The sequence below is a fragment of the Notothenia rossii genome (genome assembly GCF_949606895.1).
Source record: "Notothenia rossii genome assembly, chromosome: 7".
Lineage (NCBI taxonomy): Eukaryota > Metazoa > Chordata > Actinopteri > Perciformes > Nototheniidae > Notothenia > Notothenia rossii.
The window spans coordinates 39,619,247-39,763,425 of NC_136905.1; positions in this window are offsets into that span (position 1 = coordinate 39,619,247).

Consider the following 144,179-nt stretch of genomic DNA (forward strand, 5'->3'; position numbering starts at 1 on the left):
CACCGCTGGTTTCACAGTATTTTCTTGATGCACTACTTCTTCCGATACAATGGTTGCGTGGAGATCTCTGGAAGACACCAGAGTTAACACAGCCCAATCTGTTGAGGTCAACGTCGCTTTAACACTGTGGGGTCCATACATTTCTCCATTCTTCAGATTGTAGAAATGCAGTTCATTCGCCATACATCCCCAAACATGTTCATTTTCCAGAAGCCATTTTTCTTCAAGATCTTCGACCGGAGGTGTTTGAACCCGGCACAGATACTGCATCCGTTTCTTGATTGGCGCTCCGGATGGATGGGGGTAAGTTGTCACAGGCGTCTCGCTGATTAAACCCATATCGAGGCGTCTCTTGGCCATTTTTTCTTTTTGGAAAGATGACTTGATGATTGGAAATGACTGGCTTGTTATCTGCACGGGGTTCTTTTTTTTTTATCTCACTCCACCCTGTTGGAGATTTGGAGGATGTTGAAAACCAACCTCGTCTCCGCGTGTCGTTTGATAAGCTGGGTGAATTCGTGAAAAGGAAGGGATTAAGAAACACCAGAATACAAGTTAAACAATAATCTTGCTTTAATGATAAAGAGTAACGATACAAATACAAAGAAATCACGAAGCACTCTGCAGAGTACTCCGGGCTCAGGTTCTACCACGTGTGAGACAGGTCTCAGGAACGGCCGGTGAAAAAAAAGAGCGCGAACCAAAGGAAAACACAGGCTTTCATACTAAAACACAGGAGGAGGTGTGTGCGGGCTTTCCCCCCGAGGTCATCTTATTGGCAGAGACCAACACATGGCCTGTCGCACCCAATCAGTGCGACACAGCAGAAGAAACCCGGAAACAAAAAGTCTCATTCAGTTTGACGAAGACCAGACACCTTTTGGTGTCTGGTACGAACTTGCTCTCAACAACAAGTTTCCCTATCTTATTTCACATCTTGTAGCCAGCACACACACATCCCCTTTATGGCCCTTTGTCCATGTGTCCATCTTCCCCCCTTCAGGTTACCACACACAAGTTAAAAGTATGTTTTAAGATATAGTTGTTATAGTTGGCTAAATATTCGTAATACATGTTAATTACTTTCATATCAATAACAACGAGGAACACATTACCTATGCTCTTAAGCAGTATTAGAGATGCTTTTCAAATAGTCAAACTTCACACAGGCCTACCTATGGCCCTTCCATTTGTTTGAGCTATTGTTCACATCTTTACTTCAAATAAAAGGTTTCACATTGTATATTTCCAGCTTCCTTTACACATACTGTTATTATTAATACAAAGTAACCAACCACACATATCTATTGAAAATAAGTCGATTCCCTTGATAATTGACATGCTGAAACTCTTCGGAATGTGTCCCCTCCCCCAACTCTCTCGTCCCTGTCATAAAAAACTGCTTCCATTTCATATAGAGTAATAAAAGATGTTTAAGCTAATTTCTCCACAATGTTTGTAGCCATTTAGTACCCACACATGAAAGAATAAGAACAGAGGTATAGTTGACCAGTAATCCTGTAGCACATATACTTACTGCAATGAAAACACACACACATCTGCTACAAGATTGTGTAACGCACACCCTTCTTTTACGAGGGAAACATTCCAGAGTTTCGGCACTATCTCCAAATAAGGGTGTCCCATGCTCCCATCTCTTCTCTAAACACAAGGACTTCACCTCAATAGATTGGGGGAGGGAAAAGATACTTTGTCCCTTCAAATTTAACACACATGAATATATATAAGGTGACATTAAAATGAATATACCAGATTTAACTTTCCTGCCATAACACGTTACTTTAATCCTTCAAATAATTCAAATAATCCTTCAATTCCCCCTTTTTGGTCTCGCATTAACGAGACCAACACACATAAGACATTTGAAACAAACTACTGTCATTCTTTGATACTGTGTCTGTCCCCCTTCATTAAACCCTTGAGAACAGAAAACAACCTCCAATGACAATGAAGAAACTATCAGAGTGAGAGCCTGAGTGCCAGAAAGCAGCATCCTTGCGTGTTGTTGAATCATCAGGGCCCCCCCCCCCCTCAGCGGAATACGCCAACAAGGGCAGCTGATAGGGAGGGGGAGATGCGGCCTTTCCTTCAAAGGTGGAACTGATGAATCTGATCAGAGAGAAGTAGACTCCTCTGCTGCCTCGAGAAGTCCCCCAGCCCGCTGACGCCTCCTTCCAAGTCGTCTGCTGTAGGGATGTCCGCGAGGTCCTTCTCCTCCAGTCCGCTGATGCCTGCTTCCAAGTCGTCTGCTGTAGGGATGTCCGCGTTGACGATAGCCAGGTCCATCCTGATGTCCTCCAAGGTCCTAGCCGGAGTGTTCCTCGCCGCACACTGGCTCCAGTAGTACCAGATGTCCCCCTTTGCTCCTCGGCGGACGGCATGAGATGTCCTCTGGGTCACTCTGTAGAGGCCGGAGAACCTGGGGTTGAGTCACGTAGGCCTGACGACCTTCAGCCAGACGAACTCCGCTGTGTCGGCCTCCTGCTCCTCGGGTCCCCCTTTTGGCGTCAGCAACCTGTGTGGAGAAATCTGATACCCACCCCTCAAGTCTACGCTCAGGGCTTCTGGGCCCTCAGGTGTTTGACCCACCGCTGGTAGGCCACTTCAGAATTCTAATACTTGGCCTGTGTCAACAAAATAAACCCCAACATCTTCAGGTGAACTAAATAACATATCTCAATAGCTCTGAATTCCTGACAAGCATCTGTGTTATTATAAATGAAATCTTTGAGATCCCATTTAAAATCTAAATATAATATGAACTGCTAACGTCTCTGGTAATGGAACACACTAATGTTATGGATTAAAAACAACTAAAATCATGATACTGACAAAGTGAATAATTTCCAGGCGAGACTGCTTCTACCTGTCACTGCTTGGATATTATCAAGCTGAAAAATGAATACAGAAATCCAACATACTGTCATCTAATGTCTTTCTATTATGACTTTAAATTAAATGTACATCCCCATAATGATCTAAACAGTCTATGGCTTTTACTTCTTTACCAGGCTAGTTACAAGATGTTGTCTAAATTAAATTCTATCTCATTACATTACTATGTTTTAACTTAGCTGTAATATGTTCTTTCTACATTTCAAACCTCAGTTACTTTAATACCTGTTGAAATATTACAAAATTGTTTCATTATCACAGTTCACCTTCTCATTCTCATTCTGGAATGACATCTCTCTCAGTAGCCCCTTGGCCACTGATTCTGCATCTGTGTTACCTGTTATAACTCAATCAATATTAGAAACATGTCAACATTCATCAAACAGTATCTTATCCCCAGATATGGAGCAGGTTAAATCTAAAACTGTCAATCAATGGTCAGATTGAACATCTGAGTTGGGGCGGCAGGTTTCTTCCAGTCCCTAAATGAAAATATCCCACACTCCCCCTTTTTACACATGTAAACATGTGTAATAAAATCCTGTATGGGAAGAAAACCTTCAGGTAACCAGTGGTTATAAGAAAATACCAAACATCATTCACAAAAGTATATCCATCATCTTTCACAGTAAACACTCCAGGGAAAATAAGTGTTCATTTCCAGCTGGCAGTCCTAAAAGAAACAGAATCTTTAGATTTTAGTTTGAGTTTTACATTTGCAAACCGCCAACTCCTGTGGGAATTAGAAACGGGTCACATGTGCTTTTTTCCAAATGTGTGGAATTGTAGGAAACCTGTGTTTCCCATGGAGCTCCAAAATAATGTATTAGTCCAAAGACATGCTCGGTTAGTTATTGTTTTAGAATCATGCAGTTACACTGATCACATGCAGAAATTCATTCACACTCACACTGTCAGGTTGTAAAGTCAAGTTTGGTCAGCCCCAGAGTCAGTCATTGATAGTGCTGTTCTCAAGTCACACTGTCAGTCAGGGTCAAAGGTCATTTGGTCTCAGTTTCATTGGCCATGTGTCGTGCTCTGCAGAGACTTTGATATTTCAGCAAAGGCCAGTATCCTTTGTCTACAAAAATCAGTCATATATGGAGCGCCATCATTTATCAATTCACGATTACCACCTTAAGTCAGATATCTCTAACTTGTCATCGGGACGGCTGCTTCCCACATTTCCTGCAACTTGGTACAAAACTCACTTCATAATAGTACTACTACTACTGCAATTTATTTACAACTAAGTAGTATTAAAATGTCTAAGAAATCTAATTCAGAAACTTGTGTACATAACTATTATCTTAAGTCAAAACATTACTAGGATCTGTGTAGCTCTGCATTTCATAGCTCATTATACTCATTTATCTTCAATTCCGGTCTACTTAAAAACAATGTTAAACTCTTTAGCAGTGTGTGGAAACTTGGGTGTCCGAACATGCAACCATCACCCTTTACTTTACCAAGGATTAAAAACAGTTTCCATCCTAAAGCCCTCCTATGGTAATAACTATGCCACAATGGTGAAATCAATATTGTAACAAATGAGATCACTACTTTATTCACACATGAATAAAAATCTCTTGAAGAATAATTTATTAATATGATGGAAAGATTGAAGAATATGGTTCTACACTGTTTTACTCCAAAACACCCCCTGCTTAAAGTGTAGTGCATATTTCCCTCATGTCTCCCCCTTTAACCCTCAGTGTGTTTTTAGGATGATTTTCTCATTTTACATTAATAGTTTCCTCTTTACTGCTATTTTGAATTTACCAATCGATTAATTCATGGTTAATACCTCTTTTTATCTTTACTTATTTATCAAGTCAATTCAAGTTCTTTAAATGTGGTGTCTTCTATGCGCGTTTTGTGAATAAGTGTGTTTATGTGTAAACTCACTCATTCCCGTTTTCCTTTTCTCCTCCCCTGGTTGTCTCAAGCCGTGACCCCGACCTCCTCACTTCAAATCGACTATGCCAACTCCTCTGATTCTGTCTTCTCTTCAGTAAATCAGCTCTTGAATCCATCCGCTGTAACTGTTTTAGGCAGCCTTTGGCCCAGTCACATCTGCAGCCCACATCATGCCACTGTTCTTTGCACTGCTTTGCATTTCATCTCCCCTTTACAGTCTCTCTGCTGCTTCATGGAGGGCGGATTCTGCTCTCATGTCCCCCACTCTGCTCCTGTGCCAAATCTCGTGGCTCAGCTTCATGCCCTGTCTGAGGGACTGATGAGAGTATTTCTGTATGTCAGCAAGCGGTTTGGTTCTGGATGCCTCAGGTGGAGACGGTTCAGCTCCGGTTCTCTGTCTGTTTGATGGAGAAGGAGGAGCCTCCTTTTGGGTTGGGTCTTTTGTCTGCTTGGAGGGACGGGGTCGTAGCCTTTCTAACTCAGAGGGGGAGTCCAGGTCCCGGGACGCATTATCCATAAGAAATCTAGCACACTGAGATTGAATCAATCCAACCCTTTCCACTCTGTCTCTTTCTAATCATACTATCTGTCTTAGTTGCTAAATGCCATCTAAACAACACCATTAATGTCTACTAATGATATTACAAAAACTCCCTCTATAAATTGTTTCATCCATTGTTACATATCTACCCAACCTGACTCTTTCAGGAAACCATTTTCTTCCATAAATTGAAATACCTGTTTCAAGCATTACATATTTCACACACTACGAAAGAACATCTCCATACTTTCTCCAATATTTTAAATCCCACTGTTACTTAGAACAATAGTAAACCTGCAGAGCACACTGATCAGATCACAGTAATATAATTTGACTCAAGTGTAGGCCCATGTCTACTTTCCATTTTACTTATTACTTTTGGTGAATATTTATTTATACTGTCTAAATTCCTTGTCTATGATGTGCAAAAAGTATAGTATAAAAATGTGTTTTTCTCAATGTATTTACACTCCACGGATTCTTGAGTTTACTCATCTCCTAGTGTTGTCGTTCCTAAAAATGTTAGCAAACACAAAAGTCCCACTACAACATTTATAGATAAATTGATCTAGCAAAATGAACTCTTTTCTAATTCAAAATGTGACAAAAGAACAATGATTTGTCTTTCACAAGATGGTGGTCTAACAGAATGACTCTTGACCTCATGGGGTCAAATAGATTTAGCCATGAGGCGGCTGACTTTAAAATGAACTGGGACAAAGAAACCACATGCATGTGGGTACATTATAGTCTAGAAATATAACACAAAACAACACTACTTAAAAATAATAACAATTCAAATGACTTCTGGTGAAAAGCATGAAGAACAAAACAACTTAATCTACTCTCAATGTTCATGTACACCATCACTGTGTATTTAATCAGTAGTTACCGGTTGTATCCTTAATCAAACTATTTCACCATCTTCACTTATTTTAGGTTACTCATTCAACAATATGACATTCTCCCGAATAGTAGTTAACTTTATATAACTTTTACTCTCTATATTTTAGCAACAACCTTACTTTTCTCTCTCTCTCTGTCTACTTTCCAAAACATCTCATTTCTCCTGACCACAAGTTTCTCATAAATCACCCCTTTGTGTAACCGTGTGAGATGGCTGGAGCAAAACCTCGTGCAGGACCTCTGTCATGCTTAAACATTAACAGATTCCCTCTGACAAACTTACAAAAACCTTCTCTTTACTTTCTACTCTTTTGTTCCTGTATTTAATATAATTTTCCCCTTGGAATATAATTAAGTACAATCCTTAGTTAATGACAAATACCATGAAATTCACAACGCAATGCAACGGTATCAATCAGTTCTCAAAGACTATATTTAAATAGCAGCAAATCATTGTTTCTTATTTATTTCAATATATCTACCACTTCAAATCACACCTTGATCTGTTAATTTTCTATGTATTTCACTCCAACTTCAGATCACTAGAGAAAAAAGCAAGCAGACACACTCCGGGCTGCTGCTGCTGCTCTCGAGAGGAAAAAGGGTGGGGGGAACTCTCACAGACAAATACTGACACCCCCTTCTCTCTCCCCTGCTGTAGTTCTCAGCCTCTCCTTTGGAAAAGGGGGGCTTCTTTCAACAATTAACACTTCTGCTATCCTTTTATTCAATTTTTTTGCTTGAACCCACTGTCCTCGTAAGCTCTTAACTCACGCTCCTCTCGTTAAAATTCTCCTTTCATTATGACTTCGTATCTATTCATCTGACTTAGGCTGTTTCTGTTACCAGTAAATATTCACAGACTTCATATCTATTGATCTGACTTACTGTCCTTGTTACCAGTAAATATTCACAACACACCAAAGGATATAGTGAGGCCCGGTCACTTCAGAATGACTTTCTGAAGTTTGCGTTACTCTCCTTTGGATCACTTATAAAAAATAACTCATCTCCAGCCCCGTCGAGCTGTGGATTCGTTATTTTGAGTCAGTCTTATATGGAGACTTAATACAACCAACTGACTACTCTAGACAGTCTAACTGTGGGGACTGAATACCTCCACTTTCAAGCCCGGGACTTCAATACCCTTCTGGCCTGTCGGAACTTGATATCCGATTTTAACTGTGGGGACTGAATACCTCCACTTTCAAGCCCGGGACTTTAATACCCTTCTGGCCTGTCGGAACTTGATATCCGATTTTAACTGTGGGGACTGAATACCTCCACTTTCAAGCCCGGGACTTCAATACCCTTCTGGCCTGTCGGAACTCAATATCCGATTTTAACAACTAAAACACGCATTTGCATTGTTACTATAAAAAAAAACACTGTAAACTTCGTCTGACAACCCTAAAATTTGGAATATGGTCAAATCACAGGTTTCGAATTAAATCGTGTCTGCTCACCTGGTAGCCTATTGTACAGAGCTCTGTTTGTAGTTGTCAGAAGAGGCCGAGATGTTTAGCCCTGGACTATTCCGTCCGCTTGCTGCTGGTGGTCTCTTCCCCGAAAACACCCCACTCAGAAACGTCGGGTTCACCATTTGTTGGAGATTTGGAGGATGTTGAAAACCAACCTCGTCTCCGCGTGTCGTTTGATAAGCTGGGTGAATTCGTGAAAAGGAAGGGATTAAGAAACACCAGAATACAAGTTAAACAATAATCTTGCTTTAATGATAAAGAGTAACGATACAAATACAAAGAAATCACGAAGCACTCTGCAGAGTACTCCGGGCTCAGGTTCTACCACGTGTGAGACAGGTCTCAGGAACGGCCGGTGAAAAACAAGAGCGCGAACCAAAGGAAAACACAGGCTTTCATACTAAAACACAGGAGGAGGTGTGTGCGGGCTTTCCCCCCGAGGTCATCTTATTGGCAGAGACCAACACATGGCCTGTGGCACCCAATCAGTGCGACACAGCAGAAGAAACCCGGAAACAAAAAGTCTCATTCAGTTTGACGAAGACCAGACACCTTTTGGTGTCTGGTACGAACTTGCTCTAAACAACAAGTTTCCTTATCTTATTTCACATCTTGTAGCCAGCACACACACATCCCCTTTATGGCCCTTTGTCCCTGTGTCCATCTTCCCCCCTTCAGGTTACCACACACAAGTTAAAAGAATGTTTTAAGATATAGTTGTTATAGTTGGCTAAATATACGTAATACATGTTAATTACTTTCATATCAATAACAACGAGGAACACATTACCTATGCTCTTAAGCAGTATTAGAGATGCTTTTCAAATAGTCAAACTTCACACAGGCCTACCTATGGCCCTTCCATTTGTTTGAGCTATTGTTCACATCTTTACTTCAAATAAAAGGTTTCACATTGTATATTTCCAGCTTCCTTTACACATACTGTTATTATTAATACAAAGTAACCAACCACACATATCTATTGAAAACAAGTCGATTCCCTTGATAATTGACATGCTGAAACTCTTCGGAATGTGTCCCCTCCCCCAACTCTCTCGTCACTGTCATAAAAAACTGCTTCCATTTCATATAGAGTAATAAAAGATGTTTAAGCTAATTTCTCCACAATGTTTGTAGCCATTTAGTACCCACACATGAAAGAATAAGAACAGAGGTATAGTTGACCAGTAATCCTGTAGCACATATACTTACTGCAATGAAAACACACACACATCTGCTACAAGATTGTGTAACGCACACCCTTCTTTTACGAGGGAAACATTCCAGAGTTTCGGCACTATCTCCAAATAAGGGTGTCCCATGCTCCCATCTCTTCTCTAAACACAAGGACTTCACCTCAATAGATTGGGGGAGGGAAAAGATACTGTGTCCCTTCAAATTTAACACACATGAATATATATAAGGTGACATTAAAATGAATATACCAGATTTAACTTTCCTGCCATAACACGTTACTTTAATCCTTCAAATAATTCAAATAATCCTTCAACCCCCTCGGTCTTCTGACATCACATAATTGGGGCAGGCCCTTCTGTCACTTTTATGCATACTAATGTGATGGAAGCGGCATTTTGTTTTAATAGACTTGGGGGCGGGCCCACCTGTCACTTTTTATGCATACTAATGTGATTGAAACCTTTTTTATTATACACCATAAGGCGCAACAGTGGGGGCTTTTCACACCTGTGAATAAACATCAACCCCCTCCTATCGACGGATCTCACACCTACTTGGGATATCACACCTACTTGAGATCTCACACCTCGATCGAAGGGGAGGCGGGACTTAGCTCATTTGCATAATGGGGGGAGGTGTGACCTGTCACTTTTTTATGCATACTAATGAGACGAAAGCGGGATGAATATTACTACTCATGCGTGTCCGTGCATGAAAATATACCACACACCCCATTACAATTGCATGTTCAATTCACTACCCTGGAAGTTAATACAGTTGTTAAAGTTGGAACAGCCTGTGGACAGCCGTTCTTCCTTGCATGTCAGTCACCTACACCTTCTTACAGAGGACAGGCACATCTAGCTGCAGCACGACCCGTATATTTCCGCACGCCGTGTTCTCAAGACATATTTTTTTTAACATTTTCAACATGGTGGATAAATCCTTATATGCTCCCGGCAACACACTGAACGTCAACTTTGCCTCTTTATTACACTCACCCCTACTTTAGTGGGAACAATGAGTCTGCGTCTTTGATGCACAGAAGATTAAACACAGATCATCCTCTGGCTGCAGCCTTGACCGGTACTTGCTTTTGATCAAGTCAAAAGTCAATGCGGAAAACCTGCACTCACACAGGTAGGTGGAGGTGAAGGGAATGAGCACTTTTACAGCCTTTTTGGCGAGGTGGGGGAACTCACTGTCCACAGACAGCCACAAGTGGGCAAGTGTCACTTTACTCGTCTTTTTCTCGTTCTTTTGTGTCTCGCGCTGCGCCTCCCCTGAAGCTCTCTGGCGCCCCCCAGGGGAGGCGCGCCTCACACTTTGAAAACCGCTGCTTTAGACAATAAGAAATATAAAGTTGACAGTTGAGTTGCTCAGTTTTTTTAGATTGTCAATACTATTACTGTATAACTAATATATCAGGTTAAGAGGCACCTTCAAATAAAGATTGGTATTTACAGATGTAGCGATTCATTTCAGACGGTTTGAAACGCGAGAGCCGTGATTGGTACGTGATCTGCCCTCGCTCAATGGAAAACCTCCAGCTTGACTTGAGACTGCCCCCGTGATAGATACATTTAATTATAATGAAGCCAGCTGCAATGGATCATTGATCCACCAGGGGGTGCAGTGGGGTTCACACTGGAGCTCATGTGAAATAAAGTCAGATAAAGTACGCTGGATGTACAGCGGAACTTTGTTAAGATCCATATGTCACGGATATCATACTCTGTGCTAAATAAGAGACATGTAATCATTTACAAAACATCACCATGTTGTTATTTAACAAAATAATGTTGTTTAGTCGAAAAAAACGAACAGGAGGAAATGCAGCCCGGCTCTCGATATTTAATCCTGATTTAATCATCATCTTCACCACGATCATTTATGTTTATGTTCGCCGAATTGACATGAAATCACTGACACATATGAATATACTGTATTAAACTTCATTAAAACGTTATTAACGTGCCTAAACTCAGTAATTCACTAAAAATATTTATATTTTAATGGAGCCTCGTCGGCAGATCAGGATCCCAAAGCGTGGCGGAGGGATCCTGATCTCTATGACGGGTGCTATTTTCCCCATAAGGAACAAGTCGCTGCAAATTATCCCGCTTATTACATGGCCACATTCTCAACAAATTAACGACATGACTCCCAGTATTAATTGAAATGCTTTTATGGATTTAGAAAATGTTTTTATTGATTTAAAAACGAGTTGTATGTATTGATTTAAATTGACATGCATCTGCTAAGAAAAATAGTCTGTTGTTACCTTTTTTTAAACAGTCTGAATGAAACGGCAGCTCTCAGCTGTGTATTTACACAACTAATGGCCCTTCAACCACAGCTCTCTCCCCCCTTCCCCCATTGATCTTTCTTCTCCAGAAGCTAAATTAACTGTAGGTTACTCTGAGTGACAAGCTTACAGTTAGACACAACACTGTCATTGCAAGTGACCCTCAGTTAGTTGACTTTTATGTTCAACTGCTAAATTCATACTGATAAAAAAGGGCTTCTACTGTACCTAATTACCTTAACACTAGAACCGCCAGAGGTTTTTGTATAGGCCTACCTAAACCTGTCAAATCCCGCTATTAGAATGTAATTGTTAACAACATAGGGTGCTACATAACACACTTTCAGGAAAAGTCACGGACTGGGACACTTTAATATTTTATTGAAAAAAAGTTACATTGCACACACACAACACACATCACACAAATTGACCCGATTGGCGGTTCTAGTGTTAAATAAACTCACTAATTAATTAAACCAGTTGAATATGCATTATTCTTATTCTTATCATTCTTTATGAGCGCTGAAGTAGTCTTAAAATCAGATCTGTTTTTTAAATGAAATCTGACGGCAGGCAGTTAGCTCTGATCACCATGATAAATGCGCCACACCTAATCTGGCCATTCAGCCACAGAGGTCCCTCTATACAAATCAAACTGTAGACGGTGTGAAATCACCTATTGTTTGAAATAATGGTCGGAATGTGACCTGTGAGCCTTCTGAATTACCATGGGACAGCACATTCTAAACTAAATGTTCAATCAATAAAGTAACATCTTATCTTATCTTATCTTAATATCTTCATATTGATAATAATAATAAATCATACAGTATGTGTCCGAAAGGGAGCAGGAGGAAGCAAACACAAAAATATACAAAAGATATACTGCATATTAAAGCAAACGATTGTAAAGGTAAAAGTATGAGCATAACAAATAAAGAAGTGTAATGTAAACATTTACATTATAATTATTTAATATATAAAGACTATATATTATTGAATTACAAGATTAGATATACTTTAGTTGATCTAAAATATTGAAGTGTTCAAATGCTCTTCAAAACACAACTGAAAGTCCATGAAACTTGTCTTTCTGTATTTGTGAATGAAGCGCCATCTCCTGGTTAAAACCTGAAATTGAAAATCTGGCAACGCCCTCTTGGAAAATAATGGGAGGGCTTAACACTCCTCTATACTGGTTTTATGCAGGTCGTAGGCAGGAAGCTGTAAACTGGAGTCTGAAATTCAGTGCTACATCTGTAAATACATGTTGTCTCTTGAATTGTTTGTCTAAAGTCAAGGATCTAGAACTGGTACTTAGTTTTAATGATACTGTCTGGTTATTATGCTGTTTGGAGGAGGCGAGAGTACTAACTAGCTACCATCACATGTACCTTAGCTTGACTTAAATGTATTAAACGTATAATTAAGTGATGGCAAAATATAAATAACTCATGTCATGCAAACATATTCATATTTGCTTGATTCCAGAGATGAATTTAGCACAATTGCACACAAACGTCAAGGGATTTTAAGATTCTGAAGTCTTTGTTCTAAATAGAAAATAGCATGGATAATTTACAAAGGCTTTAAAAACACAGCAGGAGCCCAAGACAATTATAAAACGTGTCATTATTTCAGTACAGTTCAATCGGTTTTATTTTCATAAACGGTTATCAACAGTTAGTGCCAAAGCAGTAGGCTACAATATATGAATTACTGCTGTAGACTACAACCACTACTTGTTTAGCTAGCATAAACTCAACAAAGCTAGCGTTAGCTGGCTAACTGACGTTATTTTGCAGCTAAACTGCACAATATAAAACGGTGGTCTTCAAAGCGGATTTAATCCTCAATCACAATCATAATATTCAAAGTAATACTGGTCAAGTAATGGGCAAAACTTACCGTTGATTGAAGCGCCATGTCAGCGGACTGGTAGCGACACAACCGTTAGCCCCGCAGTCAAGCCTCGTCGTTCTGATAGCTCCGCCCCTTCGCTCCAATCCCCCTCCCTCCCCCCACATCTACAGCTGATCTACAGGTGAAAATGACTTTTGCCACACATTTATCGCAAGAAGTGTAGCAAAAGTCAAGACCGCAGATTCTTCGATTTATACTGCCACAGAGCAGATTCGTCAAGTTGTAATAACTGATTTGAGAGGTTGTAATAACCAAGTTGCAGTTGTAATGGAAAATATATTTAAAAAATATGTATTTTTCTGCAAGTGAACATTTCATCACTAAGTTCATTTCTTTTCTACAAGCTACAAAACTTTTTTTTCTTCTGTGACTTCACATTTGGTTCACAGTTACGTGGAAATGTTATACAAGTGTAAATGTATGCACACAAGCTCAGATTTTTTTTCTGCAAGTGCTTACATCAGGTTTTACACGCTCTCGCATTTTGCAACATATCTACCTTCATAACAATCGACCTGTCGTATTAGTTGGAGGACTTGTTGGTTTTTGCACAAAATCAGATTGAACAAAAAGTCACACATTAGTAATTCGGGACAAAAATGTCCACTTCCAAAAACTGCTCTAAAATGACAACAGATTAATATTTTTAAAAACGTTTTCGGGTTAAATCTTTCAATCAACTGATCAAAAATACCAAATGTTAAATTATGTTCAGGATTTTAACCCTTGAGCTGCCAGTTTGAAAACATGAATTTGCGTTTTCTACGAAAAACATGCACAAAAAGGCAGTTATGTTCATATAATAAATGTTGGGGGGGTCGGCTTCTTTTTTTATCACAGTCTTGGATATGTCAAAGATTAGCAACAACATTGATTTTGGTTGATTATTAGTTTTTGCACAAAATCAGATTAAACAAAAAACTCACACATTAGTCATCTAAAAACTGTTCTAAAATGAAAACAGATTAATATTTTAAAAGACTTTTTGGGGCTAAATCTTTCAATCAACTTCAGTCCTGATGAAAAATACCAAATGTTAACTTATGTTCAGGATTTTAAGACTGCCAGTTTGAAAACATGAATTTGCGTTTTCTCTGAAAAACATGCACAAAAAGGCAGTTCAGTCAGACAACTCACGTGTTTCTTTAACATGTTTATTAGAAGCAGCATATAGTTGAGTTTGGCGATTAGGCTCGGGCATCATCACTCCCTAGATATACATAGCACAATGAGTGATGATCAAATAACTAACCCCCGAGCCTACAGGTGGAAGCTGGGGTGGTGGTGGGGCAGGCAAGCAGCAGCGACGTAAAGGTAGCTGTGGCAATAGCAGCAGCCAGCAACGCATGGAGAGAGAACTGGCAGGTTAAATAGACCGGCATATTAAGGAGACTCTGTTTGGTTGGTTGTCGAGTGGCAAGGGGCGTTATGTATGAATGCAGCATAAGTGCTCGAGTTGACTGCCTGAACTAGCTCGCAGGCTTCGCCCCATTTCAGTCAGACAACTCACGTGTTTCTTTAACATGTTTATTAGAAGCAGCATATAGTTGAGTTTGGCAATTAGGCTCAGGCATCATCACTCCCTACATATACATAGCACGATGAGTGATGATCAAATAACTATCCCCCAAAACTGCGTAGCCCTAGCCTGACTCTGGTGATGTAAATCTGATAAGTATAGGGCCTGGCGAACTGCCATGTGGCCATTCCCCCCAAGCACAGTGGCTTTAAGGGGAATATACTACCTATATATGCTACCTAATGAAACTGCTATGTGTGGGCCCGGGAACACCCCGAAAAGCCATCCCCCTTAAGCCCGGCGGCTTTAAGGGGAATATACTACCTAGTGACTGCTATGTGAAGGCCCGGGAACGCCCCGAAAGCCACCCCCCCCCCAGCACAGCGGCTTTCAGGGGAATATACTACCTAATGACTGCTATGTGAATGCCCGGGAACGCCCCGAAAGCCATCCCCCCCCCCAGCACAGCAGCTTTCAGAGGAATATACTACCTAATGACTGCTATGTGAAGGCCCGGGAACACCCCGAAAAGCCATCCCCCTTAAGCCCGGTGGCTTTAAGGGGAATATACTACCTATCGAGATTGCTGTATCTAGTATTGAGGCAGCGACAATGAGCTTACCCCCCCAAGCATACAGCTATGAGGGGAATGAAATAAATATAATCTAACCCAGCAACCACCTGGTGTGCAATAACAGAATCCTACAGATATACATCTTTGAACGTTTACTCATTCATCGAGTAATGCAAGAGTTCATGGTTGTTTGTGCTGAAAGGATCTCGTTCCTGTGAAGCATGATATAGCGCTGGTGGGCAGAAGATGACCGACGGCCCAGGATATTCAGGGTTGAGGTATGTGGAGAGCTGCAGTTGTGGCTGCACAGATTCTTAAACAGTGGGAATAACGATCTGGGGGCAGGTCGCAGCTTAGGCAGAGATCACGCAGCTTGGAGGAGAACCCTCGTCGTTGGGTTTGCAGCCATCGAATAAACATGGGTGCCGACCCATGTGTCGGAGGGCAATGGTATGGAGTCAGATTTGGGTCAATACTCTAGCGCGCAAAACAAGCTACTCACGAGCGGGAAATGTGCTTTTACACGCGTATGAAATGACCCTCGCACGCAGATTAAACCCCCGCGAGCAGAAACAGCCCTCCTGCTCGCTCGCGGGAGTGTCAGCCTCACTCGCTCACGGAGTCTGTCTGCGCGCGTGTGAAAAGTTTCTGACACTTTGGGGCGGAGCCACTGGACTTTGATTGACAGCTGCCAGGAAACCTGGAGTTGCCAGGTTTGATAAATGCCTGAACTACCAAGAGCCGAGGAGTGACAGCAGCAATATCAGTTGGACGAGATTGAATGGTAAAGATGTCCAAAAAAAAACCATTATATTCGTAAAGTGTACAGCTAATATATATATATATATATTAATTAATTTTATATAAAACAATATATTTTTGAGTGGGCTGTATCTGTCGAAAACTGCTTGCTACTGTCTGCTGTATGCACCTCTTACGAAATGAACTATAAATGAATAGTATTACTATAGTATACTGTAAGAGTTGTATAGTGTCCTATAGTAAGTTTGTAGTGTTCTGTAGTATTTTTCACCTGCTATCGTATTACTATAGTTTTTTCTGTAGTGCCATTTTATTAGCTATACTAGCCCTATATTTCAATAGTAATACTATATATCTAGATCTTTGTAGTATTCTTATATTATTTTAAATAGTATAACTATAGTATAACATATATGTTTCATAGTTGTTTTTTAAACACACTATAGAACACTCCTATAGTAATAGTATGATATTGTCATAATGAATGCATATTATTACTATAGTGTTTGTAAAAGCATTTCACTCCTAGAATTAATGTGTCATTTTTTTTTATATCAAATTAATTGATAGTTCAGGCATTTATCAAACCTGGCCACTCCGGGCTTTCTGGCAGCTGTCAATCAAGGTCCAGTGGCTCCGCCCCAAAGTCTGAGAAACATATATTGATTGGGTCATTGACCCAAATCTGACTCCATAATAAGCTGAATATGTTGCTATTTATGTAATTAATTAATTCTAGGAGTGTAATGCTTTTACAAACACTAGAGTAATAATATGCATTCATTATGACAATATCATACTATTACTATAGGAGTGTTCTATAGTGTGTTCAAAAAACAACTACAGAAACACTATATATTATACTATGGTAGTACTATTTAAAATAATATAGTCTTAATACGGAAACACAAAAAAAACACCTATAGTAGTACTTTTACAAACACTATAGTAATAATATGCATTCACTATGACAATATCATGATATTACTAGGAGTGGTCTATAGTGTGTTTAAAAAACAACGATGAAACACTATATATATTATACTATAGTTATACTATTTAAAATAATATAGGAATACTACAAAGATCGAGATACATAGTATTACTATTGAAATATTATAGGGCTACTATAGCTAATAAAATGGCACTACAGAAAAAACTATAGTAATACGATAGCAGGTGAAAAATACTACAAACTGACTATAGGACACTATACAACCCTTATAGCAGGGATCACAAACTACATTTGTCCAAGGGCCAAAATGTATCCAATAGACACGATCGCGGGCCGGTGGGGGCTAGTGGAGCACGCTCAGGTACTGCGGAACGCATAAAGCAGACTCTTCACGCTAACGACGAATCACTTCTGGGCAGGGTTGGGAGGGTTACTTTGTAAATCTAATCAGTTACTGAATACATGCTCTGAAAGTAATCAGAACACAGTTACAGTTACGTATTCAGATTACTTTTAAAATACTTTTGGAATACTTTCTTTTTCCATAACAGATGGGTATGTTTTGGTGAACAGGAGACACTTATTTTACTGTTTTAATGGCTTATCAAGAACTCAAACACAACATATTGGTGTCATTCTGGAAAGCTCCCTCTCATCTGCACCCCACATAAAAAACATCACCCGGACTGCATTCTTTGTAGCTACTGTCTTAAAACCTTTCCTTGGAATATGTTATGAATTGTAAGGTGTCCTTGGGTGCTTTGAAAGGCACAAATAGAATGAATTATCATTATTATTTATTATCTGAAACTATGTAATAACTTTAAAAACTTTTTCCAGTCACTTGCCCCATGTATTCAGCAGCAGCAGGCCATTCACTTTGATTTTATCCCGTTATAAATGTCATCATTTCGACAATAAATAAATGCTACATAAATGTTATCTTGCACATTTTATCTAACCATCTCCGTTTCTAACTTTCAATATATTTTTAAAGAGATCTCTCTCTCTCATCTGTGTGTGGGGGCGGGGTCTCACAGACACACTCCATCTCTCTCTCGCTCAGACATGCTGCAGCGCTGCAGTGTGCACACAGTTCTGCCAGTAATAATTACATTTTGTGAGGAATCTTTTCCACCAATAATTCCAATAAGTATTCCAAAATGTATTCACTTCAGGTTTACGAAAGTAACTGTAATCAGATTACTCGTTTTTCAAATGTAACGCCAGCTGAATACAGTTAGCCTACTTAATTTTTGTATTCTGATTACGTAACGCCGTTACATATATTCCGTTACAACCCAACCCTGCTTCTAGGCTACCGTCCCGCAGCTCCTGCCTCTCTGTTGGACTCTGTCGCAGCGGGGCTACTGCTGTGGTGCGGAGCGCATTAACCAGACTCTTCACAACGAAGGAGGATCACTTCTTCTTCAAGGCAGGGAAGGTTTCGCAGTACGCAGTCTACTGTCCCGCAGCTGCTGCCTCTCTGTTGGACTCCGGTACTGCACCTTACTCACGAAAAATTGTAAAAATGGGTGGGGGGCGAACACAGCAACCACTCCGCCAACGCCACAGTCTGAATGTCTGGCGGGTCGGATGTGGCCCGCGGGCCGCCAGTTGGTGGTCACTGCCTTATAGTATACTATAGTAATACTATAGTTCATTTATAGTTCATTTCGTAAGAGGTGCATACAGCAGACAGTAGCTAGCAGTTTTCAACAGATACAGCCCACTCAAAAATATATATTTTTTTATAAAATGTATTAATGTGTATACATATACATACACTAGCTGTACACTTTACGAATATAATGTTTTTTTATGGACATCTTTACCATTCAATCTCGTCCAACTGATATTGCTTCTGTCACTCCTCGGCTCTTGGTAGTTCAGGCATTTATCAAACCTGGCAACTCCAGGTTTCCTGTGCAGCTGTCAATCAAAGTCCAGTGGCTCCGCCCCAAAGCGTCAGAAACTTTTCATGCGCGCGCAGACAGACTCCGCGAGCGAGTGAGGCTGACACTCCCGCAATCGAGCAAGAGGGCTGTCTCAGCTCGCGGGGGTTTAATTTGCGCGTGAGGGTAATTTCATGCACGTGTAAAAGCACATTTTCCGCTCGTGAGTAGCTTGTTTTGAGCGCTAGAATATTGACCCAAATCTGACTCCATAAATGGTGTGAGAAGTTCAGCATGGAAGATAATGGATAAAGAAAACAGTGTTAGTTTTAGCAATGATTATTCGGGGTTCCGTGACTCCCCAAACAGAACTGTCAGACATTGAATGTTTCAAAACAGTGTGTATATTTGATCTCCAAAGTTAATTCAGTAAGGGTGAGATTATGCTGAGGATTAAAAGGTGAGAGGTATGTGTATATTTGCCACCTGAGAAACCCATAGAAAGCTGTAACAACTGCATCTGACGTTTATCGATGTATAGTGAAACCCCTTTGCCTGAACTTATACCTTAACCTTTGCACAGGTGCAAAGTTAAGAGGCAGTCTTTATCACTGCGTGGAGGACGTGCCTTCTTAAGGCCCTTGAGGAGCAAATGAATTAACTCTAGCGTGGCTTAATACTTAGTACTTGAAGATTGCAGGATTTGAAAGAAAATACAATTAATGCATGAACAACTATTATATATATTGCATAAGTACACAGAGGAGGTTGGGACAGAAGAAGATAAAGTACCAAGCTGAATTGTATGCTTTGAATCATGCTCTTGGTTGGAGGCAGAATATGGGAACTCCTTGAGGGGCTTGACGTGTAGATCCAGAGTCATTTGGTTGAACGAATGGCATGGCATGCTGGTGGGGCAAACCACTCATTGTGCCATCAAATCAACATGGGTGCCGACCCATGTGTCAGAGGGCAATGATGCAGGACGTTCAGCATGGAAGATAAAGGACAGAGAAAACAGTGTTAGTGTTAGCAATGATTTATCAAGTTCCTTGACCAGAAGTATCAAACTTTGATGTTTCGAAAACCTGGCAAGGTGACAAACGCCGGCTACTACAGCAACCAAAGTTACTGAGTGTAAAACCTTAAACGCTATTAACGTCATGCCACAGAAGGTCTCTGTGATATCTGCTTTCCCTAGCCATGCACATACCCCTATTGAGTTAATAGTCTGCCGGCTTCATCTACAGAAGCTTAGAAACAGGTAAGCTCTTCAGGAGTTAAGCTATTAATACTCTTGACGGAAGAATCATGAGGAGCTAACAGATCAATAAAATACTTGCAAGAATATTCCTCATTGCGCTTGGGCGCCTATCAGGTTGCTAAACTCTTTAATAGCGGCACATCTAATAATCCTGGTTCCTTCAGCGCAACTCGGTCTTCAGTGCAGGTTTAAACAGACATAGGTCCCTTTGGGAGCCAGCAAACCTGCTAGGGAACCTTGATTAAGGTAATTGACGAACATCTGTTAGGGTGAAAGCTTTGGAGAGCTGGCACATCACTGGAGTCGATTTTGCAGCGTGAAGCCTCCAGAGGGACACCAGCATGGGTGCCCGTTTCTGTACGAACTACACACGTGTGCAAATTACAATTAAGATAGGTACACACATCCAGTAATGAGCGAAGTCTAAGATGATGGACAAATAAGTATCAAGCTATTCTTCATTATTCAGAACCACATAACAGATATTAATTTATTTTTAATGTATTATTATTTAATTCATAGTAGTATAACTACTTCTGTATAATTGCCTCAAAATATGAATTACTGCAGACCAAATATTTCCATAATAAAACATTGCCTCATGCAGAATTGTATGATATACCTGCTAATATAAGATTCCTAAGTCAGGAATTGCTGCTTCAGGGTTCAGGAAGCTAGAACCAGTGGTTGGAGCTGAGACTTCATTTCCCAGAGTCCTCGGGGGTGTGACATCAGCGGGAAGCGGAGCGGGAGCAGCAGCATGGGTAAACACGGAAGTAGAAGCATGGATTGAGGAGGAGGGGCTCGGTTTGTTTACATTTGCAGGCAGCGGAAAACGGGTTTTGTTCCAGGGAATCTATCCTGGAATTAAAGGTTTCAAGCGCTGATTTAACTTCGAAAAGGGAAGACAGCAAGGCAGGTAGTTTAGGAATGCCGGAGTCAGCTTGCTCCTGCCTTTTTTGGTGTTGAATTGGCCGCTGGCCGAGAGACATTGAGCCTGTTAATTGACGCTCTGTGATGAGAGGGTTTGTTACCGGTGCTGGCGTACAACTCAGGCCTTTCTCTTGGCCGGAAGGAAAAAGGCTCCTCGTGGTTGAGGACGGAAGGGACACCCGGCCAGTCGTTCCGGGAGCTGCGGTTCGTTCCAGCTGCGTCTGCTCTGAGCTAGCCTATGTTAGCTATGTTTCGGATATGAGGCAGGCTTCTTCCCCCGTGGATGATGATTCGGTTCCAGAGTCGGAGATAGCAAGACCTATGTGCAAAGGACAGCACCAGCAGGTAATCTGAACATATCATGGAGGACTGTGTAGAGCAGCAGCGATGTGAATAAGCAGACGAGCAGCAGCAACATGGAACACAGCAGCAGGAACATGAACGCAGCAATAGCAAGAGAACACAGCAGCAATAGCAAGAGAACACAGCAGCAATAGCAAGAGAACACAGCAGGCAAGCAGCAGCGACGTAAAGGTAGCTGCGGCAATGCATGGAGATAGAACAGGCAGGTTAAATAGAGCGGCATATTAAGGAGACTCTGTTTGGTTGGTTGTAGAGTGGCAAGGGGCGTTATGTATGAATGCAGCATAAGTGCTCGAGTTGACTGCCTGAACTAGCTCGCAGGCTTCGCCCCATTTATTTTCCATATAATGCATGTTGAGGGGGGGCGGCTTTTTTTATTTTTTTATCACAGTCTTGGATATGTCAAAGATTAGCAACAACATTTATTTTGCACAGAATCAGATTAAACAAAAAACTCACACATTAGCCACTCGCGGACAAAAATGTCCCATCCACTCCCATTATAACCACATCTTTTGATCTCTCCGCCATACCGGTATAAAATCATGCATTTTGTAATGTCAGGGTTTTATATTGGAGGAAAATATTTCAATTTGACCTTTTTACTCTATATCACCAGATGTGACATTTTACCATTGAATTACATGCTTGTCATTTCTTGGTTTCTTTGCCTGTTGTATAATGGGGCCCTGACAGCCATTGGAATACATGTATGCAACTAATATGATGTAGGTGTGTTGGTATGGATGTGGAAGAGTGGTATCAGCTGAGAGATGTGTGTGTGTGTGTGTGTGTGTGTGTGTGTGTGTGTGTGTGTGTGTGTGTGTGTGTGTGTGTGTGTGTGTGTGTGTGTGTGTGTGTGTGTGGATGTACAGTGTGTGGATGTACAGTGTGTGTGCACAGAGACAACAATATACAGTAGATTTGGTTTACAGCAAGTCACAGTTTTCGTCTCATATCTTTCTTTCTTTCTCTCTTTTTCTCTCACTCCCTCATTCCCAAACTCATACACACTCTTACATATTAAACCTCCTTATACCTTGTATGTGTGTGAGAATGAGAAAGGACTAAGTGTGCTCTCATGGCGTTTTGTTTTTCATTTGTGCTGTTTCATGTGTCTTTGAGGTAAACATGAGGAAAATGATCTTGACCCAAAGTCCTTTGATAATGTCAAACAGACATACACAGCGATACATACACTCCTTGAAGTAAATAAAAACACCTGGCTGAAAAGCCAAAGCTTCAAATATGTGTAGTTTGGCTGGATGGTCATTTCATTCCTGTGATACGCAACAACCAGTAAGATGAAGAGGAGCTTCTCTGTAGCCCGTAACTTCAGCTGCAGGACTCATCCTCTGAAACAGAAACACCTTGAGAAGGAGAATCTGGTGTGGATCTGCCTGAACTGTGCTTGAAAGGAGTCAGCACAAGGATAAAACACTTTTTTGCCAAACATGAGAAGGAGAATCTGATGTGGATCTGCCTGAACTGTGCTTGAAAGGAGTCAGCACAAGGATAAAACACTTATTTGCCAAACAGTTCATTTATCGGATGGGGGCAGAGAAGAAGGAACTATTCTGCCCCGAATCCTATGTTGATACAGAGGAATCGATGAGGTCCTTTGCTGAGGAGGTTGATGAGCTGCTGAGGAACAACACGATGGTGATGAGGTTGAGATGTATGAAGGACTACAAAACCTTTTAGATGGAAAAAGCCTGATGTTCACTAAAGTGCTTACTGATCTCCTCCTCAATCACACCACAAAGGGGATGATAGCACCAGAGATTGCCCCAGGAGTAACAAGAATATTTGTTGCGCCGCCACGTGAAGCCATGCTTAGGGAAATAATCAGATGTTTGTGGTGGAGTCTGACCCTTCCCCTGAAAGTGGAGAGGACACGAGGCAGAGTCCTGCATCGGGTCGGGTACCCGCGGGTACCCGACGGGTGACCCGCAAAAAAGGTGATTTGCGGGTGGTATTTTTTCACACTTTTTTCCGGGTTCGGTTCTGGGTAAAACAAAGAGGACGCGGGTCGGGTCGCGGGTGTTGCATAATAAATATATTAAAATAATAATAATTTAGTTTAATGTTTAAATCCTCAGACCTCTCCCCCGTGGGACCGTGCATAATCATAACCTCTGCAGCGCATCAATCTGCTTCTGAGCGCTGTACATTCTGAATGGCTGAGGTGAAGCTCTCCAGCGGAGAATACAGCATTTTCCAACACTTCCTCAAGAGCGAAATCCAACGTCTTGGAGGCTTTTGGTGTCCTCCTAGATGGAGAAAATAACCAACATCCCACGCTTTTTGAGACAAATATGCAACTGCGTGTGTTAATAATTGCACGTTTTCACTGCTCATATATATATGCGGGTTCGGGTCGGGTTGCGGATCCTCTGCCGACGGGTCGGGTCGGGTTGCGCAACTAATTGGTAATATGTGCGGGTAGCGGGGCGGGTTCGGTATTGCACGTCGCGGGTGCGGGGCGGGAGCGGGTCTTGAAAATCTGACCCGTGCAGGACTCAATCCGGAGGATCGTGTCCATCATGGCAGTGGGTGGACATCAAACATTTTCAAATCTGGTTTCCCTCTCACGAGGAAACGTCGCGCTACATTCCTGCTGCCAGAGGTTTGGTTTCAGGGCCCACGCGTTATGCCATTACGAGTGGCATAAATAAGAATTCATGACGTGGAATCCTTCTTTGATTTATTCTTTACCCCTGAGATCATCCGCAGTATTGTCGACATGACACACCTGCATGGGGGACGTTCGGTGGGAAACTGGAGGGATGGTGATACCACAGATGTTCGAGAAAACATTGGATAGGATAGTGCAGAGGAATGTAGCGCAGCTACGGGATGGGATCCTCTGTGTCCTCTCCACTTTCAGGGGAAGGGTCGGACGAAGAAGGATCAGACTCCACTGCAAACTCCACATCAGATTCTCCTTCTCATGTTTGGCAAAAAAGTGTTTTATCTTTGTGCTGACTCCTTTCAAGAACAGTTCAGGCAGATCCACAGCAGATTCTCCTTCTCAGGGTTTGTGCATTGGAGGACAACGTTTCAACTGGGATTTTGTGACGGCAGACATTTATTTCCCCCCCCCCCCTCTGGGCGGATTTTTTATGTGCTCACGTACTCCTTGTGGACGTTAAAAATAAACGCTTGGTTGATGCCTTGACGTTTTCCTCCCTCGGGTGTCGGGCTTGCTTTCGGGAGCGGACATATTTCTCAGGCTGTTGACTGACTTTCCGGACCTGACGCTGCCCACCTTCTCCGCGCTCACCACCAAGCATGGGGTGGAGCACCACGTCACCACCGAAGGTCCCCCAGTCTACGCCAGGGCCCGGCGGTTGAACCCTTCTAAGCTTGCAGTAGCGAGGGCGGAGTTTTCAACCATGGAACGCCTGGGTATCGTCCTCCGTTCTGACAGTCCGTGGGCCTCTCCTCTACATGTCGTTCCCAAGCCGAACGGTGGTAGGCGCCCGTGTGGGGATTACCGCCGCCTCAACGACGCCACGATACCTGACCGCACATTCAAGACTTCTCTGCACATATGGCCGGTACGTCGGAGTGGACCTGGTGCGTGGTTATCACCAGGTGCCCATGCATCCCCTGGACGTCCCTAAGACAGCAGTGATAACGCCATTTTCGAGTTCCTGCGGATGCATTATGTGCTCAAGAACGCCGCCCAAACGTTCCAGCGCGCTGCGGGACCTGCCGTTCTTCTACCTGGACGACATACTCGTCGCCAGCGCTTCGGTGGAAGAGCACCTGTCACACCTCCGAGCCCTTTTCACGAGGCTCAGCCAAACACGGGTTGATCATCAATCCTGCAAAGTGCCAGTTCGGGGCTTATGATATTGAATTCCTCGGGCACCGCGTCACCAAAGGCGGTGCAGCACCCCTACCACCGTTTCATCGCCCGGGCCGCTCACATTATGCGGCCGCTGTATGAGGCTTTGAAGGGTACGACCCTCATCCAGGCGATCGACTGGAAGGCAGAAGCTGAGTGCTTTCACGGCGGTCAAGACCACGTTGGCTCAGGCGGCCCTGTTGGCGCACCCATCATCCACGGCTCCCATCTCCATTACCACAGATGCATCGGACTACGCCGTTGGTGCAGTGGGTGGAGGGCGCTTGGCAGCCACTCACCTTTTTCAGCCGCCAGCTGACGTCCAGAGAACGCGGGTACAGCGCTTTTGACCGAGAGCTCCTTGGACTTTATTTGGCCGTGCAGCACTTCCGTTTTTTGCTGGAAGGCCTTGAATTTATGGCGTTTGTTGACCACAAGCCGTTCACGTTCGCCATGTCTAAAGTGGCGGAGCCTTGGTCGGCACGTCAGCAGCGGCAGCTTTCCTACATCTCGGAGTTCACCACAGACATTAAGCACGTGGCTTGCAAGTCGAACCTGGTTGCAGATTGCCTCTCCAGAGTCGTCATCGGAGCCGTCCAGTTGGGCCTGGACTATACTCGGATGGCGGCGGACCGGGTCACAGACCCCGGCGTCCAGGCTCTGAAGGTGGAGGGCGCGGGGCTGCGCTTGGAGGACGTGGTGTTCGGCGACGTGGGCGTTACCCTCCTGTGTGACGTTTCCACGGGCCTGTCGCTACCAGTCGTTCCCGCCAGCTGGAGGCGCTCTGTGTTCGAGGCAGCGCATCGGCTCCCTGGTCAGCGACGGCTCAGCGGGCTTTCCTGCAGGACGCCGCTGAGGCCTTTGCTCCGATCCCCACTGCTCGGCACAGTACTCAGGTGTCCCGGGTTCCCTTGGAGCTCCCGTTCGCGGGGCATGTGTTTATCTGGCACGACGCGCACAGGGGACCCCTACAGCTCCCTTACGATGGGCCTTTCTGGGTTCTGGAGCACGGGGACAAACCCCTTCAGAGGTCGCCTCCCCGGCTTCCGTTCTTCGGAGTCGGGGTGGTCGGCTTGTCGTTCCTCCCCGCCACAAAGACTTTGTTTATGGGTGAATTCTGGGGGGGCTTGTGTGGTGACACGGGATAGGACATAATTCACCGTGTGTTTGGTGTGTGTTGAAACCCGGACCCGTTAGTGAAGGTACCGGGGTTTGTTGTCATTCTGGCTAGCATGACATGCAGTAGCAGCAAGCGTACTGATCTTGTGATTATTCAATGTATAATAAAGTTTGGAGTTCCATACTGAACACACCGCCTCCCTTTCATCGGCTCTACAAGAGTCTATTTTGTCCCAAGAAAAAGTTCAGTAACCTATTGTTCATTTTTGCGGTATTTCACACAAAGTAAAAGTACACTATTACTGTAATATTTACACTTACCCATGTCCAAATGGATCCTTGTTGTCCCTGTATTCTTCTTCTTCACAAGAGTCGAAGCCTTCTGGTTCTGATGCTCCATGTTCACGAGTGCTAGCGAAAATAATCTCTAGCGCGTCCGTAACTGTTATGTTTTTTTTAGCCATTTTCTCAGTCTCTCTCCTCCTATGTTTCCTCACATACGTTAACTGATAGGAGACACGTGGTTTATGTTTTTTTCTTGGTCGGTAGGTCCTTATTGACTTCTTGAGTGTCCATTTGTCATTTCAGACCAACATAGCTGCAGCTGCCCCGGCCGAGATTGACTTGACCGACATACGATACAACCAAATCCCATACAGTGTAACGCAAAGTCAAGCTGCTTTGAGCGGCCTTATTGGCTGCTGTGAGTCGTCAGGTAAAGTCTCACAATAGGTACCGCTGGAAAGCTACAGTTCCAACGATTCGGTGGTTATCTGCATGATATTTATTCTCCTTATAATCAAAAAGATCTGATTAAATACGTAGAATATGCGCAATTCAACATGGCACTGCGAGCGTCGACTCCAGAGGGAAGCCATCATGCTCTTACTTTGAAACCTTGAAATGAGGAAATGTCATCATCAGCAGGCCATCACGTGATTTGCGAAGATTAACCGAGTGACACGAGCAGATTTCGGTCGAGGCTGGCGGAAAGTCTGTCTCAAAACTCTGTGTGTGTAAAAAGACGATCCACAAGCAGAGATTTGAGATCCAGCGCATTTTTGGTCGACAAATACAAAATGGATTCACAAATGCCTGATCGAAAGTTGTCAATGTTAAAGAGATATTCACAAATTCCTTTTGTTTATTTGTTAATTAATTATGGTATTCACAGATCTTTTTTTATTTGTTAACATATTTGCGTATTTGCAGATCCATTTGACATTTGCACATTTATTTGTGAGTTTGCAAATCTTTTAAATGCATTTGTGGATGGTGTTTTACATTTACAAATCACATATTACACACAAATTATTTTTATGTTCACACAAATATTTATGAGACAAATCTAAGCCCATAGTCCCACCTCTGCTATTCCCAGCCTGATTCTAATTAAATACATTAAAAACATGCATACGTTAGGTTATTGTAAAATTTGTCATCACATCACCCGAATGTTTCCTCACATTTGACATCACCAATAATGTCCCATCCAATGACGGACCATCCAGTGCGACTTGATCCCGCCCCCCGGCTGCTCCCTGAGGCCAGAGGAAAAACTCACTGCTTATTAATTTGTTTTTTAATTGAATTTCTCCCACCGTTTCTCCGCTTAGTTAATCCCTGTACTGGCCTGTGGGCAGATGATTGGCGTCTAATTACCGGCTGCTGACATGTGTGCTTTCCCTGCGCTTCTCTCATTCTGCTCACCGCTTAGTTTTTTGTTGTTGATCTATTTCTACTCCGCTCTGTACCCCCTTCTCTCCTCCCATCTGTTTCTCTTTCCTATCTCCTCACTCCTATCTCCTCCACGTTCCTCGCACTCCAACTCTCACTGTTCTTCCTTCTCAATCTTCCCACATATCTGAAGATACATCAAACCCCAGAAGGAATTTAAAGAGTGGGAGAAGTGCGGAGAGAAAAAATCGCTCTCCATTTTCTTTTCAGGATAAAATTAATGGGTCCTTTTTTCCATTTTGTAATCATTTTCTGTGCCGGTCTATCGAGCATGGCATCATTCAGAGCAGGGGGCCAAGTTAAGCTTCTCCATTCTTTGAGGACACATGTTAATAAAACAAGCAGCAGATAACAGTAATTACCTCTCAGTGGCTTCTGCTCCTCACTGGGACACACTGTGAGAGAGAGGTCTGCCTCTTCTCGAGCCTGAACGTCCAAAAGATTAATTCAGTTTTTAATTAGAGCACACCCTGAGTGAAACACCAAATGTAGCCTTCTCTCCATCCTCCTCTGCTCCCTGTCATCGCCGTATTAGCATAAGTAATTAGAGACTCCTATTTGCCTGCTTGGCCTTGCAGTTTAAATTGAACGTGTTGATCTCCTTTCATCGGTAGTTTGAGGCTGCCTGTCTTGTACAATTAAGATAAGGTGCAGGCAGGGCGGTTGATGGTGGGGAGTTGGAAGCCTGCAACCCTGCTCTCAAAGCGTTATCTATGTTTTGTTGTAAACTCTCCAGAGCTCTGCGGAGATTTAAGAGGTGAGGAGTTTAGCTCATGCTGAAGCTTGCACTGCAGGTTCAGGAGACTCCAGGATAGTATTTTATTGATTTCACAACAGAAGTTTACAAAAATGTGATAGATTTGTACTGACATAAACAAAAAAAAGTCTCTGAATAAAAGCATATGACAACAGCTCATTGTGCAATGCTAGTTGTCCCAGCCCAACATAATATTCTGCATTTTGTAGTAATTTTTTTTTTTTAACTGTAATTTCAAGTGACAAGGGTTTCGTGAAAAGATGTGGAATATCTTCATGCTGAGGTTGCTATAACCCTCCTGTTATCCTCAAATGTATCCTTGGGAGTCATTTTGTCCTCAAGAAAATGTTCATATTCAAAATTGTTACCAACATGGATGTTTCAGGTGCTTTCTGTTTCTTTGTTGACTAACTAAATAAGCATTAAAATAAAACATTTTCCCCACCTTGCCCCCTACCCATGTATTTATTGCATTTCACACAGGTGTTGCCAGTGGAGTCATTTATGTTGGGACCTACCCGCACCTGCCACGATTTTGTCTTTCACAATTGTGGCAGCAGCTGTATATGCTCAAGTTGGAAGGCTCAGTCTTCTCTCGATATGGGGTTTCACCATTGCGTAGCCCAGCTCCTCCAGGAAATTCTCCTTTGATTCAGTTTTCTGCTATTTCAGTCCTCTTTTATTTCCCTCCATATTACAAAGGCATGTAGGCACTCACATGAATGGTGTTGAAAAAAAATAGGGTCCAACGGGCAGTAATGTGTCTGTATGTAGCTGTGACCTTATCCAGGTTATCAACTCCTCCCTTTGTCCCATTGTAATCCAAGACCATTTGTGGTTTTCTGTCTTCTCTGGTGCATGGTGCTCATCAGCAGGACATTTTTCCCTTTCTTGGGGCAATAAGAGATGACAGTGGCTCTGTCTGTGAAAGCAAAAACTGAAGATGGAAGCTCTAGCTTGTTTTTCTGACTGTCCCCAACATGGTTAACTTCTTTTTTAGAAGTTCCTCTCCCAGGGCATATGATGTAAAAAAATGGTCACACAAGATCTTATGACCATCCAGTCCCATCAGCCATGTCCAGTACCACCCTCATGCCCTATTTACAGGTGCTTCCCCAGCGGCTTTACCAGTGTACACCTGTAGGCCTATATGCCAGGCATAGCTGGACTGTGCATTGCATGCTGCCGATATTTGGATGCCATACTTTGCCGGTTTGCTTGGTATGTATTGTCTCAAGGGACAGCACCCACGAGACACAACCATACAATTCTCCACAGTCAGGTTGGGGCCTGGATTGTAAAGCAAGGGTAATTGCTGAACCCCCTTGTCCCATACATTCTGTATTTCTGCGAGTTTCTCACACTCCCTTCGGCAGTGTCTCGTTGCTCTGTCATCAAAGGGGGTATGCCCCCCCCCTCCCAACAAAAAAGGACATTTGGCTTTCTCAATTTTTTACCCCACACCATGCTACTGGAAAGAACAGGAGTATAACTAGGGATGGGTATCGTTTGAAATGTATCTCTTCCGGTTCTGCTTATCGGTTCCGGTTCTTATCGATTCCCCGTTTCGATTCCAAAATTGTAAAAGAAAGAGGTCAAACGTTTAGATAAAAAAAATATCTTTATTCTTTTAAGCTTTAACTGACCTGAGTTAGATGATCAACGAAATACAATATAAAGTGTACTAATAAAGATTATAACAAAATCTGTAAAGCAAATTCTTGTACCACTTATTGAAATGATTCATAATACTTTACTGTACTCAAATGTTGTATCAGTTTTACCTAATTTAGAATTTATTGGCGATTTGTTTGTAGTTTGTTTGTAGTTTGTAATCATTACATAGTAGGGTAATGGGTCTCCAATTATATCGTCCAGCCCTGGTGTTCTATTTCATCCTTACTGACCGCCAGAGGCGGTGCATTAGCACTGAATATCTTCTGTCTCGCGCCTGCGTTGGTCGAATATTTATATCAACAAAGGCACGTGTGACCTCGTATGACCCCGGAAGGCATAAGTTCCGGTGTTGTCAACGAGTTCAGCCCTTTTCATCTTCTCGCTGCGTCGGTAACTACTTTTTGGAGTAGAACCCAAAACGAAGCTTTTGGGAAGTTTGACTTAGCTCATCGCTACCGGTAGCCTTGCGATCGCCTTGATCGGAGCTGTGGGCTGAAAGACGCTCGCCCCCCAAAGGCTGCGACGGGCTGTCGCCTCCCTTAGGAGGGAACCGCGGTGTTCACCGCTCGGACCTCAGAAGCCGGATCGGCTAAAAACGGACGCTCCTGCACGTCATCCAGTGAGATCGCTATCATTTTATGCTAATTGTGCAAGTTAGCCGAGCGTCCTCGCTCAAGCTAAATTGCGGCTGTACCAGTGAAGAGAGCGTCTCCGCACCCCTCCCACTTTACATAATTGTGTTCTTATCTGTTTAAACCCCAGTTAACTGAGTGCTTTCGCTCAAAGGTTAGCTTACAGCGCCAGTGAAGAGAGTGTTTCCGCTCCCCTCTCCCCTCTCCTGACACACAGTCAGTTACTGTTCAATCCCTCAGCTAACTGAGTGCTCTCGCTCAGAAGTTAGCTTGCTACAGTGCTAGTGAAGAGAGTGTTCCCGCTCTCCTGGCACACAGTTGGATACTGTTCAATCCCCAGCTAACTGAGTGGTCTCGCTCAAAAGTTAGCTTGCTACAGCGCTAGCGAAGAGAGTGTTTCCGCTCCCGTCTCCTGGCATACAGTTGGTTACTGTTCAATCCCCAGCTAACTGAGTGCTCTCGCTCAAAAGTTAGCTTGCAACTGCGCTAGTGAAGAGAGTGTTTTCGCTCCCCTCTCCTGGCATACAGTTGGTTACTGTTCCATCTTCCAGTTAACTGAGTGCTCTCGCTCAAAGGTTAACTTGCTACAGCGCTAGTGAAGAGAGTGCTTCCGCTCCCCTCTCACTACATACAGTTGGTTTACTGACTTCACTTTGCTCACCCCAGTTAGCAGACTGCTCACGCTCACGCTATGTTTAACAGCTGTAACACCTGTATGGCTCCCCTTCAACCAGAGGATGGCCACGACCTTTGCCCCTCTTGTCTTGGCCTTGAGCATCTGAGAGAGGGCCTTTAGGAGGACCCGTGCATGAATTGCGCCATCTTACCTCGGGCGGTAAGAGCTGCGAGACTAGCCGAGGTTGAACTACTGACTAAAGGTGGCTTTCCCCCTGCACAGTTGGACCTAGCCCAACCTACCCATCCTAGGCGTTGGGCTACAGAGGCCGCGGGTGCCCCGCCCAAGAAGAGGACTAAGCCTGATAAGCTTTCCTCCAGGGTGGACCAACTCACTACTGAGCTAGCCCAGATGAAGTCACTCCTCTTGACTCTCCATTCTAGTGCCCATACAGAGCATACGGCTGCACCCGACCCACCCAGGGCTGAGCCGGTCCCAGAGGACGATGTGTTCACGATGGCTTCAGCCACTCAATTGAATGACTATGACAGGGTGGGCACATCCCAGACTACTGGGCCTGGCTCTGGTAGCTCAGCTCAGGGATCTTTGGTGGCGGCAGATGAGGGTTCCATGTGTACCGTCATTCGTATGGCACTGGCCCGCCAGCAGCTGGACGTACAGCAGCCAGCAGCGCCGCCTGCCAATGAGTTCTTCAGGCGCACTCTGACACCCGCCACCTTTACCGTTACATGCATGCTGGAGGGACACTAAGGCTCTTCACCGTCTTACGAGCGACGGCCGAGCCCTGGCAGCTATGCAGGGTGCGGCAAGTGCTGGCCTTGACCACATGCCGGCTGTTGAGCCTACCATCGCTTCCTTCATAGTTTCCCCTGACGAAGCTCTGAGGTCGGAGGCCAGGTGCCCACGACCCCAGTGTCAGGTCACTGATGACATGCTCACTAAGGCTTACGATGCTGCGGCACGCATGGGCCGTATAGGCAATTACCTCTCTCATCTCATGCTCGCCCTCTCAGCTTCCCTGCAGCAGGAGAGCTTGGGCGCCTGATGTCCACTCTCGTCCAGACTCGTCGCCAGGTTTGGCTGGCACAGTCACCCCTATCAGAGGCATGTAGGAGGACTCTCCGGGCTGTCCCAGTGGAGCCGGGGGAGTTGTTCGGTTCAGCTGCCGTACAGGTGCTCGAACGGACTGTCCAAGCTAGTCAGACCAGGCGACAGTTCTCAGCTCTTCGCAGAGACATGCCCCGGGGGGGTAGGCCTAGAGGTTCCGCGTCTGCCTCCCGAAACCGCTCCCAGCCACCGGCTCACCCCGGTGCCCGCCAGGGACCCCAGCGTCCCACGAGGGGGCCGGCCCGCTGCGGTCTTGTTAACTCGCCCCCAAGGCAGTCTCGGTACCCGGTGCCTAATCGTCACCCCCCCCAGAGCTAGGGGCCGGGGGGCAAGATACTGAGGGTCCGGGGCCGGCTATCGGTTATTTCTCCCAGCAACAGCTCAACTGCTGGGTAGCTCAAGCTTCAGACCCCTGGGTGGTTTCCACCTTAACCCAAGGGTACAAGCTTCAGTTCCGACGCCGTCCCTCAGCCTTCAGCCGGGTCAAAATGACCACCATGAACGACCCGGCAAAAGAAGTCGCCCTAAACCAGGAGCCGTCAGTCCTCCTTGCCAAGGGTGCAATTGAGCTTGTGGACCCCATCTCACAACCCGGGGGCTTCTACTCAACCTACTTCCTGATAAGGAAGAAGGGCGGTGGACTCCGCCCAATCCTCGATCGAAGGGAACTCAACACATTCCTAAAGGTCTTGCCATTCCATATGCTGAGCACAGCGGAGGTTCTTCGTACCGTTGCCAGGGGGCTAGGGAATGCTCCGGTCTTTGGACAAAATTAACATGGGATCACTCCGGTCAATGTACGTACTTCGTCTCACTGGAATATTAATGGCCAGATTGAATACAACATCGACCCAATTTCTCCGGTCAACGACAGGAGAGTTTTGAAAGTGACAAAACACTGTTCCACACATTTAAAAACACTTAATCAATGTTTACCCAGGATCCATGCACCTTCCCTGGCTTGTAAAATGTGGTGATGCGCCCTGGAGGTATCCTACTATTTAAAACATGTATACACTCATGTACACCATTCATAGGGTTCCCTAACACAATGCACACAGCCTGGAGCAGCGACTCGGCCGTTTTCACCCGCTTGTCCATTTGCCTATCAGTTTGTTAACGAAACGGACACATTTCCGTCCATTTGCCTATCAGTTTGTTAACGAAACGGACAGAGCCGGCGTTTTCCCGCTAAAAGTGATGTTTAATCGTGGCCTTTGCGTTCAAATTATGGATGTTATCATTCACATGGCCCCCTAACACAATGTACACAGCCTGGAGCAGCGACTCGGCCGTTTTCACCCACTTGTCCATTTGCCTATCAGTTTGTTAACGAAACGGACAGAGCCAGCGTTTTCCCCCTAAAATTGTTGTTTAATCGTGGCCTTTGTGTTTAAATGATGGGTGCTATCACTCACAGGGTCCCTTAACACAATGCACATAGTCTGGAGCTCACTGGGGTCCTGCATGATGCTTTAATCAGGCTTGTCCATCAGTTTGTTAACGAAACGGACAGAGCCGGCGTTTTCCCCCTAAAAGTGATGTTTAATCGTGGCCTTTGCGTTTAAATTATGGGTGCTATCACTCACATGGCCCCCTGACACAATGCACACAGCCTGGAGCAGCGGCTCGGCCGTTTTCACCCGCTTATCCATTTGCCTATCAGTTTGTTAACGAAACGGACGCATTTCCGTCCATTTGCCTATCAGTTTGTTAACGAAACGGACAGAGCCGGCGTTTTCCCCCTAAAAGTGATGTTTAATCGTGGCCTTTGCGTTTAAATGATGGGTGCTATCACTCACATGGTCCCTTAACACAATGCACATAGTCTGGAGCTTACTGGGGTCCTGCATGATGCTTTAATCAGGCTTGTCCATCCGTTTGTTAACGAAACGGACGGACCCACTGTTTTCCCCTTAAAAGTGATTTTTAATGGTGGCCTTTGCATTTAAATGATGGGTGCTATCACTCACATGGTCCCTTAACACAATGCACATAGTCTGGAGCTCACTGGGGTCCTGCATATGCTTTAATCAGGCGTTTCAACACCTTTTCCCACGAAAATCATTTTTAATCATTTTTTCGGGGCTATATAAATCAAATTCCGGGTAATGCGGAGCACAATTGTACCTTTAACTATTTTAATGTATTTGCATTATATATCTTTGGGCTATAAAAGTGACATATTTGGATAACTTTGTCAGTTTATGGAGCTTATCCCACAAATCCTGGAGGTTCCAGGCTGAATTTGGGCGCTCATAGGCGGCCTGCCATAGGCCCCCACCCGTGGAAAGAAAAAAAAATGAAAGAAAACGGTCAATTATATCTTAAAATAATCAAAGATGAAGTTTTGAAAAATTCTCGAAAAAATTTGCCAACGGAAAAGGGGCTCCGAGATGCTCAACCCTTCGGCGCTTCGGGCCGAAGCCCCGAACACTTTTCCACCCCCCCGTTGCAATTTACAACGGAGAGGGGAATCCAAACTTCCCGTTCTCCGTCCGAAAAAACCATTCATGTTTTTCAAGCTACTGTCAAACGAAATCGGAAACCCGGTTTTTGAGAGGACTCAGAAAAAAAACGGCTGTGTAACTTCATGGAGGAATTTATCCGCTGTATGTGCACTCTCGCTCGGATACATTTTGTTGCCCGGAGACCCCCCAGCATGGTTCTTCCCAAACTGGTCTCTGGAGGAATGCAGGCGTTGTCAAGGAATTATGAGACACAATTTTCGCATACATTTCAACACTTTTAGCCGTTTTATACGGTTCTCCAAAAAGTAAAGTGTTACTTTGTGACAGTGGAGGAATACAAGGCGAGTTTTCAGGAAACTGTAGCCGCATTATGAGCAGCATTTTCAGACACATTATTTGTGTACATACACCCCAACTGGATTCTGGCTTGCATACCACTTGTGGAGCAACCACACTCTGTCATGGTTGCAAACTTTGAGTTTCCCGGACACATTTGTTGCCTCGGAGACCCCCCAGCATGGTTCTTAACAAACTTTAAGTATTTTAAATGACCTCTGGAGGAATGCAAGGGGAGTTTGATGGGACTCTACCTGCCTTATGAGGCACTATTTTGGGATACATTTTGACACTTTTAGCCTTTTTTTATGGTTCTCCAAAAAGTTGAATTAGACTTTTTTTGAGTCTGGAGGAATGCAAGGGGAGTTGGGAGGGGACTCTACCCGCATTATGAGGCACTATTTTGGGATACATTTTTTCATTTTCACCCATTTTCTATAGTTCTCCGAAAAAATTTGACTTACACTTTTTCTGAGTCTGGAGGAATGCAAGGGGAGTTGGCAGGGGACTCTACCCGCATTATGAGGCACTATTTTGGGATACATTTTTTCATTTTCAACCCTTTTTTATGGCTGTCACAGATCGAATGGCAAACGTGACCCGCCATCGGAGGGCCTCTGCCGGCCCGGCCTCGTGCCGGTGCTCTGCGGTCGGTTCCTCCAAACTGCGGGTTCGACTCTGATGGCCGGGAGGGTCGGGGGGGTCTGCTGGAGGCTCCTGCTGGAGTCCTGCGTTTCACCGGGACCTGGCTCGAAAAACTCGAAACCCTGACTCCAGTGCGGTGTGGCGGCCGTGCACCTCCGGGTACCTGACTCCCCTGCCTCCTCCGTGTGCTGCGTGTGCTGCGTGGGCTGCGTGGGGGTAACCCTGAGTGTCCGTTACCCTGCGTGTCTCTTACCTCCCGGGCCGACCGATATGAAGCGTTTCCAAGACGAACCGTCTGACTCAGGGGTCCCACCACGGGTTCCGTAGCGGGGTGGAAGTTCCACCTCCCCACTTCGCTGCGGAGTGCAAGACAAACACCTGTTTCTCTAATCCTCCACTGTTGCATAGCGGCCTTAGTCGGCTGCGGCATTCAGCAATTGGCCTTGCTCCGGGCACAGGACCCTACTTCATCACAGGCTACCTGTTTGATCCTGCGTAACAACAACATGTATGCTTGTCTGCAAAGAGGGAAATGCCTGGTCCCGCCCAGGTGTTCCTCTTTTGTGACAGTGTATTGAAGCATCAATGTTGCCATCACCAGCCCCGCGGAGGTGGGACCATTTAAGCAAGTGCAGCGCATTCTCCCCGACAGTCTGCCAGCGAACATGGAGGCTCCTGCCGGGTTCACCAAGTGTTCTCCCCGACAGTCCGCCAGCAGACCTGGAGGCTCCTGCCGGGAGCATCAAGCGTTCTCCCCGACAGTCCGCCAGCAGACCTGGACGCTCCTGCCGGGTGCATCAAGCGTTCTCAGAACGTGAGGTGCTCCCCGACAGTCCGCCAGCAGACCTGGAGGCTCCTGCCGGGTGCTCCGTACCGTGCTCCCCGACAGTCCGCCGCCAGCATACCTGGAGGCTCCTGCCGGGTGTACCGTACCGTGCTCCCCGACAGTCCGCCATCAAACCTGGAGGCTCCTGCCGGGTGCACCTTGCGTTCTACCCGACAGTCCGCCAGCAGCTTACACCTGCTGGAGGCTCCTGCCGGGTGCTCCGCGCCATGCTCACCAGCCCCGCGTATGTCCACCGTGCGCCTCCGGGTAGCACACTAACTCTGAGCACCGTGACTCAAGTGCGATGTGATGGTCTCGCCCTGGCCGTCCACCATGCGCCTCCGGGTAGCACACTAACTCTGAGCACCATGACTCAAGTGCGGCGAATGCCGTAGCGCATATATGCTTGTTTGCAAAGAGGGACATGCCTGGTCCCACCCTGGTGTTCCTCTACGGCTAGTGTCCAGCCAGCTGCGGTATCAGCAAATTTGACCCGCCATCGGAGGGCCTCCTCCCCGGGTCCAGCTTCCGGTGCTTGGCGGTCGGTTCCTCCAAACTGCGGGTTCGACTGTGCTCCTGGAGCGGACAAAGATATGTGTATTTGCCTGAAGGATGGAAATAAACAAAGAATGATATTTTACAGGACATGACGGATATGTGTTTTTTCCAGGCTTTTTGGAAATAAACCAAATGTGATATTGCAGGGCGTTACGTAGCTCATTTACCCATGTGATGTTGTGCAGTACATTACTGAGCTCATTTAACGATATGGTGTACCAGGAGAAGTGGGATGCTGCCATGTCCCAACTGGTCTCCGGAGGAATATAAGGAGAGTTGACAGGGGACTCTGCCCAGTGCTTATGAACCGATGAAGGGTGTGTTAGAGGGGAAGGCTCTGGCTGTTTCTGCAGCCTCTGCTTCTACCTTCTCTCCCCACCCCGATACCAGCGCGTGCCTGCTGTAAAAGGCAGGTGCACGGGCTCTCACTGCCACTAACTCTGAGCCTGGCTCCCGAGCAGCACGTTCTCCCCGGCAGTCCGCCAGCAGATGAAAAACACCCACCTCTCCGCCTCTTCCGAGGGACGAGGGAACCGCGCGGGGGGGGGTCTGCTGGAGGCTCCTGCCGGGTGCTCCGTACTGCATTTCACCGGGACCTGGCTAGAAAAACTCGGAACCCTGACTCCAGTGCGGTGTGGCGGCCTCGCCCTGGCCGTCCACCGTGCGCTTCCGGGTACCTGACTCCCCTGCCTCCTCCGGGAGCAGGTGCGAGGGGTTCAATGCCTCCTCCCCCCGCTGCGGCGAAGGCCGGAGCGGGATGGAGCGCCCGGAGGTACTGTTATCCCCACGTTTTCATACCCAAAACTGTCTTGTGAGCTCGTGGCAGAACCATGAAACAAAAAACAATCAATGTATCGGACCCATCACCAGCCCCGCGTTGGTGCGGAGGTGGGACCATTTTAACCATGTGGTAACCGAAGTCCTCCCCTTTGTCCGTGTTCCCTGCGTTGAAGCATCGGACCCATGGTTGCAATCACCAGTTAGCTAACGCATATAAACGGAGAAACAGAAAACCATTTAAATATAATTCATTGTGTGTGTTTTCGGAAGAATGTTGTCCAAATGCCCGGTGTTCAGACTCTGCTATCTGGCTTTGAATAAGCACCTTAAGCACAAACATGCAGTGCGGAACCTGGAGGAAAGAGGCATCATTATTAAAATGGCCAGTGGCAGAATAAATGTTCGGACCAAAATCTGTCCCATCACAGGGTGTTCGTATGCTGGGAAGAGACTACACCGTCAAGTAACTCGTGACCACCCTGAGTTCTCCCGAGATGAGGCACATCAGGTCATGGCAAGGCTGAAGCATAGTGTGGCCCTGCAGTTGCTCCATGACCTCCGAGAGACTAATCCCATCATTGGAATGGCTACATCATTGGATATAGACAATGAGGAGGAATACCCGGTTTACCCTCCACCCTTCTCCCCACATACCGAGTGTGACGAAGAGGACTGCAGGCAGGTGAGGCTGGAAAATGTGGCATTGAGGGCTCATAAGGATGCGGTGAAGACCCTGCGCTCCAGGCTGAAACAGGGTCTAAAACCCAGGAAGCAGAGTGCCACTGCTGCTCTGCTTGAGGAAGACAAAGAATGTATACGATTTAAGGGCCTAGCAATCTCAAGTACCCCCGGCATGAACACAGTAGCCTCCGGCAGCAATACCCCTCTCAAGATCGTGGTGAAGACTTTGATGCGGTCCCCAGAAGCCTCCGGTAGTGAGACCCCGGTGAAGACTGTCATGCGGTCCATAGAAGCCTCCGGTAGTGAGACCCCTCTCAAGTCCGGTATGCGGTCCCCAGAAGCCTCCGGTAGTGAGACCCCGGTGAAGACTGTCATGCGGTCCGTAGAAGCCTCCGGTAGTGAGACCCCTCTCAAGTCTGTGATGCGGTCCCCAAAAGCGTCCGGAAGCAAGACCCCGGTGAAGACTGTCATGCGGTCCGTAGAAGCCTCCGGTAGTGAGACCCCTCTCAAGTCTGTGATGCGGTCCCCAGAAGCCTCCGGAAGCAAGACCCCGGTGAAGACTGTCATGCGATCCGTAGAAGCCTCCGGTAGTGAGACCCCTCTCAAGTTTGTGATGCGGTCCCCAGAAGCCTCCGGAAGCAAGACCCCAGTGAAGACTGTCATGCGGTCCGTAGAAGCCTCCGGTAGTGAGACCCCTCTCAAGTCTGTGATGCGGTCCCCAGAAGCCTCCGGTAGTGAGACCCCGGTGAAGACTGTCATGCGGTCCGCAGAAGCCTCCGGTAGTGAGACCCCTGTATGCCAGAAGACCCATGCGTCTGTCTCCAATAAGCTGAAAGCTAATCTGGCTAAGGACTGGCCCTCTCCCCCAAATCACTGGTCCACTGGGAAGGGACGGGGGAATACCATGCGTGAAATCACGTTGCCTAAAAGCATGGAGACGTACATTCAGACATACAGAGGTCATTGTGAGGGTGTCGCACCGACAGTAAAACGGAAAGAGAATTGTATGTCCAATGTCAGCCGGATAAAGAACTTCCTAGTATTCATGGCCCATGGTGTTGACCGGCTGTCAGACTGGCTGTTTCTAAAAGACACAAAGAGGGTCCGTGGATGGAGCGAGTATATTTCAAAGTCGGGCCGGGCAGTCACAACATTGCTGTTGTTCCTGAAGACTGTGAACCATTTCCTGAGGTACTTGTCTGCGTCAAAGCTCCGGGGGTGCAGGCTCACCCAGTCTGATACGACCCACATCATCAGAGAGGTGAAAGCCAACATGAACGATTTGAAAAAGTCTGTCACTGTCCACCAGTTTAAGGTGAAGAGAAACAAGCTGGATCGTCTGCTGAGCAAGGCGGAGCTTCTCGCCGCCATGGCGGCCGCTGAGAAGCGTATCCCTGATCTCCTTGACCTGATGGCTAGCAATCCGACCTCAATCACCCAGTACCTGCTATATGGCTATCTAACCCTCCATTGGAGCCTCCTGTATGGCCACCGTCCGGGTGTGTACGCAAACATGACCAACACGGAGGTCTTTGAGGTGGACAGAAGGGGCACTGCTGAGGGCTACATCATCCACGTGCAGGATCACAAGACTGCCAAGACATTTGGCGAAGCACAGCTGGTGCTTACAATAAAGGAGTTTAGCTGGGTCATGCGGTGGATGGGGATAAAAGAGGGCTTGTCGGGTCCTCAGAGTGAATTCTTCCTTTTCACAACGGGGAAGCACGCTTCCAAGAACCTGAACGCTCACTTGAAGAGGGCTTGGGCTGATGCTGGGCTAGAAACAGCCGTCACCTTCACCATCTTGCGCACTGCCCTGGCTGACAATATCATGCATCACCAAGATCCAGAAAGCAGGTCGATTCTCGCTAGGTTTATGTGTCACGACGTAAGCACTGCAGACCGGTTCTACGCGAATACGCCTGGAATAAAGGAGGGATTGAAGATCCGCTCCATGTTCAGGGCGGCAGCAGCTGCAGCAGCATCATCAGAAGGAGGTCTACCACCGTCAGCTACCTCCGAAGAGGACTCAGGGGCGGAGAGCAGCGATACCTCTTCTTCAGGGCCGGTTGATACTCCTGATGAGGGGACAGGGGCCGTGGACTCAACCTTTTTTCCCCGGTGCACCTACAAGTTAGACGGCTAGTATGGCCCCCAGGCCCCTGCTAATCATGTTGTTATTATGTTTATTATGTATATTTTGTATACTGTTTTTGTAAAACTTGTGTGATAATTAAATAAATACTAAAACATTATTATAACCTTGAAGGTTCCCAGGGGCAAATACAGTGCCAGGTATCAGACTATTTAAACAATGTTTACCCATGGTTAAGACACCTTCCCTGGTTTGTAAAATGCGGTGATGCGCCCTGGACGTATAAGACTATTTTAAACAACTTTCCCCCGCCTTTCAAACACGTATCCCTGGGTGTTTTAGCCTGCCATTTTGCAGGATATCATTTAACATGGACCCTCTACTGAAAATGAACATATTCTGTGCATTTCCGGGAGAGGTTACATGTTAAATGATATCCTGCAAAATGACAGGCTAAAACGCTCTTCCATACGTTTAAAAACACTTTTCCGACTATTTTAAACAACTTTTCCCCGCCTTTCAAACAATTGTTCCTAGGTTATAGCCTGTCATTTTGTACGATATCATTTAACATGGAATCTCTCCTGGAAATGGACATATTCTGTGCATTTCCAGGAGATGTTCAATGTTAAATGATATCGTGCAAAATGACAGGCTACAACTCTCTTCCAGACGTTTAAAAACACTTTCCCCGACCATTTAAACATTATTTCTGGCTTGTAAAGTGCGGTGATGAGCCCTGGTAGTATCAGACTATTTAAAGGGTTACCAGGAGCATGAGAATATCCTCCAAAGAAGGGTTGGTGGTGTCGTGAAGAAGGCCGAATATGGATGCCGATGTGCAGACGGTAAAGCACCGCAAAATCCACCCCCTTTAGGGTTACCAGGGGCATGAGGTTATGTAGGGTGTGATCATCTGGGTTTAGTCCGTGGGGGAGGGCTTAAGTCCGGGGGCCCGGGGACTCACGGTGCACGAGGTTATGGAAGTGCCACTGTTGCCGGAGGTCCTTAGTCCGTCCTTTGGGGCTCTGTGAGGGGCTACAAAGACGTGGTTTTCCCGGTCCCTCTCCTGGAGGTATCAAATAACCTGAGCTCCATGTGAGGGAGAGAGGCTGGAGGTCATTAGGCCGTCCTTTGGGGCTCTGTGAGGTGCCAAAGAGAGGTGCTTTTCCCGGTCCCTCTCCTGGAGGTGTGAAAAAACCTGTTTGCCCGTATTAGGAAGCCGAGCTGGAGCTACTTCGGGGGCCTGTGAGCAGCCACAGAGAGGTGCTTTTCCCGGTCTATTTCATGGAAGTCTGACATGAGCAGAGTGTGCATGCTTTGAAACTAATACACCCACGTTTAGCATGCTATTTTAGGGTATAAATCTTATCTTATCACCATGGATGTACCTGTATTTAAATAAAGCTTAGAGCACCGGGTATTCCTAGGCGGTCTCCCATCCAAGAACTGACCCGGCCCGACCCTGCATTACTATGGGTCTCTGACACAATCAGACTTTTACCACACTGTTAGCAGGCTTTAATCAGATTTTTAGCACTCTTTCCCCCGCAGAAACTAGTTTAAATCACCGTGGTCACCATGGTGGGGATTTAGGAATGTACCTGTGTGTGGTGCGGAGCTTCCCTGCACTTTAAATCCATTGATTTGCCCTGTTTTTGTTGTATTTTTTACTGTTAATGCACTGTGCTCCCTGGGATGATGCGCCCTCATGACACATGAGAACTGCACTCAAATCACGTTGTGCTTTTTAAACATTTTAAAATAGTTTTTTCCACATTTAAAAACCACTTTCTGCCCTGGAAATCATTTCTAATCATTATTACCGTTATGGAGGGGCTGCAGGAACACTTTCCCCGCCTTGCAAACATTTATTCCTGGGTAAAATAATCCATTTGTTCAGCCTGCTTTCCGTCAGCACCTGCGGCTGTCGGATTAAAACAGTTTAATGCACTTTTAACACTCATGTACACCGTTCATATGGTTCCCAACACAGTGCACACAGTCTGGAGATCTCACTGGGGTCCTGCACAGGCTCCAGTCCGGCGTTTTAACGATTGGCCATTCAAATGTTAACGAAACGGCCAGACTTCCGTGCGCATCAGCGGCTGTCGGATTAAAACAGTTTAATGCCTCAGCCTACCCACAAATCCGGCTCATTACCTGGGTAAAAGTGTGATATGAAGCAGCCTGTCCTCTGTTGAATTAAAACCAGTTTAATGCACCTTTAGCACTCACTCAGCCTACCCACAAATCCGGCTCATTTCCTGGGTGACACAGTGAGATTGTCAGCAGCTGCTGTTGAATTAAAACCGTTTAATGCACTTTTAACACTCATGTACACCGTTCATATGGTTCCCTAACACATTGCACACAGTCTGGAGCTCTCACTGGGGTCCTGCACAGGCTCCAGGCCGGCGTTTTAACGAAACGGACGGATTTCCGCGCATTCAAATGTTAACGAAACGGCCAGATTTCCGTGCGCATCAGCAGCTGTCGGATTAAAACAGTTTAATGCCTCAGCCTACCCACAAATCCGGCTCATTGCCTGGGTAAAAGTGTGATATGAAGCAGCCTATCCTCTGTTGAATTAAAACCAGTTTAATGCACCTTTAACACTCACTCAGCCTACCCACGAATCCGGCTCATTTCCTGGGTGACACAGTGAGATTGTCAGCAGCTGCTGTTGAATTAAAACCGTTTAATGCACTTTTAACACTCATGTACACCGTTCATATGGTTCCCTAACACAGTGCAAACAGTCTGGAGCTCTCACTGGGGTCCTGCACAGGCTCCAGGCCGGCGTTTTAACGAAACGGACGGATTTCCGCGCATTCAAATGTTAACGAAACGGCAAGATTTCCGTGCGCATCAGCAGCTGTCGGATTAAAACAGTTTAATGCCTCAGCCTACCCACAAATCCGGCTCATTACCTGGGTAAAAGTGTGATATGAAGCGGCCTGTCCTCTGTTGAATTAAAACCAGTTTAATGCACCTTTAACACTCACTCAGCCTACCCACAAATCCGGCTCATTTCCTGGGTGACACAGTGAGATTGTCAGCGGCTGCTGTTGAATTAAAACCGTTTAATGCACTTTTAACACTCATGTACACCGTTCATATGGTTCCCTAACACAGTGCACACAGTCTGGAGCTCTCACTGGGGTCCTGCACAGGCTCCAGGCCGGCGTTTTAATGAAACGGATGGATTTCCGCCCATTTGGCCATTCAAATGTTAACGAAACGGCCAGACTTCCGTGCGCATCAGCGGCTGTCGGATTAAAACAGTTTAATGCGCTTTTACCACTCACGCAGCCAGGATTCCTGCTCCTTTCCTGGGTTACAAAGTGAGGTGACGCAGCCTGTCCTCTGAGTCTCCCCGCCTCTCAGAGACTTATTTCTGGGTAAAAAAAGCCATGTGCTCCGCCCCCTGGATCTCTGCATGTGTGTGTGCCTGTGAGTCTCTGGCTACTGTCCACATGCCCGCATTATGAGGCACTATTTTCGGATACATTTTCTCATTTTCACCACTTTTCCCTGGGTAAAATTAGGTCTGTCACTTTGGCTAACCGCACCACTGTCGGTCGTCTCCCGAGAGTGGACGTCCATTGCCTGTAAATAGGTCTAACATTAGGTCTGTCACTTTGGCTAACCGCACCACTGTCTGTCGTCTCCCGAGAGTGGACATCCATTGCCCCTAAATAGGGGCAGGGGCCGTGGACTCAACCTGTTTTCCCCGGTGCACCGTACAAGTTAGACGGCTAATATGGCCCCCGGGCTCCCGCTAATCATGTTTTTATTATGTATATTGTTATATTATTATTATTGTATATATGTATACTGTGTATACTGTTTTTGTAAAAATCATGTGATTATTAAATAAATAATAAAACATGAATATAACCTTGAAGGTTCCCAGGGGCAGATACAGTGCCAGGTGTCAGACTATTTAAACAATGTTTACCCAGGATTCAGACACCTTCCCTGGCTTGTAAAATGCGGTGCGCCCTGGAGGTATCAGACTAATTTAAACAACTTTTCCCCGCCTTTCAAGCACTTATTCCTGGGTTTTAGCCTGTCATTTTGAACGATATCATTTAACATGGACCCTCTTCTGAAAATGGACATATTCTGTGCATTTCCAGGAGAGGTTCAATGTTAAATGATATCGTGCAAAATGACAGGCTAAAACTCTCTTCCAGACGTTTTGCTGGAGGTCTGTGGTCCGTCCTTTGGGGGTCTTGGAGGGGCCACATTGAGGTGATTTCCCCGGTCTCTGACCTGGATGTGTGAAATAACCTGAGTACACATTTCAAGGACACATGCTGGAGGTCTCTAGTCCGTCCTTCAGGGCTTTGTGAGCCGGCAAAGAGAGGGGATTTACCCGTCGTCTCTCCTGGAAGTGTGAAATAAACAGAGTCCCCATTTCAGGGACACATGCTGGAGGTCTTTAGTCCGTCCTTTGTGGGTCTTGGAGGGGCCACAGAGAGGAGATTTCCCTGGTCTCTGTCCTGGATGAGTGAAATAAACAGAGTCTCCATTTCAGGGACACATGCTGGAGGTCTCTCTCCCGAGAGTGGACGTCCATTGCCTCTAAATAGGGGTAAAATTAGGTCTGTCACTTTGGGTAACCGCACCACTGTCGGACGTCTCCCGAGAGTGGACGTCCATTGCCTCTAAATAGGGGAATGGTTCACGTCCATCGACTTGAAGGACGCCTATTTTCATGTGCCTATTGTACCTCATCACAGGAAGTTTCTTCGCTTTGCCTTCAGAGGCCGCCATTTCCAGTTCAGGGTGCTCCCATTCGGACTCTCCCTCTCCCCGAGGGTGTTCACCAGGTGTGTCGCGGCAGCCCTTTCGCCCCTGCAGTCCCAAGTATGAAGATTCTGCCATACCTAGACGATTGGTTAATCTGCGCACCATCGTGGTTGCAGTCGAGCCAGGACACGGCTCTCCTTCTCTCTCATGTCGCCAGACTAAGCCTCAGGGTAAACATGGAGAAGAGTTGTCCCCTCTCAGAGCCTAACCTTCATTGGGGTGGCTCTGGACACAGTCACTATGCGGGCCTGTCCATCTGCTCAGCGCCTTGACGACATCCTCCAGCTTCTTCCCCTATTCAAAGGGGGCAGGTCTCTGGCATATATCCTGTTTCTTCGCCTCTTGGGCAAGCTGACAGCTGCCTCAGCTGTCGTTCCTTTGGGCTTATTGTCACTGCGCCCCCTGCAGAGATGGCTGAATGGCCTCCACCTAGACCCCAGGTGGCACAGGCACAGGAGAATCAGGGTGTCACAACAGTGCCTCTCCGCTCTATCCCCATGGAGAGAGAGAGATCATATATGTCGAGGGGCGTGACCATGGGCTCCGTCCCCTTCCGCAGAGAGATCGTTACGACAGATGCCAGCCTGTCGGGATGGGGGGCGGTGTGGCAAAACAGGACAGCCTGTTTTGCCACACCGCAGTCCTGTGCAGTGGTCTGCTCAGGACTGCACAGAGCACATCAACGTGCTAGGACTGCGAGCTGTGCACCTAGCACTCAGACACTTCCTGCCATACTTGAGGGGGAGGCATGTGCTTGTCCGATCGGACAACACTACAACGGTTTACCACATAAACCACCAGGGGGGCACCAAATCTGCACGTTTGCTAGAGGTGTCCCAGACTCTCCTGACCTGGGCAGCTCCTTGCCTGGCCAGCCTACGGTCAATGTACCTGCCCGGAGAGCAGAACCAAGTCGCCGACTTCCTCTCCCGTCACAAGCCTCCACCGGGAGAGTGGCGGCTTCATCCAGAGGTGGTGACCAGCATATGGGGTCTCTTTGGCGGGGCAGAGGTAGATCTCTTTGCTTCAGAGACGTCGACCCACTGCCCCCTATGGTTCTCCTTGACGGAGAAGACCAGCCCTTTGGGTCAGGACGCCCTGGCTCATTCATGGCCAGGGTGTCTTCTCTATGCCTATCCACCCCTTCCTCTGATCCTACCAACACTCCTCAGAGTGCTTCATCAGGGCCACAAGCTTCTTCTGGTGGCCCCCTTCTGGCCAGCCAGGACTTGGTTCTCCCTGCTGCACAGACTCTGTTGCGGGACGCCTTGGCATCTCCCCAACAGGATGGACCTCTTGTCTCAGCTGGAGGGTCGGATGTGGTACCCCGACCCCTGCCGCCTCCAGCTGTGGGTATGGCCAATGGAGGGCCCGACCCACTACTGTGCGACTGCATAGAGCCTGTCAGGAGGACTATTCTCAATGCTAGGGCACCATCTACTCGTAGGCAGTACGAAAACAGGTGGAAGCTGTTTTCCGACTGGTGCCGAGGGCAAAATGAGGACCCAGTAGATTGCTCGGTGCCTACTATCCTTGAGTTCCTGCAGTCCCTCCTGGACGACGGCCGGCGTCCCGCTACCGTCAGGGTGTACGTGGCTGCCATATCAGCTCAGCACGCAAGGGTGGACAAAAGTACAGTGGGGAGCCATAGGCTGGTATCCCTTTTCTCAAGGGGAGCTCTGAGACTTCGCCCCCCGAATATCCAAAGGGCTCCTACATGGGACCTGCTCTTGGTGCTGGAGGCCCTATGCTCACTGCCTTTTGAACCCTTGTTACAGGCAGAACTGAAGTGGCTCTCAGCTAAGGCCGCTTTCCTTTTTGCCATCACCTCAGCAAAACGTGTAAGCGAGCTTCAGGCCTTGTCCGTGAACAGCTCGTGTCTGAGGTGGAACTCAGATGGCTCAGGTGTCACCCTTTGGCCAAACAGAGCGTTCCTCCCTAAAGTGCTGGCACGCTCTCATTGTAATCGGCCCATCCAGATGGCACGGTTTGACCCCCCACCAGGGGAGGGGGAAGAGAGGTCAAGACTCCTGTGCCCGGTGCGGGCCCTCAGAGCTTATGTCCAGACTACCGTTGGCATACGTCAGTCCGAACAGCTCTTTTTGTGTTACGGTGATCCTAGAAGGGGCTGTGCGCTCTCAAAACAGCGCTTATCCCACTGGATCGTGGATGTCATCGCCCAAGCATACAAGGCGAATGACCGTCCCCTGCCACCCACAGTAAAGGGCCACTCTACCAGGAGTGTCTCCACGTCTTGGGCGACCTTGAGAGGTGTGCCCCTGGAGGACATATGTGCTGCGGCCACATGGGCATCCCCGAGCACATTCACCAGATACTACAGGGTGAATGTTGCCGCCCCTCACCCGCTGGGTGTGGTCCTCCTACAGCAGGGGTACTCAAACTTTTTTGTTAAAGGTCCACTTGTGAACCTTATACAAGTTCAATGGTCCGGACCAATGCCAGTAAAGTCCCCCCCCACCCACGGAGCGGAGCAACGAAACTGAAATTAAGAAGCAGTTTTGGCGCGCAATGCCTGGGGCCCCCTTGAGGGGGTTTCCCGACATATCGTTGCAGTAAATTAAAGGGTGTTTCATGTTGTCGTTGCTGTGGACCTTCTTAATCTTTTTTTATGTTCTCTTTTTTTATAAGAAAATTACATTTTGAAATTGTTACGTTTATTCTGGTTTGTTTTGTGTTTGTATCTTTTATTTTAAAGTTATTTATTTATTGAAATTTTTTGTGAGCTGAGTTGTGTGGTTTTATATTTTATGTATCTCTCTGTACAGCACTTTGGTCTGGAGGTTTTAAAGTGCTATACAGTATAAATAAAGTTGGATTGGATTAATCTACTTTATTTGGGGGCCCCCTTCTGGTCCAAGCACTTGCCTGTCGGTAAACGGCGCCCCTGTATACACACAGACATTCAATACATACATACAGTATGATGACTTGAACTAGTGGGAGAAATGGCACTGTTTGTCTGTAGCCAATGCCTTGAACCTCGACAAACATGGCATTAGAAAGTCGCGGTTAACTTGCGGTCTGCAATGTGTGTCACGCTCGCGCACACAATAAATATATATGCACGTTCATTCTCACAATGCGTCAGACAATGCACTTTGTGATGTCTTTTATACATAAATATGTGTCCCTGGTGCGTCGGGGAACTCACGCAGTATCAGAAAATAAAACCCTCTTTTCCTCCGTACCCAAATCCTTTAAAAACAGGGGTACAACGAGCGGATACAGATTTGCTGCCGATCTGACGTCAAATCGGCGGCGGACCCACAGAGAGTTGCTATCAGAAACAATGCCTGACGTGTTTTGGACGTAATCTCGTCTTTGTTTACATTAGCAAGCCTCGCTAACACTCAGAGCTAACCTGTACTGGAGAGCACATGTGTTTAAAAAGCAGGAAATACAAAAAGGAACTCACCTTGTGATAAACCCGCAAGAGAAAAAGCATTTGAGATACTGTTTCAGAACAAATCTTTGATGTGGTTTAGAACAGGATGGCGTTTTATCACAGCAGAATGTAACTTTATCTCCGGTAGAATTCTGATCAGGCATTAGCTCCGCCTCCTCTTTTTTTTTTTTTCAAGCTAAGGACCCAAAATCCACGTTTCTCTAACAGGGCTACAAAAGAGGGGCATGATGAGCAGTATGAGGCATGGCTGCAAGGGGTGATCTGTTTGGTATTTTAACCACAAAACTTTACAGACATGTTTTGTATAGGTATGGCCCTACAATATATTTTTCCAATATAGCATGATAGGTCCACTTTAATTTTCATCAGATTCCGAAATTCTTTTTCTTTAATAATGGGGCACAGGGTTCGGTCCGGATTGATTTGCAGTACGGTGCGGATCCGGACCTTGGTCCGGAGTTTGAGAAGCCCTGTCCTACAGAGTCCGCCATCCTTATAAGGTGAATGTTCAGAATTCCTTGTGACTCTGTTGGTATATGTCATCCAGTGCTAAAGCACCGCCTCTGGCGGTCAGTAAGGATGAAATAGAACGATAGTTACATATGTAACTACAGTTCTATGAATCCTGGACTCTGTTGGTATATGTCATCCAGTGCTAAAGCACCGCCTCTGGCGGTCAGTAAGGATGAAATAGAACGATAGTTACGTATGTAACTACAGTTCTATGAATCCTGGATGACCGCCAGAGTTCTGGGTCACTCATAATCTCGTGTTTCTGCGAGAAGATTCCAGAGGACTGAACTCGTTGACAACACCGGAACTTATGCCTTCCGGGGTCATACGAGGTCACACGTGACTTTGTTGATATAAATATTCGACCAACGCATGCGCGAGACAGAAGATATGCAGTGCTAAAACACCGCCTCTGGCGGTCATCCGGGATTCATGGAACCGTAGTTACATACGTAACTATCGATTTGCCACCAGACATTTGCAGTAATGCACTATCTAATTCTTAAATTTTTAGTCGATTGTCCATAAACTGTTTAAAAGGATCATCTATTGTCTTTTTGAATTCTTTAATTTAAAAAAAAAAGTTATGACAATTTCTTTTGAAAACTTTGAGTTATATAAATTGCTATAAAAAAGTCTAATTTCTTCGTTTATCTGGTCTTGATTTTCAATATTGACATCTTTAACACTCAGTTTTTGGATTTTCTTTTTCACTTGTCTTTGCTTTTCAAGATTGAAGAAATAAGAAGTGTTTTTCTCTCCTTGCTCAATCCATCGGGCTCTCGAACTAATAAAAGCTCCCTTAGCTTTTTCCAAATACATATTGTCTAATTGAGTTTGTAAATTGTTCAGTTTAATTTGCTCATCCAATGATAACTCAGCTTTAAGGCATAAATTATACATTTCACTTGTCATCTCTTGTTGTTTTTGTTTCTTTAATCTAGAGGAGTATTTACTGGAATTTATCGCAATCTGTCTCACACTAAATTTAAACCATTCCCATTTACTGAGAGATAACATATCCAAAGCCAGAGTTTCTTTTATCATTTGTTTGATATTTTTACAAAAATCTGCATTCTCCAAAAGACTATTATTGAACTTCCATATAGGTTTAAGCGCAGACCTGCGCAGTTGCGATCAACGTCTTGCTAGTGCGTTGCATGATGGTGAGTCATTTTGTCCGACTTGCTCTGGAGGCTCGCCTACATGAGACGTTCAAATCTCGCGGGACAAAGACGCCCGCAGCCTTGAGAGCGAGGCGGCGCAGTTCCTCTCCACGGGCTGCGGAAGCGAAATGCTTGATGGGAAACGACTCGCTGGTATCTCGAGCTGAGCGCTCATTGGTGGTTTTTACCACGTGATTGTGATGAAACTCTCCAATTGGCTCGGCAAAAGTTTGTTGTTGTTTTTTGTCAGTTTTACATCGCCCCTTCCATTAATATTTTTCATCATTGTTCCACAATGTTTATCATCATGAAATGAATATTCATATATTTTGTACTATACTTGTACTGCTTACCGTTTTCATACTTTATATATCTTAGCATATTCATACACACTGTTCATACTGCTCACAGGCTGCTGTGTATATCTAGTGTATTCATACCCCTCACTGTTTATTCATCATTCAATTCATTCTATATTTTATTCTGTAGATTGTGTACATTACTTTTCACTTTACTGCTTGTTGCACTCCTGGTTGGAAGCTAAACTGCATTTCGTTGTCTCAGTACCTGTAATATGCATGCAATAACAATAAAGTCGAATCTAATCTTGAGCAGGAACAAATGTATTTACTTAGTACATATCTGACATTAACGATTAAACACATGTGTGCATTCTTTATAAATGCAAACCGAGTCAAGCCGACTCTGGAGGTGGCGGTATGCACCTTAAAGTTGTTTGCAATCCGCCAAAAAAAACGAGAGAAGAAGAAGAAGAAAGCGGAGAAGAAGAAGCCAACTCGGAGCAGTCCGACTTCAGGCGAGCTTTTTGAGAACTCCCCCGGCTGCGATCGGCTATTCTCGTCTACTTTCGAGGCGAGCCGTAACGCGTCTCAAACAAGCCTACTAAATGTGCTATTTCCACACACACACACAGGGGGCCTTTCTCACTTCTCTTATTTTTCATTTCCTCGCTCCTCGGTCTCGGTCTCACCGGAAGTTGATTTGTCTGCGCCATCTTGAGTAGCGTCCCAATGGCCTTATTTTTGTCTGAGGAGCGAGGAGCGAGGAGCGATAATGGAGGAGCTATAATCGAGGAACCAACAGACCATCCTCCGATGAAATCCTCAGACACCCGCCCCGCCCCCTTACTGTGTATCAATCACTGATTGGACGATGCAGTGCATGCACTGATGTGATGCTTTTTGACATGAGAGCAGTTTCCCAGCCTAGTGAAGAAAATACATGCACCTCACGGGAGTCATTCCTCAGTTTATACCGTGTTTTGTGTCAATTAATGTATAATTTAGTTACAAATATGTGATATATCTGAACAACAAAGCGGTCAAAAATCCTTTTATTCATTTTTTGGAAACATTTTCATGATTGCTTTTTTCGTTTTACATTTTCATTTATTATCATTTCCATTCAGTCAGTCATTAAGTGCTATTTAAAATGTTAATTTGCTACATATCCAAACAAACAAACAAAGTGTGCAATCCAATGAATGTTAATCTAACTGGGTTTTGATATATAACATATCTCTTTTTCTTCTCTCAAATATTTTATTTATTTTGTGCACTCAATATCAATCAAATCATTGTTTGTTTATACATTTTAAGAATGGCGTTTATCTTTTTTGAGAATTAGTTCTTATTTTATTTTTATTTATTTGGGTTAACAGATGATACAAATGTGTGTGTCAGTAAATGTGTACTAACAGAGGCGGGGGTGTGTGTGGAAATAATGGGGACAGAGCTGGCTGCTGTCAGACGATCAGCTGTGCAGCGTCATCACAAACGGACGTCGCTTCACGTGACGCTCCGGAGGAAAGGACGTCCCATTGCTCTTAAAACTCATTTCCCTGCTTCTCATGGTTTCCTTGCGTCCCTCCATGCTTCCCCGGTGGGAGGGACTAGTCACAGGGAAACGACGCAAGTGAGGGACGCAAGGAATCCATTTAACCGAAGTGAGAAAGGCCCACAGAGCCGAGCTTGTTCTTCTTCTTCTTCTCTTGCTTTTGGTGAATCGCAAACAACTTAAAAGGTGCATACCGCCACCTACTGTACATGAGTATGAATCATCACATCATTCCAACTCTTTAACTTATGCTCTAATCAAAATAAAATTAGAATAAATAAATAAATCAATAAAACCATGAAATAAATAAAACAAAAAACAAATCTATGTTCTTTCCTGACCTAATGTTAAATTATTGTTCCTACCCCAGTTTCACTCAAGAATTTAAACAGTGCCTTTCTGGTAGCTCTTACTCCCTCTCCTTTTGTTCCCAAAACACCAACCACACTCCACTCCCTCTCTGCCTAGAAGACTTTAGCCTTTAATTGTTCTCTTTCCGTTTTATATATGTCACAATGTAACAATATATGTTCTACATCTTCTTTTACTGCACAGTTCCCACACTTGTTACTGTCACTTTTCCCCATGATATACAGCGTAAAGCTGTGTGATATATTCGGAGTCTAGCCATCATGATTTCCTCCCTTCTATTTCTTTCTTTATGAATATTAATTGTAATTGTCTTTTGTACTTTGTGATAGTCCTTGCCTTTCTGGTCTTTCTCCCACCTTTTCTGCCAGATCTCCATCCCTTTTTTCTTAATGACTGCTTTTCCTTCTCCTTTACCAAGTTGAACTGGTAATGTTATTTGCATTTGTAGTGCACTTTTTGCCAATTTATCAGCACACTCGTTCCCTTTCACCCCCTCATGTGCAGGCACCCAGCAGAACTGTAGATCTATGCCGCTTCTGTGCAGTCTTAACAGGCTATGATTCAGTTCTATAATTACATTACATTACATTACATTGCATTTAGCTGACGCTTTTATCCAAAGCGACTTACAATAAGTGCATTCGACCAGGAAGATACAACCTTGAAGAAAACAGAATCATATAAGTACATCAGGTTTCATAGAGCCAAACATTTCAAGTGCTACTCAACTGGCTTTAGATAACCCAGCCCTTTATTAGTATATAAGTGCTTTGTTAGTAATTCAATCGCTCGAAGTGGAGTCGAAAGAGATGAGTTTTCAGTCTGCGCCGGAAGATGTGTAAGCTTTCCGCTGTCCTGATGTCAATGGGGAGCTCATTCCACCATTTTGGAGCCAGGATAGCAAACTCACAAGTTTTTGCTGATGGGAACTTGGGTTCCCCTCGCAGTGTGGGTGCAGCGAGCTGTTTGGCTGATGCAGAGCGGAGTGCACGTGCTGGGGTGTACGGTTTAACCCTGTCCTGGATGTAGGAAGGGCCAGATCCATTCGCAGCATGGTATGCAAGTACCAGTGTCTTGAAGTGGATTCTAGCAGTTACTGGAAGCCAGTGAAGGGAGCGGAGGAGCGGCGTGGTGTGGGAGAATTTTGGAAGGTTGAAGACCAGATGAGCCGCTGCATTCTGGATGAGCTGCAGAGGTCGGATGGCACATGCAGGTAGACCAACCAGGAGGGAGTTGCAGTAGTCTAGGCGTGAGATGACGAGAGCCTGGACCAGAACCTGCGCTGATTTCTGGGTCAGCTGGGGACGTATCCTCCTGATGTTGTAAAGCGTGTATCTGCAGCAGCGGGTTGTAGCAGCGATGTTTGCAGTGAAGGACAGTTTGTTATCGAGGGTCACACCCAGATTCCTTGCAGTCTGAGTCGGGGAAACAACAGAGGTGCCGATGTTGATTGTTAGGTCAAGAGTGGGACAATCTTTTCCCGGAAGGAAAAGCAGTTCAGTCTTGTCAAGGTTGAGCTTGAGGTGATGAGCAGACATCCACCGAGAGATGTCTGCTAGGCAAGCAGAGATACGTGCGACGACCTGGGTCTCTGAGCGGGGAAAGGACAGAATTAGTTGGATGTCGTCGGCGTAGCAGTGGTATGAAAAACCATGCGGGCTAATGACAGACCCGAGCGAGTTTGTGTGCAAGGAGAAGAGGAGGGGACCAAGAAAAGAGCCCTGAGGGACCCCTGTAGTTAATTGACAAGGGTCGGATTCGGACCCTCTCCAAGTAACCCTGTAGGTGCGGTCTTCGAGGTATGAGGTGAGGGGGGAAAGTGCAGAGCCTGAAACTCCATGTTCTTGGAGAGTGCGAAGGAGGATCTGATGGTTCACTGTGTCGAATGCAGCAGACAGGTCCAGAAGGATGATGACAGAGGAGAGGGAGGCTGCTTTAGCAGTGTGCAGTTCATCAGAGACAGCAAGGAGAGCCGTTTCTGTTGAGTGACCTGCCTTGAAACCAGTCTGGTGCGGATCCAGAAGGTTGTTCTGATGGAGATAACAGGAGAGTTGTTTAAAGACAGCGCGTTCAAGTGTTTTAGACAGGAACGGGAGGAGAGAGACAGGCCTGTAGTTTATAACATCAGACGGGTTGAGAGTGGGTTTCTTTAGGAGAGGGTTTACTCTTGCCTCCTTGAGACTGTATGGAAAGTGACCAGAAGTTAGAGAAGTCTTGATGAAATGGGTGAGAAACGGTAGAATATCAGGAGCGATAGTCTGAAGGAGGTTTGAGGGGATAGGGTCCAGAGGACAGTTGGTAGGACGGGCAGAGGTAATGAGGGTAAGAACCTCACTTGGAGAGAGAGGGGAGAAGGAGGTCAGTCTGTGGGTGAAAGGTGGGTCAGAAAAAGAAGAGCGAATATCATCAACCTTTTTTTCAAAGTGGTTAACAAAGTCGCTTGACAGAAGGGAGGAGGGGGAAGGGGCTTTGGGGGGGTCCAAGAGGGTGGAGAAGATCGAAAATAGTTTTTGGGGATTGGAATAGGAAGATTGGATCTTATCTTGAAAGAAAGTGCTTTTTGCCTCAGAGATGGAAGCAGAGAAAGAGGAGAGGAGAGCCTGATAGGTTAGGAGGTCGTCGTGGTGTTTGGATTTCCACCATTTCCGCTCTGCTGCCCTGAGGATGGTTCTATTAGCACGCAGTGCGTCATTTAGCCAGGGAGCAGGAGGGGACTGACGAGCCTGCCGAGATGTGAGAGGACAGAGAGAGTCCAGAGAGAGTAGAGAGGAGAGTTTCTGCAGCAGAGTTTGGAGGCAGGAGTTGGAACGAATCAGAGGAAGGGAGGGCTGAGAGCACCGATGAGGCAAAGGTAGAGGGGGAAAGGGAACGAAGGTTGTGGCGGACAGGTGCAGAGTTAGAAGAGATTAGGTTGTTATGTTTGGAAAGGGGTAGAGAGAATGAAATGAAGAAGTGATCGGATGTGTGGAGCGGGTTTACAGAGAGGTTAGAAGTAGTGCAGTTCCTTGAGAATATGAGATCAAGGACATTGCCAGCGTTATGAGTTGGTGGGGATGGAGACAGTGAAAAAGCAAAGGCGGTTAAAAGAGATGTTAGTTCCGATATCTTCCCTGTCTGGAGGTTGAAGTCTCCGAGAAGTACAGCGGGAGGGCCAGTTTCAGGGATGTGTGAGAGGAGATTATCTAACTCCTCCAAGTAGTCTCCCAAGGCGCCTGGTGGACGGTGGAGAACAACAATGGTTAATTGTATAGGATGGGTTACTGTGACGGTGGAAGGAGTGAAGTTAGGTAGCTTGAAGAGGGAAAAGCTCCAGTTGGGAGAGAGCAGGAGACCAGTGCCACCTCCTCTGCCAGAGGGTCTGGGTGTATGGGAGAAGGAATATGCTGTGGAGAGAGCTGCTGGGGTGGATGTGTTGGAAGGAGTAATCCAGTTCTCCGTGAGAGCAAGGAAATCCAGAGACCGCAGGGAAGCGTAGCCAGAGATGAAGTCAGCCTTAGGAACAGCTGACTGGCAGTTCCAAAGGCCCCCTGAAACGAGATGTTGGATCTCAGTGGAACATGTGGGATAGACAAGAGCAGGCCGGTTAAATCGATTAGGAGATACACGGGGCCAGTGATAATTGCGAGATAATTCCCTCGTGACTCCAACAGGACTCCAATGTCTTTGTCAGTCTTACTCCAACAGGACTCCAATGTCTTTGTCAGTCTTTGTCTGGCTAACGCTGAAGCTGACGCTCCAGGAAAGAGCCACCTAAGATGGACACCTGATTGCTGAGTTCTGACAGCTGTGGGGGCACGCCCCTCTAATTAGTTAACTCTCTTCAGCTGGTGGGCGACAGCAGAGGGTTCCTGCCTATTGTAATGCAGGGTTGAGGCGCGTGACCCACTGAGACCTGTCTTACAGGTTGAGTTGAGCAGATCTGAGATTTAAAATCTCTCAGAAATCGCCGTTTTAGCTACAATAACTACAGAACAATTATACAGAGTAGAATAAATGAAACAGAGAAGTCTATTTAAACAAGAATATAACTTACAGTGATTGCTGAGTCACTATAAATAAGGGGTCGTCAACCTTTTTCATATGAAGTGCCATTTCAAAAAAAAATGTTTATCAGCGTGCCAACGATCGAGAATTATCAACAGGGGGGGGGGTTGAGGAGCTTGACGCTCGTCAACTATCAGCCTCGCTGCGGGGAAGCAGTGTGTGGACATCATGTCAGCGCAACTTACATGATGCCGAATTTAACAAACACATTTAAACAATTGGTTTAAACGGCATAATAATATGGGCGATCGTCCGTTCTGTGATTTTCCAGAGCACACATGTTATGATATTAGGTTCATGCAGAGTGAGATGAGGTCGCTGTCCCTTTAAGAGAGAGAGAGAGAGAGGGGGGGGGGGGGGTGTGTGGCTTATGCATGTGTGTTTGTGGATGGTAGAGCGACAGTGAGGGAACGTGTATGTTTCTGGAAGTGAAACGAGGCAGCAGAAAAACAGAGGTCTGTGATGTATTTTGTGAAACAGAAAAACAGCTAAATAAATGCAACGGCCTCCCAAGAAGAGCTCACCTCTCTCCAGTCATTTAAGCTAAAGTTGGTTATTGAACCTGAAGCTTGTTGCTTCTGCCCTCCTCGACTACGGTCTGGGAGCCGACAGGAAAGTTCAACACACAGTTGGCCAGTCCGCCCCTTTGTAGCATATTATTTCGATGAGAGATGAGCAGATCGCCACTGGGCTTTCAACTAAATACACAGCCACGCAAAAACTGCGGCATTTGTAAAGCTCCTTATGGGTACTGCAATTAGTGAAGTGCTTTCCTCCGTGGTGAAACGATCAGCACTGCACCACAGAGGAAAGCGGCAGAAAGTCACCTGGAGTTTAAGAGAGCGGGGCTGCGTTACGTGCATGGCTTCCTTCTGCAGGTAACGGGGAGACGCGCTCTGGCGGCGGTCTCGTTCAGGATCCGAAAATACAATTTAAATATTTGTGCACACTTATTCCACTTCTTCCTAGTGTGCCACTGGTTACGGTGCCGCGTGCCAGCATGGGTTGCCGACCCCTGGTATAGATAGTGTCCTTACCGGGTCTAGATGCACACTGTAAGAATGTATTCTCTAGTAGTTGTTGTTGATTGTATGCTTTGTAATATGGACAATGAATCAGAATCAGAATCAGAATCACAATACCTCTATTATATCCACAGAGGGGAAATTTGCAGCGTTACTGCAGGAAAGAGCCACAGACAGCTTAGTGTTGCATATCTGAAATGCGTTAAAAAAGTACTAAGTTTTAATATAATAAACAAAAAACACAACAATATGCTAAAAAAGTACTAAGTTATAATATAATAAACAATATGCTAAAAAAAGATAAAAACAAAAAAAGTTACATAATTTTCAAAAATACAGATCAAAAACAAATCAAATCCTGTAGCAGTTCTTAGGATTAAGCAGCCCGGTATATATTACAGTTATTAAAGATGGCATATGTATATAAAGTATATATTGCACAGAAAGCACATATTGCACATCGTTTGACGGTATTTAACAGCAGCAAGTTACACAATCTACAAAATACAAGATAGATACCTTGTAACAGTAACAAGGGTTTAGCAGCCAGGTATAAATTACACAGTTATTAATGGCATATATATATTGATTGATTTAGTGGCCAGGTATAAATTACACAGTTATTAATGGCATATATATATTGCACATATAGCACATATTGCACACAGTTGGTTTGTATTTAGCAGCAAGGGGGTGTTATAGTCTGTGTTGTGGTGTGTGTGTAGGAGGGTCTACTAGGGGCAGTGCTGGTTGTAAAGTCTGACCGCTGCAGGAAGGAAGGACCTGCGGTATCTCTCCGTGTGACAGGTGGGGTGCAGCAGCCTGTCGCTGAAGGAGCTGCACAGTGAGGACAGGGTGTCCTGGAGGGGGTGGGACAAGTGGTGTAGTCTACTTTTTTGTAGTGGGTATACTGTAATAATTGTATTTATCCATCCTAGAGCGACGCATCGCGGAGCGACACCTGTCTCGAAGCAACACCTCATGAACACCACCACACTCACTAATGCATAGACTAGTCTTGACACCTGTTATGTGTTATCAACATGTCAATGTATTATAAACATTTTTATGTGACTTTTAACTGCCAGTGACATTAACAATAAAAAAATAAAAGAATGAACAATGATGGGAAAAGCCCACTTATCTTCTAGGGTTGAACAATTCATCAAAAATATTCATCAAAATCTCAATATGGCCTACTGCAATTTTCAAGTAATATACAATAAATATGGTCATGCTACAGATGTCCTGACCCACACATCATATTCTACACTTAAAAAAACATCTTTGTTTCGCATAGATCTGCACAAATATCACACAATAATTATTTTCAACATATTTTTCAATGCATTAGATATTTATTCAAACTTGTTCAGCCCTATTATCTTCCATAAATCATTGTCAAACTGTGTACTGTATCATCTTAAATGAACAAGCAAACATCCTTGAAGTGCTACAAGACAAATTAGCTTCAAACAAGAAACAAATATGCTTCACCTCAATAAATGAGGGTTGAAAAAGCACTCAACATCTATACTGGGTTCACTCCACAAGCCCTGAAAAAAGGATGGAACACTTCTAGACATAGTCTGGTAGTCTATAGAGCTTTCCAGATATGTGTGTACTCAGGCATCTGAGGTGTGCATTGCCTCCTTGCTTGCGTGGCAGAGCGATGGCTTCTCAGCCATGTTGTGACGTACTTCCTTGGCTCAAAAAGTGTTACAGGGGGCCCATTGATGCTGATCATCATCAAATTACTTACATTTGACAACAACAGTGTCGATCTCTTGTCTGTGCATATATTGTTCATGAGACTGAAGCCCCTTTCACACTCAGCAGTGCTGGAAGGGATGGTCTTCATGCATTGTATGAGTGGCTTTAAGCTTTTAGGCTCACTGTCTGGGTGCTCAAGGAGATCTCTCATACCATTAACTGCTTGCTCTTCACCAAGATTGAACCGCCTACAGAGTCGTTTCACTTGTGCCTCACCATGCCGTATGCCAGGGGTTGATGGCCAGTTGCCTGTATCCAGAACACTGAGATCATGAAGCATTTCACCATTAAATGAGAGATGCTTCTCCAAGTTGTTGATCAGACTTTGTAGGAATTGTTTTGCGTTGATTGGTGTGAGCTAGGGCTGCTCGATTATGGCAAAAATCATAATCTCGATTAGGGCTGTGCGATTATGGCAAAAATCATAATCACGATTATTTGGGTCAATAATTGAGATCACGATTATTTTGACGATTATTCATTGACCATTTATTGAACTTTAAAACAAATAATATTTTACCAATAAACTAGATCAACAAATATGTTGGAGCGCACTTCCAAAACCATACTAAACATATATTAATATGATAAATAAAAATAAATTAGACCAAAATAAATTAAATCAAATATGTTGCAGTGCACTGTCACAACCTACTGAAAACTCCTTAACATAGCCAACATTTTGGTAAAACATATTCCACTCAGTTAAACGTTGAAGGCTGGCCAACCGTCATGGTCCAGAAGTAACAGGAAATACATGTTGAACTACAATTTAAGACCAAATAAAAATGTTTTGGCCACCATGGCAAATGCTGGTAGGGCTGCTCATGTCATCTCTTAAAGTTTTTTTGCAAGAAACACCAGCCTGTTTACATGGTCTGGTTTCAGAGATGAGCGCAGGCAGGTGACAATATTGCCACCTGTACTGAAGACCCTCTCTGAAGAGGAACTTGTGGCAGTGCTGCCACATATGACACAGGAAAAAAAGAAAAGACTCCGAACCCTTTCTTTGCCATTATATAAAAATAGTGTGGCTACAAAAGTATAAATTAGGCTTACTAATAAGACAACTCAGATCTGAAGCTACACAGGAATCTGCTGCTACAGTGCAATAAAAAAGACAAAATTAATAGAATCAAACCCATTTTTTGTTGCATTTTATTAGAGTATAAAAAGAAATGCCTTTAAAATAGGATGCAAGCAACACTAGTTTCTTAACCTGAATTGATAATAGACTATAATCAATTTAAACAGAACAGATCTTAATGTTTGCATTCTTATACCATTTTGTACAATAATTATAATGAATAAGTTCAAACAAACTAAAACTTACAGCTGATTAATAACGGTATCTAACTTGAGTTTTTAATTATATCAAAAACCTGTTGAAAACCTACTGTTATTTTTACTGTCCCCAAAAAGCGCGTCGGCAGCCTCCAGGAATGCTTCTTTCACAACTTTGCCGTCTTTGAAAGACTTCATGTGTTTCGCAAGAACGTGACTGACTCGATAAGATGCTATGGTAGCAGCCTTGTTGTTGGGCCTGGTGAAAATGGACTGCTGTGCATTTAGCTGTCCTTTCAGGTCCCTCCCCTTTTGAGAGCGTAGGGCAGAATTAGGAGGGAATTCCGTCTCGTAGCTTTTGTGCACTGTTTTGAAATGCTGCTCCTAAATTACCCTTCTTCGTTAAAGCCACACTCGCATTGCAGATGAGACAGATGGACTTTGAATTGGAATAGATACAAAAATAATCATCCTCCCACTCGGAGTCAAAATTATATGTTTTGGGCTTTTTTGCTTGTGCCATAATTGCGGTCTTGTGTGTGCGGACTGTCACTGCTGTTGACACGGACAACGTCAGCAAAATAGTGCCCACTGCCCACCAGCAGTGTTGCCAACTCCATAGTAAGGAAAGTAGCTATTGGCTGTCCGAAAAGTCACCAGAAGTCCCTAAATGACGTCATTGCCTAATTTACATATAATCTAATGGCGGTCAAAAAACGTTCCAACCCCTTCAAGGATCAAAACTTGAAACCACCAGAGTAAATCCAGACGACAGTAGATCAGAAATGTCTCTATTAGAAAAAGTAGAAAGTAGAAATAGTTTTAGTAGTTTTAGTAGAAATATCCCTTACAATAAAGGCAGTATAGTATGCCTGTTTGTCATCTCCAATAAATGTCTTCAACCATCCTTTAAACTCAGGGTTTGATTCCCACTCCTCTCTGTACTTTTGTGAATACAGTTTAGACTGTGACATGATGAACTACGTGGATGTTTAGCTTGTCACAGAGAGGCACACACACAGTGGACGAGGTTATTAAGTGACTGAAGCTGTCTCGACGCGGGAGAGTGTGGCTGTCTCCTCTCTGCTCTGACTGCAGCTGAGCTGCTGCGGGAGGCAACTGTGAGTCTGCCGCCTGTGAGTACTGTTGAGGCAGAATCTCTGCTTCGCGCCGTTCCTTTATGAGTTTGAATTAAAAGAAGGAAAAGTCAAAGCAGCCAGGATAAGGGTTAAACAATAATCTGCTTTAATGGTAAAAACATACAATACATCACCCAATCACCTAATCACCTAATCACCCAATCACCTAATCACGAAGCACTCTGCAGAGTATTCCGGGCTCAGGTTCTACCACCGTGTGAGACACGTCTCAGGAACGGCAAGTCAAAAACAAGAGCGCCGATCTTCAAAATGATCACAACATTTATACACAGGCAGGGAGGAGTTTTATCGCTTGCTCTTCCCTAGCTATTTGTTATTGGCGAGTTCAATTCTGAGCGAGCTAGCCAGTGAGTTGGCAGTGTTCCATTGGTCGGTTTCACTTCTGGGCGGGACCCCAGGTAGTAAGTCTGCAGTTGGTGATTCCATCTGTTGCTTCACTGTGTGTGTGTGTGTGTGTGTGTGTGTGTGTGTGTGTGTGTGTGTGTGTGTGTGTGTGTGTGTGTGTGTGTGTGTGTGTGTGTGTGTGTGTGTGTGTGTGTGTGTGTGTGTGTGTGTGTGTGTGTGTGTGTGTGTGTGTGTGTGTGTGTGTGTCCCTCTGCCCTTAGGCAGATCCCCCAATCAATGATTTGGAGTCATGACAGAGGACTCTTTGACAGGACACATACTCATTCCCCCTAAACATCTTCAACACACACAAACATCCTATCATGTATCTTTAACAGAAGTTAATTGTTCTTGTCGCTTAATGGCTTCTGTGAACTTCCTTTCACCTTGAAGTCAACTTACTAGGAATGAATACATTTTATTGATAAGCTCAAAAGGACCTTTATCTCGTTTACTGCTGGGTGACCCAAGTCTCAAGGCCTCTTTTGGGGTCTGTAGGAGATAAATCATTTATTCTACAAGACTTTAACTGCCTTATATCTGAAAATGTATCTGGGACTTCCCCTGTTAATTGCAAGGACTATTGATAATTAACAGAGAGACCCTAGGGGCCTCTTCTTGGTATCTGCTAGGCAGAAGTCACTCAGTGCAGAAATCACAAGTTTAACACACATTCTATATAAGGTGACATTAAAATGAATATACCAGATTGAACTTTCCTGCCATAACACGTTACTTTAATACTTCAAATAATTCAAATAATACTTCAATTCCCCCTGTTGGTCTCGCCCCATGAGACCAACTCACATAAGACATTTGAAACACAACTACTGTCATTCTTTGCTATTGTGTCTGTCCCCCTTCATTAAACCTTTGGGAACAGAACATAACTTTCAATGTCAGTGAAGGAACTATCAGAGTGCGAACCTGAGTGCCAGACAGCAGTATCCTTGTGTGTTGAACCATCCGGGCCCCCCTCCCCCTCAAAGGAATACGCCAACAAGGGTAGCTGATAGGGAGGGGGAGATGTGGCCTTTCCTTCAAAGGTGGAACTGATTAATCTGATCAGAGAGAAGTAGACTCCTCTGCTGCCTCGAGAAGTCCCCCAGCCTGCTGACAGCCGCTTCCGAGTCGTCTGCTGTAGGGATGTCCGCGACGTCCTTCTCCTCCAGTCCGCTGATGACAGCCTCCGAGTCGTCTGCTGTAAGGATGTCCTTGTTGATGATAGCCAGGTCCATCCTGATGTGTCTGGGTCCTTCCAGGTGATTTCCTCGCCACACACTGGCTCCAGTAGTACCAGATGTCCCCCTTTGCTCCTCGGCGGACGGCATGAGATGTCCTCTGGGTCACTCTGTAGAGGCCGGAGAACCTGGGGTTGAGCCACGTAGGCCTGACGAACTCCAGCCAGACGAACTCCGCTGTGTCGGCCTCCTGCTCTTCGTGTCCCCCTTTTGGCGTCAGGAACCTGTGTGGAGAAATCTGATACCCACCCCTCCAGTCTACGCTCAGGGCTCCTGGGCCCTCAGGTGTTTGACCCACCACTGGTAGGCCGCTTGGAGCCTGTTGGTGGGGTGTCTTAAAACAACAGTTGTCTGTGAACAGGTTTTCTAAATTAGTTGCAGACCTCCTATCTGTCAGTGCCCCTTCAGAATTCTAATACTTGGCCTGTGTCAACAAAATAAACTCCAACATCTTCAGGTGAACTAAATAACCTATTTCAATAGCTCTGAATTTCTGACAAGCATTTGCGTTATTTTTAAATGAAATCCTTGAGATCCTAATTAAAATCTAAATATAATATTAACTGCTAATGTCTCTGATAAAGAAACACACTAATGTTATGGATTCAAAAACAACTAATTTCATGATACTGACAAAGTGAATAATTTCCTGGTGATACTGCTTCTACCCGTCAGTGCTTAGATATTATCAAGCTGAAAAATGAATACAGAAATCCAACATACTGTCATCAAATGTCTTTCTATTATGAATTTAAATTAAATGTACATCCCCATAATGATCTAAACAGTCTATGGCTTTTACTTCTTTACCAGGCTAGTTACAAGATGTTGTCTAAATTAAATTCTATCTCATTACATTACTATGTTTTAACTTAACTGTAATATGTTCTTTCTACATTTCAAACCTCAGTTACTTTAATACCTGTTGAAATATTACAAAATTGTTTCATTATCACAGTTCACCTTTCTTCAGTATTCCATTCTGGAATGACATCTCTCTCAGTAGCCCCTTGGCCATTGATTCTACATCTGTGTTACCTGTTATAACTTAATCAATATTAGAAACATGTCAACATTTTTTAGGAAACCTCTTGTTTCCCTTGGAGCTCCAGAATAATGTGTTAGTCTAAAAACATGCTTGGTTAGTCATTGTTTTAGAATCATGCAGTTGCACTGATCATATGCAGACATACATTCACACTCACACTGTCAGTCAGGGTCAAAGGTCATTTGGTCTCAGTCTTTTTGGCCATGTGTCGTGCTCTGCAGAGAATTTAATATTCTACTAGCTGGAGTTGTACAAGTGACATCATTGTGTTGATGTCAACCAATGCAACAAAGTTTTTCTCGTGTTCGCAGCACCATTTTCTTCAGATGTTTAACAAACAAATTATCAATACACTTTATTAATATACCGCCCCTAGGAAACACAAGACCTGACAAATGTTCATCCAAGGCATTCTTAAGTGAACCTGCAGAAAACGGCCTTTTGAATTAATATTCCAAATTAATCAATAATAACAATAATCCATTTTATCAATCACCATCAACTCGAAATGCGGAGCATCTTTTTTGCGGGCTCCACGTAACGCCCATATTTTCCTATAAATAGTCAAAGAAACGGCCCGTATTAATAGTAATTTTGACTGACTGCATGAAGAAGATCGCTGGAAATGACGACAGAACAGTTAATAAAGACATTTCACATCGTGTCAGATTTTGGTTCTTTTGGGGAGGTGGAGACAAATCACATTGTTTGGTGGATGCAGTTTGAAAGCAGCATGGAGGTCGGATCGTCACCAAAATAAATAAATAAGCGGTCCGAAAAAAGTTAATGACAAAATACACTTAACCTTCATCATGCAGTGTGTTAGTGTGTTTTTGCCGGGGACAGGAAACCCCCCCATGATGAGAAACTGTAAGAAAGGGGGATCCCTGCGGAGTGGAGCCAATTAATTTGTATTTTTTTATTTGGTGGTTTGTGTTCCAGCTGTCGATCAGCTGTGCGCAGCGTCTCCACTGCAGCCTGTGCGTCTCAACCCCCCCGCATCAACTCTATCCACCACTTAAATGAAATAAAACAAATGTGTTGTGTAATACCAGCTGCCAAATTTACCAAATATATGGTGTTCTTAGTTTCCATACCTCCTGTGTTTTATGAGCGACTTACGACTGACTCCAACGGGTTCAAAATACAGCTGCACGTCTCCTCACGCATACCAAATCATGGCATCACATCACCCCAGTCCTCAAAGACCTCCACTGGCTTCCTGTCTCCCATCGCATCAACTACAAAATTCTGGTCCTCACCTACAAAGCACTCCACCATTTGGCCCCCCCTTATCTCACAAACCTTCTCACTCCTTATCAACCCCCACGGTCTCTCAGATCCACCGCAGCCGGACTCTTATCCATTCCCACATCCACACTCTGCAGCTTTGGGGACAGAGCCTTCTCAGTGGCAGCTCCTAGGCTCTGGAATTCCCTCCCCCAAGATCTCCGTGACTTTGAGTCCCTCACAGTCTTTCAGTCCCGCCTCAAAACACATATTTTCATCTCTGTCTACCCATAAGCCCCCCCCCCTCTCAATCAACTTCCTCTTGACTGCCTTTTTTAATTTTTTTATTTGACTATACTTACTTGTTTGCCTGTCCTTGTTTGTCTACCCTCCCTCATATTGTAAAGCGTCTTTGAGTTGTGAAAAGCGCTATATAAATAAAATGCATTATTATTATTATTATTATTATTATCAAGCCTTAGCAGACGGCATAAAACACGATTAAACATGATAGTATATAAAACCATGCTCGTATCTACAACCTATAGAAATGCAAAACGGCGTCAGTTTAGACGTAATTCTGTCCTCCTGCTTACCGTATCATTTATGAGAAAACATTTCATAACATTAACACAACATATTCGAGGTGGTTTTAAATAACATATCCGTATTTATTTATTTCTCCAAGTTATGTTTTTGTGTGCACTGATGAGTCTCAAACAGGTGTTTATTTAATCATTTTAAGATTGGCTTCAATCAATTTTTGCGAATGAATTCTTCATATATGATACATGAGAGGTAACTTGATATTTATGGTATTATTTTCACATATTTTTCTCCATTCTTCCTTCTGCCAACGGTGTCGCAGTTTCGTTGTTACTCCAGGAGAGGTCCTCGGTGATATGCACCCCCAGGAATTTGGCGCAGTACTTGTTCAGTATTAGCCATGGTAGGGAGAGAGATTTGAGAGGTAGCAGTTAAGTTCATTGCAGGGACATTTAGTGTGTGTCTATATATATATATATATATATAAAAAAAAAAACTACCATCTCAATTAACTTTTAAGTGTTGACAAACAAAACAAATATTATGAAGACAAGGAATATGAACCAAAAAATCAGGACAACTACAGCAGATGTATAAACCTGACCATATAGGAGAAACTAATTATTTGTGTTATGTATACAAACTTGGGAAGCAAGCTACCCACATGCTGGAACAGACATTACAGATTTGGTTGTTAAATTGATGTACCGAATGTACGTGCCATGGTCTGGACAGGCAGGAAGTAATAGAAAAGCAGTTGAAGTCCACCACATCGAATCTAACAGATGTCTTTTAAAGTCCTATCATATAGACATATTGAATGACATTAAGAATTTTAAAGTAATTTTGTATCAGCTATTTGCTTCTGTCAAAACTGTCACTATTATCGTTGGCCCCATTCAACCCATGGTGGCTGAACTTTAAACCTGTTTGCACTTTTGTATTTCTTCTTCTTTTTCTTCTTAACCGACTTGATAAGATGTTCAGTAACAGTTATATTTAAAATAAAAAGCTGTACGCTTAATGTCTGTTTGGCTGGAAAGTGTGCTCTCTACTCCGGATCGATCAGCGCCGCCGGAGAGAGGACCTGAGCACTGATGTGTTCAAGTCCTTTGTGAGCTTAACAGCAGCAGCAGGTTGGGGTGCAAATGAAAGCGGGGCCAGAGGGCTATTAAACAGCGGCCTGAGAAGTGTCTCCATGTAATGGCTATTGAACAGCACGCTCCAAACGAGAGGTAATCAAAGCCGAGTGTAATTACACACTCCTCTGTGCTTTTCCAAAGCCGGGCCATTGTGCCCTGAGCTCTCAACATCTAATGACACAGGTAAAGGATCAAGCAGGGCTGAGGATGAAAAGTGGCAGAGCAGGGATGCAATTATGTACCAATTGCAAGCCGGTGTTCGCAATTTAGCTTCTCTACAAGGGCAAGAATGATAAATGCAAAATAAATAAATAAGAAAACGTCAAAAAAGTCTAACAATAAGACTGGAAGATCATCAGGTGATATATTCACGTTAGAATTGGGAGGGCTGCTATTGGACAGACTGCCATTACTTGCATTATTTGACAATACATTCCCATTTCTGTGCTAGTCACATTATTTACGGGAGATCTGGATACAAACAAAGCCTAAAAAGACTGTCAAGCTTCTGAATGTTCACTTAACACATCAAAACTCCTCTTTGAGTGCTCCAAATCTTCTGTGCAAGCGTCTTCATCACTGAGCGGGGGCAAAGCAGATGGAGGACATTTGGGGGGAACAGCATAAAAAAAATATGTTGTGCCAAATACAGTCCTTTCTTAAATCATTGAGCAGTTCCATCCATTATTAGACTCATTCACACCTACAGGCAAAGTAAAATGTCCACTTCACCTACAGTACAGGTTCAGTGTTTGAAGCATAGAGGAGACCCCCCCCCCTCCCGGAACACAGGAAGAGCATGCAGTCAACAGATTAAATGGTGACATTCTGTGCTGCACATATAATTATTCCAGCCTCCAATGTCCCGACCTTCCTTTACCCCCCCCCCCCCCCCCCCACACACACACACACACACACACACACACACACACACACACACACACACACACACACACACACACACACACACACACACACACACACACACACACACACACACACACACACACACACACACACAGCTGAGTTTTCTTGCTTGTTTGCAGTACTCTCAGGGTTCTTTGTCCTCATGCATTAATAATTGCTTCTGGCAAAAGTTGATTGCCGTTAAAGTGTCACTAGAGGTGATTGACAGCTGCTTTGCTCCTGACATTTACAAGCTGTTGAGGAAAACCCCCGCGTCGCTGAGCGCTGATCTACTTGCTGTTTGATTTAGGGAAATTGGAAGTCTTGTGATAAAGGCATCCTTTAATGCCAGTCTTCTAAGAATTATGTTTTATGGGAATCGATTCTCAAACAGTGATATACAGCCAATGGCACACTGAGTGCCAATGAAAAAGTAATGTGATGTTCCTGGAGCAGGGCAAAAATTAAAGGGGATTAGTATAAGTCTTTATCACCGGCTGCCTGGGTTTGTGTCATTGGCAATATGTTTATATTTTTGTTTTTAATGAACCAGGACCATATTAACTTATTTCATTCTAAGGTTTTCAAATGACATATTTCCAAAATGTCCATGGCATGTTGATTATATTAACACAGTCGACAGTGTGTTAGGTACTCCTAAAACTAATGAATTAAATACAACAGTCCTGCAAAATGTCCTTCATGACAGTTACAGTATAATGCTCAGTTTTTGTTCATTGTGTTTTAGAGGTGCTGATGCAAATGTAAGATTTTTCTTTTTTGGAGGGTGTCGTTTTTGAATTATGTTGAACTGTATGATATTATGCTAGAGTATAGTACGGTAGGCTGAACACATCCTGAAACTACAGTATCTCTGAATGTGACACAGAGGTAAAATCTCCTTGATCTGTATATTCTATATTAGAAGTATTTGAATGCAATACTTTGAATATTGCATTCAATACTTAGAAGTATTTGAATGCAATATTCACCAAATGACTGCTTGCAATAGAGCGGTGCAGTGATGACAAAAAGCCAATGGGATTTTTCCAGAGGTGATAAGTAACTAAGTACATGTACTCAAGTACTGTACTTAAGTACAATTTTGAGGGACCTGTACTTTACTTCAGTATTTCCATTTTCTGTTTCTTTTTACTTTTACCCCAATACATTTCAGTGGTACATGGTGTACTTTTACTCCCCTACATGTATTTAATACCTTCAGTTATTTTACAGATCTGGATGAATGATGTGAAATATAATCAAGTGTTAAATCAGACTTTAGTTCCACCTGGAGTAAATTCACAAGTTACCCTGCAGTATACAAAGTCATTCAAACTAGCTGCACCTTTACCAGCTTTGAGAACACTTTCATGATCAATCATTATAAAACATATCATATATATTATTTTTGAAATGGGCCAATCTGCACAATGACTACTTTTACTTTTGGTACTTTAAGTATCTTTTGAGACTAACACTTTTTGTACTTTTACTTCAGTAACATTTTGAATGCAAGACTTTTTCTTGTAACAGAGTATTCCTGCACTCAGATCTTGTACTTGAGTAAAGTAGAAGTACCAGAGTGCTTCTCCCACCTCTGAATTTTTCCAGTGGATTTTAGAGTGAAAAGTTTGTTTGTGATACTTACACGTGTCGTTCATCAGAATTGTGTCCACATATGGGGGCTGCTGGGTGGCTCAGTGGTGAGAGCTGCATCCCATAGGGTCCGCTGCGTAATACATGGGTTTAACTCCCAACCTGCAGAAAGCAATCAGGTAATGTGATCCCCTTTTATTTCCCCCTTTCAACATTGCATCAGTAATAAAGGCACTTTATGGCCCAAAAAATGTCAAACAAAGATAGAAATGTGCCCACATATTAACACATTTTTTATGATTTATGCCAGTAGTAAAAAGCTTAGGTGAACAAAAACAACAACAACACGGTTGTATGAGGGGCCGTACAGGCCGTAATTCATACTGGTCATCTCACGCACATACATTCTCCTTTCATATACATATATTTTCACTCTTACACACATACATTCTCCTTTCACATACATACATTTTCACTCTTACACACACACATTCTCCTTTTACATACATACATTTTCACTCTCACACACGTATATATTTACACTCACACATTCATACATTTTGCTCTCATATTATCATATTTCAATGCACACATTCATACATTCATGCATTTTGTTCTCATATTCATATATTTTAATGCTCATATTTATACATTTTGCTCTCATGAACATTCATTCAATGTTTACATTTAATATTATAAATAATATATGCATGTATGAAGACAGTGTATGTATGCAAGAGAAGAATATGTATGTATGAAGGCAATGTATGTATGCAAGAGAAGAATGTATGTACAGTATGTATGAAGACAATATATGTATGCAAGAGAAGAATGCATGTATGTGTGAGAGAAAGTATAGTGGAAACAGAAGGAGTATGGTTGAAACGGAAGGCAGGTCATTGTCGCGCTGTGATTGGCTCAGAAGGTCGAGCGGGGCGGGCTCATGTTCAGAACTTCTGATTCAAATCAACATGATGGAGGGAGAGTAATCTGTGTATTTACGGACCATTTGTTTTTCTTTATTAAAAAAGTAAACGGAAGAGTGTCTGCGAGGAGTTTTTGCCCTTTTGCTCTTTACCTTACTAAATGGTCTAATGGTCATTGATGCGAAGGGGGAGGGGGGGGGCCGCGAGACGCGCGGAAGTGATTTCAAAACAAAAAGCACTCGTTTGCTTGGAACTGTGATATTATAAACAAGGGGAAACTAGGGGAATTTACAACACACTTAATAAACGTCCAGGAGCGACGCTTGGTCAGGGTCCCCGAGGCGTGCAGTTGTGACGCTCCTAGGCTCCTTCAGCTTCATAAAGGGACGCAAATAGCTTTCAACTGATTACAATGTATTCCCATCTGCGGCGGGATTTGAACCTCATGGAAGCACGGCATTCGTTTGTGTCGGCTGCCCTTAAAGGCAATGTGAGCGTCCATTCCGATTGGATAACGGATAATTGTACACCCAGAAGTAAGTATTCCCCTTACTGTCGATTGATTTGACAGTGATATCTGCACTACTCATCGACTAAAAAAACACCAGATTATCCTTGTTAATTACACAACATTGATTGGTTTAAATTGTCTGCAATGCTTTTGTATTTTCCCCCTTCGATTCGGAGAAACAAATATTTTTTTGGAGTAAAGGATGGCAGAAGACACTACACTACCCAGAATCCCCAGCTATCGTTTAAGACTACACCATGTGCTCTGTTTGACGAACCCCGTGATTAGTTCTCAAGCTCTGTAATCGGTTGGCCTCCAACTGCATTCCATATGAAAAAAAACGTTTCGTAAAAGATAAAATTATACTTTATTCAGCAGTGCTTGCTTTACTCTTTGAAAGTAATCACATGAATGCATTGTAATAAATGGTTCGGCTGCATTAAATATATTACACATCTGTCATAGTTCTTTATTTTTATTTATCTACAGAGATCCGGCTCAGAATAGACCGGAAACTATTTTACCGTTCAGTTTGAATTTCACAATAAAGTTAGTAGTAATATTTAGTTTTGATATTATTGTTTTTTATTAACTACTAGACCGCTGGGTCATGTTAAGACCATATTTTCTGTGTTGCTGTGGGTTTTTTCCATCGCTTTTGTGTTACAAATATCTAAACAATAACTAAATATATCCGTCGTAAACTAAACCAGAAACAGCAGTATATTTTATTTTGTTGACACTGTAAACTTGACAGTTTTTTAACCCAAACCACCTACTGGTTAAAGCACGTTATTACACGTTTAGAGTAATGCAATGCAGGTAGATTGTGTTGCTTTTTAATGACTGTTTAAAATGCCTTTTTCTTAATGTCTTTCATTTTTGTAAAGCACTTTTGAATGTGTTATATTTTATGAAAACATTTAAATATTAAGAGTATATACAAAATAGGAGGAAAGTAGAAGGTCAATGATATAAATATAGAATAGAAAATATCAAGAAGATACTGTAAATGGTATCTAGAATAATAGTAATAATAATAATAATAATAATAATAATAATAATAATACATGGGACTTGTATAGCGCTTTTCAAGAAACTCAAAGACGCTTTGACAGAGAATAAAAAAACAAACAAAAAAACAAAAACAAAGAAATGCAAAAAGATATAAACAAAACAAAAAATAGGGGGGCAGGGTGGTCAGTGGTTGAATGCAGTGTTGAACAGGTGGGTTTTGAGTGATGTTTTGAATGCTGTGAGGGAGGAAGAATCTCTGATGGATTGGGGTAGTGAGTTCCAGAGGGTGGGTGCAGCAACGGAGAAGGCTCTGTTTATAACTGAATAAAACAGTTTAGTGCCGGATGTACAAAGATATTAATAGGAAGATGTGCAAAACAGACAAACTAATTAGGCTTTATTTAAACATTAAATAATACTTTAGGTTAAGGTCTTCCATGTAAGCAAAAAGCTTTGGGGGTATCTATATTAAGCCTGAAAAAGTACTTAACGTTTAATATATTGCATGGTTTGTTTTGGGACTTGACAATCCAACCCAGTCTCACAAAAAAACGTGTAGGACGTAGTATTCTACAAAAACGCCTCTGAAATTGTAGGATCCCTATGTCTTTTTTCACCATTCATTCCAATGGCTGGCGTCTATGTCACGTGATCTTCAAATTTCTCCCTGCAGAAAAAAAAAACATGGCCGAACTTCGTTTTATTCTCGGTGTAAAATGCCTATTTTAAAGTTAGTTTGGCCATTAAAATGCGTTTTGATGTCATTTGATGCGAGAAATATGAGTTGTTATTTCAGATTATGTGTGCAGTGGATGTACATGGTCTTTAGTTTGCTAGTTATTACGAAGATTACTTCAGCAAATTGTGTCCATAGAACGTTTTCATTGTCACCAAGGTGGTTGCCAGGGACGCTGCTATCAATATTATTTCTGTTATGTTGTGTAACTGTTTAATGGTGTTATCTTTATTGCTACCCCCTTCCCCGTCAATGTATAGTGTTGGCCCACAGCGCAAACGTATTAGTTTAACAAAATCCACATCTAAAATTGTGGCATAGACACGTTATTTTCCCCTGTGCAATTCTCCATTTACTCAACAATAGCACGTAATTATCCTTGCGTTTATTTATTTGTTTGATTAATAAACACAAGTTGGAGTCCGTAAGGACCGAGGGTCTGAGCAGCTCATTTGCTTTAGAGAATATTATACCCGGAAGTAAGTATTCTCTCCGCTTCGCTTGACAAACCCCGTGATAGTCCTCAAGCTCTGTGATTGGAGAGTGTGCTCCGAGGGTTACGCCGAGCGTCGAACAGCACTTGAAATGGGATGGAACCACGGCAGACTGTCCAAAAACTGGAATTGAACGTGTCCACCCCGTCCCCAGAACTACACATGCTGGCTATTGTGTTTCACAACATGTTCTCTATCTATGGCACGTCTCTACTGGGAGTTGTAGTTTTAAAAGACGTTTTCGTATTTCCCATAATAAGAAGTTGCAATTATTTAACTGTGTACATCCCTGGAGGTTTAGGGGATAGGAAACACTCAAATGTAAAACATATAATTAATAAATGGGTGAAAATTGCTTGTGCCCATAATGGGCAGCATTAAATATACCCACATGACAGCTAAGGTCAGAAGAGCTTTATTTAACAGCTGGTCTTATGTCTGTGACCCCTCCTGTTGTTAATTGATAAGCCTGAAACATGCACTTGTCAAGGTTCAGAGGCAAATTTTGCAAATATGGGAGTAGCCATCGATCATCTTAAGATAAGATATACTTTATTGATCCCAAGTTGGAAACATTTGCATTACATCAGCATGTGTAACAGTTGTAAATATGCAGTGTTGTTTATTTGTAAATCATTTAGTATAATCACACAAATTCTGTGTTTTATATTTAATAATTCTGTGTTCTTTATTTATTGATTGTTCAACACCTGACAAGGCCGGAGATGAAATATCTACATACATCTTATAAGAGTATAATACATATGTATAATATCAGTTAAAATAAGTGCTTCAACATAGTTAACATTGCTGGAGGTATGCACAAATATTGATAGATGTCTTACAATGCACTATTGAGGAACCTGCGACCCACGTTTGTCATTCATTGCATAACTACACCGTTTGTGTATATGATAGTCAATAAACCTTAGAAAATCTTGAAATCTTGAAAGGGATGTGCAAAATATTCATGAAGCTTAGCGCAAGTTCAATGAGGAAGACCAATCCTCTGGTGTTACACGTCATTTCAATACTCTCTCCTATCAATAAGTGATCGGGGGCGTTACTCCCCAGCTAGCCAATTATCACACCCGCTAACCCTTTAAATCTGCTCTTCCCTCTCTGTCCGTCTTCATTTCAGGCGTCAACGCACAACCCTCCTCCACCCCTTCGCCTCCTGTCTCCTTATCAGAGATTGGGTCGTTACTAAAAAAATGTAATATATTACATATTACTTTTAAAAAAAGTAATATATTACACTACTTCGTTACTATCTACATAAAGTAACTCGTTACTTTACTCGTTACTTTACTCGCCGAGCACGTACGAACTGCGCATGCGTGAGTGGCAATAACTCTCCTTAGCAGCAGGCGGCGGTAGTGTGTATTTGTCATTCAAAACAGGCAACAACCGGAAGACAGAGAAGAAGAATAGACTACGTGATATAAACAAACAACAATTAGCGTGTGCGTTAGCTTCACCTTAGCATGGCCCTTTCTCATTTCATCAAATCCCCCTCATCGACTCCTCGGTCCTCCGGTAGTGACCCGGACATGAATTCAGCGCACCATGTTGAAGGACATCTCATTTCTCTAAATGCACTTCGAGGATCGAGCGTCGAGGAGGCTCTCTGGAGGAGCTATAACTATAGGTTACTTACGTAACCCCAGTTCTCAGAGTAACATGAAGTGAGATGTCTCACTATGGGATGCGCCTCAACGCGTATGCAAACAGAAGCATCAATCTCATTACGCTAATCCTGATTGGCTGGTGATCTTGACGTCTACGTCAGGGAATTCACCCACCCTTTAAGTAGCTTGCGCTACGTCGCAGCGTCATTCAAAATAAGCACCTCTTCTCGCTTCGCCTTAGCAAAAAGGGCCGTCCGGTGAGACATCTCACTTCATGTTACTCTGAGAACTGGGGTTACGTAAGTAACCTATAGTTCTCATTCATAACACTCTGTTCGATGTCTCACTATGGGATATTGAAACTCCCGTATTGCTAGACATGCTTATCTCGAAAATCACCAAAACAACCAGAACTTAACAGGCAGAACCCTGTCTCAACACAGGGCCCAGCACTGCGCGGGCCACACTTGGAGCAGAGACATCTAGCCTGTAAAAGCGGACAAAAGTGAGCGGTGAGGACCAGCTCGCTGCTGCACAAATATCTTGGATGGAAACACCCTTGGACAAAGCCCAGGATGTAGCCAGTCCAGGAGTAGAATGAGCACGCAGGCCCGTTGGTGCCTGCAAACCCTGACTCGTATAAGCCGGAGCAATCGCTTCCACAATCCAGTGGGAGAGCCGTTGCCTGGTAACGGGCTTGCCCTTATGAGGGTTAGCCCAGGATACAAAGAGTTGGTCATTGGATCGAAACTCTTTTGACCTGTCCATATAGGTGCGTAAAGCACGAACTGGACACAGCATATTCGGCCGCTGTTCCTCAGAGGAACACAGCGGCGGAGGAAATGCCTCAATGTCAATGGGGGTACATGAGCCAACCACCTTAGGTACAAAGGCAGGGTTGGGCTTCAGCAACACTCTCGTTTGCCCCGGGGCAAACTGAGTGCATGAAGGATGTACAGAGAGCGCATGAATGTAACTGACTCGCTTGGCAGATGCCAGAGCCAGTAACAACACTGTCTTCAGTGACAGGTGTTTCATGTCAGCTTCTTCCAGGGGTTCAAATGGAGGTCGAGTGAACCCATCTAAAACCACTGCCAATTCCCATAAGGGCACCAATGACCTGGAAACAGGGAGGAGCCTGCGAGCCCCTTTCATAAAACGGCAAACCAAGGGATGTTGGCTAGCCGTCTTTCCCTCAAAGCCCACATGGCATGCAGCAATAGCAGCCAGGTACACTTTGATCATAGAGAAAGCTCGGTGTTTATCAATCAGGTCCTGGAGAAATGATAGAATCACCCCGACAGGACATTGAAAAGAGATGTGTCCCTTTTGAAGGCACCACTCCTCAAACACCCTCCACTTACAGTCATAGAGGGACCTGGTGGAGGAAGCTCTTGCACTCTGAATCGTGTTTATCACCTTCTGAGGGAGCCCCACTGTATTCAGGTTATACCACTCACGGGCCAGGCCCATAGTGCCAAGCGCTCTGGGTGTGGGTGAAAAATCGTCCCCCCCGCCTTCGACAGTATGTCCCTTCGTAGCGGGAGCTGCCACGGCTACCCGAGTGATGACATGTGTTTGTGTGACTTAAACGAGCAGCGAAGCTTGCTGTCTTTGATGTTAAGTCCATTTCCCTCATGGCGCGAACTCGAGGATGACGTTCTGACATCACTCGAGGCGGCGGGAAGATGGGGGCATGGTTGCACCCCGGAAACACATGAGCATTTAACACTGGAACGTGTTCTGGAGCTGGAGAACAGGGAACTTCCAGCTCTTTTATCGAGGAGAGGAGAGGAGGCTGTCAAGGCCGCTCTTGTCTTCTTCCTCGCCTGATGGCTGAAAATCTGGGCCGGCTGTGCCTGAGCGGCTGCTGCCGGTACCAGAGACTTTCTTGGCCAGCTCGTCCTCGCCTCGAGTCTGGGCTGGAGACCCGGGGCGGGCTGTGGCCTCTGCTGTTCGGGATCTTGAAACGGGCAGGACGTGAGGCAGCCTGAGCGAAGGACTGCCGCGGGGCCGTTGAAGGCGGCGGCTGGACCCTTCGGGGAAGACAAAGCCGGAGAGCCTCATCCTCCTTCTTTTTTGATTCACAGCGCTGTTGCATTGAAGCCAGAGCGGTGCCAAATATGCCCTCTGGAACAATAGGCATGTCCAAGACGTCCTCTTTTTCCTGGTCTGGAAGGTTCGTCAGGTTAAGCCACCTGGCTCTCCCTTATACCACCATTATCCCCAGCATTTTGCCCACGGCTTGGACTGCACAGCGCTGTACATGGAGGCAAATGTCCGTGATCGCTGTGATTTTGTCCCACACGGCAGGCTCAGGTTTGTTCGTCATGTCCTCGCAGAGCTCCGCCTGGTAGGCGGTCAGCAGCGAGGAGACATTGAGCGCCCTGGCGGACAAAGCTGCGGCTTTATAGGCTCGTTCGGTCATTGCAGACTGGAAACGGTCTGTCTTTGCCGGCAGCGTGGGGTTCCTGCTTGGTGCCGAAGCCAGCCGCGGTTGGAGGTGGGCTGCCACCAGCGGCTCCATGGGCGGCATGCGGAGCAGGCCGAGCTTCTCCATGTCCTCAAAGTCCAAAGAGGAGGCACCCTGGATTGCCTTGTTGCTGAAAGGGCGGTCTCTCCACGAGACCAACACCTCATCCAGCATCTCTGGAAAGACTGGGAGAAGCTGCCTCTTCATCCTCGCTGCTTGGGGCTAGTTCTTCCCCTCATAGCGAGATTTGGAGGTCTCCTTGGCCACTTCAGGCCAGGGCATGTACAAGCTGGACGCAGCAAGTTGGCACATGGCCTGCAAGTCCATACTGAGGCAGGGCGAAGCTGGTGTGCTTTCGCCCGGGGGAGCGGACATCGCCTCCGGCTTGGCAGCCTGGGCAGATGAAACGAAGATGTTATCTTTGTGCTCATCTGAGTCGGATAAGAGGAACTCAGAGGCATCCTCTTCATCCTCCTCAATATAATCCAGCTCTAGGACATCCCCCGCGGGTGGAACCACGGTTATGTCCAGTCGGGAGCCCCAGCTTGACACAGCGCGGGGCTCCGCTCTCGCGGCTCTCGCCGCCGCCGGGCCCCAGCCTGATACGGCACGGGGCTCCGACACAGCGTGGGGCTCAACCTCCGCTGCGGTCGTCACCATGTCTCGATTGCCAGCCGGCGAATCAAGAGACATGAAGAGGTCCTGTCCCGACAGGCTAGCTTGGTACGCTAGCCGTCGGCGGAGGCTCTTGGTGGTGAAGCGGGCACAATGTCCGCACAAACCGGGGGCATCGATAGCCTCCTGGGCGTGTTCCAGCCCAAGGCAGGACGAGCAGACCTGGTGTGAGTCCGTGCTCGAAATCTTAAACCTGCAGCCGCAGAGCCGAGTCTCCGAGCCTCCGTCTCCTCCGGTGTGAGGGAGAGAAGGGTCGTTAGCCGGGGTGTCGGCGTGCAGGGACAAACTAGTAACAGGTATGTTACCGTTTGAAAGAAAAAATCAAAACCTTATCGTTATTCCGAAAGGAAAAAACGGCGGGCAGATTTTTTAATATTAACTGTGTGTTCATATCTTTTATCTCCGTCTCCTCTGGTGTGAGGGAGAGAAGAATCCGTCCTCGCTCGCCGGGGTGTCGGCGTGGAGGGATAAACTAGTAACAGTTACGTTATTGTTAGAAGAAAAATCAAAACCTTACCGTTATTCCGAAAGAAAAAACGGCGTGGCAGATTTCAATATTAGCTGGTGTGTTAATATTCAATTCAATTTTCTTGCAAGGCAAGAGTAGCCGGCAAGCGCCCGTCGACCGAAAGTTAGCTTGTGGTTCAGTCTGTGGACAGTTAAGCTAGCCCGGCTACTGATGTGCTCCGAAGCGAGAAGAGGTGTTTGAATGACGCTGCGACGTAGCGCAAGCTACTTAAAGGGTGGGTGGATTCCTTGACGTAGACGTCAAGATCACCAGCCAATCAGGATTGGCGTAATGAGATTGATGCTTCTGTTTGCATATGCGTTGAGGCGCATGCCATAGTGAGACATCGAACGGAGTGTTATGAATGAGAACCAAGGATACACTGATGGGTCCTCCACGGTCCTCCACGGTTCCTTCGTAGATGCATTTCCGGGAACAGAGATGTTTCAAAGAGTCGTGACGCACGGCCGGACTTATCCCAGCCAATGACAGCTCTGCATGCATCCCCTGGATATTATTTTATTCACTGCTTTTATCGTGATGCGATGTTTACAGTGAGAACAGCTGTGAAGTCCGTGAAGAAAGCAGAGCAGTGTGTAAAATATATATCACTCAGTATAACAGGCCTACTGTCTTTATTTGCTTTATTTTAGTAGATATCTACAAACAAAGAGTCGATATTTTTTCGAAAACCATTTAGTGCTTCACATAATAAAACACAACGGCTGTAGCCTGATTATATGCTTTATGAGCTGTAGGTGCGTGTGGTACAGTAGGTGTGTGCGTGGTACAGTTTTTGGTGTGTGTGTTGTACAGTGAGTAGATGCGGCGGACAGATGGTTCTCAGTTGGTTTGGTGTCCTATGCTTACTTTTAATACTTGTAATATAACTAAATAAAACGTTTGGCCCGTAATTTCAATTCCCCATTGTAGCGACCAGAGGGGGGGGGGGGGGGGGATATATCCGGTCTCTGATAGTGTTACGTTATTATGAGAGTGCTCTGTTTGATTCTGAAATTGTATATATTTATATAAAATATATACATATATATATATATATATGTGTGTGTGTACGTGTGTGTTTGTGTGTGTCCGCATCTGTAGCCTGTTATTGTCTCTTTATACCGCACTGTTAATGAATTAAAAGTAAATATAAGTCGTCATGAACACATCTGTCCATCAGACAGAGGGCTGCTGTGCCTCCTGTCATCATTAATGGACGTCTCTTTAAAATGACCGCTCAGAGGAGAGGAGTTCTCATTTCGCTAACCGCCTGCTGGTTCCCCTCCTCGGCTCCTCCGCTCGCATCTCCTGTAGGCGGGACTAAGTCTTGAGGATAGGAGTCGAGGATAGGAGTCGAGGAGGGGAGTTAGAGAAATGAGAAAGGGCCCATGTGTTCTTTGCAGGTGTTTGTTGAGGTTTGACAAGGTGTTTACAGCAGTGGATAACAGCTTCCGGCCTGGACACAGTTTGCACCTCACCGTCACATTCCTGTCTATTCTTCGGACGAACTCAAAATAATGGGCATACGTCCTCCACCCCTCGAAAGTTATCGCTGACTCAGCCATGTTTATGCAGCACTGCACGTGGAGATGTGGACGCGCAAGTCGCGCAGATTACGTACATATAAACCTGCGGCGGAAACCCTTCTTGTCTGTCAGTGTGATTATGACTGATTTTAGTAAGTAACGAAGTAACGCTTGTCGGGCAATGTTAGTAACGGTAGTGTGATTACTGAATTATAAAAGTAGCGCGTTACACTACTACGTTACTGACAAAAGTCATATTATTACAGTAACGCGTTACTTTGTTCCCGTTAGTCATATTATTACAGTAACGCGTTACACCCAACTCTGCTCCTAATACAGGGCCAAGCTAAAAACTTCTCCCTTCAGACCAGACCGAACCACTTATCACCACCACCAGTGTCTACACCCCGGGGGGTTCATCAGAGCGGTTTTCCCCTCCTGAATGATCATCCTGCAAACCGGGGCCTAATCGCCAAACCGGAGATAAAATATCTATATACATCCTACAAGAGAATAACATGTAAAATATCAGTTATAATAAGTGCTTCAACATAATTAACATTGCTGGAGGTATGCACAAATATTGATAGATGTCTTGTAATGCACTATTGAGGAACCTGCGACCCAAGTTTTTTATTCATTACATAACTACACCGTTTGTGAATATGATATGTCAATACATCTTGAAAATCTTGAAATCTTGAAAGGGATGTGCAAAATAGTCATTATATACAGTCTTTAATTAACTATTAGTAGAGAATAACGAGTTATGAATATACTTTATAGGGATCCTATTAATATCTAATAATAAAAATAATGAAATGAAAATTCAATAACATGCTTTAACCACCAGGTGTCCCTTTCTATCAGCTGTGCACCTTTATGGTGTAAATACAACCTATCTACCAATTGGATCAAATATAAAAGTCAGCCGAATTAGTGTTGATCCTGCAAAGAGACGTATTGTGTGAAAAGAAATGTAAGATGTTGTTTAATTGCTGATATATTTATGATCCACGTCACGTTTTCAGTGTTGGCGGCAGTTCCTCATGTTTTTTCCTAGAAGTCTTGTCATCAGGGCTCTATAAATAGAGAACTATGGCAGATATGTAATATTTAATGCAGCCGAACCGTGTATTACAATGCCGTTATGTGATGACTTTCAAAGAGAAAAGCTAGCACACTCGGAATAAAGTATTATTATTTTTTTTTAAATGTTTTCGGTCTATTTGTAAATGACGATGTGATGTGAGATGTGAGACTGGAATTGCACAGGGGAAAATAACGTATCTTTAGATGCGGATTTTGTTAAACTAATACGTTTGCGCTGTGGACCAACACTATACATTGGCGGGGAAGGGGGTAGCAATAAAGATAACACCATTAAACAGTTACACAACATAACAGAAATAATATCGATAGCAGCGTCCCTAGCAACCACCTTGGTAACAATGAAAACGTTCTATGGACACAATTTGCTGAAGTAATCTTCGTAATAACTAGCAAACTAAAGATCATGTACATCCACTGCACACATAATCTGAAATAACAACTCATATTTCTCGCATCAAATGACATCAAAATGCATTTTAATGGCCAAACTAACTTTAAAATAGGCATTTTCCACCCAGAATAAAACGAAGTTCGGCTTTTCCCGGGTCGCCGAGGATGCTGGCTTTGTTTGTTCGCCGCTCCTCCGACCCAAATATTGTTCTTTAGTCCAGATTAGAACCTCTCCTGTCTGGCTTTCTACTTTTGAAACGTTAGTCATCAGCAAAAATAGCAGATGTGTTGTCATCTCCTACCTGCTGGCTCTTTCCTGCTCATCGGTCCCTAGCCCGCTAGCTAGCTAGCATTATCGGACCTAGCAGGCTGCTACCTAGATGCTCCTCGGCTCCCTGAAGTCTGCCGAGCTAACAATTCTGTCTCCACCCCAACTCCACCCTAACTCCAGCCTAACTCCACCCTAACTCCGCGGCTCGTGTGGGTCTTCCCATCCCGCTGCGATCAGCCGGCTTCCCCGCTGACATCGTCTCTCCCTGCCGCCTACAGCCGGTGGCTAAGAAGCTAGCTAACAAGCTAGTAGGCTGGTCACCCGGCTCCCACTCTGCACCAGGCTGTCAGCCCCTCCTACGATTCTCCTCCGGAAACCACTGGAATCATTCTCCTGATATGCTGTGGATTATCACTCTCATTTTATCTGGACTCACACCGCTCCTTCTTCCACGGTCATCCGGCTCCTGGTCTCTGCTGCCCGGGTCCCCAGCATTAGCTAGCTCCGTGCTAGCGCCACTTCACGGGATCATGCCGCCGCTCTACTCCCTGTCAGATATCCACTCCTTTAATAACCGCCTGCCTCCGGACTGCATGGACATCCTCGCAGATAATGAAATACTCCGCAAACGCCGTCCTCCACACAGAAGCTCTGGCCGTAAGTTTTTATTTCATTCCACGTCTCCACACTCCATCCCGTCCATTCGGTCCTGTCACGCGCCCACACTACGCCATCACAACAAAAAACACGTGAATCTGACCAATCTCCTTCCACTTCCCCGGTCCACACAACCCCCCCCAATGCAACGTCACCTCAGAGCAGCCCTGCTCAACACACGCTCCATCCACAATAAAAGCCACATTCTGAATGAATTCATTAAAGACAATAACCTGGACTTTCTGTATCTGACCGAAACATGGCAAAAGCCCCTGGACTATTTTTCTTTAAATCAAATCACCCCAGCAGGATTCACATACATTGACAAACCTCGCCCACAAGGGCGGGGTGGTGGTATAGCTGCTATTATCAGAAAGGAAATAAAAGCTACCATAATCCCCATCCCTGATGCTTCTTCATTTGAACACCTGATCTTTAAACTCTCTGGTCCCACTCCCCTGGTCACAGCCATCATCTACCGTCCCCCGAAGCCAAACCCCTCCTTTCTCTCCGACCTCTCTGACATTCTCACTCAGCTTTCTGCCATATCCCCATCTGTTCTCCTCTTAGGTGATTTTAACATTCATATTGACGACCCGACCTGCAAATATGCCTCTGAATTTAAGGAAACCCTTCATTGCTGCAACTTCTCTCAACACATCAACTTCCCAACACACAGCCGTGGTCACATCCTGGACTTGGTCTGCTCCACTGGTCTCACCATCCATCATCTGTCCAGCCTCAATCTCCACATCTCTGATCACCTGGCCATCATCATGGATATCAACATCCCCATCCCCGCCCAAAAGCAAAAACGCACAATAACCTACAGAAACCTCAAATCCATCTCACCTTCAGCAATCACTGCCTCCATTACCTGCAAGATGTCTGCCTCCTCCCCCCCACTTTCTGAAAACCCATCTGAACTTGTGGACTATTATAACAGCACCCTCTCCTTCTGTCTCGATGAACTGGCCCCCACAAAAACAAAAAATGTCTCTTTCATATACTCCGCCCCCTGGTATACCTCCGAACTCCACCAAATGAAATCGAGGAAACGTCAACTTGAACGCCAACACAAGAAAACCACACTAAGAGTCCATCTTCAAATCTACAAAGACTATCTCCAGCAGTACAGTAATGCACTCAAAGCAGCCCGGTCTAATTACTACTCACAACTCATTTAGTCTGGCTCCAGCAACCCCAAGCGTCTGTTCTCCACCATCAGCAAACTTCTCAAACCCTGTGACAACGCCACCTCGTCCTTCACCATCGAACAGTGCAACTCCTTCCTTTCGTTTTTCCAAACCAAAATCAGCAACATTTACAGCAATCTGACACCCTCATCAGCACCCCCCACCTCCTCTCCTGGCTCCCCCCCCTTTACCTCACAGCCCCTGTCCCACTTCTCCCCTGTGACCCCCATGCAACTGTCCCACTTCATGACTGGAATTAACTCCACCTGCACACTTGACCCAATGCCCTCCAAATTTGTTAAAGAGAGCCTCCCTGCCATGTCCCAGCTCATCGCCACCATCATTAACTCCTCCCTCAGATCTGGATCAGTTCCCCCCTCTCTCAAACTGGCTGCTGTCACACCCATTCTCAAAAGACCTGGACTCACACCTGACATCATGTCCAACTTCCGGCCCATCTCAAATCTCCCCTTTCTGTCAAAAATACTTGAACGTGTCATTGCCTCACAACTAAAATCCCACCTCAGCTCCAATGACCTCTTTGAGCCATTTCAATCCGGTTTCCGATCAAAACACAGCACAGAAACAGCTCTTCTGAAAATCACAAACGACCTCCTCCTCTCCTCTGACTCCAGCAACCTGAACATCCTCATCCTCCTCGACCTCACCGCAGCATTCGACACCATCAACCACACCATCCTGCTGTCCCTCCTCGAATCATCACTCAACATCACTGACACTGCACTCTCCTGGCTGAAATCCTACCTCACCGACAGACATCAGTTTATCAACGTCAACAACTGCACCTCCTCCACTGCTCCTCTGTCCCAAGGCGTCCCCCAGGGTTCGGTGCTTGGCCCCCTCATCTTCATCCTTTACATGCTCCCCCTTGGCAAAATAATTAGTCGCCACAACCTTCAATTTCACTGCTACGCCGATGACATCCAACTTTATATCTCAACAAAAACCATCACCCCCACAACACACTCCACTCTCACCAACTGTCTCTCAGAAATAAAAGCATGGATGCAAACAAACTATCTCCAACTGAACAGTGCCAAATCAGACATCATCATCATCGGCCCCCCATCCCGTATCAAAGACATCCATAATTTCAACTTCACCATTGACTGCCACACTCTATCTCCCCCCCCTCACATCCGCAACCTCGGAGTCATTTTCAACGGTCAGCTCAAATTCAACCACCACATAAATCACATCACCAGGACCGCCTTTTTCCACCTCAAAAACATTGCCCGTCTCCGCCCATCACTCTCCTCCTCTGCTGCTGAAACCCTTATTCATGCATTCATCACTTCACGACTCGACTACTGCAATAGCATCCTCTATGGCATACCATCCAACCTCCTCAATAAACTCCAACATATCCAGAACTCTGCTGCCCGCCTCCTCACCCACACCCGCTCCCGAGACCACATCACTCCCATCCTCCAGAACCTCCACTGGCTCCCCGTCCGTCAAAGAATCCACTTCAAAGTCCTCCTCATAACTTACAAAGCCCTCAACAACCAGCCCCCCCCCCCCCTACCTCACAGACCTGCTGCACCACCACACCCCTTCCCGCTGCCTCCGCTCATCAGAAGCCAACCTCCTATCCATCCCCACCCGCACCAATCACCGGACCTGGGGGGACAGAGCCTTCTCCGTCGCTGCCCCCTCCCTCTGGAACTCACTCCCACAACCCATCAGAGACTGCACCGACCTCACCACCTTCAAAAAACTCACAAAAACTCACCTCTTCAATCTGGCTTTTCATGTGTGATTGTTTTTGTATTATTTGACTTTAACTTTAACTATATATTTATTTGTTGTTCCTTTCTTCTCTTTTCTTTTTTCTTCACTATTATCTGTAAAGCGTCTTTGAGCACCTGTAAAAGCGCTAACAAATTAAATCTATTATTATTATTATTATGTTTTTTTTTTCTGCAGGGAGAAATTTGAAGATCACGTGACATAGACGCCAGCCATTGGAATGAATGGTGAAAAAAAACGTGGTTTGTCACACAGAGCACAAGGTGTAGTCCTAAACGATAGCTGAGGATTCTGGGTAGTGTAGTGTCTTCTGCCATCCTTTACTCCGAAAACATATTTGTGTCTCCGAATCGAAGGGGAAAAATACAAAAGCATTGCACACAATTTAAACCAATCAATGTTGTGTAATTAACAAGGATAATCTGATGTTTTTTAGTCGATGAGTAGTGGGTGTACTTCCGGGTGTACAATTCTCCGTTATCCAATAGGAATGGACGCTCACATTGCCTTTAAGGGCAGCCGACACAAACGAATGCCGTGCTTCCATGAACGTCAAATCCCGCCGCAGATGGGAATAAATTGCAATCAGTTGAAAGCTATTTGCGTCCCTTTATGAAGCTGAAGGAGCCAAGGAGCGTCACAACTGCACACCACGGGACCCTGACCAAACGTCGCTCCTGGACGATTATGGAGTGAGCGTGTGTTGCATAACTACACATGTGGAATACAACAGTATAGTCATATCAGACCATTGCCCAGTACTTTTGAAGCTCCGTTTTCCGGAAGATATACTCCGCCAACGCGTATGACGCCTTAGTCCTAGGCTGCTTGCGAAAAAAAACGTTGTTGACTTTATAAACACACAAATATATTTATTTCTCGAAACCAATGAGTCCCCAGAGATAAGTTATTTCACACTATGGGAAACCATGAAAGCATATGTAAAGGGGCAAGTGATATCTTATAACGCTGGTGAAACTAAAAGGAAATTCAAACGAGCTACAGAATTGATTGATAAGATTAAAGTGATTGATCGATTACATTCAGTGTCGCTTTCGGAGAATCTTTTCAAGGAGAGAATTTTGCTTCAGACAGAATTTTATTCTCTGTCCAATGGGGACGCTGTAGATCTTCACTTAAAATCACGCTTTAATTTCTACGAACATGGGGAGCGTGCCAGCAAGCTTTTGTGCCATCAACTTAAACAGTCAGCAACAGCAGTTTTTATATCTGCAATAAAAGATGAGGAAGGTAATATTGTCACAGACCAAAAGAATATGAATGCCCAGTTCCAGTCTTTCTATGAGAATCTGTACACCTCGGGGGCAAGTAGCAAGGAATTAGTAGATGACTTCTTTAGTCAAATTGAAATGCCCTCCTTGGATGAATCAGACAAATCTGGACTGGAGAAATATAACTTTAACAGAGATTGACAACGCAATTAAAAAAAACGAAGCCTGGAAAAGCACCGGGCCCTGATGGTTATCCAAGTGAATTTTTTAAGAAGTTTGCCCCTAAACTACTGCCGCTATTAGTAAAGGTATTCGAGGAGGTCCTGGTTAGGAAGGCTCTTCCCCCAAATATGACGCAGGCCTCTATCTCACTATTACTCAAAAAGAATAAAGAACCGTTGTTGTGTGAATCATATCGCCCGATTAGTCTTTTATGTTGCGACCATAAAATTCTAACAGAGGTCCTAGTAGGGAGGCTTGAGAAAATTATGCCTAAATTGATACATCCAGATCAGACTGGTTTCATTGTGGGTAGACAACTTTCAAGCAACCTCCGCCGTGTGTCCAATGTTATCTACCAGCCCAACAATGTCGAACCTGAACTTATTATATTCTTGGATGCACAGAAGGCGTTTGATAGGATTGAATACAATTACCTGTTCACTGCGCTCGAGGAGTTCAGCTTTGGCCCTACTTTTTGTTGGCTGATCAAGATCCTTTATATCTTGATCAGCCAATCAAGCCTAAAGCTTCAATCTGAACTAATGGGATAATGTCTAATTTTTTCCCACTTATCCGTGGGACGCGACAGGGTTGTCCACTGAGCCCCCAGATATTCGATATTGCTATAGGACCCCTGGCAATAATGTTAAGAGAGACCGCTAGTCTAATTGGAGTGCAAAGGGGGGGGGAAATTGCATAAATTGTCGCTCCATGCGGATGATCTTCTTATTTTTCTTTCGGAGCCCCATGCCACTATACCTATTGCCTTGGAACTTATCGCCGAGTTTGGTCGGGTGTCGGGCTATAAATTGAACCTGAGTAAAAGTGTTATATTCCCCATAAATGATAAAGCATGTCAAATGTCATTTCAGAACTTCCCTTTCTCTGTGTGTAAGGACAACTTTACATACCTAGGTGTCTGTGTCTCGTACAAATACAAAGATCTGATGGACAGTAATTTTCAAATAGTGCTTGATAAGGCTAAACTGGACATGGAGAGATAGTCGACTCTCCCCCTTTCACGAGCTGGCAATTCCCAGGTTCTTATTTCTGTTTCAGGCAATCCCAATCTTCATCCCTAGATCCTTCTTTATAGGGAATTAAATAAATGCACTTCCACTTTTATTTGGAATAAAGCTGTACCTCGAATTAGGAAAGAGTATTTGGAAAGGCCAAAGGGGGAGGGTGGTTTGTCCTTACCCAATTATTTGTATTATTATTGGGCTGCCAACATCCACAAGCTGATGTTTTGGGTTGATGTGACAGACGAATCCCCAGTTTGGTCTGTAATGGAGTAGCATTCAAGTAATCCAGTGTCACTTTGCTCTTTAAATTGCGCTCCACTACCCTTGAGTAAAAACTACTTGACGAATAATCCAGTCATCCAAGGCTCTCTAAAGATATGGACTCAGTTTAGAATTCATAACACAAACAGGCAATTATTGTCACCCCAATTCTGGCAAATGTAAATGTTTCTCCATCTCTCACTGATCCATCTTTTCGGTTATGGCATGGGAGAGGGATTAGGTGTGTTAAAGAGCAACTTGCAGGTTGATTTTTTTACTACATTTATGCTTAACCTTGCCTGAAAATTGCAATTAAAAATGTTAATGCAGGATTTGATATGTTTTACAAGACATAAGGGCATGAATTCAGAGGAAAAAGAGCCGTTTTGAGCTCTGCTACTAAAAACTGCTTTTTTTTAACGTCATACGTCAAACGCGTCATATTACGTCACATGGGGGAGCAACTTTCTCGAACTCGTTCTCTGCCCAATCCGCGGTAGTAGTTTGTAGTTTGTTTGAGCGGTTGTGATTTAGTGAGCTGGTATTTTTTCGGTAATTTTACATTGCATTTCACCATTTGTAATCATGGTGAGCTTGTGTGTGTGCAGCTTGCACAAATTCGAGCCTGTCAGGACATCGAGTCCACGGGAAAAGGACCGGAGCTAGCGTTCGTTCCTGGGTGCGTTGTGCATCAACCTCCCTGCAGCACCTACTCTCAATTCACATACTCTCCACAGCTTTATCAGGAAACCGTATTACATCTCCCCCCCTCTCCTTCGCTGCTCTCTCTCTCTCCCCCCTTCTCTGCTCTCTCTCTCTGCCCTCCGGTACACGGCACCGTAAGACGTAGTGTGGAGTTGCATTAGGTAACGCTGTGGTGGCTGTACTGCTCCAGCCGTCTCCTTTGTGTTTGTTTGTTTCCCCCTGTCTGTGTTGTTTGTGTGGGCGTGGTGGCTGTCACTCCTGGCTCCCGGCTCAACCTCCACTCACCTGCTGCAATCAGCTGTGCACCCTCCCCGACTTCACACCTGCTTTCCATCAAGCCATTTACAACGGCATATCAACGGAGGCTCCACAACCTTTCTCTGCCAGATCGTCAAGTATCAGCCGTATCTCGCGTCTCCCCTCCGGTACACAGCACCGTAGTGTGGAGTTGCATTAGGTAACACTGTGGTGGCTGTACTGTACGACGGAGTATTAGGGCCACACTTAGAAAAAAACAACTAAGAGATTTCGAGAATAAAGTCGTAATTACGAGATTAAAATCGTAGTTTCATAAGTGACTTGAGAAGGAGACAACAGCAGCGTCCTGCAATAAAATGAGGAATGTGGAGCATCTTGTTAAGCAGTACTTTAGTTTAGGTTTCTCAAATAACTAAATACTTAATCTTTTGGCACATCAGCATCAGATTATCATAAGTATTAGAACTTTGAAAAGGTTGTGCAAGAAACTATGTCTATTATTTTGAAGAAAGAACCAAACGGACTTGGAGGAGATTGTCTCCTTTCTGCAGGAGGAAATGGCTGGTTCTGGCCGACTACAAGGCTATCGTTGGTTACATCTACGAGCTGTTCAAAGGGGATTTGTTGTTTCACAAGAAACGATGAGACTTGTAATCAATGCTTTGGATCCAGAAGGAGTCGAACGATAGCCTTGTAGTGGAATCGGATTGAGCTCCCCATTGAAATCAGGACAGCAGATCTTCCGGTGCAGACTGAAAATCTCTTTCAACTCCACTTCGAGCGATAGAATTATTAACAATTCACTTATATACTAATAAAGGACTGGCTTATCTAAAGCCAGTTGAGTAGCACTTTAAATGTTTTAGCTCTATGAAACCTAATGTACTTATATGATTCTGTTTTCTTCAAGTTTGTATCTTGTTGGTCGAATGCACTTATTGTAAATCACTTTGGATAAAAGCGTCAGCTAAATGCAATGTAATATAATGTAGTCGGCGAGATCCAGCCGTTTCCTCCTGCAGAAAGGAGACAATCTCCTCCAAGTCCGCTTCTCAAGTCACTTATGAAACTACGACTTTAATTACGACTCGTAATTAATACTTTATTCTCGTAACATTACGACTTTGTTCTCGTAATATTACGACTTTATTCTCGTAACTATGACTTTATTCTTGTATTATTACGACTTTATTCTCGAAATCTCTCTGTTTTTTTTCTTCTAAGTGTGGCCCTAATACTCCGTCGTAGGTAACGCTGTGGTGGCTGTACTGCTCCAGCCGTCTCCTTTGTGTTTGTTTGTTTCCCCCTGTCTGTGTTGTTTGTGTGTGCGTGGTGGCTGTCACTCCTGGCTCCCGGCTCAACCTCCACTCACCTGCTGCAATAAGCTGTGCACCCTCCCCGACGACACACCTGCTTTCCATCAAGCCATTTACAACGGCATATCAACGGAGGCTCCACAACATTTCTTCGCCAGATCGTCAAGTATCAGCCGTATCTCGCGTCTCCCCTCCGGTACACAGCAGCGTAGTGTGGAGTTGCATTAGGTAACGGGAGAGATACGGCTGATACTTGCGCATTAGTTTCTGTTATGGATCAGTATCAACAGTCCTGCCAGTAACGTTACTATATTATCAATGCTACTTTAGTTATAGCCTGATATATGATAGCTAACTTTACAATGTTGTGATGTCACTCACCAAGACAGCTGCTCTGTTCTCCACTGGTTCTCCACACACCAAAGCTCAATTTCTCTCCGATGGCCGTTATTTTTTCTAATCCTTGGCTGCTCCTGGTCTCTTGGACGCATAGCAGGCTCATAATTATAATCATATGCATTCGAATATATATTTTCAACCTATTCTGTGTCAAAACTAGCATTGTGATCCATGTTTATTCATACGTTAGACCGGCCGCTCTCCCCCATGTTACGTCACACGCGGGAGGTCACGTGCGGAGGCTTTTTTATGCAGAAGTGAAAATGTCCTAGTAAAACGACGCCAGATGTCACTGTAGTGTATATTTCTGTATATTTTTGGGAAAATCTAGTGTATTCATCATTTTCCTACACATTTATTCACTGGTGTCTCTAACCAGCAAGTTGCTCTTTAAAGATCTTTTAAAAAATTAACACTTTATTTCTTTTGAGCAGTTAAAGAAGGATTTCAATATCCCACAGTCATGTTTCTTCAAATATTTGCAGATACGTAGTTATGTCAGGACCCACTTCTCTCTAGCAGCCCCACAGAGTACCTGGATTGATGTCTGTTTAAATATGGATTCCTGTGACAGGGGTCTGGTGTCTGTATTATATGACAATATTCAGAGGGTCGCCGCTCCGTCGCTTAATCACTTAATGAGGCAATGGGAGGAAGAGCTGGGAATAACTATATCAGATACTATTTGGCAGGCAGCAATTCGATTTGTCCACTCATCCTCAATGTGCATTAGACATGGGCTGCTACAATGTAAGGTTTTGCATAGGTTACATCTATCTGCAAGTAAACTGGCCAGATTTTACCCAGGCCTAGACCCAACCTGCATCAGGTGCAATCGGGACCCGGCCAGCCTAAGTCACATGTTTTGGACTGGTATATTTAAAACCTTTTCGTACATGTAACACGGCTGTGGATGCTAACCCATTGACGGCATTATTTGGCGTGGTCACACAGGAGACACGAATAACAACTGATCAGGCTGAGGCTGTGGCATTCTCTACCTTACTTGCTAGACGTCTGATACTCTTTAGTTGGAAGAAGGCCGCACCGCCATCTCACAAGCGCTGGGTAGAGGAAGTAATGTCCCATCTTAAACTTGAGCAGCTAAAGCACATTACCCGGGGCTCTATTGCAAAGTACTATAAGGTCTGGCAACCATTTCTGTCCTACTTTGAGAACGAATTCTCTAACATTGAAATAATGTAGACAACCCCCCCCACCCACATTGTTTTTTTATTCATTTATGTTTTCATTTTTACTTTTGGTTATTTAACCATGTAGTTTTTAATTCAATAATTTATGTGTATGTTTACTTTTTATATACATATTTTGTATCTCTTCTGGATGTCAATTGATATTGTGTATACTTTCTGTGTGTGCTGTATTTTTTAATGTTGAGTGCTACTGTTTGTTATATGTGGAAAATCAATAAAAATATTTGAATAATAAAATAAATAAAATAATAATCTTTGCGATGAGGGAAACCAAACTGGTAAAATGCTAACTCATTTCCAGGTTTTGGACTCATTCCTGCACCACTCTTTAAACATGTAACCCCTGCAGACTGCTGAATCCATTCTTCTTACACCATACTGGATGTATTGCTGTGGTTAAGACAACGTATGAAAAGGTGACGTATTTATTAGCTGCAGCTGTACCAGACAATATCAATGCAGGTGGATAATAATACATGGACAATGTCAGATTACTAATAACAGACCAATATCGACCTTCAATAATATTCAAAACAGTCACCATTGAGTTGACAGCATTTTAACGGCTCTCCACAGTCTGTCGCAATAATCCTCTCCACAAAGAGTTAGCACTGGGCAGCAAGAGAGAGCAGAGCAGTCTTAACCATGTAGAAAAGGGCATTTCCCTGGAATAGTGTGTTTCAGCGACTGCGGCTCTCTTATCTGAGAGTGTCAGAGGGAGAGAGAGGAGCTCAACTAATCCAAAACAGCTCTTCTCAGCTAATCTCAAATGAGATGGAAATCCAGACGATTCACAGTGCCAAAAAACATGCTGCCTCGGCCAGTAAGATCTTGCTTTAGGGGGAAAAACATTAATTTTCAAATGTAGTTAGTCACAAAGTACTGAAGCAAAAAAAGTATAATAAATCAAAGAAGTTACAGCCTGCTTCAGAGCAAATTCATATTGTTGTCATGAGACACAAATGTTCATAACACCCTGCTGTCTCCCTGCAGCATACTGATGCAATGTCTGCCAGTGTTGGAGAAATGACACTGACTGTTATTAAAACAGAGTTTACCCTTCTCTACCACAACATGTTTTATGTGTTTCTTTGTCATCGTAACACCTTACAGTCAAATCTTTCAAATATATAATAAGAATGCCTCGGTGCATACCTATTATCACGTCTGTTTTAAACACATTCAATATAAGGGGTTTTGTGAATGTAGTTTTAAAATACATATCTAGTTAGGTGTTAAGCCAACCCATTTCTATATCACTTTCTATTATAGTACATCAACCAAAGGGGTAAAAGCAGGAGACAGCATGCAACAGGAACTTAAATTAAAGAAAATACTTATTTACTAATTATAGGGTTGGTCCATTCCAAACAAGGTAAAACAACCCAGTCTCACAAAAAAACGTGTAATAACTACGTTGGTCCACAACGTAGGACGTAGTATTTCTACAAAAACGCCTCTGAAATTGTAAGATCCCTACGTTTTTTTTCATCATTCATACTGGCGTATTGCTGGCGTCTATTTCACGTGATCTTCAAATTTCTCCCTGCAGAAAAAAAAAACATGGGTGAACTTCGTTTTATTCTCGGTGGAAAATGCCTATTTTAAGGTTAGTTTGGCCATTAAAATGCATTTTGATGTCATTTAATGCGAGAAATATGAGTTGTTATTTTAGATTATGTGTGCAGTGGACGTACATGATTTGCTAGTTATTACGAAGATTACTTCAGGAAATTGTGTCCATACAACGTTTTCATTGTTGCCAAGTAGGTTGCTAGGGACGCTGCTATCGATATTATTTCTGTTACGTTGTGTAACTGTTTAATGGTGTTATCTTTATTGCTACCCCCTTCCTCGTCAATGTATAGTGTTGGCCCACAGCGCAAACGTATTAGTTTAACAAAATCTGCATCTAAAATGGTGGCAGAGATACGTTATTTTCCCCTGTGCAATTCCAGTCTCACATCTCACATCTTATCGTCATTAAGAAATACCGGAAACAGACCGAAAACATTTTAAAAAAATAAAATAATACTTTATTCCGATTGTGCTTGCTTTTCTCTTTGAAAGTCATCATATAACGGCATTGTAATACACGGTTCGGCTGCATTAAATATGACATATCTCCCGTAGTTCTCTATTTATAGAGCCCTGATGAGAAGACTTCTAGACAAACATGAGGAACTGCCGCCAAAACTGAAAACGTGATGTGGATCATAAATATATCAGCAATTAAACAACATTTATTTTCACACAATACGTGTCCTTGCAGTATCAACACTAATTCGGCTGACTTTTATATTTGATCCAATTGGTAGATAGGCTGTATTTAGATCATAAAGGTGCACAGCTGATATAAAGGGACACCTAGTGGTTAAAGCATGTTATTGAATATCATTATTTTTATTATTAGATATTAATAGGATTCCTATAAAGTATATTCATTACTCGTTATTCTCTACTAATAGTTCATTAAAGACTGTATAAAATGACTATTTTGCACATCCCTTTCAAGATTTCAAGATGTTCTAAGGTTTATTGACATATACACACAAACGGTGTAGTTATGCAATGAATGAAAAACTTGGGTCGCAGGTTCCTCAATAGTGCATTACAAGACATCTATCAATATTTGTGCATACCTCCAGCAATGTTAACTATGTTGAAGCACTTATTTTAACTGATATTATACATATGTATTATACTCTTATAAGATGTATGTAGATATTTCATCTCCGGGCCTTGTCAGGTATTGAACAATCAATAAATAAAGAACACAGAATTATTAAATATAAAACACAGAATTTGTGTGATTATACTAAATGATTTACAAATAAACACCACTGCATATTTACAACTGTTACACATGCTGAGCTAACGCAAATGTTTCCAACTTGGGATCAATAAAGTATACCTTATCTTAAGATCATCGATGGCTATTGCCATATTTGCAAAATTTGCCTCTGAACCTAGACAAGTGCATGTTTCAGGCTTATCAATTAACAACAGGAGGGGTCGGAGACATAAGACCAGCTGTTAAATAAAGCTCTTCTGACCTTAGCTGGCATGTGGGTATATATTAATGCTGCCCATTATGGGCACAAGCAATTTTCACCCATTTATTAATGATATGTTTTACATTTGAGTGTTTCCTATCCCCTAAACCTCCAGGGATATACACAGTTTAATACTGGCAACTTCTTATTATGGGAAATACAAAAACGTATTTTAAAACTACAACTCCCAGTAGAGATGTGCCATAGATAGAAAACATGTTGCGAAACACAATAAAAAGCTGGGTAGCTCCTCAACCCCACAAGAAGGATAAGAAGAAGGATATGGTGCTTTATATATCTCGGTTTGGGTTCACCACTAAACATTAACAGGGGATGAATTTGCGATCAGGTGTAGCGGTGGAAAAAACAACTTTACCAAGCAAAAAACAGACGAACAAACAATTTGCGTCACCCGTCCCTACAATGGCGGAAGTAGGAGAAATAAAACATCTGATGCTCGAAATGAAGGAAGCAATATCGAAAGAGATCAAAGACTTCAAAATGGTTTTCAACAAATTTCGAGCTGATAAGGACATAAAGAAAATTATGCAACTGACAACAGAACTACGCACCGATCAAACAAAAACGAGCGACAGAGTGGATCAGGTGGAGTGCCGTGTCGGTGAGATGCATGACACAGAAATACTTCACCAACAATCAATTAAATATCTGGTAAATAAAGTCTCAGAGATAGAAGAACGCAATGACTACCTGGAAAATAAGACCAGGCAAAACAATGCGCGTATATTCAACATACCAGAGAAAAGTGAAGGAGAGAATAGGTCAACTTTTCTGAAGAAACTATTCAACGAGGTGCTTAAAATACCGGGAGATTTTAACATCACCAGAGTGCACCGGGAGTACAGAGAAGTTAAGGATCGTGCCAGACCGATTATTGTTGCTTTCCTAAACTTTGAGACCAAGAAGCAAATACTACAGGCTGCATGGGGAAAGAAGGAAGTAACTTACAGCGGTATGCAAATCTTCTTTGATCACGACTTTACCTTTAAAGTAAGACAACAAAGAGCCTTGTACAGACCTATCAGAGATCAACTTAAGGCCAAAAATATCAAATCGCACATCTTGGCCCCGGCAAAATTGAAAGTTTTCAGCGAAGATGGGACCACACAGACATATGGGAATCCAATAGCTGCGGGGAAGGCTCTCGTAGAACGGGGTCTGGTAGTTGGTGTGCCCCCACCGCGTGACCAAGATACCCGGAGCACGGAACGGGACACCGGGCAGCGACAACGATTGGAAGTGGATAATAAACAGCAGTCGGAGCATTACTGAACTGGTACAGGAGGCAGAGAAGTACCTTGGCATATGTGAGTGAAAACAGGATGCAGATGATGTTTAGTCTTTCTCGCATGTATGCCTACTTATGTTAATTAAGGATAACCGTATGAGCCTGGTTAGAGGTTTTATTTATGTTTTCCTTATTAGACAAGAAACCCTTTACGGCATGGAATGTTTGTTTTTGTTTTCTGCTTCATTTTTTTGATTATTCTCTTTGTTTAACCCCATCTTCTTCTTCTTCGATATATATGTAGAAAGTACATTGAAAGGGGTTGTGACCGCTACAATGCCAATTAACTCCATGCCAAATGAAATACAGGCATGTTATATTGTTTTTGTGATTTCTGTGTACGTCAGTAGGTGTTACTGTATATGTTTTTTAGGTTGACAAAGTTATATCACTCATTTTAGATGATACATGACATGTACTAGTACTACGATTGCAACTTATAACTGTAACGGCTTGGCTAATGTCTCTAAAAGAAATGAAGTTTTTACTTGGTTGAAAGATAAAAACAATATTACAATTATTTGTGTGCAGGAAACGCATTCTAATTTGGAAAACGAGTTGAAATGGAAATCAGAATGGGGTGGAGATATTTATTTCAGCACTACTAATAGTAGGGGTGTTATGATTATGTTTAAAAAAGAAATGCAACACTTAGTTCATTCTGTACAAACTGATGAGGATGGAAGGTGGATTATGTTGGAGGTGACAGTGTATGACTTGAACGCAAATATCATTAATATCTATGGGCCAAATGATGATAATCCAAATGTTTTCGAGGAGATCCATAAAGTTATCTCCGCTCTAAAAAATAACCAAAATATTATAGTTGGAGATTTCAATACGGTGTTAAACATAAGTAAGGATCTTACAGGTACTCATTATTTTAATAATCACCCACAGGCGTTAAATTAAATCCAACAACTCAAGGCATCCTTAAATTTAGTGGATATTTGGAGACAAAAAAATCCAAATTCAAGCAGGTATACATGGCGCATGGGACAACAAGCTAGTCGCATTGACTACTTTCTTATCACCTTTTCCCTGGTTCACAAAGTATTAAAATGTAGTATTGGTGACCGATTAAGATCTGACCATGCCATCGTAACACTGCAAATTATTACAGCAGAATATCCCAGAGGGCGGGGGTATTGGAAATTCAACCTATCTCTTTTAAATGATACGGATTGTATTAAAAAAACAAAAGAACTAATCAAAGATTTTTTTCAAATTAATAACATTTAATCTGACCCTCACAACGTCTGGGAAGCCTTTAAGTGTGTTTTTAGAGGACACGCTGTTAAGATGGGGTCATGGAAACAAAAACAATATTTGATAAAGGAGAAGAGTCTAATAGAGGAGGTAAATGAATTGACCAAAACGTTGGATGAAAAGCAGTCGTTATGCATAGAAACAACTTATTTGATAAAAAATAAACAACTAGAACTGGAACATTTATACTCTGAGCGTGTGAATGGTATAATTTATAGATCCCGTGCCACATGGATGGAAAAAAGGGAAAAGTGCAGGGCTCATTTATTAAGACTCAACCAAAGAAATTCTGCCAAAAAAAACATTATGAGCCTGTATACTCCAAATGGTATTCTACTTACATTTCCACAGGAAATATTAGCTGAAGAGATGAATTATTTTAAAACCTTATATGCTCTGGCTCCAGAGTCTCCTGTAGGATCCAATATTGAGTTATCTTTTCAAAAAAATTATGATCATATACTGTCAGTAGATCAGCAACTAAGTTGTGAAGGAAACATTCTAGAAGAAGAGTTACTGGACACTATTAATTCCTTTGCTCCTGGTAAATCACCAGGGATTGACGGTATACCTGTTGAAGTTTATAAAACCTTCTACACAGAAATTGAAAAAAACCTCTATTGGCATCCTTTAACTAATCCTTTACACAAGGAATATTATAAAATACGCAGAAAGAAGGCATCATCACATTGTTACTGAAGCAAGACCCAGAGGGGCATTACAAGAATCCTGTTTATATGAAGCATTGGAGACCACTGATTCTACTTTACTGCGATATCCGCATTCTGTCCAAATGTATTGCACGGAGAACCAAAATAGTAATTGGGAATATAATAAAACATGATCAAACAGGTTTTATAAAAGGGCGTTTTATTGGAGATAATATTCGCCATCTGCTTGATATGATAGATAATCATGAAGAGGATGGAAAACCGGGACTTTTATTTATTGCTGACTTTGAAAAAGCCTTTGATACAGTAAGATGGGATTTCATTCAAAACTCCTTCCAATTCTTTAATTTTGGGGAAACCATTATACAGTGGGTGAAGGTTTTATATAACCAACCTACCAGTAAAATAGTTAATAATGGATATCTATCAAAAAGCTTCAGCCTGTCCAGAGGCGTACGTCAAGGGTGTCCACTGTCTCCATATCTGTTTCTATTATGCATTGAAATTCTTGCTATCAGAATTAGAAACAATTCATGTATAACAGGCTTAAGATCAAATGGTATTGAAACAAAAGTAACATTATATGCAGATGATGCCACTTTATTTCTACAGCCTGAAAAAACTGCATTAGATGCCCTCATAGTTGATTTAAATAACATTTCCAAATTAGCTGGGCTAAGGCCGCTCTTTGATAAATGCTGTATTAGGAGAATAGGAACATTAAGAGGCACAGATTTCAAGCTACAATGCTCAGCTCCGGTCAAATGGTGGAATGGTTCAGTGGATGTTCTGGGAATTAATATTCCAGAAAATCTCAAAGATCTAGTTCAGGTAAATTTTGAGCGAAGAATGCAGAAAACGGAGAAAATAATTCAACCTTGGAAAGGGAAAGCTCTCTCATTACAGGGAAAGATTACATTCATTAATGCACTTGTGATTCCACAGTTTGTTTATCTCTTGATTTCACTTCCCTCCCCAGGGGCTTTTTTTTTAAAAAGCTTTGAACAACGAATGTTTAAGTTCATCTGGAATAATAAGCCTGACAAGATAAAAAGGCAATACATATATAATACACTTGAAAATGGTGGACTAAACTTAAACAATTTGGCAGCAATTAATTCATCCTTAAAAACATCTTGGATTAATAAGATGTATCATAATAGTCTTTGGAGAACAAGTCAGAACTTATTTTCAGGGCACTTTTGACTGCAAACTGTTTCCCTTTTTTCAATTAAAACCTCACCACTGTGAATGGTTATTCAAAGAAATATTAGTAGAAATCTCACCATTTGTTAGAGATGCATTGAAGCCTTGGTTGAGTTTCCAGTATTACCCCCCAGATACACCAGAATAAATCCAAAATCAATTAATATGATTGAACTCAGAAGTTTTTAATAGATGGAAAACCACTATTATGGGAAAGTCTCCTGAGAAACTTGATATTCCCGAAACTGTGACACAGGGAAGAAGCGTAGAAACATGGAAGACTTTGTAGTTGAGGCATCATGTGGAGCAAGGTCAGACCTGACTACAGGAGATGACTTGAGAGGGAGAATCTTCTTTCCAGTTCTCGACAGAATGCTGGAGGAGCTTCAAAACAGGTTTTCTGGAGTTGGGGAAAAAATATGAATCGGCATGCAGGCATGTCACCCTGCTTCTGAGAATTTCCTGAAAGAAGAGGCACTCAAAGATCTTGCACAACCTTACAGCATCCACTTACAAACTGAAGAGGTTGTTGTTTCAAGACAATACCTTGCCAGGATAGAGAAAGACGTGCCAAGTATCCAAAGTGTATTTTCCCTTTTTGGATGAGGATATGTTCCCCTCTCTTAAGGCCATCTTCCGAGCTGCTTTGACAATCCCAGTCACCAGCTGCAGTTGTGAAAGGTCCTTCAGTGCCCTGCGAAGGCTACACACTTGGCTGAGAAGTGCAATGGGCCAGGTGAGGCTTAGTCAATTTGGCCATCATTTCCATTGAGAAGGAGGTCTTGGCTGTGGCCCATGGAGAGGTCATCGACCAATTTGCGAATGTCAAACCAAGGTGATTCAGCCTAACACTTCCACCTACAAAACAATAAAGAGTGTGAAGACAGCGAGTGATGATGGGGAGAAAAAACGAAGCAAATGAAAGGTAATGTGATGAAGGAAGCAAGTGATGAAGGAAGCAGCAAGTGAGGAAGGAAGCAAGTGAGGAAGGAAGCAAGTGATGAAGGAAGCAAGTGATGAGGGGAAACAGCAAGTGAGGAAGGAAGCAGAAAGTGATGAAGGAAGCAAGTGATGACGGAAGCAGCAAGTGATTCAGGAAGCACCAAGTGAGGAAGGAACCAAGTGAGGAAGGAAGCAAGTGATGAGGGGAAACAGCAAGTGAGGAAGGAAGCAGAAAGTGATGAAGGAAGCAAGTGATGACGGAAGCTGCAAGTGATGAAGGAAGCACCAAGTGAGGAAGGAAGCAGGTGATGAGGGATTATTATTTCCTCCTTCCATCCCTTTTTTCTGTTTAATCTAATTATTAACAACTTCTAATAATTTGACTTGGAAATCAAGTGTTTTTAAATAATAAACCCGTTTCTGATTCTGATTCTTTGATTTTTTTTTTACATATGGGTGTTGAGAGATATATCCGTAGATCTCTTAATGTTGCTCTCGAAGTGCACCAGATTGATGCTTTTAACTTCAATATTTAAAAAAAATCTTCCTGGGCGAGTTGCCCCCAAAATAGTACTTTACTCTACTGTATTGTCCCCTCGGCAACAGATCACTCACAGTTGGTGATTACTTTCCTGCATTTCAATGGACAGCATATAAAAAGGACATGTGAGCTTCATTGCTTAAGAGATTTTTCATTAGTTTTACCAAAATAACTTGATTTAATTGTATTTAAAATAACATTTCCAAAGAAATAAATCCTTCGAATCTGCCTATTCAGTTTCTGTTGGAAATTGAAGGGTTAAATAAAAGAAGCCCCTCTCTGCGAGTCTGTGAAGACAGGAGCTGTTGGACGTCCAGCTATGAATTCACAGAGGGCCCGCTATAGTAACTAAAACGAGAGAGTAATGTCAAATGACAGTACAGTTGACCAATCATATCTTCCCTCTAAATGGGTAGGTGTTATTATCGCGGACTTTATGTCAAGTTCCGCCCGCTGTGCAACTTTTCTTGTTTCCATAGCAACAACAACTTCCTGTCAACAGTGTTAACTCACCTTCAAAATAAAAGCATGTCAAATTACACTTAAGACATACAACTGCAACGAAAGTAACAAACACAATGCAATATCCTTTTCAATTTCAAAGAACACAAATAGGGTTATTTACAGGTGTTTTTTTGTGTGGTAGAGGATCGCTTTCATTTATGCGTTTTGCACCCCCGGGCCTTGTTTTGATATTCCGCTGAAGTATACGCTGTGACGTAATAACTCGATGGAAGGGGTGGGGGTCAGAGGGCCTAGGTATAAAAGTCACGACTCGCCACTGCAAATAGCCAATCACACAAAAAACATGTTGCTGTGACTGTGAGCATTAAACAATTAACATTAAACTAAACAAACACAACAGTACGTTACTTTCCTTATAAAATAAAAACATACATTTTGTCCACCGACATAATACAGGCACCTTACCCTCAAGAGATCCTCACGTGCTATGAGAATCTCCCACAATCCATTGCCGTAGCAAAGCTAATGCAGGCTTACGTTTGTGACAGTAGATGGCGCAATTGTGTATGTGCGTGTGGGGAGTCTTGCAGTAGAACATTTGACTGTAGCGCCGCCACTGTGGGCTAAGCCCCGAATGTTTTCAGGTCCAGGCGACGCCCCTGATCTCAGCCATTGATGCATCGATGTACCTAGAACCAGTTAGAGGAAGTGCTACCCGCAAAGCCAACTCTTTGAACTTCGAGCGAATCTTCGCAACTAGTGACACTCTTAAATACTCCTTCTTTCCGAGAACAATCAGAGAGTGGAACTTGCTACCAGAAGAAGCTGTCATTGCAGAAACATGGAGTACTTCCGGCAAATTTTAAGAGACATTTAGCGGGGATCATCCATCCCCCACTGAGCGTGATACCTCTGGGTTCTACTCAGTATGAATCCAGATCCAGATCCAGATCCCTGTGTGATCAAAACTCACTGTTCAATAAAAGAACATTTTACCTTCAAAATCAATGCATTCTAATAGGGGGTCAATTTCACCCGGTGGAGGTTTTAGGTATACAAAAACCTCTGGCGGTTCTAGTGTTAAAAGTATCCACTCCCTTATAGGAATTCATCCACAGAAAACACACTGGACGCTGCACTAGGCCACAAACCAGAAGAGACTGTAAAGTCCACCGTAGACGGACCATTTTAGGACAAAACGTCCTCTCCATTAAAGGCAGCTCATTGTGGAATAGCCTCCCAACTGAGATATGGGATTGTCCCACTCTCAATAGTTTTAAAGGTCAACTCAAAGAATGGTTAAGAAACAAACAGACGTGCAATCACCGCTAAATGCACTTTAACACAGGGGTATCTCCTCCTGCACTTTATGTAGCTCTTTTATCTTCTCTTGCACTTTATATATCGTAGCTGCTACATTGTACTGCCATGTGGTAAATGCGTGCCTGCTGCTCATGCTCTTTCTGCACATCATGTATTTATTTTTGCCATGTATATAAATGTTATGTTCATAAAAGTTGTATGTTACGGGACAGGACATGGAGTTGGCAGGACCCCCAGCGGAACCTCCAATGGACCAGGACATTGGGTAGGGACTTGAGAGGGGACTCGAGAGGTGACTTGAAAGGGAACTCGAGAGGAGACCCAAGAGGGAACTCGAGATATGACTTGAAAGAGGACTCCAGAGGGAACTTGAGAGGGAACTCGAGAGGAGACTCGAGAGGGAACTTTTGTCGGTCGGTACGCCAAGAGGACACGGGGAGCTGGAGTCGGCCGGAACGTCGACAGCACACGGGGAGCTGGCGTCGGCCGGAGAGACAACAGGTGTCGAGCTGGAGTGGGCCGGAACGTCGACAGGTCACAAAGGGCTGGAGTGGGCCGGACCACCGAAAGGACACGAGGGGCTGGAGTGGGCCGAACCACTGACATGACACGGGGGGCTGGCGTCGGCCGGGGAGCCAGTACTGGAGCCGAAACTGGAGCCAGAAACAAACAAGCCAATGAAAAGGTCAAATTAAGTAAATCCACCTCAAATGGATCTTCTGGGCCCATCTTTGGTTAGTTCCTTCTGTCAGGGTGGAGTGAAGCAGGCAGGACCCAAATGCAGAATAAACAGAAAATACCTTTATTTCAAGGTGAAATTGACAAAACAGAACACTATACAAGGAACTAACAATGACAGACAGAAAAACCAGAACTTAAATACACGCAAGACTAATCAAAGAAACAAGAGACAGGTGAGGAGGGAGGAGAAAACACAGGGGCACAAGGTGAACACAATCGGGTAAACAGACAGGAGGGAACACAGACAGAAAGCAACAGGCAAGACAGAGGGTGAACACTTTTCAAAATAAAACAGGAAACCAAAGACAGAAAAAGACAAAACAAAACAGACAGATCGTGACATACAGGTCCTCTCACTCTGGTAGAAACCTTCCCAGACAACATCCCTCGTCTGTGACAGCCAGTGTGGAGAGAAGGAGCGGTTACATATGCTGCTCCAAACGCCTCAAAGCAGAGCACAGATACTTGAAGCTGTGGACTCATACAAAAATACAAAAGTATTACAAAAACAAAAATCCACCTTTCCGATAAATCTGCTAGGTAATAGTCACATTCATCACTAATACAGTACCTCAGAGAAGTGAATAACAATGAGAAGAACTTTAGGCAGAGACTGACTGACACACACACACACACACACACACACACACACACACACACACACACACACACACACACACCATCCACAGGCATGACAGCACAATTCAGAGCATCGTGTGTGTGTGTGTGTGTGTGTGTGTGTGTGTGTGTGTGTGTGTGTGTGTGTGTGTGTGTGTGTGTGTGTGTGTGTGTGTGTGTGTGTGTGTGTGTGTGTGTGTGTGTGTGTGTGTGTGTGTGTGTGTGTGTGGGGGGGGGGGGTGTGTACAGACATTCATCTTGGAGAACCTGGTAGAGAACATCCTGTCTCACTAATGGTGTTATTTGTTATTCAGACACCAGGCAGATGCATTCTCTGATTCACTATATATATATATATATATATATATATATATATATATGTATATATACTCTCTGTACACATTAAAGACAGTGTTTAGTCACACACACAGAAAATTGGCTGTACAATTAAAGATTGTCAATATGAGAATATTAATTTTAAACCTTGATGTGAAATGGGTTTTCTAATATATCCTTCTTGATTTATATTCATGTAAATATTGCCTTATTTTAATGTTATAATAGTTATTTTTCCTCCTTTTCCTACAATTTATCTTTGACTGTGTTATGTGCAAATGCCTCATATGTAAAACCACTTTAAATAACAGTTGTTGCTCTGAATTAATCAGCAGCTATAGCACGATCCGTCAGTGAAGGCTGCTGTTCACAATCAACGCGGAGCTAATCATCTGCTGAAGACATAAAAATACAACAATGAATTTGGTCAAACATGTAGCTTTCCTGGTACTCTTGACTCTTGATATTAATGAGAACCATTTAAAAATTAAACTCTCAAATTTATTTTTCTCTCGACAAGAATTTCTTACACTTCGAATAAGACATTTTCTATAAGAATGTATTTTCTTAGCATTTAAAAGAATGACACCTCCTAATATTATTAAGTCTCATTCACGACTTTCATTTTTATCATTTCTAACTCAGTTTATTAATAAAATGACTTGTACGTTTATGACGAACTGAGTGAGAAATTAAGTGTATTTGCATTAAACCATAGAAATTAATTCTGTTGGACATTTTTACATTGAAGACACAATTCAAAAACTGAGACTGAGGGGCTCAAACATCTGCCTGAAACACATGTCGTGGCAAGAAGCTGTCTGACAGACTCAAGAAACTGAATTACATTCATCCAACGTCCCTGAAACGCTTTTGTGTTTAATCTGCTTCTTCCTGTGTGAGGGAGATTTAAAGTGGGGGGGTCTCGGATGGAGAAAGATGGTTTACTTATTTCCAGGCTCCACTCAGGATGTACCAACATAGAAATGAAGATCTGTGGACATTTTTTGTTTATATTTCAAGTACGGTCAAATCTGTTCCAACCACACTACCACAGCCCATATGATGCAAATGACTGCTTAATTGTTGCATTTTATTGAATATTTGATTTTATGAAGGAAAACCAATCATTTAAAATCCTGTTTTCAGAGGCTTTCAAAATTATTGGAGCCTTTTTGCTTGTATCACAAGTATGTGAGAAGCTCATAAATCTTGCCAAAATCCATGATGTAAACTGATAGTGTCTCTGTCAGGTAAATGTTCCCATTTTTCAAACTCCAATCCTCCAGTTTGAAATATGGACTCACGATCAAAAATGTGAAGTGTCTGAGCCGAGCTGAGATAACCTGATGACATCATCAGTGTTTCCTCAGACATTCACAGAGCCACAGACAAGATTATACAACTGTTTCCATGCTCAGTAAGCATGACGACTGACCTGAGCTACACTTATACAATTGTAGTCTAGTTATAGGTCACCCAGAAATGTTGAAGAGCCCAAAGTGTTATGATAGAAATGTAGAGTACAGGCTCCTAGCACATAGAAACTGCTGGATGCTAACTTGCATACATTGGGTAATTTGCACAATTAGCATACATTGTGTTAATTAGCATTAAAGGCTAATAGATACAAAATGGCTTGGCCAATTTTGGAGTGGTTTTGGGGGTTGATGATCTAGAGTCCCCTAAATCTTCCAAATCGACCACAAATGTATCCAAATCAGCCCACAGAGAGTACATATATTGGCATTTTCTGGTTAAAACTGACATTTTTTATCCTGAAAATGCCAGAAAATAGACCCAACTTCCTCCATGTTCCTCAAAACCACTCCAAATTGTCCAAATCAGCCAAGTCTTTTTACGACTATTGTCCAGATAAACTATAACGGTAATTCATACTAATTAAAGCAAGTTATGCTAATTATGCATGTTGCCCAACATATGCAAGTTAGCATCCGAGTTCACAACAGGACTAGACTACTGGAGCTTCTCTTTATAAGATGCAGGTCCTAAGATCCTGAAGCTTTTTAACTTTGTCATTACAAATACACTGAGTTGCTGTGGATGAACATGGCTGACTGATTTTGATGCATTACCTTTGGTATGTTTGTCCTTTATTTAAATCTTCCGGATTAGTTTTTCCTTTTTGAAAATCTTGTCTTGGTGTTTCCTCAGGACAGGCTCAGTGGACTGTGGTTTCAGCAGGCAGCCGTCAGTGGTAGTAATGGAATTATGTGATTATGTTTTAAACAAACTCTCTGACACTTTCCATTTGCTCACGCCGTACAAGCTTGGATGGCCGGAGCATCTCTAGACAGACTGATGCATTGTGTGGAGAAACACCATGACTGAACTACAGAGACACAAACGCTCTAAAAACACATAATAAGTTAATCATTGGTGTGAAGTATTATCCAAAGTTCATCCTTTTTGTTTACCAGGCTACATCAAATATTTTATTATTATTATTATTATTATTATTATTATTATTATTATTATTATATCTTTATTGAACAAGGAGCATGCATAAAATACATTAATCTCAAAAAGAGAGGAGGTGCTACAGTATATGCCAGATTTGAGCTAAACTAATTTCCATCTGCAGTCCCTAGGCAGGTACACACATAATCAACAAACATTAAAACATTTCCTAGTGCCTTTCACACTAACAAATAAAACAGTTGCAAATGCATTACAAATGCATAAAATCGAAATACTATTACTTGTATCAATAATGTTACAATTAACTTTACATCTTCAATAACAGTGAAATTATGGAAATACGTTTGAAAACCTGAACACGTTCAAAGCTCAGTATGAAGCATATTCCAATGTTTGATGGCCGTAAATGAGAAATCAGATTGTAGTGTGCCTCAGTTGGTTAAATTTGCGTTTAGGTCAGATCTTGAGGTGTTTCAGAGGGTAACTGGAAAAAGCTTCTCAAAGGTGGTGTAGTGGGATTTTATTTGGATCATATATTGCAATAATGGTGTTTTAATGATTTCTTCAAAACACCCCAGTACACATTCTCTATTTTACAAACATATGCTTCTTTCCCTACCGGCATCTTCACAGAAAACCTCCCCTAAGAGACTCCCTGTGGTCCGTCTTTTGAGATATATTGTACACACTAGCATTCAGGAGAGTTTTTCCCTTGTCAGAAAATGTGAATCAGCCATGTGGTTAATGTCAGTGTGAACAATGACTCCAACATGTTGGTCTGCTTAAGGTTAGGGTCATCTTCTGAACACCATGTGGGCCTCCTGGGTCCTCATCATCCTCACTACCACCGGAGGGCGCCAGTGGTCCTTCCCACAAGCTTGTGAGTGTGTGTGTGTGTGTGTGTGTGTGTGTGTGTGTGTGTGTGTGTGTGTGTGTGTGTGTGTGTGTGTGTGTGTGTGTGTGTCACATGTACCTGCAGGGGAGTCATACTGTTGGAATCCTAGTTATTATGCAACAACTGCTGCATTTATTATTGGAGAATTCATTCGAACATCTGTGGTCCTCTTCTCACCATATTGTAATATGCTGCTTGAGTTTTTTCAATAAAGTTTTTAAGTACAGATCAAACAAGAAAAAAAGCTGTCGCAAACAGACTTGCATTCAGCTAAGTGGATTTGTGATGAACAAACAATTGGATTTAATTATTTGCTTTTAAAAAAAATATTTAACATTCAATGTAGCCATCTAAATTGTTAAATGATTGTGGATATGCAACCATTCCATTCTTGGTCACTTGGTCATTTTTTGTGTGTTGGTGTAACTGCCTTCTGGACCACTGTGTTTTATGTGTCATTATATTACAATTAAACTAAAAAGAGAAACATTGAAATTACGTCCCATTAAAAACAAACTAGGCATGCACAAGTTTTGAGATACATAAATAAAACATTGGTATAACAAAATATGTTATGTTAAATGGGTTGTATAAGAGAACAAAGTAAAGACCTGTTTGTCTTCTTCTGCTGCTCCCTTTAGTGGTTATGGCCGAATTGTCAGCTTAGCTTAGGAACCTTCCTTACGGAGTGAAATTACCCGGAAGTACCTCAGTGGCCGCCATGATACAGATGTAGCACTGCATTTCGGACTCCAGTTTACAGCTTCCTGCCTACGGCCTGCCAAAGACCAGTATAGAGGAATGTTAAGCCCTCCCACTATTTTCCAAGAGGGCGTTGCCAGATTTTCAATTTCAGGTTTTAACCAGGAGATGGCGCTTCATTCACAAATACAGAAAGACAAGTTTCATGGACTTTCAGTTGTGTTTTGAAGAGCATTTGAACACATCAATATTTTAGATCAACTAAAGTATATCTAATCTTGTAATTCAATAATATATAGTCTTTATATATTAAATAATCATAATGTAAATGTTTACATTACACTTCTTTATTTGTTATGCTCATACTTTAACCTTTACAATCGTTTGCTTTAATATGCAGTATATTTTTGTGTTTGCTTCCTCCTGCTCCCTTTCGGACACATACTGTATGATTTATTATTATTATTAATATGAAGATATTATTAAGATAAGATAAGATGTTACTTTATTGATTGAACATTTTAGTTTAGAATGTGCTGTCCCACGGTAATTCAGAAGGCTCACAGGTCACATTCCGACCATTATTTAAAACAATAGGTGCTTTCACAGAGTCTACAGTTTGATTTGTATAGAGGGAGCTCTGTCAGTTTTCGAATTACCCATTTGCTTTCGGGGAAACCTATTTTTCAGAGCACATCCTGCTACTAAATATGTCACACGCACGCTCTGTTGACTGGCGCAGCAGCGCGGATTTGATCTTTCGCAAAGCCACGCCCCCCCTCCAGGTCCCGACAAAAGGGGCTACAATACGCTATGGAGGGTTATATCCACAGTATAAACATTAGAAAAGAGGGAGGCACAACATCAATAGAGGCACTTGCATACATGTCGCAGTGCAAGAGTGAAAAGCCACATGAGCTGTATGTCAAATTCGACGGAATTATTATTATTATTATTTTTGGAATAAAACAATACAATCGCAAGAGGCATTAAATGTTGTAGTTTGTCTAAAGTTAACTACCGTTTCCTTGGTGGCTTTCTGCATCCACCTTGTTGTTCCCTTGTGGGGGTCGGGGTGCCCACTTGTGCAGCAGGATTAGGGAAGTCGGCAGTAGGCTTTCCATTAACAAAATGCTACAAAGATTAAAGCAAAATATAAATGAATGATTGCCTGTTGGCTTTCTTGTTTGTACTTTGACCACAGGTAGACTAATAACGGAGCTCAGCTGTTCAGACATTATTATGCATCAAGTGATATACATGGTCAAAACGACCTATAAGCACACAGTTTACAGCTGTAGTCGTGTGACTTTAGCTAACGTTAGTTAGTGAAATTAGTTAATTAAATTAGTTAGTTAATTTGTGAATGTAATCTTTGCTAGATAGCTAGCTACGTTAGCACGTATTTACCTTGGAGCAAACGTATTTGTGTTTGTTGATATTCGCCATATTCAACTGGGCATGGGGCCTGCCGCATTTCTTTATCCACTGGCGGCATCTCATTTGCAGAGACCATAAGCACAACGCTTCACCATTTTTGCAATGAATTTGAACGCTAAGCTTGTCGGACTTCCACAAGGAGCCGCGCACGTGATCGAATATGATTGGACAACGGGCATTTAGGGGCGTGGCTTTGCGAAAGGTCAATTGCTATAAAAACACTCTTCTACTAATACAGATGGTGTCACTATGCCGGCGGATGTGGCCGTTGTTGAAGCCTCTTCAGGCTCCACATCGGCAGGCCTCTCCCTCGGTGTGGAGCTGTCAAACTCGACCCTAACGCCGCTTACAGCCGGCCAACTAAAAGTTGTTTTCCGTTCACGTTGTCATTTTCTGACTCCTTCGCTTCTTTGCTTGTGAATCCAAAAGCTGTGAAGCTTGGCTGTTTTCGTTTTGCCATATTTTTTTATTACACAGCCAGAGTTAAAAAAATATCAATATGAACATTTCAAATACCGCGCCGGCATCACCGCCATAACCATAGCAACGTAAGTAAGAATGCAGCGCCGCCACGTACAGATGGCAACACCCAGACATATTCACAAATATAAAACAAATATTCAGAAACTGTAATGAACAATAACTATAATTTATTTCAAGAACTGTTATTTACAGAAACTCAACATTTCTAATCTGTGTGACACAAATATGCACGATTGTTTTGGGCTCCCCCTATTTATATCAAAGTCAGCCATTAAGGGAGCTCCCTCCCTCTTCGGGGGAGCCAAGCTCCCCCTAGCTCCCCCCCATTTCGAACAGTGTCTGTGGCTGAATGGCCAGCGATTAGTTGCGGCGCATTTATCTTAGGTGATCAGAGCTAACTGCCTGCCGTCAGATTTCATTTAAAAAACAGATGTGATTTTAAGACTATTTCTGCACTCATAAAGAATGATAAGAATAAGAATAATGCGTATTGAACTGGTTTCATTAATTAGTGAGTTTATTTAACACTAGAACCGCCAATCGGATCAATTTGTGTGATGTGTGTTGTGTGTGTGCAATGTAACTTTTTTTCAATAAAATATTAAAGTCTCCCAGTCCGTGACTTTTCCTGAAAGTGTGTTATGTAGCACCCTATGTTGTTAAAAATTGCATTCTAATAGCGGGATTTGACGGGTTTAGGTAGGCCTATACAAAAACCTCTGGCGGTTCTAGTGTTAAGGTAATTAGGTACAGTAGAAGCCCTTTTTTATCAGTAACGAATTTAGCAGTTGAACATAAAAGTCAACTAACTGAGGGTCACTTGCAATGAGAGTGTTGTGTCTAACTCTAAGCTTGTAACTCAGAGTAACCTACCGTGAATTTAGCTGCTGGAGAAGAAAGATCAAGGGGGGAGGGGGGGAGAGAGCTGTGGTTGATGGGCCATTAGTTGTGTAAATACACAGCTGAGAGCGGTCGTTTCATTCAGACTGTTTAAAAAACTGTAACAACGGACTATTTTTCTAAGCGGATGCATGTCAATTTAAATCAATACATACAACTATTTTTTAAATCAATACATACAACTATTTTTTAAATCAATAAAAATATTTTCTAAATCCATAAAAGCATTTCAATTAATATTGGGAGTCATGTCGTTACTTTGTTGAGAATGTGGCCATGTAATAAGCGGAATAATTTGCAGCGACTTGTTCTTTATGGGGAAAGTAACACCCTTCATCCAGATCAGGATCCCTCCGCTACACTTTGGGATCCTGATCGACCGACGAAGCTCCATTAAAATATACATATTTTTGGTGAATTACTGAGTTTAGGCACGTTAATAACGTTTTAATGAAGTTGAATACAGTATATTCATATGTGTCAGTGATTTCATGTCAATTCGGCGGACATAAACATAAATGATCGTGGTGAAGATGATGATTAAATTAGGATTACAAATCGAGAGCCGGGCTGCATTTCCTCCCGTTCGTTTTTTTCGAATAACAAAATTATTTTGTTAAATAACAACATGGTGATGTTTTGTAAATGATTACATGTCTCTTATTTAGCACAGTAGTATGATATCCGTGACATATGGATCTTAAAAAAGTTCCGCTGTACATCCAGCATACTGTATCTCACTTTATTTCACATGAGCTCCAGTGTGGAACCCCACTGCACCCCCTGGTGGATCAATGATCCATTGCAGCTGGCTTCATTATAATTACATTTATCTATCACGGGGGCGGTCTCAAGTCAAGCTGGAGGTTTTCCCTTGAGCGAGGACAGATCGCGTACCAATCACGGCCCTCGCGTTTCAAACTGTCTGAAATGAATCGCTACATCTGTAAGAGCTGTTGGAATTCTCTAGATCAGGGGTTCCCAACCTTTTTCAGCATGAGGCCCAAAACAGAAATGCTGTGATCCTACGGGACCCAAGCTCACAAAATGTCATGATTTTCCATAATATCTACATTTATAAACAAAGAATACAACACACCATGAATTTAAAATGTAAATGAAAATATTTATTTAATTATAAAACTGCATCACAGCAATTAGGTTTCTCAACATAACAACCTTCCCTTTGAGCTTGCCCAGAACAAATAAGGATCAAAGCAATGACAACACATGGGAAGTACAGTCAAGTATATACAGTACATCACAGATCAAATCAAATTTAAATTATTCAATTATCAAAAGTGCAATATTAAGTTTGTCACTAGCTCAAAAACTATGTACAGACAATTTTAAATGAACAAAGAACAAACATGTTGTAAACAGAAAGTGACAAAACACTAACTATAGGAAGTGCAGTCAAGTATATACAGTACATCACAGGTGAAACCAAATTTAAATTAGCAAAAGTGCAACATTAAGTTTGTCACTCGATCAAAAACTATGTACACACATTTTTTAAACACTTTTAAATGAACAAAGCTGTTGTAAAACACTCTGAGAGACAAATAAACTTCAACACTTGGCAACTGATTAACTTTACTGACTTATTTACAATATTTTCTGATCCGACATGCTAGAAGGGGTATTATATCATATATATTGAATACATGATATAATATAATAACAATGACATCTAATGAGAGCTATGTGGCTGGTTGAAGTTTTCAACCAGCAGATCTATTCTGGGCTGGGTTTTTGACAGTGCCAATCTGAGGTCATGCTCAGGATTTAGCCTGTTTCTGTACTTGTTTTTCAAGTAAGCTAAAGTAGAAAACCCAGATTCACACAAGTATGTGGTGCCAAACTTTATCAATAGTTGTACTGCTATCTTAACCAAGCAGGAGAACTCAGCCTGCTGGAAATGAGCAACCCAAAACTGTGCCAAAGTGGTTGTTTCAAACAGCATCAACTGCCCCTGTTGACCTGCAGTGTGACCAGTGCCTCCAACTCTGCCTGACTGAGACCCAGGTCTTCTGATGGCACAGCTTGGAAGGGAAACTTCCCCCACTGAATGTTTTGAGCTCTCTGTGAGTCAGGGAAGTACTGCTCTAAGTTCTCCTCTAGTTGAGAAAAGTGCTCGACTATGTTCTGCTTCACAGTGTCACTCAAGGCGAGACCGGTGCTTACTTGGTAGGCAGTGAGGACACGAAACATTACCAGTTCTCCTGCAACCAGCTGGGAATGCCACAGACCAAGGCGTGCTTCAAATCCTTGTATTCCATCTTCAAGATCCAATATGCTTTTCTCTTTTCCTTGAAGGCTGGTGTTCAGCATGTTGAGCTTGTTAAAAATGTCCACAATTTTTCAGGTAAGCCATGACCTGTTCTCTCAGCTCCCACACTCTCTGTAGAACTTTTCCCTTGGAGAGCCACCGTACCTTAACATTGCTGGGTTATAGAGTGCCACAGTGACGCGTCCTAAAACCCGGAAGTAAACTCCTTCCGGTTCCTTCGACAAAAAAACAATGCAATTTCTCCATAGGATTTTGGAAAATAGCTCAAAATAAGGTCTGTGGTTGACACACATTTAAGAGACGGATCACGTTTTGTTCAGCCGGATAATCTCCACATGTCCACCCTACTTTTATAATTTTCGAATCATAAATCTAGTCGCCAGACGTTATGCTATAAACTAACTACAGCAGGGACGCTGCTTCAACGTCACGCCGACTTAAGATCCATATTAAAAAATTTAAAAGTTGAAGCATTTGTTTTAACAGTTTGTAGGAGGCAGGTACTTGCTTTCAAGCAGAACACAGGGAAAAACAAACTTAGCGGGAGTGTTTACGTGTTCGGCGTAATGGTGTAAAAGGTCCTCGATAACTTCTGTAGTCCTATTCAGCCACTTGTTAACAACCATTGTTTTTCAGACACGTAAACTCTTCAAACATCACCAGTGGGGTCACTGCTGATGGATTTAATGTCGTAGAACAAAACATGATCCGTCTCTTAAATGTGTCTCAACCACAGACCTTATTTCCAGCTATTTTCCAAAATCCTATTCAGAAATTGCATGGCCCTCCGTCCAAAAAAAATCGACTTATAATGAAGAAAATTAACACATTTGTTGCAATAGTAATTTATGCACAAACTACATTACTACTTGTACTACAACATTTGAAACATCAGTTCTTCCTCATTTTCCTCAATTGTTCATATTTGGTTTATTAAAATAATGATATTGTGGTCATTGTTAAAAAAAATCTGCTAATGCACTTTTTGCCTTCCTGTCGTTAGGAGTTAGAAATGTAATGGCTATGTAATAGATTAGATTAGAACCTTCATTATCCGAAACTGCTGGGACATTTCCCAATAGCCAATACCTTTATATTGTCTACTCTTCACTTAGGCTACTTGTCAGCATAGGTCGGCATTGATGTACAGAGCCTACAGAAGACCTTGTTTATATTGGCATCATATTGAGAGGTGCAGCCAGTGACGCGTCCTAAAACCAGGAAGTAAGCCGCTGGTTCCCTCGTCAAAAAGCAATGGGATTTCTCTACAGGGTTTTGGAAAATAGCTGGAAATAAGGTTGGTGGAAAACGAACCTGTTTGATAAATGCACGTTTTGTTCAGCCGGATAATCTCCACATGTCTACCCTACTTTTATAATTTTCGAATCATAAATCTAATTGCTAGATTATAAAAGGGGTTTAAGACGCGTCACTGCACCACTAGAAGCCAACTCCATCGATCAAGCTGGCTAAAACTTTCTCTCCCTCTTAATAATAATAATTCATTTATTTTATATAGCTAGGCGCCTTTCAAGGCTCTCAAGGTCGCCGTACAAACAAATAAAAAACAAGATACACAATACATAACACCAGCATAAGAGACATAAACAAGACGATGCAGTATATAAATCAATCAAATAACCAAATAAATAAAAACAGAGGATGTGTGATGGATAATGATCAGGGTGGATATGCGAGTGTGAAGAGATATGTTTTGAGGCGTGATTTGAAAATGGGGAGAGAATCAGTGTTGCGGATGTCATGTGGGAGGGAGTTCCAGAGGCGGGGTGCAGAGCGGCTGAAGGCTCTAGAGCCCTTGGTGGTCCTTTTAACTCCTCCGGTGACTTTCTTTTATTTGAAGATTGTTTTTTTACCGCTGGTATTAAAAACATTTTTGGCTAATGGTTAGGTGGCGTGACAGTCTGTAGTGAAGGAGCGCGCTCCCGCTCACGGGAGCTTGCTCGCGCTGCACTCCGCAGCAAACAGCTGTTTGCTTTTCGGAGTTGTAAATGAGATTTTATCTCAATGCTTTTTATCTGGTTAAATAACAAAATAAAAAAATTAATGTTCACCCAACAACGACAACCGACTCACAAAACGCTATGTTGTAGCGTTAATAAACGAAACAATTTAACTAAATTGCAAGTCAAAATACCAATATCACAGGACAATTCTTTTTTTTAAAGCAATATTTTTAGTGGCCCGAGCGGGCAAGTGGAAAGTACGTTGTGCTGGCCCGGGGTGTCTTAATAGTGCTTCCGGGCCAGCGGGCCATTTATAATGTTGAGCCCATAGACTGTATATATAAATGGACGTAGGGTCCGTGACGTCACCCATAGGATTCTGCAGAGTTGCAGAGAAGCCCTTAGTAGGCGGAGTCGGCCACTAACGGCTCGACAGTAACGTCAGAGTTCAACTCCCGCCTACTCCAGCCTGCTCCAAATAAGGGCAAAGAGGCGGAGCCGAGGCGGGACCTGCTGCCACCGAGCTGAAAGTTCCAGAGCTAGCTGAAGCTACCAAGCTAAGCTAACATGCTCCCCATCTGCACACTGCCGTGGCATTTTACGTTTCTAAGGTAAGCGGACATGAAACTATTCAGCAAAACTATAAATAATAATCGAAGTTATTGAGTTTTTAGCATAATAATTAATAATAATACTGCAATTGTGCTAAATTCAACACTGGAATCAAGCAAATATTAATATGTTTGCATGACATGAAACAAATTATCTAAAGATATACTAACTATGGATGGCATTAATTTGGCCTCCAGTGAGACTGTAAGGAATCTTGGTGTTATATTTGATCAGGATTTATCCTTTAACACCCACATAAAATCAATTTCAAGGACCGCCTACTTCCATCTACGTAACATTGCAAAAATCAGGCATATCTTGCCTCAAAACGATGCAGAGAAACTAGTCCATGCATTTGTTACTTCAAGGCTGGATTATTGTAACTCCTTATTATCAGGGTGTACCAAGAAGTCAGTCAAGTCGCTTCAGCTGATTCAAAATGCTGCAGCTCGTGTACTAAGCAGAGTTAGGAAAAGGGACCACATTACTCCTGTTCTGGCTGCCTTACACTGGCTCCCTATAGAACACAGGATAGAATTTAAAATTCTTCTTCTCGCCTACAAAGCCCTTAATGGGCAGGGGCCATCTTACCTTCAAGAACTCATTATACCCTATTGTCCTACAAGGGCATCGCGTTCCAAGAATGCAGGGTTGTTGGTTGTTCCTAGAGTCTCTAAAAGTACAATGGGAGCCAGAGCCTTTTCTTATCAAGCTCCACATTTGTGGAATCAGCTTCCAGTTTGTGTTCGGGCGGCAGACACCCTATCCGTTTTTAAGAGTGCGCTTAAGACCTTCCTTTTTGATAAAGCTTATAGTTAGGGCTGATTAGATTCAGCCCCTAGTTTTGCTGATATAGGTTTAGTTTGTCGAGGGACATCTTACTTCTTCCTTCTCTCTGTCTATACCTGTGTACTCTCATGTTCCGATTAACCCAGCTTCCCCAAATTTCTTTCTTTTTGGTGTCTATATACGCCGGGATCCGGAGTCATGGATGATCCTGCGGTCCTGTGTTCTGGATCGCGAGCCCTGGATCGCGAGTCATGCTGTGGTCCTGGATCATAAGTCCTGGATGGATATCCTCGTGGATTCATCTTCCCATTATACACACATGCATTTCCAAACATTTGGACTACCTATGTTGCAAATGTATTATCTTTTTAATTTATACACGGCATCTATTGCACGTCTGTCCGTCCTGGGAGAGGGATCCCTCCTCTGTTGCTCTCCCTGAGGTTTCTCCCATTTTTCCCTTTAAACTGTGGGTTTTCTCTGGAAGTTTTTCCTTGTACAATGTGAGGGTCTAAGGACAGAGGGTGTCGTATTGTCATACTGATATTCCGTACAAACTGTGAAGTCCACTGAGACAAATGTAACATTTGTGATATTGGGCTATATAAATAAACATTGATTGATTGATTGATGACATTAGTTATTTATATTTTGATATCACTTAACTATACGTTTAATACATTTAAGTCAAGCTAAGGTACATGTGATGGTAGCTAGTTAGTGCTCTTACCTGTGAGGCCTCCTCCAAACAGCATAATAACCAGACTGTATCATTAAAACTAAGTACCAGTTCGAGATCCTTGACTTTAGACAAACAATTCAAAACACAACATGTATTTAAAGACCAATCTTTATTTGAATGTGCCTCTTAACCTGATATATTAGTTATACAGTAATAGTATTGACAATCTAAAAAAACTGAGCAACTCAACAGTCAACTTTATGTTTCTTATCAAGCATTTATTATTTTAATTTTCCCACTCTCATATTCAGTGTGGACGGATTGAGACAGCGTGGTGTCCAGAAAGCTGCAGAGACTTCAGGGAGAAACCTCCGTGTGATGGACGTCCTGTCTGTTTGTTTGGCCCGGAGAGGACTGAGGGTCTTTCCTCTGCGAGGGGGACCAGGCCTGATGGAGGAGCCCATGCTGGGCAAAGCTGATACCAACTGCACAGGCCTATTCTGTCACTTTATTTGACTAAATGTGTTTACTTATACATTTAATAGGTTTACACCTGTCCATATGTGCTTTTTATTTAAAACATTTGATTAACTTTTGGTTCACATTTCAATAAATTGTATTTGTATTTGCACTCCTTTTGTCCATTATTCTAACATTTCTGAAAATGTTAGATTACACATTCACATCTGACTGAAGATTGGCCCTATTTATTTGTGACGTTGCAAACTCTGCGGTACAAGGCACAAGTGATGTGAAGCTCATAAAGTGAGGCAAATAGAAATAATCAGCTGATGGAGTGTAGATGTGGAAATAGGTGCATTCGATCAGCTGACTGTTTTTACAATAAAAGTAGTTTCTTAGTGTACTGGTCTTAAAATCTCATAACATCAGCTTTTCATGTTCCTCTTGGATGTTCTTATTGACCCTCAGAGAAGGAGAACATGTTGTGTCTTTCAGGCATGTCCTTTCCGAACAAAAATTACAGGAAACAAAACATTATTGCAGAACAAGTGTGTTATTTATGAAAGCGGTGTGTTTGTGTGTTTAGGGGCTGTAGATATAATTATTTTGTAATTGTAATGGTTTTTTTTTATTTCAACAGTGAGCTACAAAGACAATCAGATTATGAATGAACAGCATGAAGTTCATCAACATTGAAATATGTTATCAAAATAATATTTAACTGTTATCAAAATGTAGTGCAACTGTAGAAGCTTGCTTTGTTGTCTCACTGAAAGAATAACTTTTACCACGTTTTTTACAGACAATATTGAGAGATAAATAGTAGCAGTTCTCAGTATGTGTTAAATATCTTTGCCTTCAATACATTAAATTAGAAAGCTGACAAAATCACATTGCTTGTTAACATCTAAATGTAACTTTTTGCATGGAAAAAACCCTCAACTTCACTGGTGTGTAGGTGATCTAGTATTGTTTAATGGAATGTATATCAGTGTATTAAAGTCAATACTTCATTTTTTTAAACCAATATCTTTCTTGATTCTTTGTACAGTATGAAAAAAAGAGTCTTTGTACCTGAGCTGAAGTTCACTGCGGTGAGGAGTCCAGTTCTGTCTCTCACTCTCTGGTCCAGCCTGTCTGCATCACCTGGACACCTTAAACAAACAGATATGTAAAGTACCATGTGTACAAACAATATAACTGATTCCCTTCTGTTGAACATGTTGGATTGTGTATTGTCCGAGTCAGGGTCCTTTTTATTCTACTGTAACTTTGGAACTTGTGTTACCAATGCTTACTGTTTATTTGATACCAATTTGGTAATGCAATTCATAAAAACAACAAGGTTTGGGTTTTTTCTTCAAATAACTGTGACTATAACGTGTAAGCTCAATAATGAACTCCAGCTCAACCAACCTTATTGTAATATCTAAGTAATCATCTTGAAATATGACATTAATAATTGTAATATACCCACTTATCTTATTGTGAGGTTGATTTCACATACACTACTTCGACATTAGCTTGTCTACATACTTGAGCACAGCCAATTTAAATTAACCTTAGCGATGCATACAGTTCCTACCCAGGGGCGGAGCTTCAGGGGGGGCTGTAGGGGCAGGGCTCCCCGGGCCCGGGACGGTCGGGACCCAATGGGGGCCCATCGCCGAGGCAGCAGGCTCCACCCCCGAGATATTAGCCAGCGGGCCCTGCTGCCTCGCGCCACTGAGTGCACTGACGTTCGTGGTCATATTAGGTATAAAGCATTGTAGCCTATAATATGAGTTGAACTTGTGCTGCTATTTTCACACTCACATTTAACATTAAAACATGAAAAATTGCAAGTGAATCCCTTCTATTGTCTCCAAATGTATTTTGGGTAAAATCGTCATCAACAGCCGTCCATCAACATCATACGTAAATGAACGTCAACGTCATCATCAATCAATTGTCATTCAACAGAGCACTGCCTAAGCATGAGCAGTTATAAACACAAAAGTGGAGCTACAAAACGCAAAGAAAAAGATAAAAAGGACCAAGGAAAAGCCAAATTGTCCAAGCTAGATGGATATTTTTTTCGCCCTACTCCTCCTCCTGCAGGAGATGAACCTGAAGTTGTTGCCACTGCCAGCCGTGTTTCATCCGCGAGCCCCAGCCCGCCAACAACGTTAGTGAGGGTTAGCCAGATTTACAGGTAGGCTACAATCACGGACACACACTGTCAACAAGAAAATGTGAGTTTGTGGTAAATGTTGATATCATGGTTGTTGTTACTTCGTGTAGCTCGGCCGCCTAGCCTATTTCCTTTTCTGTCTCTCGGCTGTAGTGATGATGATAATAATAATAATAATAATAATAATAATAATAATAATAGGGACGACTCAGCAGCTGCTAGCTGCTCGTCGAGAGGAGAGCCAGGCCTGACGCTTGACCAGCCGCACCCCTCCCCCTCCGGCTCCTTACCTGCTGCGCCGCAAGGTGAAGAAGTACCGGACACTGGGAATGAAAGCAGCAACAGGTCTCCTCCTCACGCTACTCCTACGGGTGAAACTCAGACCACGGATCATGATGTGTCCTGCAATTATCCTCTGGAGCGTTTTCCGACTGATCGAGCAAACTATTTTGAAAACATTGAGGACGCCAATATCAAAAGATATATCCTTAAAATGGGCCCATGCAAACCCAAAGGTCCATTTCCCAAAGACAAGGATAACCGTTGCTTTTCAGAAAGCTATTACACCTCCACCACTAAAGTTGGGATGACATTTCCACGTAGCTGGATGTGCTATTCCCCAAAATTGGACTGCTGCTACTGTGAGCCTTGCTGGCTTTTTGCCAACCGAAAGGCACCGTTCTACAACAATGCATGGGTAAACGGAATAAAAGACTGGAAACATCTTTCTACTAAAATTGAGAGGCATGAATCCACTCAAATACACCTTGGTGCATGCGTAGTATATGAGCAGTGGAAAACCAACGGCACAATAGACGCTGACATGGAGAGGAATGTGCGTAATGCCGCCCAATTTTGGAGACAGGTCGTGGAGCGCATTGTTAATGTAACTCTCACTCTAGCTTCAAGCAACTTGGCATTCAGGGGTCATCGAGAGGTTCTAGGTCAGGGAAAAGCTGGCAACTTTTTGTCAATAATAGAATTATTGGCTCGCTACGACCCTGTTTTGAAAGAGCTAATCAACCGACCAGAAGGGTCAGTGAAATACCTCAGTCACCAGATTCAAGATGAGATTATTTACATATTATCTCAACGTGTGAAAGCTGACATCATTGATGAAATAAACGAAGCCCCATTTTATTCCGTCATCATGGACACAACGCAAGATGTGTCAAAGATAGACCAGTTGAGTCAGGTTTACCGCTACATAACTGTTGTTAAGAACGACATGGATATTGCAACAGATATACAGATCAATGAAGTCTTTTTGGGTTTTGAAGTGACTAAAGGTTCATCAGCTTCAGAGCTTGAAAACAAAATCCTTGGTTCTATAGAGAAAAACGGATTAGATCTGTCTAAATGTCGCGGACAGGGCTATGATGGGGCGGATAATATGAGTGGTGTGTATTCAGGTGTGCAAGCAAGAATAGCTGAGAAGGAGCCCCTTGCCCACTATGTTCATTGCGCTGCTCATAATCTCAACCTAGCATTCAACGACTCTGTTAAAAATGTCCCTGGAGTGAAGCAGTTCTATGACACTGTAGAGACGCTCTACAACTTTTTTGGTCACAGTATCAAACGATGGGCATTGCTCAGTGAGTTAATGACGCCAGAGAGCAGAACTATCACATTAAAACGCTTATGTCCCACTCGCTGGTCATCTCGCCATGATGCGCTTGTTGCGTTAAGGCACAGATATGGAGACATTATAAAAGCCCTCGTCAAAATATCCCTTACCAGTGATAAAAAGGATGAGCGCAATGAATCAAGTGCACTCAAGAATGCCATAAGCACATTTAGCTTTCTATTTTTGGTCAACATACAGACCAAGATTTTGGAAAGCATAAATTGTGCTTCACAATTATTGCAAGCAAAAGACGCGGATATTCTCAAAGCATCTACTCTACTGCAAAATGCCATCAGTGTTTTGGTGGAGTATAGGGGACAATTTGATGAGGCGAAGTCCGCCACTCTTGCCCTGGCTACTAAATGGGGAAGTCAAACACAGTTTGAAACAACCAGGGCCAGGAAAGTTAAGAGACACTTTGATGAAATTTCTGAAGACAGCCGCCTCACTGACGCAGAGAGCAACTTTCGGGTGACCGTTTTCAATGCATGTCTCGATATAATCATCCAGCAACTGTCCCAAAGATTCACCAGCTTAAATGCAACTGTGAACATGTTTGAGGCAATTCACCCCAACACACTACTACAAGCAAAGGATGAGGATTTACACCAAGCTGCCCAGCGGCTTAGAGCTTTTCTTTAGTTACTTTTCTTTCAAACATTGTTTTAAATTGTAATCTTACTGATTGAGCGACTTTTTACGCACGAGCGTCAGATTACCACCCCGGACTCCCGATATTTTTGTCAAGCTTTATTGGGTTTAAAGGGCCCGGTCATTTGGCCCTACCCCCCGGCCCGGGTCTGATATGTGCCGCCAGTGTTCCTACCTACCTAATAATCATCTCTCTAAGTTACAAGGATGACCTTATTTTATCAACCTCAAACAGAAGCCGTTTGTTGTAGGGTATTATCCCACTTAACGCTTAACAATATAGTCTATGATTTTAACTTGGAGGCTACTATTAGCATCGTTAGCACCGATGTAGCTACCACTCGCTTACATGCTAACCCAAGCCTTAACATTAATTACGTAGCTGATTAAAATCATTAACACATAAATAAGTACTCGATTATCACTTACCGCAAAACCGCATTCATGCACCGTCTGTTTCAACCGCAGAGCGAGTCACAATAGTTCGATATATAAGCATGAAGAACAAACAAACACGGCCGGGGGCAAGTTGTGTTCCCTGGATGAGCTGAACAGGCAGAGTGCCTGTAGCTTCACGGAGCGGCTAGCAGAGAGACAAGAAGCTAACAGCAGCAGTCAGTTCACAGAGCCGTCACTCAATGTGAACACGCCCTAATTTATGCAAAAACGTTAAGACCTAATATAAATAAAAGGGTCGTGTTAGAAAACAATTCACTCACAGATCCATAATCATGAAGGTGGAATCTAACTATATTCATAATAATATTCATTGCATCCATGGGTAGAAACATGTTTTTTTCTGCTGTAAAGTTGGGCATTTGGGGTTGGGGTCTATGGAAATGCTCCTTTCTGCAGTCAGTCTCTATCGGCCAATATATGAACTGAATTGTGTGCCACTTCCGTATTGGCGTCCCGGCTCTTCAATAGAGTTTGCCGCTTGGTCGAGCCCTGCTTTTTGTACCGGAACAGGAAGTTGTAAAATGCTAACTTACTTCCGGGTTTTAGGACGCGTCACTGTGGCACTCTATTGGGTGATTTTTAACACCCGCCGGCATACGCTGTATACCTATGTGGACCTGGCAACAGCATTTCTAGTGCATAAAATGTACTCTGTCATTGTAATAAGGCATAGCCTTTAAAAATGAATGTCCCGAAACATAAAATGAGTTTGTTAAATCATCACCTGTTTTCTGTTCCTCTTTTTTTGTAGTTTAAGTATCTTTATTAACACTGATCGCTTTGCATGGCCGTCAGTATAAATCAGTCTAAAATTACATTGAATGATATGTCGGCATTGATTTGCAAAACTGAGATAAAGATTGTATTCCTATGTGCATCACACTGCAGCGATCACGTCCGTGCGGCTGATGCTTTCTCTCGCTTTCCTTCTCATACTGCCTATCACTTTGCCTCTAATCTTCCTTGTGGTTATTGTTTCTCTGTTTTTTCCCCGGCCGTTTTAAAAACATATTAGTAAAAGTTGAAACACCACTCTATGCCGCTGCAGAATTTAGTGAACGCGCGGGATCGCGCAGTGGACGTGCGGGAGCGCACAGCTGGCGGTCCGCTCCGGGGCTCAGTCTGCATTTTATCCAACTTTGCATGAACGAAACAATTTCACAACAGACCCTGACAAACTCACAAACACACAAAACAAATAATTAAAATGAGTGACTTACTTTTCCGCCGTCAAAACACTGCTTCTTGAAAGACTCTTCTTTGCAGATGAAAAAATTAACGCCACTAATTATTTTAACGCGATTAACGCATGTGTATTTATTGTCCTCCTCCGCCCCGTAGTTTCAGAGCACGTCGAGTTTAAAATACCATCTACAATCTGATGCTGACACCCCCGCTCCTGCCGTCCGCTTGCGGCAGACCACACTTCCACGCTCACCGGCAGGCACCGACTGGCCATTGGGAGGACCGGGAGGGTGTGTGTATGTGTGGCGCGAGAGAGAGCGATTAATCGCGATTAAATATTTTAATCGACTGACAGCCCTCGAAAAAATCCTTCGACTTGTCCCGATGCTGAGGATGTTTTGTTTGGAGATGCACGCCCAATTTATTTATTTGTAAGCTTTCGCTGCTGAGCACCTCTCCACATAAAACACACTGAGGCCGCTCCTCTCCATTTCTAAGAGCTTTTGTGAAGCCAACGTTTAAAAAGTCCTCTTTGTATCGTCTTTTTGCCATCATGTACGATTGAGATTGAGAGAATGGCTCATCAACGTCGCATAAACAGACAGCGCGAAAACTTTTGCGCGGGACGCGTCAGAGCTGATGGCTGGTTTTGCAAATACAATCTTTTATTTTTTGTTTATTTGTATTTAGAAAATTAAATCATTCAATGCTATTGCTTGATTTCATTTTCAAAATAAAAAAATTATAAAAAATGTGTATTTGAGGAGACCGCTAGGGGCGTCTAATGGAGTAGGCGGATCTAACAGGTGGTCCTGGTACTTCATAATAAATCCATTAATATCCTGCTATTTTTTGTTATAATTCCACCAAAATTTGACCCAGTTTAAGATTAAAGCTATCTGTGATCTACTATTGGGATATATGTCTAGCTATCATGCCTCCAAAGGTGAACAGGATGACTGCTAGCTTAACCAGTAGCATGGTTGAGGCTAAGGATCAACACAACAAGATGCTAGAGGACATCCGCAGAATTGTAAGGGAAGTGATTCAGGACAAAGTTTCCTCGCTCAAGACAGACATCCAGCTTGCAATTGCACCAGTAAGAGCTGAATTGGATGAATGCAAGACTCAACTTGCTGATCATGAGGAAGGTTTAAACACCCTGGCCGCCCGGATTGACTTTCTGGAAGCCTGCAGTACTCAGCTAGCTAAAGACAACGCTAAATTACAATTGAAAACAGATGACCTGGAGAATAGAGGGAGACGTCGCAATCTATGTATTGTTGGAATACCAGAAGGGGTTGAACAAGGCAACTCTATGTTTATCTCTAACATGCTTCACCAATTGTTTACCGGACAGGAGAAAGCACCGGTACTTTACCATGCTCACCGTGTACCCGCTTCCCGACCTAAAGACGGAGAGCGCCTTCCTCTGTAAAGTTAATCTTTTTCAAGTGAAAGAGGAAATACTGAAACTCTCACGTCAGAAAGGCAAGCTAGTGCTCAGTGGCACCCATATTTTCATATTCCCTGACTACAGCGCAGATTGGACAAGCGCAGAGCGGCATATAATGAGGTGAAGGCTGTGCTTCGCAGGGCAGACGTCAGATATGGGCTCCTTTACCCGGCACGACTGCGGATCACTTTCGGCAGTGAGACGAGGATTTTCGACTCTCCCCAATCCGCAATGGAATACTACACTACGAAGATAAAGCCTACAGCCGAAAATATGTGGACATTTGTGCTGTTTGGGCCAAGTGGATCGTCTGTTAAATCAAGGAGTCGTTTACCACGGACTGGAAATCGGGATCGGAATGCTCCGGGTGGATGAGACCGTAGGTAATGGAAACACTCTCTGCAGGGACGTTGTTTGAGCCGGGATAACTGACTGTTTGAGCTATCTTCCTATAGTCATTTATCTTGAGAATTACGCTGCTTATATCTTGAAAATGCCTCATTCTTTCTTTCTTTCTTTTTTCGTGATCATATTCCTTATAACGTTTAAACAGACTTTTCGTTCACGGGAACTTTTGAGACTCTTTCCCTGAGATCTCCTCCTGCAGGTTTGGTCTGTCTTGTTCACCGGTTGCTTCAGTTCGAGTTTAACTTCAAAAACTACTAAATGCATGTATCTTTTCATGTTTAAAGCATCTTTTCTCACTTCTCATAGTAACAGGTGCTCACAAGATCATACAGATAGCATATAAGCAAAACTTATTTGTGGGAGGGTTTAGTTTTGAGCAAAATACCTGTTACAATTATTTTGCACATGTCTTTTGGGTCTTGTTTTATGTGATTATTGTTTTTAGCTTAGAATAAGGACACTAGAGGAGTTCAATGCTGGATAAGCAAATTCTGTTCACTAAGGACCGAAAGTGGTTAGATATTTAGGTAATGGCGGTTAGAGTAAAGCTTGTTAAGCTTTGGGAAATACACTGTTTGTGTAGGGAAATGGGGAGAACAATGTGTGATAAATGTTTTCTTTTTTTTGTGTGTTATAGTCTGTTTTTGTTTAGTTTTTTTTCTTATGGTTTCTGTTATGAATGCTCCAGAGTACGGCAATATTTTACCACCTTCAAGAACATAAATTCCTTGGAATCACAATTGATGAGAAACTGAGCTGGAAACCACAAATAAAACATATTCATTCCAAAGTCTCAAGAAGTATTGCAATATTAAACAAGGCAAAACAGATTCTTGATCAACATTCCCTCTACATTCGTTACTGTTCATTGGTGTTACCTTATTTAAGTTACTGTGCAGAGGTTTGGGGCAGTAATTATAAAACTACAACACAATCCCTATTTATTCTACAAAAAAGAGCAATAAGACTTATTTAAAATGTCGGCTGTAGGGATCATACAAACCCATTATTCTGAGAGCTAAAATTATTAAAACTGTCAGATCTTGTTGAATTCCAAATTGCACAAATCATGTTTAAGGCAAAAAACGTTAAATTACCTGGGAATATTCAGATATTGTTCAATGAAAGACAAGGGAATTATTATTTACGTGGTTCATTTATATTCACTAATGCTAGGGTGCGCACAACAAAGAGAAGTTTTTTGGTTTCTGTTTGTGGGTTGAAGATCCGGAACAATTTGAGTGAGGAGCTAAAGGGATGTCCAAACATAAAACTATTCAAAAAGAGGTATAAAGACACAATTCTCACAAGGTACAGGGATGAAACTGCTAAACCATAACTGTTTATATTCTTGTTTTGCATTCTATTTATGAATTTGTGTTTGTTTGAATTTGTGTATGTATGTACATGTGTATACATGTATATATATATAAATATATAGAGACCATTCTCTTAACTTGCCTTTATATATTATATGAATGATTATATACATTATTCAAGGTTAAAGTATACATTGATATTGTATGTTAACATATATTAAGATGTAAAAAAAAAAGTTTTATCCTAATGTGAGCCCCATGTGGGCTAGGTGCAAGAATCAAGTAGGGAATGTTATTCACACTTTTTGGACTTGTCCCCGGCTTTGCAAGTACTGGGAAGATGTTTTTAGGACTCTCTCAGAAGTGTTTGAAATTCCTCTCAATCAGTCTCCACTGACAGCATTGTTTGGAGTTGTTGCTAGAGAAGCTCAACTTCCAAAATATAAATTAAATGCCATCGCTTTTGCATCGTTAATAGCTCGACGACTAATTATTCTTAAATGGAAGGATGAATCACCACCCACCCATACTCACTGGATTAGAGATCTGTTGCAGTTTTTGCGTCTGGAGAAAATCCGGTCCTCTCTGAAGGGATATACTGATAGATAGCCTGGCAGCCATTGATCACACACGTAGAGAAGTGCAAGCTTGACTTAACTCTTTAAAGAAGATTGTGTATAGATTTGAGTGTTGCCGAATCTGGGCTACTACCATTTCTAAAGCAATATTGTACGTTTTGTCTTTTTGTATGTCGTTTGATTTGTATGTTTTTTATTTATTTAATTGTTTAGTCATTTGTGAGAACGTGTACACTTATCTCATTTACTCTGTTTTTGTTTTGTTTTTTGTTTGTTTCTGGGGTAGGGTGGGGGGTATATTTGATCTGCTTTTTGGCTGTCTGGTTTATATGTGCACTGTTGCATCTACAGTATGTATTTGACTGCTCATTGACATTCTGTATGATTTTTCTTTGTAAAAAGAAAAATTCCCAAAAAAAGTTTATTTGCAACACAGCCATCAGCTCTGACGATGTGTGTGTGTAGCAATGCATTTAACTGGCGACCCAATTAAAACGGCTCCGCAACCCATTTAGGGTTGCGACCCTGAGTTTGGGAAAGGCTGCTCTAGATGATAGGAAAGGAGCTTTGAAACTTCCTTTATAACCTCCTTTAGCTTAGGAAAAACTGGACCTTCCTTTACAAAAGGAAAGGAGAAAATGCTGTCCCACAATGTTGCTGCCTCAACATTTACAGTGACAAAACATTTGGCCGCTCACGGAAACAACCGATCGTGACCGAGAAATTATATCATCAAAGTTACGGTACTTAACCTGTTAAGCCCCAAGCCTGTTTTCTAGGTCTCGAAAATGACATTCCCAGAACAAATGACCAAAACTACACTTCTAAAAGGGGAAAATTAATAATCTTTTTTCTCAAAGTAATGATAAATCTGTGAGTTGGATGTAGATGAGTCAGAATCAATATAGATGTATTTATATTTTAAAGTAAATTCAGATTGAACATAGTAAAACAATGTAAATTATTATGTCCGTCCAAAAAAAACACATTACTTACAGTGAAAACCACCCTTGAAGGATGGTAGACTAAAAGCTTTAGGAATCCAAAGTACAACATATAATAAGTACCCTGTATCAAGATTGATGCAAAGCAAGTGAAATTTGACCTTTTTAGAGAGATTTAGCACAAAAAAACCCACTTCTGGAGTCATTTGGGTGGATTTGACCTATCTCTGACCCCCCGTGGTCGATTTTGATGATTGACATCTCTTTTTAACCGCTAGAGCCAATAGAATCGAAGGAAGGTTCCACATACACACACACACGTTACCAAATAAGGAGGGAGAGTGACGCGTAGCAAAAACCGGAAGCTGCGCTAACCTCTGGTGGCCACCATTAGCAGCTAATATTTATTCTCCGATTTTTGCATAAAAATTGAATTATGGATTATCAATATTTTTTTCAAAGTAACAGACACATTGGATTAACCTATGGATTAACCTTCAGCCGTGTTTTTTATCGTTTTAATGCCATTGAACACGACTTTTGATCAGAATAACAGCTAAAGGTGAGCATATCTCCGTGTTTTGCTCAGAGGCGTCAATTGGGTATGGCAAGGTATGGCAGCTGCCACACCTTGGCTCCAGGGGAAAATGTAAATGTTCGTTTTAAAAAAATAAATGTATGGAATTACTCTGTGTCAATTTGTATTGATTATTCTATTATTTAATACATATAAATTAAATACAAATGAAAATCAGAACAACACAATCGATTTCTCTAGTCTAGATATTATCTTTCCCAATACTTATCGTAACGTATCCCCCCTCCCTATCTTGAAATGTGGTATCTCCTGACGAGAAGCCGCCGGAGGTCAGAGCGGGTCATGTTATCGCGGTTTTTTTTATTTTTCGGCTAAGCTAATTAACTAAAATGAAAAGAAAGCAAAGAACTTTAGAATCTTTTTTTATCAAAAAAAAGGCAGGTGAAGGTGATGGCTCCAATGTTGCCCCAGCAGCAGAGGGAGAAGGACCAGGTAGTGAAGGTGGGATTCAAGCTGTTAACGAGGCTGTTAGCCACTCCAGCACCTGCGCCGGGGATGCAGATGCTAACAGGGAGACGGAGACTACATGCATGGAGGCTGAGAACTCGTCCACACCGACTTCTCGAATTGAATCCGAGTCTGAGTCCCCACCAATTTCTCAGATTGAAAGAGCTGGATCAGACGTGGACAGCGATAAGGAAGGTCAAGGCCCGGGTGCAGCAGCAGTAGCAGCCTCTGGGTCAACTGGAGCAGAGAAGAAGGATATTAGTGGATGTAAAACAGACGGACTCAGGCGTCCTCGTTTGACCCACTTCCCAACTAGAAATGGAAGACGCTTTAATGTCAGTGTGTATCAGGAATATGACTGGGTTGAATATTCTGCGCAAGAAGATGCAGTTTATTGCTTTGCATGCCGTCATTTTGGAGGAGCCTCAACTTTAACAGGTGACAGGCATGGACTGCGTGTGTTCATAGACACTGGATACACATGTTGGAAGAACATGAAAAAAAATCTCCGGGATCATCAAGGGAGCAGTAGACACAATTGTGCTGCATTAGCGTGGTCTAACTTTAAGGCTGTGATCAGCGGACATAAGGAATCCATCGCAAGTCGGATTGACGCAAACAGGACAGATGAGGTGCAGGAGAACCGGGCTCACGTCAAATCCTTGTTCAAAATCACGTCATTTCTGGGAAGACAGGCCCTCCCTCTCCGTGGCCACAACGAGAGAGATGAGGATGAAAATAAAGGAAATTTCCTTGAACTTTTGGACGTTATTGCAACAGATGACAGGAACGTGAAAAGCAAACAGGAACGCAGGTATGCGCACTATTCTTCCCCAGAAGCCCAGAATGATATGGTGAGAGTTATTGGGGAAAATATCAGAAGTATAATCATAAATGAAGTAGGAGAAGCACGGTACTTTTCAGTGTTAGTGGATGAAACGAAAGACCTGTCTAAGAAGGAGCAGCTGGCCATTTTGATCCGTTATGTACATGACGGGATTATAAAGGAAAGAGCCATTGGAACCTATCACATGAAGGACCTGACAGCTGAATCCCTGGCCCAGAAAATAATAAAGGAATTATCGAGTTTAGATATTCAGCTGTGTGTTGCACAATGCTACGATGGTGCAAGTGTTATGCGGGGTAATGTGCGTGGAGTGCAGGCTTTAATACGTGAAAAAGTGCCGCATGCAGAGTATATACACTGTCATGCACATAGACTAAATCTTGTGCTTGTGAGCTCGATAACTGAAATACCAGAGATGGCAGAGTTTTTTGGTGTTGTTCAAACACTATATACTTGTATTGCAAATAGCAATACCAGACACATGCTTTTCATTGAGGCTCAAAAGAAGTTGAGACACAACAAAATACTGCACTTGGAGCGCACCTGTCCCACTCGGTGGCTGTATTGGTATAGGGCTCTACAGAATATAAAACTGCGCTACGAGGCTATACTAGCTGTGTTAGATGCCACTATTGACGCTCATGCAGAGGGTTCAACTGAAGCTGCTGGACTTCGGACAAATATGCTGACAGTCACTTTTGTTGTGCGTCTTCATGTCCTAGAAAAAATCTTAAATCTCACTTATGGACTGTCTGAACAGCTTCAGACAAAAGACATTGCAATCACGATGGCTTCCAACCTCATACGGAGTACTAAGGCCCAGCTGGAAAAGATGAGGTCAGATAAAGAGTACCAGGACACACTGAGCAGAGCCAAGGCATTTTCCACAGAGCTCGGCCTCCCAAGCAGCGACACTGCCCCTCTGCGACCAGCAAGAGCACGGAGTGTGTCCAAAGCCTTGGCAGGGTTTATTGTCGGATCATCCAGTGGCCAGAGACAAACAGGAGATGACCAAGAAAAAAGACTATACTTTGAAACACTGGACCGCTTCATCTCTGAGTTAGATCGCCGATTTACAGATAATGATGAGCTACTTAATGCTATCCAGGCATTTGATTGTTCATCTCCCCATTTCATGGATGTAGTTAAAATGGAACAGTTTGCACAACTCTATGATGAACTGATCGACACCACCCTTCTCAGTTCCCAGTGTCACACAGCAAAAGCTTTCCTTGAACTTGAGATGAAGGAGGACGTGGAGGAGGAGAAAAACATAATGCTGGCTTTGACACGACTGAAGACCATGTCTGTCGCTTTTTCAGAGGTCATCAAGCTATTCAAGATCGCAGCAACAATTCCTGTCTCCACTGCATCCAACGAAAGATTCTTTTCCGTTTTAAAAAGAGTCAAGACTTACCTGCGGACCACCATGAGCGATGACAGGCTCACAAACCTCATGTTGATGGCTGTTGAGCCTGCTGTCGTAAAATCCCTGGACGCAGATGAACTCGTCAATAACTTTGCTGCTTTGAGGACCCGCCGTTATCCACTTGTGGAATAATTAATAAAGTTCATCTCAAAGTAAGATACCCAAACATCTTATTAATATGATTTCTCTTTCTCTTTTCTTCTCCCTCCCTCCCTCTCCTCTCTCCCTCCCTCCCTCCCTCCCTCTCCTCTTTATATTTGGACTTTAACAGTTTACAGCAGTTTACCTGGTATGTTCACGTGATATTGTTGCAATTACATAGTGAATGAAGTGAACAGAAAGAGTGAAATTGTGTCAGAAAGGCTATTACTGCTGTCTAACCCTGCCGCTTGCTATCCATGGTGCTGAAAACGGATGCGTAACGGCGCATTTGACTGAATTGATTGATTGACGTGCGTAGTTAAGTGTTTGTGTCCATAGTTACTTGCGCTAGCGGGATGTGAGTGAGGCTGCATTTGAAAAAGTTCAAATTTTCCTAACCACACAGAAAAGCTACATAGCAGACTTGTCACTTTTGTTATGATTATTTGCTGGGCATGTATATTGATTGATACTGTAGTTAAGTCATGTGACTAGTAACCTTGCCATACCTTAGCTTTGGCTGAATTGACGCCACTGGTGCTACCTAAAGCTACGTTGTGTGTTGTCTGTATTTGCTTCCCCTGTCGCGAGTTCTAATCGCTCAGTGATAATACTTATATTTCTATAATCTGTGGAATCTCAATAAGTATATTGATTGGTATAGCTAGAGTTCTGTGCTAAGTGCGTTAGCATGTTTTCGCTCAGGGCTCATTCAGACCCTCTTGTGAGACTTGTTTTGTGTGGGTAAAAATGGTTCGTATTATCAGTTAGCTGAGTTTCTTCCCGTTGGGAGGGTATGACACATTCATAGTTTTTTTAATATTAAGAAGCCCTGAGACACAGCCGAAGGGGTCTTGCTAATGCTAACACACACACACACACACACACACACACACACACACACACACACACACCCCCACACCCCCACACACACACACACACACACACACACACACACACACACACACACACACACACACACACACACACACGGCAACGTTCACCACCAGCACACACACACTCACACACAATGGCAGATGCAAGTATCAGCGAGACCAGCAGTGCATTTGCAACTTGGAAATATAACCACTATTTTCAATTTGTTGGGATAAAGGACGCAAAAAATATTACGGTCAAATGTAAACTGTGTGCAGGACAGAAAGCATTGTCCACATCGAATAACAGCAATGCCAATCTCCCGGCCAAGGACACATATAAAGACACATGACATCACATTACAATCACAACAAAGTTTAACACCCTTTATCAGACATTCGATTTGGAATTACACTTTGTATTTGGTTCATTTGTTCTGTTTTAAATTCAGAAGGTGAACCTATATGTTCATAAAATAGTGTGTGTTATCTTAACTGTGTGTATTAAACTAAAACGGAGGATCTTCTGTCAGCTCAGATTTGATTTCTGCTTTTTTAAACTGTAGTATGTGCTCATGTGTTTCAGTGTTGGTGTACATGCTACTGCCTGAATATGCTGAGTGAATGGCAGGTTTTTACTATAAATAAAATAATTTCTGATCCTAAAATATCTTGATTTCTGCTTTTCTAAGGTAACATTGTTCTGTTGTCTTCAGTGGCGAACCGTGTCTATCACAACTGGACCTTCTATAGAGAACCGCAGTGACGCGTCGTAAAACCCGGAAGTAAACTTCTTCCGGTTCCTTCGCGAAAAACCAATGCGAATTCTCCATAGGATTTTGGAAAATAGCTCGAAATAAGGTCTGTGGTTGACACACATTTAAGAGAGGGATCACGTTTTGTTCAGCCGGATAATCTCCACATGTCAACCCTACTTTTATAATTTTTGAATCATAAATCTAGTCGCCAAAAGCGAAATGCTAACGTTATGCTATAAACCAGGGGTCGGCAACCCCTGGCACGCGTGCCAGCATTGGCACGCGGCACCGTAACCAGTGGCACACTAGGAATAAGTGGAATAAGTGTGCAAAATATTTAAATTGTATTTTCGGATCATGAACGAGACCGCCGCTAGAGCGCGTCTCCCCGTTACCTGCCATGCACGCAACGCAGCCCCGCTCTCTTTATCTCCAGGTGACTTTCTGCCGCTTTCCTCCGTGGTGCAGTGCTGATCGTTTCACCACGGAGGAAAGCACTTCACTAATTGCAGTACCCATAAGGAGCTGTACAAATGCCGCAGTTTTTGCGTGGCTGTGTATTTAGTTGAAAGCCCAGTGGCGATCTGCTCATCTCTCATCGAAATAATATGCTACAAAGGGGCGGACTGGCCATCTGTGTGTTGAACTTTCCTGTCGGCTCCCAGACCGTAGTCGAGGAGGGAAGAAACAACAAGCTTCAGGTTCAATAACCCACTTTAGCTTAAATGACTGGAGAGAGGCAAGCTCTTCTTAGGAGGCCGTTACATTTATTTAGCTGTTCTTCTGTTTCACAAAATACATCACAGACCTCTGTTTTTCTACTGCCTCGTTTCACTTCCAGAAACAAACACACGTTCCCTCACTGTCGCTCTACCATCCAAAAAACACACATGCACAAGCCACACCCCTCTTTCTCTCTCTCTTAAAGGGACAGCGATCTCATCTCACTCTGCATGACCCTAATATCATAACATGTGTGTTCTGGAGAATCACAGAACGGACGATCGTCCTTATTATTATGCCGTTTAAACCAATTATTTAAATGTGTTTGTTAAATTCGACATCATGTAAGTTGCGCTGACAGGTCCACACACTGCTTCCCCACAGCGAGGCTCCCCCCGCCCTCCTGCTGATAGTTCACGAGCGTCAAGCTCCTCTACCCCCCCTCCCCCCCCCCGTTGATAATTCTCGATCGTTGGCACGCTGATAAAACATTTTTTTTAAATGGCACTTCATATCAAAAAGGTTGCCGACCCCTGCTATAAACGAACTACAAGCCAGTACAGCAGCAGGGTCGCACAACTTCAACGTCACGCCAACTTAAGATCGTTTCAACTGACTTGCACTGAAACTGCACTTTGAACACTTTAAATAAATTAACATTTTAAACTGTATACCCCGGTTATCTAGGCCCGTTTTGTTTAATGTATACCACGTTTATCCAGGCCCTTTTTGTTTTGTTTTATGTATACATGTCACACTGTGGAAAACGATATTTCGATATTTCTGGATGTATAACACATGTAGAATTTTTGACAATAAAGCTGAATTTGACTTTTGCGTGCTTGCATATTTTAACAAAGCTTTTCATTTTAGCCACACTGAATTTAACTAGAAGTCATGGCTGTGTCAATTACCAGTCTGATATCGTTTTACAAAGATGACAAGAACAGTGTAGATAGAGGAGAGAACCACTACAAGTCAGGACACGTTACAGTGCAGCCTAGATGAAGGTGTGCTTACCGGTGTTGTCAGGGCAAGCATGAGGGACAAGGTTTATAGGTGAGTAGTGATAGCAAGAGTACCGTTAACTTAGAGTTAATTTATTCACATTAATTCCCATCAACAAATCAATTGTATGTGTCACATGAAATCTTTATTAGGCAAGGCAAGTTTATTTATATAGCACTTTTCAACACAAGGCAATTCAAAGTGCTTTACAAAAAATGAAAGACATTAAGAAAATGGCATTTAAAATCAGTCATTAAAAAGAAAAGCTAATCAGATAAACATTAAAAGAAAAACTACATGGATAAAAATTACAGTGCAGTCTAAGATATGAATAGTTCAATTAAAAGCAGCGACAAAAAGAAAAGTCTTCAGCCTGGATTTAAAAGTAGTAAGAGTCGCAGCGGACCTGCAGGTTTCTGGGAGTTTGTTCCAGATATTTGGAGCATAATAACTGTACGCTGCTTTACCATGTTTAGTTCTGACTCTGGGGACAGAAAGCTGACCAGTCCCTGAAGACCTGAGAGATCTGGATGGTTCATCATTTAGCAGGAGGTCAGAAATGCATTTTGGTCCTAAACCATTCAGTGCTTTATAAACAGCAGCAGTATTTTGAAATCTATTCTTTGACACACAGGAAGCCAGTGTAAAGACTTCAGAACTTGAGCGATGTGATCCACTTTCTTAGTGTTGGTAAGGACTCGAGCAGCGGTGTTCTGAATCAGCTGCAGCTTTCTAATATATTTTTTAGTGAGACCTGTGAAGACACCATTGCAGTAGTCCAGTCTTCTGAAGATAAAAGTATGGACACGTTTTTCCAAATCCTGCTGTGACATTAGTCTTTTAATCCTAGATATGTTCTTTAGGTGATAGTAAGCTGATTTAGTAACTGTTTTAATGTGACTGTTGAAACCAATAACTAATTTAACCCGCTGACAAGAGAGCCCACCTCCGAAGATCGTGACTGGCTGAGGGACAGACTCGGGGGCAGGTTCTCAGGAATTTCTTGGCTTCTCTCCCCCGAGCCAGAAGAGGAACACTACAGCTTGGAAACACTTACTGTTCCTGAAATTATCAAATCTGTTGGGCATCAGGGACCTGAGGCAATTGTGGCAAGCATGGCATTGTCTGAAGAGCAACAGAGGGCAATTCAGGTGGCTACCACTGGTCAGCGAACCAACCCAAACTGGCATTTGTTCAGGAAAGGAAGTTTGACTGTCAGCAACTTTGGAGCTGTCCTGAGGTCAAAGCGTGTGACTGCTTCCTTTATTGCCAGGGTAACAACAGGCCCTTGATGGTGTTTTGTCTGTACAGTGGGGGACTACGAATGAATGTGAGGGCGTCAGGGCATTCACCACTGCAACCCAGATGCAGGTCCAGGAGTTAGATTTGTGGCTCTCCCTATCAGGATTGTTGGGGGCATCTCCAGATGGTCTGGTAGGGTCTTCCGCTGTGCTGGAGGTAAAGTGTCCCTACGGAGCCAGGGAAATGACAATTAGTGAAGCATTGCAAATCAAGGGCTTCTGTGTCAGTAAGGAAGGAGAAACATTCAGCCTGCGTGAGGAACATCCTTACTGGCACCAAGTGCAAGGTCAGCTTCACCTCACTGCAAGGAAGAAGAAATAAAAAAATTGTGAATTGTTTTTAATTTACATTTACTCGCCTTTGCAATGTGGTTGTTAGAGTGTTAGGTTTCCTTTCAGCTCATCTGTTGGGAAGATATCAAATATTAGTTTCATGAAAGTCACACCGTCACATATACTGTAAGGAGCATTAAGACATACAGTACATAGGCTAAAACAAAACATCTAAAGATATAACCTTGCACTTTGATAAGTCTTGTGAACATTTTCACTATTTTGACCTTTTTATAGATGAAAATTGAACAAAAGAAATAAATGGTAGATTAATCCATATTGAAAATAGGTGTCAGCTGCTACACTAATTATAATAGTTATATTTCTTAATTAATTAAGATAAGATATTACTGTATTGATCACAATTTGGGAAATGTTTGTGTTGCAGCAGCATAACAAGAAAAACTAAATATAAGTTATTATATATACAAAAGTATTTGAGGGATGGAATATTACATTGAATATAAATGTAAAATGTACATGTGATTTTACCTCCAAGAGAAGCTATGGAGCAGAGAGTTCTCTGCCAGCCAGAGGTGATTTGTTATTAGTTCAATATGTCAAACTGATTTACCTGACTACAATCTTTAGTTACATGGTGAAACGTTATGCTGCTTGTACTAATTAGACTTGTCATATAAGCCACACAGGTTTTAATAGGATGTATTCATTATCTTTACTTATGTTGCGGTCTTTTCAGCAGCGCCATCTCTAAAACGGCGATACAGTCACTATCCATTATTTACATTTCACCGTGACATGGACAAAAATGTAACGTCATCTTACCTCATGGCACGAATCCAGACTCTCCTTTGGAAAACATTGGCCGGGAAACGATAGAACAAGCACGTTTCATGCGAAGACCTGTGGCTGCAACCCGGAGCAAAGCAACAAACCATTGCGTAGCTAACTAGTAGCGCTAGCTTTAGCTAACGTTAGCTAAAGAAACGAACTGCCGAGTAAAATTGGAAAACACTAGTAATTAATTATTCTATAATTTGTAAAACTACGGTGTTAAAAACGACAATTTCAAAAATACAGATTCTAATAGTCAGATATAGATATACAGATACTAAAGATAGGCAGGTACTTGCTTTCAAGCAGAACACAGGGGAAAACAAACTTAGCGGGAGTGTTTACGTGTTCGGCGTAATGACGTACAATGGCCTCGACAATTTCTGTAGTCCTATTCAGCCATTCGGTAACAACCATCGTTTTTCAGACACGTAAACTCTTCAAAAATCCCCAGTGGGGTCACTACTGATGTATTTAATGTCGTAGAACAAAACGTGATTTATCTCTTAAATTTGTGTCAACCACAGACCTTGTTTCGAGCTATTTTCCAAAACCCTATGGAAAAAATGCATTGCTTTTTGAGGAAGGAACCGGAAGTGCTAAAAATGCTAACTTACTTCCGGGTTTTACGACGCGTCACTGCGGTTCGCTATAGACACACACACACCCCGCCGCCGCGACGCCGCACCCCGGCGTTATAATGTCCGTCTTTTCACTGAATTGTCGTCTTGAAAAGGGTACTCACAGCAATTCCGCAACAACTTCATCTTCACCTGTTGCACTTGCTATTTCAACGTTAAAAACAATAAAACGGTATGAATTGCTTCGTCTAATTCATCTAGATCAGGGGTCCCCAACCCCTGGTCGGCGGACCGGTACCGGGCTGCGGAGGTGTTACTGCCGGGCCGCGAAATAGCTGTGAGTTTATCGTAATATTTGCAGGATTATAAATATATAAAAATATTTTATCAAAAAAAATTATATTTATTTTATTTTATACCAGTCATATTATTTCATCCAAAACATACAAAATAAATCAAAATTGGTTAGCATAAGGTCTCAGATAAAGTTACAGGTGGTGCGCCAAGTGGAGCACACAGGAGACAACCGTTTAATCGCAGACTGTTATGTTTGTGGTTGAATGGCAGTGCATACATTATTTGAGATATATTTCGAACTCAGACTTCATTTTAAGGACATTGCGGCCAGGGGTGTAGAGCTATTTTTTTTATTTGTAAAGCCTCCTTCACTTTATGAAATGGCTGCAGCATCAGGAGGCAGCCTTTGAGAAGTGCAGCACCAGCGCATACACACCGCCTTCACTGTGGTCCCCACTGCAGGCTGCTACGTTTCAACCACACACACCTCTACACACACACACACATGGAATGGACCGATTATTCCCCCTATTACTCGTTGTAAGGAAATGTCCGGTCACAAAGGCGCATGATGTGTGTGCAGCAGTGTTGGGCAAGTTACTTTTAAAAAGTAACAAGTAATAGTTATAGTTACTCCTCTCCAAAAAGTAACTAGTTACTTTGTTAGTTACTAAATTATAAAAGTAACTAGTAACAAGTTACTTTACTTTAAAAATAATAACAATTAAAAATTCAAGTTTTTGTGTTGTTTTTTGCTGACTAGTTCTCAGAAGGCAACAGACTCGACCGTTGCGATGGGCAGCATGTCCTCAACAACATACCTGGCAATCTATTTAGTTGACTCTGGGTGACATGTGGCGATTTGAAATAATCGTTTTTTGGCTGTTTAGATGGCTTTGCTCCATCTGGGTCACTGCCGGTGGTTGACACGGTGGGGTCTTTGGCGACTAGTTTTATAGCCCCATGTTCATTAGTTAGTTGCTTCAGGAGATTGGCATTGCTGTTATTCGATGTGGACAAAGCTTTCTGTCCTGCACACAGTTTACATTTGACCGTAATATTTTGAGCGTCATTTATCCCCACAAATTGAAAATAGTGGTCATATCTCAAAGTTGTAAATGCGCTGCTGCTCTTGCTGATACTTGCATCTGCCATTGTGTGTGTGTGTGCTGGTGGTGAGCGTTGCTGTGTGTGTGTGTGTGTGTGTGTGTGTGTGTGTGTGTTAGCATTAGCAAGTGTTTGTGTGTGTTAGCATTAGCAAGTGTTTGTGTGTCTGTGTATGTTCCCCATAAGGCAAGACCCGCCCAACTCTGTCTCTGATTGGCTTACCCTGAAATGTGACCCAGCGTTAACCAATCATCACTCCTCTCTGGTTACTTTCACTTTTCAATGGTGCTGTGAGAGGACATCGCTGTATTCGCCTGTAAATTACATCTGCAGGGAGATTCGGTTCAGTTCCATCACATAATGTAACGCAGTAACGCCCCCAACAGTAACTATAACGGCGTTACTTAATGGGAATAGGTAACTAGTAACGCTATTAGTTACCGGAAAAAGTTGTTGCTTACGCGTTCGTCCCAACACTGGTGTGCAGCGACGTGCAGTCAGGGGAGGCAGAGCCTCACCTGTCATAATCTGAGTCCAATGTAACGGAAAAATAACTAAAGAAAAACTAAATAGTAATAATAATAACATGTCTCCACTGATCTGTGTTGTAAGTGTGATTTATGTATGATTCCAATCGCTTTTTATAGTCAAAATCAGCAAATTGGCCGAGCTCCGCTACAACTACATGGGAGCGAAGAGGAGTGAGGCAGGGACGAGCTCTGCCTCAAGTAAGCCCACAGTAACTGGCTGGAGCGCGGGCACTAATGTAGCGCAGGCACTTATTTTGTGAGCGCACTCAAGCCTGTTACTGTGGGGTGAGGTGAGGCACAGATGAGCTCTGCCTCACCTCAGAATACGTTACCCCACAGAAACTGGCTGGAAAGCGGGCCCTAAGCGCATGCCTCTTACCATCTCACTATATGTCACCAATGTAATGTTTGTAGATCCCTTTATTACATTTATCCTTGCCATCCGTAGTCTAAAAATGGTGGTTCTCAACTGGTCAGGCCTCGGGACCCACTTTTTACTTGGTCAATACATTGCGACCCAACATTTTGAAGCACTCAAATCTAATAAACAAAAAAACGTGCTGTAATATATACGCTTTTCAGCATACAATATTAATACAAGTGAAGTACAGTGCATATATCCCATCACAGAACTAAAGTATGCTTTTAAAAAAGGTTTAATGAGATGACGGAATCAAAGTTGAACTATATAAAAAGGCACACATGCTGAAAACCATACCCCAGCATGTGGGTCTGGGGGGATTCTCCCCCAGGAGATTTTTAGAAATACTAACATAAACTATGCATTCTGTTACACTCTGAGAAGAAAATAAATAAATCTATTACTACCCGACATATTAATAATATATTTGTTGTTTGTTTGTTTGTTTTTCACTTTGTTCTGACATCTTGCAGCGAGAAGAGTAAAGAGGAGATAGTCTGTGTGACTTACTTTAAATTGTGGGTAAGGGCAGATAGCTCCCATTATTCTGTGACCTGTCAATCATCAAACCGGGGGTCATATTTCATTATGTGTTCATTGTTATCTGAAGTTGTACCCATGAATGTATAAAGAAGAGTTCTACCGCAAAGTTATCCTCTGTGGGGACTTCCGGCAACAATCTTGATTCTGATTGGCCAGAAGACTCGAAAAAAACATCAGCGAAGATATTTTATTGAGAAGATGATCACTACGTGACAGAAGTTTTCAAAAACGTTAATGGTCTCCGATTCTTCCAGTCCAACGCCGACTGCATGCATAGCGTTAGAAAATCGGGCCTTCAAAATAAAAGTTTGACTTTTCCCCCCCCCCAAAAAAAAAAAGAATTCCAAATTTTTTATTTTTTTTTGTACTTCACTCACACATCCGCGACCCACTCGAAACGGGTCACTTTTGTTAAATGTTGTACAATTATGTGCGCCCTTGCTCATTGTGTCCTGCAGAGGGCAATGTTGTCTGCAGTGCGTCCAGGACGTGACGTCACTGACTATACCTTGCACTACATGTGGCCTCTACCTTATCCGTTCAGATGTTGTTTGGATCAAGAGCTGAGCGGCAGCACAACTGCATCTCTCCTACCACGATAAATAAATATGCCTAATGAAGGCTAAAGGAAGCTGTCTACTACTGAGTTCTATTAAATCTCCACCGCAACTCACTCCGCATAACAACTTTTGGGTCGCGACCCACCAGTTGAGAACCACTGCTCTAAATAATTAATTTCACGTATATGATATTAAGGCCTGCTGGTCTCATCATACAATGGCAATGAAAAAAGCAGCTTGGAGAGGCAGCCATAACCTTTGCCGCACTGAAGGGGGCGCACGTGAGCCCACAGGTTCTTATTGCTACTGTTATTCTACGCAGAAACGGTAGACGCAAACAACAAACTAGACTTTTGTTTTGAAACTAGAGGGAGATAAGGAGGACTTTTACAAAAATGATTTTTGTCCAGAAGCATAGCATGGACCTCATCTTCAAGTCAAGGTAAGACCACAATTGTAATGAACATGGGATCATCTTACTAAGAAAGAACAATCCAATATTT